We start from the raw sequence: 144,179 nt of genomic DNA, 5'->3' as shown, positions 1-144,179 counted from the left end.
TTTAAAAGATTTTGCGCTGCTCAAACATAAGAAAGAATACAGTATATTCAGGAAGAGGAAACATGATGTGACTGCAATGTAAGTTCAATCAAACTTAGAAGTAGGAGAGAGACATGGGGCCAAACTCAGAGATGAGTCACAGGGATTGTCTACATGTGGAAGTTAGTGCGCAGTAAACTAGAGTGTGAATTTAAAGCACACAGCTTCTCCTCACTAGCTTCCCAGGTGGACACTCTTACAGCACACGGAGGGAGTGCTCTGGGACAGTTTAGTTTAATGCACTTTCAAATTGCATTAAGCTATTGCGCACAAAGGCACTCAGTGCACAGTGTGCACTAGCTACTGCTGCCTTTTCCTCCACCACCTTGTAGATAAGCCCCAAGTGAGTCTTGGGCTATGGATATGTCTACACTACAAGTTCTACACAGACACACTGCAGCACTACAGCCACGCTGCTTAATACCCTTGCTACAGCAATGGAAGGGGTTTTGTTGTTTCTGTAGTAAATTCACCTCTGAGAGGTTATAGCTAGGTTGATGGGAAGAATTCTTGCATTGACCTACCTGTGTCCACAGTGGGGCTTCGTTCTACCTAACCACATCTTACAGGACACAATTTTTTTTCTCTCTCTCTTTTTTTTTTTACAGCCCTGAGCGACGTTGCTTGTTCAGCCACTATTTTAGGTGGCCTGACAAAGCCAGGAAATTATTTAAATTAGCATAACATACACACAGAAGGGACTGGAGTAACATGTACATTATGCTGATTTATACTTGTTCTAAACCAGGGGCGGGCAAACTTTTTGGCCTGAGGGCCACATCGGGTTTCCAAAATTGTATGGAGGGCCGTTTAGGGGAGGCTGTGCCTCCCCAAACAGCCAGGCGTGGCCCGGCCCCCGCCCGCTATCTGACCTCCCCTGCTTCTCGCCCCCTGATGGCCCCCCCGGGACTCCTGCCCCATCCACACACTCCCTGTTCTTTGTCCCCTGACGGCCCCCCTGGGACCTCTGCCCCCATCCACCCCTCCCTGTCCCCTGACTTTCCGGAACCCGTGCCCCTGACTGCCCTCCGCTGCCCCATCCAGCCCCTCCTCTCATTCCTGACTGTGCCCCCTGGGACCCCTGCCCCATCCAATCACCCCTTCTCCCTGATTGTCCCCAGAACCCCTGCCCCTGACTGTCCCCCACCGTCCCATCCAACCTCCCCTCTCCTTCCTGACTGCCCCCCGGGACCCCTGCCCCCATTCAAACCCCCTGCTCCCTGCACTCTGACCACCCCGATCCCTATCCATACCCCCGCTCCCCACCCACCAAACTCCCCTGCCCTCTATCCAACCCCCCTTCCCCGCTTCCTGCCCCCTTACTGCGCTGCCTGGAGCACCAGTGGCTGGCAGCGCTACAGACGCACCGCCCAGAGCACCAGAACAGGCAGCCACGCCACCCAGCTGGAGCCAGCCACGCCACCACACAGCACAGAGCACCAGGTCAGGCTGTGGCTCTGCAGTTGTGCTGCCCAGCAAGAGCTCGCAGCCCCGCCGCCCAGAGCCATAGTTTGCCCACCTCTGTTCTAAACTCTCTCTAAACTCACAGGCTCAACCTCTTAGGAGACAAGTTGGAGGAGTGCTGCTGACACATTAACTTAGGGGGCTTTTCTTAAAGCTACTCAGACTAAGAGAGCAAATTGGTGTAATTTACACGCTTGAGAAGTCAGAGAAATGTGTAAACTACAGCAAACCCTTTCTCTAATTTGATACATGTAAATTGCAGTAACCTCTTGCTCTAACATGTTACAATTTCAAAATATCCCTCTAGGTTTGCAGAAGTACTCCCCCTTTGTGGGACTGGATGAAGCCTCTCCTCTCTTTCCCTCCACTACTCTGCAATCCATTGTACAGACTTGGCCACAGGAGAACCAAACCCAATTAGCTGGGGGTGGGGCGGAGTGCCACTCCAAAACAAGGACACAGAATTGCCTGCAGACTAATAGGGTAGGGTGACCAGATAGCAAGTGTGAAAAATCGGGGCAGAGGGGTAGGAGGTACTAGGTGCCTATATAAGACAAAGTCCCAAGTATCGGGACTGTCCCTATAAAATTGGGACATCTGGTTACCCTACACTGGGGAAAGTTTGAGTCAGTGAACACTTGAGAGGAGTGTTGAAAAAGCAAGTGCAAGAAGTTTGGATGGAGAACGAAGAGGGAACAGCTGCCCCAGCAGCAGCAGAACCAACAACTCTGAACAAGGGGCATACAGACACCAAAGCACAGGGGTGCAGAGTTTCACCGAAGAGCTGCTAGATGGGGAGCCAGTTGCTGCGCCGGTGACTGCAGACCAGAGGGGACTCCTGCAGACATACATCATATCCCTGTCTCTGTTCCACAGTCAACTGCTCAGTAACGGCAGTAATGGCCAGGTTTTAAGAAGTGCTCAGGACCCAGCAGTTCTCAGGGAGAACAGTGAGAGCTATTCCATGCTGAGCAATCTTGAAAAGTTGGATAGAAGGGTCCAGATGCAATTCCCACCGAAATCAGGGAAAGAGTCTTTCCGTTGATGTCACTGGCAGCTGGATGAGACCCTAAGTTGTGAGGAATAGTTAGTGAATTGCATTTACTCCGGGAACTTTCTCACTTACCTACCACTTGAAACAGTTTGAAAAGGAGGAGGAGGAGAGTAACCAGAGCTGCCTGTGCTTCATACATCTTTCAGGAAAGATCAGGGTGAACTGCAGGAAGTAAAAATAGAGAAAATTACTCAGAATCACAGGTAATTGTGAAATTCGTTCCCAAGCTTTCCTCTTTAACAGAATTGCAACTTTAGTTATTAACTCTCTGTTGGCTTATCCGTGGGATGGAGTGCGAAGGGTACAATAGGTTAGAACTATCTTACCACAGTTAAGGCTCCCAAACAATCTTAACTCGGCCCTGGAGTGAAGCCACGCAATCAATGAGCAGCCTGAAACAAATGTCAATCTTTTGTATTTAGAAGCTATTATTTTACTGTTATGACGTATTGTTCCTATCAATCACTGAGGACTTGTTAAGACTACCGGTTCATGAACGCCTCCTGATTTTGGATGCCCAGTTTGAGTCATGTGATTTTCAGAAGTGCTGAGCATCTGCCGTTCCCATTGAAAACAACAGAAGCTGCAGGTGCTCAGTACTTCTGAAAATCAGTCGCAAGGTGTCTCATACGAGTGTACAAAGGTGTCCAAAACCTGAGGCCACTTTTGAAAATTGTGGTCTATACATGTGTGTTACAGTCTGCGAACTGGAATTGTGCTAGAGTGAGAGAAAGATGATAGTCCAGGCACTGAATGAACCCGGAAGAGTTTTGCTTAATAACTTGAACCTTTGTGAAGCTGTGGGCGGAGACCAAGAAATATTATTTGTCCTCCACCATAAGCACTGCAAGGAACAATCTAGCTCATCTGTTTCAGCTAGATCATTCATTTGATTGCTGTGACAAGTTTGTTATCGTGAACTATAGTGACATCGTGGGATAAAAATAATATGAAACAATCTACTGGGCCCTTAAAAATCAGTTTCATTTTACCAAAGACCACAAAAAGTAATATACATTAATTATAATTGTATGGTTACTGCATGGCATCACTACAGGGCAGTGGTAAGGTTATTTGGGTACCTTCACCATGAATTTCCAAACCTAAGCAAGTTTGTAAGGTTAACCTTGTTAAGGTTAACCTTTACTCTGAATTTTCTGAGGTTAATACTTGGATTTGGAATAATTACAAATATCCAATCCCACACAACTAGTCCTGCCCTTGGCCTAATCTTGGGCCTACACGTCAACATAAAAGCCATCACAATGCAGCTGCTGTCTTGGACAGACCATCACCTCACGAAAGCAGTGGTCAAGAGTCCTTCCAGTGACTAGGCAACAAGAAAGACTAATGATCCTGGTTCTACCACAAGGACTCCTGGACTACATCTACACTACTCATCAATGTTGGTGGCATGTAGAGTATGTATAGCTACATGCCACAGTGAAAAGCAAGTTGCGTCCACACTGCAATGTATAACTACATGTGTCAGTGAAAAACTCCAACAGCACGGAGACAGCAGGGAAAGACTTCAGGAGCTCCCCACTGCCAGTGCCTTTCATTGAGGGGAGGAAAGGTTCTGGCAGGGAGCAGGCAGCAGGGAAACCCCCTGCTGGAGTCTTTCCCTGTGGTGGTGGAAGGGCTCCAGCAACAGGAAGCTGGCGGAGTCTTTTCCCCCCCACTGCCTTCCTGCCACTGGAGTCTTTCCCTGGGACGGGGAAAGGTTCCACATCAGGGAACTGCCTCAGCCTTTTCCTGTTGCCTCCCCTTTGCCAGAGCCTTTCCCAATGCTGGAGTCTTTCCCTGTGGTGGGGAAAGGCTCCGACAGCAGGAGAGCTGTGAGACACTCCAGTGCTAAAAATAGCAGTGTAGATGGGGAGGTACTGCTTGGGCAAGCTGTGTAGGGTATATACTCATGTACATATGTGCACCCTTCAGGCATGTCTTTACTCTACTCACCTAAGCTGCACCCCGCCAGCTACCCTACCATTTATACCCCTTCTAGGGGGCCTATGTGGGTAGGTATGCTACATGCTTCCGAAAGAAGCATGCAGTGTAGATGTACCCATGGACTCCAACAAATTCCAAAACCTGCTAAAGGACAACAGTACGCCAGAACTGAGAACCTGGTATATCATTACCATTCTACACTGATTTCAGCCACATGATGGCTTCTTCCTCCCCATCACATGTATTTCCTTGGTTTTCTGACACCCTGCACTGGATGACTCAAGATTTGCGAATCTGACCCATGCCTTCCCAGTTTGTGAAAGAGTCATGAACAACTGGTGCCACTGCAAACTTAAATAGCCAATGCCTCATTCAGAGAGGAATCTTCCCTTCCTCTTCCAACACACAGTAGTCTGACCATCAATGAAGAACCCCAACTTAGATGCTTCAGTTCTACCGCCCAATGTCAAATCTTCCATTCCTGCGCAACCTGATAGCGAAATTAGCAAAAGGCCAATTATAAGGTCACCAAACTGAAGCTAACATTTTAGATCCAGCATCATCTGGATTCAGATCAGGGCATGAAACAAACTGCCTTAGTGGCACTGATGAATGATTGCCTCCTATCAACGGATGAAGGACAGACATTCATGCTCATCCTCCTAGACCTACTCATGAGAAGTTTTAGCTAAAAAAAGCAGTTTTTGAGAAAGTTTATAAGAACATAAAAACAGCCATACTGGGTCAGATCAAAGGTCCAGCTAGCCCAGATCCTGTCTTCCGACAGTGGCCAATGCCAGGTGCCCCAGAGGAAATTAACAGAACAGGTAATCATCCAGTGATCCATCCCTGTCACCCATTCCCAGCTTCTAGCAAACAGAGGCTAGGGACACCATCCCTGTCCATCCTGTCTAATAGCCATTGATAGACCTATCATCCATAAACTTATCTAGTTCTTTTTTGAACCCTGTTATAGTCTTGGCTTTCACAACATCCTCTGGCAAGGAGTTCCATAGGTTGACTGTGTGTTGTGTGGAAAAAAACTTCCTTTTGTTTGTTTTAAACCTGCTGTCTATTAATTTCATTTGGTGACCCCTAGTTCTTGTGTTACAAGACGGAGTAAATAACACTTCCTTATTTACTTTCTCCACACCAGTCATGATGTTATAGACCTCTATCACATCCTCCCTTAGTCATCTCTTTTCCAAGCTGAAAAGTCCCAGCTTTATTAATCTCTCCTAATATGGAAGCCGTTCCATACTCCTAATCATTTTTGTTGCCCTTTTCTGAACCTTTTCCAATTCCAATATATCTTTTTTGAGATGGGGCAACCACATCTGCATGCATTAGTCAAGATGTGGGCGTACCATGGATTTATATAGAGGCAATATGACATTTTCTGTCTTATTATCTATCCCTTTCTTAATGATTCTCAACTTTCTGTTCGCTTTTTTGATTGCCGCTGCACATTGAGTGGATGTTTTCAGAGAACTATCCACAATGACTCCAAGATCTCTTTCTTGAGTGGTAACAGCTAATTTAGACCCTCTCATTGTATATGTATAGTTGGGATTGTGTTTTCCAATGTGCATTACTTTGCATTTATCAACATTGAATTTCATCTGCCATTTTGTTGCCCAGTCACCCAGTTTTGAGAGATCCTTTTGTAGCTCTTCGCAGTCTGCCTGGGACTTAACTATTTTGAGTAGTTTTGTATTATCTGCAAATTTTACCACCTCACAGTTTACCCCCTTTCCAGATCATTTATGAATATGTTGAATAGGACCGGCCCCAGTACTGATCCCTGGGGGACACCACTATTTACTTCTCTCCATTCTGAAAACTGACCATTTATTCCTACCCTTTGTTTCCTATCTTTTAACCAGTTACCAATCCATGACAGCTTATTTTCCTTAAGAACTTTTGGTGAGGGACCTTGTCAAAGACTTTCTGAAAATCTAAATACACTATATCCACTGGATCCCGCTTGTCCACATGCTTATTGACCCCCCTCAAAGAATTCTATTAAATTGGAGAGGCATGATTTCCCTTTACAAAAAACATTTTACTCTTCCCCCAACAAATTATGTTCATCTATGTGTCTGACAACTTTGTTCTTTACTATAGTTTCAACCAGTTTGCCTGGTACTGAAGTCAAGTTTACTGGCCTGTAATTGCCAGGATCACCTCTGGAGCCCTTTTTAAAAATTAGCATCACATTAGCTATCCTCCAGCCATGTGGTACAGAAGCTGATTTAAATGATAGGTTACAGACTATAGTTAGTAGTTCTGCAATTTCATATTTGAATTCCTTCAGAACTCTTGGATGAATACCATCTGGTCCTGGTGACTTATTACTGTTTAGTTTATCAATTTGTTCCGAAACCTCCTCTAATGACACCACAATCTATGACAGTTCCTCAGATTTGTCACCTAAAAAGAATGGCTCAGGTTTGGGAATCTCCCTCACATCCTCAACCGTGAAGACCAACGCAAAGAATTCATTTAGTTTCTCCACAATGGCCTTATCGTCCTTGAGTGCTCCTCTAGCATCTCGATCATCCAGTGGCCCCACTGGTTGTTTAGCAGGCTCCCTGCTTCTGATATACTTAAAAAAATTTTTGCTATTACTTTTTGAATCTTGGAGTAGCTGTTCTTCAAATTATTTTTTTGGCCTTCCTAATTATATTTTTACATTTCATTTGCCAGAGTTTATGCTCCCTTCTATTTTCCTCACTAGGATTTAACTTCCCCTTTTTAAAGGATGCCTTTTTGCCTCTCACTGCTTCTTTTACTTTGTTGTTTAGCCACAGTGGCACTTTTTTGGTTCTCTTATTATGTTTTTTAATTTGGGGTATATATTTAAGTTGAGCCTCTATTATGGTGTCTTTAAAAGTTTCCATGAAACTTGCAGGGATTTCACTTTTGACACTGTACCTTTTAATTTCTGTTTAACTAACTTTCTCGTTTTTGTGTAGTTCCCCTTTCTGAAATTAAATACTACAGTGTTGGGCTGCTGTACTGTTTTCCCCACCACAGGGAAAATTGCAATCAAAAATAGAGTTTTTTACAATAGAACTAGCTCTAGCATCATTTACTGCTACACAGTGTATTACACTAACATTTCCTTGATTAACAGTAGCTAGAACACTGTTGAAGCCACAATAATAAATATTCTGTATTTCATTCCTTTGGTTGGCATTGATGCCTCAACAGAAAAATGCCACTTTTTAATTTAAAAAAAAAATGAATTTAGTGCTGGTAAAAGGTGCAGGGATGGTACCCTTGGAGACTGAAGACTTTTATCTGCACAATAGGTAGTGGCTCTGAAAGCTTCCCCCACACTACCACAATACCATGTCTCAGACCTGTTTTGGAAGCTCTGGTACTTATATGGCCCAGTTACCATAATATCTGAGTGACTCATAATTCTTTAATGTATTTATCCTCACAACATCCCAGTGAGGTAGGGAAGTGCTGTTATCCCCCTATGATGAGCTGTTCACCCCACACTAGCCTAGAAGGGATTAATGAGGCTGGGAAGGGGCCAATTAACCATCTAGGTCACAGCTGAGGGGAATTAAACAAACCATGATGGAACCAGCTGTGAAAGAACAGTCAGGAAGCTGCCAGCAGAAGAGGGCTGCAGTGAGGGAGCCTGCAGCCACTCTCTAAACATTAGAGAGAGAAGGAGGAAAACCTAAAGGACAGGGTGTAGGAAAAGGCTCAGGGAAATGACAGCAAAGTTTAAGATGATACAGATCTTAGCTACTGATTAGAGGGTCCCTGTGCTGGAACCTGGAGTAGAGGGCGGGCCTGGGTTCCCTACCAGCAACTGGGGAAGTGGCACAGTCAGAGCAGTGAATGGGAAGACTGCCTAAGACAGTTTGTAGGCAAAGACTTTGATACCCTGGAAGGGGGAAAACACTTAGTGACCTGGCCGGAGGGCCAGGCCATGAAAGGGAGCACCCAGAAAGTAAGAAAGAGAGCCGTCAGGGCATGCAATGAGTGTCAAAAGGGGGCACCCCATTCAGAGGCGTAGTGAGCGCCCTCCGTACCCTCCAACCGGAGGGGGCCCCGCAAAGAAGGGGGCCCCTAAAAGTGGCAAAATAAATACCGCATTCCAGTTTCTGCATTGTAAGGGGCCCCGCCCGGACATATGTTCAGAGGGGGCCACCGTTCGGAGGGGGTCACGTTCTTTGTTGCTACGGCCCTGACCCCGTTTTACAGATGAATGAGGTCTAGTCTACACTAGAAAAGAGTGGCTGGTGGAGCTCTACCAGCAAACCCTCCTAGAGTAGACACAGCTTCTACCAGCAAAAAATGTAGTTTTGTTGATATAGTTCAGGGATTCTCAAAACCGCCCTCTACTCCAGGTTCCAGGTCAGGAGGTCAGGACTCCTCAGGAGGTCACGAGGTTATAACATGGGGGGTCACGAGCTGTCACCCGAAACCTCGCTTTGCCTCCAGCATTTATAATGGTGTTAAATATATAAAAAAGTGTTTTTAATTTATAAGGGGGGGGCACACTCAGAGGTTTGCTATGTGAAAGGGATCACCAGTAAAAAAGTTTGAGAGGCACTGGTATAGTTTATACCAATTTCCCCAAATAACTACACTAGGGTTTTTGCCATTATAAAAATGTTGTAAAATATCACACCCCTAAGCAATATTACTACCCTGGCTAAAATTTTCTGGTGTAGATGTGTCCTAACTCCCTCTCTCTGGGAACGGCTGAGAAGTTATCACAGAACAGTATTCTCTGTACTCTTTCAATACTTGGCTTTTCTACCAGGACTGGTGATAAAAGTGCCATTACAAATTAATGTTAGCTGTGATTATTTGTTATGGCATTAACACCTGTCCACTAGAAATTGATCTGATCCCATCAACTCCTTGTACATGGACCAAGAAAACTGTTAAACAGAAATTATTTTAAGCCAATACTCACTTGGATTATATGCACTATTCCATGCGCCTTTATGAATCACCTACACCTCTACCCCGATATAACGCAGCCCGATATAACATGAATTCGGCTATAACGCGGTAAAGCAGCGCTCCGGGGGGGGCGGGGCTGTGCACTCCGGCGCATCAAAGCAAGCTCGACATAACGTGGTTTCACCTATAATGCAGTAAGATTTTTTGGCTCCCCAGAACAGCATTATATCGGGGTAGAGGTGTATATTCATTTTTTTAAACTATATTGCCTGAGAACAATAAACAGAATAACCTAATTACATTTAGTTTAAGTTTGTGTAGGACACAGAACTGTCTCAGCATTTGATTAAGACACCTCAATTCTCCCCACTTTCCATCCTGAGTGCAAGATGCACCTTTTAGACTTTGCCATAACAAATACAAGCATATCAGTGCATAACAATAAAATCTATAGACAATTTTTCACCTTGAGAGAAGACAGAAGTACAGACAGCAACGTACATGACAGAAACCAGTCACATTACTTCATGCATCTCTGAAAGGTGCTCAGATATCACCATGATGGACACGTTGTGCAAACCTATAACAGAATCACATTGTATAAGTAATAAATCATAAAAGCCAAAAGCAAGCCTCATTCTGCCTTGATTCCTAACTTCCTATTGTTCCTCTCACTATGACAACCTACCCGTTCTCGGCTCTATGCATCTGTCCAGAAACCTCTCAGCTCACGGATTCAGAATGTCCATTGTGAGTCACCATCTGGTTAGCCAATTATTCCTTTCTCGCTACGACTTCAGAGAAGATGAAGTTAAAGCAACTGATCCGCTACTTTGCACCAGATCAACTGCGCCTACTTAATGCAGCTCAAAGGTGACACACATCAGACTGACCACTACATCACAGGATGTGGGAAATAATTTACAATAAAGAAAATTAACCACGACTTGTTTTATTTCTATCACACAGAACAGATAAGCACAAGAACAAACTAATGGCCAAGTCTCATTTTCTAAGACAGACTAGAATATATATCTTCTGCCAGACCTAATATGTACCGCTTGGCCAACGGCATGACAGCAGAACATAGATTCACCAAAGGGACTGACCGTTGCAATGCTTAACTTTTAGGCAACTAGAAAACCACTGGGATTCACAAAGCTTGAGTTAGACACCCAGGCTCCCTATACAATGACTGGAGGGAGATGTGAATCCCATTCTTAGGCACCTAAGAGCCAGACACTGAACAGGGAGCTACCTAAGCTAGACGATGGGAGGGGCAAACAAAAGGGTTGTATCCTAAGCCCCATCCCTCTCAAGGGACTTGGCACCTAAATCTGAGCTGGAAGGAGACACCTATGTCGGCAAGGAGTAAACACCTGTAAATTCTCTCCTGGAGCCAAACACCTAAGGCATTTCTTATGCAAGTGCTGGTGGAGGGAGGAGGCTGCCTCCCCTATAACCATTAGTCCAGTGATTAGGTTACTCTGCCAGGATATGGGAGATCTACGTTCAATGCCCCCACCTACCTGATAGATCGGTAGCGATCGATCTATCGGGGATCAATTTATCGCGTCTAGCTTAGACACAATAAAATCGATCCCGATCGCTCTGCCATCGACTCTGGAACTCCACCGCAGTGAGAGGCGGAAGCGGATTCGACGGGGGAGAGGCAGTGGTCGACTCGCCGCCATCCTCACAGCCAGTTAAATCAACCTAAAATACGCCGACTTCAGCTACGCTATTTCCGTAGCGGAAGTTGCGTATCTTAGGTCGACCTCTCCCCCCCCATGCCGTAGTGTAGACCTAGCCTTAGGGTAGTGGCTCTCAAACTGTGGGTCACGACCGGAGGTCGCCAGGGCTGGCTTAGACTTGCTGGGGCCCAGGGCCAAAGCCCAAGCTTGAGGGCTTCAGGCCTGGGCAGTGGGGCTAAGGTTACAGACCCCCGGCCTGGGGCTGAAGCGCTCTGGCCCCCCGGCCTGGGGCAGTGGGGCTTTGGCTTTGTCCCCTGCCCTGGGACGGTGGGACTTGGGCAGTTCTCAGGCTTCAGTCCTGGTGTCGTGTACTAATTGTTGTTGTCAGAAGGGGGTCACGGTGCAATGAAGTTTGAGAACCCCTGAATTAGAGCATGAGTCTCATCTCTCAGGTAAGTACTGTAACCCCTGGGGCTATGGGGTATTGTGATGTGGGTCTCTCTTGTTGAAGCTGGTCCCCTAACATGCAGTTAGGCACCTAACTCCCTTTATTAATCTAGCCCACAGTGTACGAGAAGCCAGGTTATAGACTTCACACCACAAGGGGTCAACTTTGTCCCTTGGGTACAGTGCGGTGATTGAGAAACAGATACATTAATCCCTCCAAAATTTTGCAGCATCTGTTAATTTAGCTGAGCAGGAACTTGCTGGAGTCCTACGGCGTTTAGTGTTTTTGCTTTGACGTAAGCCAGTGATGAAAGCAGAGTTGGACTGGCCCACAGGGCTACAGCGAAATTTTCTGGGAGGACAACAAGGTTTCTTGGAAGTGGGGAAGAGCCAGACCTCTGCCCACACGAACCATGCCATAGAGATGAAGCTGCGGCCTGCATTACCTTCCCCAGCTACCACATAGCACCAGATGCTGCTGCAGCCTCCTCATTCTTCCTCCTCCCCCGCCTGTCAACTGTAATGCGGTAGCGCAGGTAGGAGTGGGGAACAGAGAAGGCCTATGTGGTTGCAGCTGTATTAGACAGAACTCCGAAGTGAGGCAGCACCAGCCCTACTTCTCTCTATTGTGAGACCAACAGTATTAACCCTTTCAGTGCCTGCCAGCACAATTTCCGTCTTCATTTCAGAACAAAATAATAATACTCAAAGGTTTAACTGAACACAAGCTAGATGACCTGACCCTGCTTCACACTCAGTCAGCTCTCTACTAAAGCACTATAAACCGACAAGATCTTATCACAGCTCCATCCTGACTGGTGGCACTAAATATCCTCCAGACTGCCATAGTCCCTCCAGAGAGTTTTAGAGATCTTTGAGGTGGTATTTCAGGAATAGGGCAAATCTGAATTCTCATTCTGCAAAGGCATTCTGGTAGGGCATTCTTGCTGTTCCCACACCTGACCTTGTTGTGTTCTTTAACCCATATCTTTTATTCTGGTCAGAGATACGGTAACTCTTGCACTAGGTCTTCAGCTGAAAAGTTGATCTTATCTTGGAATTCTTGTACAGCTTTTTCTCTGAAGGTTTTCAGGCCTAGGCTGGCATATAGCCCCAACTCCATAGTATCTGAATGCCTTCCAAGTACTTAATTATGCATTATTTTCCCTCTTCCAGTCTACAGGAGAAATAGCTTGAATAGTTCATGTGGTGTTTAAGTGTTTGTATGTGTGGGAGTCTTTTGTATGTCTGTACAGAAACAGAGAAAACTGTCACATGTTCTGCATTTAGCTGTGGAAAGTGGTTAGTCGTGTTGTCATTCTTGTCGCTTGTGGGAGTGAGTTCCATCCTCTAGGTCCAGCTCTTGAAGGTCCTATCTCTGACGCACAAATCTCTCTCTACAGTTTTGCGGTTTCAGTAGAACATAGCTATCATTGGACTGTGTGGTCAGGAAGGGGGGGGCACTCTCTCAGGTAGCTAGGGTCCATCCTATGGAGGATTTTGAGTTATATGACAGAGATCTTGAACTGGTGTCTGTATTCAATGGGGAGTCAATGTAGAGATTAGAAAGCTAGGGTGGTGTGTTCATGACAACTTGCGAAGCTAGCAGGGCCGGCTCTAGGCACCAGCAAACCAAGCACGTGCTTGGGGCAGCACATTTTCAAGGGCAGCATTCTGGCCATTTTTTTTTTTTTTTTGGTGCTTCTGGCAGCAAACGCCTAGAGCCGGCCCTGGCAGCAGCAGCACGTCGTGCGCGAGGGGGGGCACCCTGTAGCCGCTGCGGTTCGCGCCATGGGGAAGCAGCACCCACACTTTGTGGCTGTTCCGGGCAGGCTTCGAGCGGGGGACACTCAGGCTGGGGGACACCCCACGGGGCACACGGAGCCGCCTGCAGGTGCCGCAGGGCGGCCGCCCCCAGCGCTGCAGCCCAGGGACTGTGGCAGGGCGGCCAGAAGCAGCAGCAGCGGGGCCATAGAGGGCGAGGTGCTGTCGTGCGCGGCCTGTGTCCTGCTCTCCTGGGCTCCACTGTCTCTGGGGCTACCCTGCCCCTGCTCCTCAGCCCTCTGTGGGGACGGTCCCCCAGCTCTGCCCTCCCAGGTCCCGGCTGGTACTGGAGGCGGGAGCCCTGGATGGAGGGACCCTGGGCTGAGACGCGGCCCGGGAGCCCCGCTACTTACCCCGACCCTGCCAGCACCGGACTGGCTGGAGGTGAGGGGGGAGTGGGCAGAGTCATCACTGGTGGGGGGGAGCCCAGGGCTGGGACGGCAAGGGGTGAGGGTGGGAGGGGGGAATAGAGAACCCAGGGCTGGAGTGGGGGCAGCCAAAAAATTTTTTGCTTGGGGCGGCCAAAAACCTAGAGCCGGCCCTGGAAGCTAGGCAAACAAGCTGCTGGTTTTTGTAGCAGCTGGAGCTTTTTCAGGAAGGGTGGTTTCATTCCTAGATATGAAGAGTTACAAAAGCAACCCTGGCAGTCACAGATTGAAAAAGCACCAACTACCTCACCTCTCCTCAAGTCTCTGCTTTCTACACACACCACCTTGGTTGCTAGGAACGCCCTCAACCCCAAATCTCTCATTCCTTCCTGGAAATCCCCCAGTGTCTGCCTCCTTCCCACTCCCTCTACTTCATGGAATCTCCCCACCCCCTACATATCACCCCACAGGATCCATAGTGAACTTCTGGGGCTGCAGCTGCTGACATCACCTGTAAGGCCAGGAGTTGGAAGGCAGAGTTCTGGTACTGTAGGCCTCAGAGATGGGGCTGCAGAGACCCACAAGCTGGAAAAAGCCTGGGGCCCAGCTTCTTGTGCTGGGCTCCATGGCTGGAATTCTGTCCACTGCTGTGGTTGCTCCACTCCACTGTCTGGTCCCTGGGTGGCAGCAGGCCATACCAGGAGGAACCAGAGCACCACCCAGCTCAGAAGCTAATGCAGCCAAAACATCACCATGATTCTGTGTTGCGTTCAAGGGCACAATAATAGTGTGACATGTAGAAACACTGGCAAGCAACTGAAACTTTACTTTCCATTCTCAACACATAATCCGGGTCAGAGATACAAATGCAATACCGCTCATGACAGGGGTCATTATCAACCTTACTGTTATATCTTCCCTTCAACAAAATAAAATGGATATACAGTAAAACATAATATTAAAAATAATCACAAATGAATGACAAATACTGTCCCTGAATCTTGATCACTTCCTGATCAGACAGTCACTTGTTCTCAGAAGCAGTTTCTTTAGCAGTGGCACTCTAGCCCTGCCATACATGGAAGTCAAGCAGCCCCAGCTAAAGCGGAGGCTCTCAGAGCTTTCAGGCTCTTTGTTGCACAACAGGAGACACCCCAGATTCTGGGGGAATTCTGCAGGCAGCTGGCCACTGAAGAGAAATGTTCTGATTTTTCCAAACTGAAAATTTTTCAGAGTGTCCTGTCCATGAGAAATTTTGGAATTTCTAGATATCATTCCAAATCAGAATGGAACTGGAATCTGCAGAATGGAAATTCCAAGTTTCCACCAGCTCTAGTTATGACAAAGTCTGTTCTTGGGAGATTTTCATTCCAATATTAAACAAATTACCTCCACTTAGCTCCACATACCAAGATGCAAGGAAGGCTGCACCAGGATGTAAAGGAACAAGTTTCTCCCCTTTCTGTCCCTGCACAGGCTGCCCACAACCTGGCCCTTTGTATTTTTATGTTGCTCAGTCCTGAAGTCCTCTGAGTACCTAACACAAATATCTGAGTTCCGCATGGCCATACATTTCTACGTGGTCAAATAACTATATACCCAAAGAGGTTTGGATGCAGATTCAGACACACATTCATGGTTTTTAGATGTTTACTTGACTAAACTTTTCAATGTTGCCATCACTCATTCCCACTTACAGATCAAGTTCACATGCATTTGTTTGGCTTCTATCATTACATATGCAAGGTCTATACAAATCAGAATTTAAAAAAAAAAGTCAGAGGATATAATATAAAATCAGCTGCTACCAGTCCCATGTTGCTAATTCTGAATGTAAACCATTCTTTCGACCTAGTCAAACTTCTTTTAATTCTGCCAGTTAGACAAGTACTGCATTTCTGCAATGGGGGGCTCCCTATCCTTAAGAGTTTTTGAGTTCCTTAGTTTCATTTGTTTCCACCACAGGATTCCAGAGGTAGTACAACTGTCAAAATGCAATTCCCATGTTTTCACAGTCGGCTGGCAACTAGGCACACAAGTATTCATTTTCCATGCCCAAGGCTCCAGCTTACACATGACATTTTGATGAAGGTTTTTGAAGCTTGGGCCTTAACATTTCAGACAAAGGTATTTATGGACACCCAAAAAGGGAGAAAATTTACTAAAACATGTTGATCCCCACCTGTCTTTCTGCCTCCATTTTCCTGAGTGATGAAGACAATAAGAACTCCTTCAATTTCTGAAGGCCAATCACATAAAAGTAATTCAGCAACTCAGAGAGGAATCTGCAAAAGTGGATCAAAGCCAAGTCATCCTGACAAAAAGGACAGAACTTTTGGAGCAGGTATACGCGTGTGCTGCAGGACTTCTAACCCCATTTCAGAACAGTCCCAGGATGTGTTAGATATTCTTGATACAGACAATAGCTGAGCTAGGACTAGACTCTTTGCCTTTGTGTTTTTAGAGAATTAATATTTTTATGTATGTTCTGTACACTGTAATTCTGATAGATACTTTCCACGGTGGAAGAGTTAGTTGTGTTAACTGTCCCAGGCCTGAGGTTATTCCTAGTCTGAAATACAAAGAAAAATCAATACATTAAGCAGATTTTTATACAACATCCCAAATACAGACCAAAGTGAAAAGTGAAATGGATGAAATCAGGACAGTGACATGTGAAGTTACATCACAGTTTACTCTGAATGAAGAGATGGGGCAGAGATGATGACACTTGAGGGTGGAGAGAAATACAGCAGCACAATGAGGGCCTGGTCCATGATTCAGGTTCCTACACACATAAGTGTTGGAACTAGGGGCGCTGCCGCACCCCCTGACTTGAAGTGGTTTCCATCATATACAGGGTTTGTTTGGTTCAGTGGCTCTCAGCACCCTCACTATACAAATTATTCCAGCACCCCTGCCTACGCACTATGATAATACCAACAACCATCACCACCATCATGTCATAAATTACCAACTTATTACAGGAAAGAATGAGACCTGTTCAGTTCAGGCCCTGTAATCTCTTGTTCCCCTTCCACATATCACAGTTTAGGACAGCCAAATTTGCACTTGTCTGAGACTATATGACTCAGTACATGAAACTGTGGTGTAGTTATTGCTGGGGCTTTTGGCCAAATCACCTCCTACTCAGACACTGTCCTTCCATCCACCCAGAATTGTTGTAAACAACACAGACATTTAATACAGGGTCAGCCTGGCATGCATCTTTTCACAGATACAATAACTCTCCTTCACTTTGCAACAGTAACATGCAAAGCTGTTTATAAAATGCTGATGCTAACAGTATAACATAACTAAGGATATGGTGAAATTCTCTTGCTTGGGACACCCTGATGGGTGACTGCCATCATTAAGCAGAATTTACAATGAACAGAAGTCACTGTTTTACTTTCATAGTAATGTTGCTGTCTGAGAAGCTGCACAGCCCATTGTGCTACTGATTGGACCCAGGGAGTCGGGAGTGATACTAGCTACACTGGGTTAGGAACTATGCATGCGGCTTTCCAGGGGCAGCAGACTGACCTCCAAAGTAATGGCCCAACAGTAACCAACATGGAAGGAGATAAAACAACCACTAGGAACAGGCAGCAAAGCAAATCTGCATGTATCACTGCTACTGAAAGGCATTGGGAGCAAACAAACAGCAGAAGAGTGAGACAAAACAAAAAATCTAAGCACAAAAATAACACAACGGCATCTGCTTAAGTAGACTTGTTGTTCCCATTAAGAAGTAATCAAATACTATTTGGCAATTTTACCTAAATGCTCTTTCTCAGAGACCTGGAATAGAACTATTAAGAAAGAAAAATCTCCCCAGATTTTCCTTTAGTTCTATAGGTAGCCTCACTGCTTTCACATGCAAACATTCCTGAATAAGGAGATATTTCTTCATTCGTAATTTACTCACTTTATGCCAGGTCCTGAGAGGAGCTGAACATCGACTTATTTCCTGCAACTCCCACTGACCAAAGGGAGCTTTGCAAGCTCAACAGGTGCTCCTCACCTCTCAGGGTTTAGACAGTTTGCTACCTTCCTCTATTCCTCACTGTCCACATCAGACTTCGTAGTTTTTAATATATCCGTGCCAGCCTGCACAAGTGCATTAATAATTCTGAATGTTATTAATCTGTAGAGATTAAGGGAGCTGCTGTGTAGATAATAAGATGACAGAGAGTTGCTGAACAAGGATGGTTGAAACTAGACCGTAAAAAACAGTAAGGTCTATAGATACCGTGGCATCGCTACCACAACAAAATTACAATGAAAACCTGAGCTGAGATCCTGACCTTACTGAAGTAAATGGGAGTTTTTTTCACTAACTTCAATAGGGCCAAACCTTCGGTAGGTATTTTCACACTGTATCTATCTAGTATTTCGATTGTACTGAAGGAAATTATATTTAAAAGCTAAGGTCAATATTTAGATTTTAACTGTACAAAATCAGAGAGTTCAGAGTGCTAGCTTCCACAAACACTTTGCCACTTTCTCCTAGAATGTGTGCATCACCACGGGGCCTTTCATTACAGAATCGCACAGAAGTGGACCATGTGATATAATACAGCTTGACAAATAATATAAGATAAGGGAAAGCAAGTGCATCTTTTCTATACCTATAGATGAAAACAAAATGCTATGGATGTGACCACCTGTTTAGTCATGCAGTGCCTATGTGGCATCAAAGACCCGAGTGTACTGCTTACATACACAAGGGCAGAGTTAAGGTTGCCATGGGAACCATAATTCTGATCTCACGAAAGTCAGTGCATTCAAACACTCAACCTTAAAACTGCATTATTTTTCTAATAAATATTTTATGATATTTTTATGGCAGATGTTGCATTACATCCCTTGCCTACAATTATGCAATTACTTGGTGCATTTTAAATATACACAAAAAAAGACACAAACATACAGGTCACAGACATTTTCATTAATATATAGCCACATAGACAATGATACAAAAACATAGAAATTGACATATTGGGGCTGTGTGAGACCAGGTAAGTTAAAATGAAACTGGATGTGTCAGTCCAAAATCAGAATAAATTCCACTTACTGTGGTAGCATCTGCCAGTCCAGATAACCAGGAGGCTGAAAATAAGATATCATCAGATCAAAATGGTTTGATGGGACAACACACACGTGGTAGTTATTATCTATATTTCCTCTGCTGTTAGTTGAAAAACTTTCATCTCAACACAGCTGAACTCCTTGGCTTAGTTGACAGTTGTATTGTCACTGTTAGAATTCCTTTATTGTCAGCAGGTTTGCGATTGTTTTACTTTCCATTTCTATAACATGTTCAGACACTCCAGTAGAAGTAAGAATATGTGAACGTTAAAGGCTGCTGTCGGAGAAGCGTGCAGATATTGAATTGAACATGATTAGCAAGGGTGGGGAAAAACTGGTTTTAAAATGGTCCCTTTATTCTTGCACATTGGCAAAGCACCATAGTGGTATGCCATTGAGAGTCACCTATCGAATTGCTGCAAACAAATGTCATTGCAAATGTCAATCCTTTGGTGACAACTGCTTTCGGCTGCTGCCTCTTCCTTTTCTCACTGTATCCTACCTCCTCTGTTCCTACCAGCCCCATCTCTCTTTAGGCTGCCTGTCACCCATCCCCACCACTCCTCTGGCCCTGCCTCAGCAAATACACCTACAATGTAATACATCGGGTTGGGGGGGGGGAATCATCTGAATCACATTCAGTAGGGAAGAGAAACTAGACAAGCAGTAATTCTGGAAGAGGAGAGTAAATTAGATCCCTCTCCTATATTACTCCACTTACTTCCCATTTCACCCAGCCTTCCCACTTGGGTACTCCTGCATCCATGGTCCTTCTGCTTTCACTGTACTCAAGCCATCTCTTGTGTTCCAGCTGTTGCCACAGCTACCTCCCATTCCAACTAGCCCCCCAAGTGTTGATTCACCCCTCCTACTTTGTCTTCTATTCCAATCATACCCCTGAAACCATTTGACTTCATTCCAGTCAATACCAAAGCATAATCTCAGGTTAGATTCCATCTTCAGTACAAGTGTATTCAATATGGACCTGATGCGTGTTGAAGTCTATGGGAGGTTTTCCCATTGACTGACATGGCCATTGGGTCAGGCCCTAATAAAGGAGTTAAAACTGGATTAAAGGTAACTGTTGAGAATTTTAAGTCTTAAAATTGCAGTGACTGGAAACATCTGAAACATTAAAGCCCTCCATTATGGGCTGTAACAAATCCTGATTGTGACACTGTTTTTATGTATGAGCAACAGACCCCTTGAAATATAAACCACTGTATCAGTCAGAAAGCAAACCTGGGGTCTCTGCCCTGGGATATTCCATAGTGAATAGACCTGTGGGAGTCACTTAACCTGCCTCTCTACTATTTTTAATAAGAAATTGAACCTGGTTATCCAAAGAGTATTTTCTCTTTGGAAACGTTACATATCTAATTGGGTGGAGGCTTCCATCTTAAGTAGCAGCAGGAGTTTCACATCTGGCCCCCAGAGCTGGAGGAAATTATCACAGGAGTTTAGATAACATGGAAATTGTCGAGAGAAGAGAGACATGCTAAGCCTAACCGCAGATCATCCACCCACCTCCCTGGCAGGATGTGAAAGTGAAATTCAATGGCCTTTTGACCTCATTCTAAAACATACAGGGGAAATATTAACAAACACCTACTGGACATAGTTTAACCCTAAACCCCCTTGTCTCAGGATATGTCTACACAACATGTGCACGGGCTAGCCTACCTGAGCTAGTTTGAATCCAGCTAACGTGGGTTACAATTACATTGTCTTCACTGCTGTGCAGGCAGTACAAGCCCAGCATAGACCTTGGATACATACTCAGCTCAGTAGCCTGTTCTGAAGCCTGTGCGGCACTGTCTTCACTGTTACGGTTTCCTGTGCTAGCTGGATTGAAGCTAGCTCAGGTAGGCTAGCCCATGCACAGGTTTTGCTGTATAGACATACCCTCAAACTTAGATCTAACATTCACAAGAGGTCGAGAAAAATCACTGATTGCATAGGTGCACTTCTCCCATCCAGTTAGTGGGGCACTTCCATCATCTGACATGGCCAGTGGCAGAATAAAGGGATATTTCCCCCTACCGGGTAAGTCAGCCATGAGGTAATGAAACATTTTCATATATATCTAAACAGGGACACAGCCCTTAATACAAAGCCCATAGGATTGAATGCAGATGAAACCAATAGAGGTTCTATTCAATTACTCTAAAACTCCTCATCTTGTAATAAAGAATATCTGTTCTATAAAAACTTTCAGCCACATATAGAATTTAACAGAGAATTATACCTCTGCTGTGGAATTCTTGGGTTGGTTTAAAAGTTCTATAGAAAAATCACCACTATTTCTTTAGCACATTTCATAGGTCTTGGACATGGTCAGTAACTGGAGCCCTGAGCTTTCCCCCCATCCCCAACCTGCCCAAACAGGTCAGTGATAAGGTACATTTCCTTGTAAACATGCAGAGTCAGTAATGTGATATTGGGGCATTTCCACCCCTCGTGAAGCAGTAAGTGACTAAGTTCCAAATGGCTTACCTCTGCATTTTAAAGTCCGGTATAAAATCAGAGCAACAACTGCAACAGCGATACATGAAGAGGTGCATATCAGGAAATAACGGAGTATGGGTGAAAGTGTCATGTCCGCAGAAAGTTCTGCCAAGATACCGATACAATGAAAGTTATAACCCTTGATGGAGAAATCCACAGATTATGTAACTAGTGGATTTTACCCAAGCCAGGGAGAGGGGAGTTCTCCCTCTGCTCTTACGGTATATGAGACAGAAAGATCATACACACACACACTCCCCTCTGGCCAGCTTATTACAATATCTTACGTCAGTCTCCTCTGAAAACTAGATGAACATCTAACATGGTGTCTTTGGAAGAGTTAAATCCTGATGAAGCCCCAGAATCACAGTGGTTCTCCTGGTGTTCAGGAATCACCCTAGAGGTGGGTTAGCCTGATCCATTCTTGTGGGTGGAATGCCAAGTGTACCGTGTCTCTCTTCAGTCAAGTAAATTCAGTGCTGGAGACACCAGACCAAGCTTCCTCTCACTACCCTGTCATTGTGCTTCAACCCTGATGACAAGTGACTGTCCTCTTGGGAGGAGAGTGTAGCTCAGTCTTCATGCCCTGTTTGGTTCTTGGTCTCTCTGCTGTGATTTCTAACAAAGAACTATGACTGGGTATATAAACCCCGGGCCAGCAAGGATGAAGTTAAGGAGCTGCTTGGGGCTGCAGTGGCCCTGCCCCTCCACACATGCAAATCCTGCCAGGACTGGAGGAGGAGTTAAAAGGAGGGACCTCCACTCAGGTGGGGGCAACCCTGGGAAGGGAACAGGCTGTTGAGAGAGGTCTGACACCCTGCAGAGTCCTGCCCTTGCAGAAGGCAGACATGGATTCCCTGGGCTAAGAAGGGGAAGGAGACAGACTTGTACTAGAGACCAGTGAACTCTGGGTTAGACTGGAATACTTCCATGGCCCTCGGAAGTAAGAGGGGCCAATATCCTGACTAAAGCTGCCTGCATGTTTTCTTCCTTTTCCTTTTATTTAACCTTGTTTGCTGACAGTGGTCTGTCCTGTTGCTTCACCTGGAACCCTGAGAACCCTGAAACAGCCAAAAGGCCTCAGCTGGAGGGCTGAGGGCTGGCCCCTGTTAGACTGATACATCCCACAGTGTCTGCTGGGGTGGGGGCAATTCGATCTGCACAATTGCGCTCCTCATATAACTCCTGAAGGGGGTGCTCTGCCAAGGACAGATTTGTGACAAGGTCTTCTGGTGTCCACTGTGTTGGGAGTTTGTAATGTGGACACCTGCCCAGCTCATTGGCAGAGACCAGGATTGGACTCTAAGCAGCTAGTGGTGACCTCTGTCTGGAAGCTGACCTTGCTGTGGGACTGCATTCTACACATTGCCACATTCAAGCATTGGACAAGAACCCTTGAGACAATAGATAGCAGCTGTATCAGACGAGCCCAAAGGAAATGTCTCCTGGCTGAGCCAGAAATAAGGGCTGTGCTAAGATGATCTTTCTATATAGCTAGATATAATTCAGCACCTGGGGTTCAAATCCCACTTCTAAAACCAATGTGACAAATCTGTGGCTACTTAAGACACTGTGGCTGCCCCCGGTGATTGAAACAGGAGGGGGAACTCTCACTACATCAGTGAAGGAGGAGAAAGAACACTGCAGGGGCCATTACAACAGCTTCATTCTAGAATGCTCAAGACATTCTATAGCAAGTTGAGGATAGATTATGCGCCATTTGTCTATTGTTATAGAGTGTTTCTTTAGAGTTTTACCCCTATAAATATTCAGTGTAGCACATCAAAGTAACTCAACAAAGTTGCTTGGCCCTCACCATTTGCACTGGCACTTGTCTGAAGTGATAAAGTAGAGATGTACATGGCGTTACCAGATAACAGAGATCAGTTACAGAAAAGTGGTACTCACCTGATGATAGTTCTATAGTCTGGGTCTGGTTCTTGGCTGGATGGGTAACTAAGCAGGTCACGTGAGCATTGGTGCTGTTGATCATAGGCATACTGCTGAGTGTGGTTACTGTTCCATTGGTGTGATGAGTTTTGTTCTCAGTGCTGTGACCATTCCCTTGGGCCCATGAGATTTCTGCAGCTGGTTTCCCTGCAGATGCCTGGCACACAACAACCCCGTTGCTACCATGAGTCAGAGTCACCACAGGAGGGACTGCAGGAGAGGAGGGAAACAGTTGGGTTTTTTTTTTTTTATTGCAGTAGGAAAAAATTCCCCTACCAAGTCCTTCAAAAGTGATTAGTGATTTTTGGGTGCCCAAACTGAGACACCTTAAATGTGCTGAACTCCCACCCTCTGAAAAGTCATGACACCTTAAAAAGGCCTAAATCAGACACCCGAAAATCACTAGTCGCTTTTGAAAGTCTTGACCCCCTTTGTTTTGTGCATGAAGATCACAGCAAAAACAGAAGATGATGATGATGATGATAGCAGGGGGGAGTGGGGAGGCAGCTAGAGGAAAGGCATAGGATTCTCCATCACTGGCAATTTTTAAATCAAGAGTGGATGCTTTTCTACAAGATATGCTCTAGTTCAGTGGTTCCCAAACTTGTTCCTCGGCTTGTTCAGGGAAAGCCCCTGGCAGGCCAGTATGTCCCTCGGCCCGCGCCACTTCCAGCAGCTCTCATTGGCCTGGAGCAGCGAACCGCGGCCACTGAGAGCCGCGATCGGCCAAACCTGTGGACGTGGCAGGTACACAAACCGGCCTGGCCCGCCAGTGGCTTTCCCTGAACAAGCAGCGGAACAAGTTTGGGAACCAACCACTGCTCTAGTTCAAACAGGAATTATTTCAGGGGAGCTCTATAGCCTGTGTTTTACAGGAAGTCAGACTAGATGATCACAGTGGTTCTTTCTGCTTTAGAATCAATGATTACAACAAGGGGTCTGACTATCTGTTAGCAAAACACAGACTGGTGAGAACACAGTGTGGTAAAAATCACAGCTGGAATTTTTATGAATACATAGGAAGAATTCAGAATCTGACAATATGAAAGGGAAATGGGCAGGGCAAGAAGGAATCCCATGGAACTATTCAGACTAGACACCAGCAATACATATTCTGCCCTTGACCAGACAGAGGAAAACTCAGATTAAGAAGAGGAAGGGGACAGACTAGTTTAGCCATTATCTGAGAGGCAAGTATCAAGAAGGAAAAGCAAGTGACATGAATTATGATAAGGTGGGTGAGGTAATATCTTGTATTGGACCAACTTCTGTTGGTGAGAGAGAAAAGCTTTTGAGCTCCACAGAGCTCTTTTTCATTTTAATAACAAAAATCAAGACACACAAGGTTTTTCTTACCTAACACAGTGAGAGCAGAGACTAGGCAAAAAGTCCCATCGCTAGTTGCAATTTCACAGGTGTAATTACCCTCATCAGCAAGTCTCACAGGGTGAATCTGAAGGGCGGGGTCATGATCAGGACTAGATTCCCAAGTCATCCTCTCATTGCAGTTTGTTCTGTCTGTCTTATTGGCATCAGCTCTATATGCCAACGAGCAGTGACTTTCACTCTTTGGTCTTATTTTCCATATTACCAAAATCAGAGATGACACTGAGGTGTTAGGGCATCTTAGCACAGCCTTGGTGCCTACCACTGCAGATGCTGTGCTGTCAGCTACATGGGAAGAAGAGCGGAATTGAAAACGTCACTCGAGCTGCCATTATAGTTTATGGAGTTTTAATTTCATTAGGATCAAACATCTCTGCTCCCATACTGTATTGAAACCTCTTCCTGCAGCATCCTGGACACTTCTCTATATATTTATGGTAAATGGTTTAAAAATTAGCTGAGAACTTGAGATGTGCCAGAGTGACATGAGTTTCCAGGACTGACCTCACTGGTCCCACCTTCTATGGAAGCACCTTGTTACTGCAGATCCTAGGCCTCGGTCACCATTTAAAGACACTATGAAGTTGGAGCCTGATTCCTCTCACTTACTTGCTGCTCAAGAATTTCTCCAATGGGCTGGCAACTCTATGTTAGTGCTCTGTGCAGCCACATAAAATATGTGTTTATTTTCCACGCCCAGTCTCCTGCTTGCCTAGTCGTCAGGAATTGGGTGTGCCGTGGAGACAGTGCCTTGTGGTGCTTTGTATTGATTCATGGTGGTGGGCTAACATCACAATGAAAGCCTCTACTGCCAAGGAATTTTGTTCACCTTGATAGAGGGCTTTGAGAAAGTGGTAGGGTGAGGGAATCACTCAAGAAAGGAAGGGAATTCCTCAGAGGACCTGGTTATAACACAGCTAAAAAAAACCCTGTAATATAGATGGAACCTAATCACATACTTGTAGCAATCTTAAAAACCCTAGGTTGCCCACAGCATTAGTGCAGTTACGGGGACACAGAAAAGTCCTGTCTATACTGCAATTTTCAACCCTGGTGATTTGCATTAAATTGTACTCTAGATGGGGCCTTCATGTTATTTGTGCTGCAGTCCTATCCAGCAGCACCTTATTGTGGCAGTCCAGCGGTGCAGAAAGATTGTGTGTACTATAATCCTAATTCGTGCCACTCTTCTGCTTTCACATTAAGTAGCAGCACTACTTCTGGCCAAATCTGTCTGTGAAGTTTATTTTTCTTTTGTAGTAGGGCCTCTCCTTTGTTTGTACTGCGGCTTGCTTTATTCAGTAGTTTCCCCTTGTCAATTTTAGAGTAACAGTTTGTTGAAAGAGGAGACTACTTATCAGTCCTCTGGAACTCACGGTATTATATTCATTTAATGATCTTCCACACTTACCTGGCCCTTGAACCACTTTAATTAGGAAAAGAAGGAACTCAGCCAGAATTGGCCACATCTGGGCCATGTGTTGGGAGGGGATTAGGGCAAACTGCACAAAATGAAGGTAATGACAATGATTTGGAATAATGGGTCACTATGTATGTCCCCCAAATAATTTCCTGTTTTGAGAGAAGAGCAAAGTTAGAACATGAAACAAATCATCGGCTTCCCTTAAAAATAAATGTTCTGTAAAAGACCCTTTGTCGGGTTCTTTCAGATATTTTTTCTGACCCCTCAAGAAGGCACATCAACAAAAGTTACATCCAGCTTTGACAAAGCGTTCATGAAAATGAAGAAACTTGTTTCACAAATAAATGTCAATCTCTCTACAGCTGGCTTTTTTATTTAGTAGTAGTAGTATCCATCCATTCACTGACAGAAATCTCTTTAATTTGTGTTTTTATTGGATCTTTTTATCAGTCAAATATTCTAAAGAAGCAGCAAAGAGTGCTCTGCCAATAAGAACCTGGACACATTGCATCCCATTTTGAAAACTGAGGCAAATGTATGTATAAGAATGTTCAGGGTCTAATTTTACATCATTTGATGGGGGCACCTACATTCATTAATGTGAATAGCCCTGGGAATGGCTGGTAAGCCCTCCTTGTTTTTAATTTCTGTAAGAGTGATGCCACTTCTGTAATAGAACAGAATGGACAGCTGTTTGCTGCAAATGATCACAACTTTTTAAACTAGGTCTTGTTTATTTCCTATTTTCTTCAGAGAAATAAGGCATGTTGCATTTAATGCTATTTAGTAACATATATAATGCATGATACTCCACAAGCGAAAAAGAGACTTTTGTTTTAAAGAAATTACTTTTGCAAGTTATTGGCTGTATTAAAGCAAATGTTGAAGTACTGATCATTAAGGATGAGATGGTGCTTTCATTCAAATGAGCTATTTTCAGGTGCTTAAAATTTCATTAAAAGATGACCTGCTGTATGAGAATTTTCAGTACAGATTCTCAGCCTAGAAGTATGTGTTTTGAAGAGGAGAATTTTGAAGAAAATCCATTTAGCTGTGGCTGAGCATAATTTTTGTTGTTAAGGAAACTGGTGATATTTGTGATATCTCAATGCAAAAGCTATAACTAATTTTTAAATGGAAGACTTGGCATGTTCTATATGGTCCTGGATTATATATGTATGCTTTGGGTCCCAGTTTTCAGACATATGGCGCATCCTATTGACAGCATCACTTCCGTTTAGATCTCAATCCTGCAACTGGTTATGTGAAAACACACCACTATAGCTTGTTAAAAATTGATGGGGCTCCCGATGGTTGCACTGCTGTGCCCATACAGAGTCATTGCAGGATCAAGGCCTTGGCCCATTAGCCCATCAGAACAGGTACTGTGGTTTAGTGTGTTTTTGTGAAGCATTGATCAATATGGACCCTGTCCTACTGTGGCTTCCAGGTACTACTGCAATAAACTAATAACTAACAAGTGGATTTGTGTTTGCTCTGAAAAGATCTTTTGTTTTGCAATACGACGATAGATATTTAAGCACAGCATTACTGAGCATTTTGTTTACCTTAATTCCAGAATCACACAGGTTTGCTGCTTCAGCCACTTAGGCGAGAGAATCTTAAAAGCTGCAAGTGCTTCTTTTAGAAGGAGGAGAAGTCTTTATTTTAAAATGATCAAACTTTTATGATTCACTCACGACTCATTTTTTGTTTTAACCCTCATCTCATTCCCTATCCTTTGTTTAACTTCATGGCCTACAGTGGTCTAATTTAGCACTTGATCATGCAAACAGTTGCATCTGTGCATACGACGTCAGTGGGACACTGAGCACAACTATACAAATGGGCATCATTATTTGCAAGATCAAGGCAAATTCTTTGCTGCAGAGACCATGTTTTTTATCATCTGTGTAGGGCACCATGCAGTTATGATGCATAGAAATGTTTATTCATAATATTAATACATTTGCAAGTATATGTATTAGTATGTGAATGTATGAATTACTTTCACTTCTATAGTCTGAAACAAAAACAGTGATATTGATGCAACACAAATATGTTACAACAGAGCTTTTCTTCTGGGCAATCTGTGTGGACTGAGAATGATCACCCTGGCATTTAAATGTAAGCGCACTCTTCAGTTCGTGGTACGGAGGAAAAGAGAACAGCTTAGGATCCAGCCTCTTTGCACTAAACAGTTAGTATAACAGCGCACATACTGTTATACTAATTGTTTAGTATAGTGAGTCAAAGTGGGTCAAAGCCTCAGATGGTGTAAACTGGCAAAAAAGTTACTCGATTTGAATGGAGCTATAATGATTTAGGATCTGGCACATGTGCTAGTACGTTGAAGTCAAGGAAGGGCTATGCCATGGAGGCCACCCTCCTAAGCGTTACACAAATGAGTATGCCATTTGGAATGGCAGCATCATTTCACATTTAAAATTCCATTTTTCTGACCAGCTCTAATGTTTGGTGCACAGAAAAACAAACAAAATAAAACTACATTTCTGATATCTGAGTGTAAGAAATATCACCAATTCCCTTAACAAAAAATGTTTAATATATATTTTATATAAAATAACATTCATGCTCAGACAACAGCTAAATGGATTTTCTTCACAATTTTCTCCTGCAACACACACACACACACATCTGGATTGAGAACCTGTGCTGAAACTTTTCATGCATCAGGCAATTTTTTTAACACAATTTCAAACACCTGAAAACCAGGGTTTGAATGAAAGCACCAACTCAGCCTTATCAATTCACTAACCATTTGCTACAATGCAGCTAATAATTTGCAAAATTATTTAATTAATTGTTTTAAAAGTAGCCTTATTATTGGCTTGTGAAATATCATGAGCAGATGATTTTTCCTGAATTTATTCAATTCATATATATTTTAGTTCTACAGGATGGTTGTGAATGATTGAAAATGAACATAAGAAAGGCCATACTGGGTCAGACCAAAGGTCCATCCAGCCAAGTATCCTGTCCTCTGACAGTGGCCAACGCCAGGTGCCCCAGAGGGAATGAACAGAACAGGTAATCATCAAGTGATCCATCCCCTATCGCTCATTCCCAGCTTCTGGCAAACAGAGGCTAGGGACACCATTCCTGCCCATCCAGGCTAATAGCCACTGATGGACCCATCCTCCATGAATTTATCTAGTTCTTTTTTGAAACCGGTGTTGCTTAGCTGGAATCAAATAATATTGTTTCTGCCCCTTTTTTGGATGTTCATGCATTAAATGAAAAACATTGTTTGTGACTTTTAAGATTTACTTTCCCTGAATAGTTTAGCCTATTATGAAAAGCAAAACACAAAAGGGGACCAAACATAACTGAAATGAACCCATTTAAAAAACAAACCAAAACACAAAGGATTATTTTCAGATTCGGGTTTGTATTGTTTACTCTGCTCTAACTAATGTGTTGCTACCGCAACATTAAAATAAATTGTAACTGTCACTTAGACTTGATATTAGTAGCAGCTGGATACAGCCCATATAATACATGCTCTGTTCCTTCCATTTGTATTGATACTGCAGTAGGAGAATGCCACTGCTAATATTTTGTTCCATTTTTAATGAATTTTAGTGCTGGTGAAAGGTATCTGATTGTCAGCCCTGGAGTAGAGTCGGCTGGTCACAGAAAAGGAGCAGCATAGGCAGCAGCACCAATATGCTTCAGCCTTTTGAAATAACCACCTCTGGGGATGTGTCTGTGCAATCTTTGACTGCTCCCTCCCCTCGCTAAAACCCTATAAGAGTACTAGCTGTGACGGGGATTTATTATGTAGATACCTGTCCACTAGAAACTGAACTGAAATACCCAATTCATCTCCATAGGCCAGGGGTGAGCAAACTTTTTGGCCTGAGGGCCACATCTCGGTATGGAAATTGTATGGAGGGCCAGCTGCAGCAGGGGATTGGGGCACACGCTCCGGCTGCGGGTGCAGACTTTGGGGTGGAGCTGGGGATGAGGAGTTTGGGGTGCAGGAGGGTGCTCCAGGCTGGGATCAAAGGGTTTTGGAGGGCAATCAGGGCTGGGGCAGGGGGTTGGAGTGTGGTGGGCGGGGGACTCAGGGGTGCAGGATCCGTGTGGCGCTTACCTGAAGTGGCTCCTGGAAACAGCGGCTCGTCCCCCCTCCGGAGGCGGGGCCACGCCACTCTGCGTGCTGCCTGGTCAGCAGGCACTGCCCCGGCAGCTCCCATTGGCTGCAGTTCCTGGCCAATGGGAGCTGCAGAGCCAGTGCTTGGGGCAGGGGCAGCATGCAGAGCCCCCTGGCTACTCCTGCTTCTGGGAGCCAAGCGGAGCAGAGCAAGGCAAGCCCCCGACCCGCTCCCCAGCTGGAGCACCGGAGTGGGGAAAGCTCCTAACCCCCACAGGAGCTCGAGGGCCAGATTAAAATGTCCGACAGGCCGGATGCAGCCCTCGGGCCATTGTTTTCCCACCCCTGCCATAGGTCAAACAGCCAATGCAGAGGAACAAGTTTTCAATCACTATCAGCCTGAACCATGAAATATTCTGAATTCCTTTAAAAAACAAAAAACACACCAGATCCAATTGTCCCAACAGAAAACCCAAAGAACCTCTGAATAATATTCTAGGGTGCTCTTTTTTAACCAAACTCTAAATAAAGTTCTATTCAAAGTCATTATTACTACTAGGCTAGAATCAATTTCTGTTCTCACTCGGTTCCTAAATCCTCATTGCTCATTCTTTTTCACTATGATGTCCATGAATGTCTTGGATGGTTTAGCCAAAAAATCCTGCATTTTGGCAGCGGGTAGACTAGACGACCTTTGTTGTCCCTTATAACCCAATGGTGCTATGATTCTATGATTATTCTGATTTGCCTGAAACAATCTCAGTCCTGGACTGCCTAGTTCTGGTCATAGATGGGCATCACAATCCCCTCCCTCTTGCGCTTGTGTGCAACACAGCTATTTAGATGGCATTTTCTATCGTCATCTCCGTAACTTTAAAGGAGAAGTAATTAAGATTACTGACCTCTCACAGAAGCATAACGTCTTGTAACAGTGCCTCAGAGAAACTGTCCCTCAGCTACAACTCAGCTCAGCTAAAATCAGACTTCAGCGTGAAGACTCCCCCAAGGAGGATGTGGGCTCACAGTTAAAATCTAACAAAAACAACCACTTAGATAAGCTATTGTACATAATTAACAGACAAGCTGCAAAAGCCTATGCTATGCAAAGCAGTGGAATAAAAAAGTTAAATAAAAGCAGACACCGGCACCAATGCTATTAGAATTTATAACATCCAAAGCAGAGGTTCTTAAACTGTGGTCTGTGGACCACCAGTGGTCCGTGAGCTCCATTCAGGTAGTCTGCAGATAGATCCCTCTTAGGTGAGCGCCTGGGCGGCCGCACACGAGAAAATGAAGGGCCACCCACCTAATTAGTGGAGCTGCGCAGGCGCCTGGACCCTGAAGAAGACGCACATGTGAGGTGGTAGCCATGGTGGGAATAGGGGGTAAGTGGGAGGGGGCAGTGAGGTGAGAAGAGAGGGTGGGGGAAATTTGGGACATGCAGAGCTGTGGTGGCCAGAGAAAGAGAAGACTTTCCCCAGCTCCAGGGCTGCAGCTGCCGGGGAAAGATGGCCCTCCTTCCCAGCCTCAGCTCTATGGCTGCTGTGGCGGGGGAGAAAGGGCACATCCATCGCATTAGAAAGGTAAGACTACTGATATTAAAACATGAGTTGTGTGATTTTATTTGTAGAACAAAAAAACCTTCATTATTATTAAGGTTTTTTTATATAGCTCTTTTATCCAAAGCGCTTTACAATAGTTAGCTAACGGTACAAACAACATTTGGAAAGATCATTAAGTGGTCCGCCGAGAGCCTCAGCAAAAGTTTGAGAACCACTGATCCAAAGTGTCCGACAGTCCTATGATATATCCTTAGATATGCCACAGTGCAGATCATGAGGACAGGGTAACACCTGTCTACATGTAATCATGGCCTCACTCACCATTGCATTTTTCAAAACACCACTCATCTCATAAAGCATGTTCTCGTCTTCTAAAACAAAGCAGCTTCTCTTTCACAGAGCCAGACATTGTAAGGGCAGAGGGGACCATTATAGTCATCTATTAATAGAGCACCTCCATATAATCCTTATAACCTCTTAAAACTAGACAAAAAAAGTAAGGTGGCCAGAGCAATGTTAACTCCCCATGTTGTTATGCTGTGCATTTAACATGTCATATAGTACAGAACAGCAGAGTTATCCAGAAGAATGAGATAAGGCCACATTGCCTAAACATCCCACACGTTTTCTATGCAGCCAGAATCCTCACACAGCAGTACCTGGATCTACCCTAGATCTGGTGTCAGGCCGCATGCCACCCACCACAAGAACACTTTGTATCAATCCCCTTCTCTCCCCTCTCCCCAGTCTCTCTCAAACCTTCTCAAAGTAGCCCATTACAGTGTGCTATTACAGGGCTTGATTCAGCCCTGTGTAATGCTGGCTATCACCATTGTGAAAGAGGAGACTTGCAGCTGCAATTGTACTCAGAGCTCTCTTGTTGCCAGACAACCGCAGCAGCCAACACTTTCCCAGGAATGTGAGGTGCTGGCCAAGGAACGTGCTGATTCACCACATCCCCCAAGCAGCCTCCATCTGTGGGGCTCCGATAGAGACTGAGCAAAACTGAAGGATGCCCTCCTCCTAGAATGTATCCTCCTGGGCCCTCACTAGTAAAAAATTTATTCCCCACCATGCACACACACACTTCTCAGACTCATAAGTGACTGTGCCATTTTTAAGCAAACTTTCCAGAAAATTTCACCTTCAGGCAGGCAGACAGTTACCAACCAGCCTGGGAAAAAATTCAGCCAAAGAGCTGAGAATTTTGAAAAATTATGAGTGACCCGAAAACAGGGAGTTATAATGGAAGAGTTTGGGTAACCTTAACTAGAACCATTGCTAGTGTTTGAGCTGTAGCACTTGTCTTTTCCTCCCCATTTTCATCTTCAGAAAGCATGTACCGGATGTCACTCTCTGCATGTTTTCTGTGAATGCATTGATCACCAACATGAACAGGAAGGGACTTAGTGCCAAGCCCTGATGTACTCCAAGTCTTACTAGAAACTCTTCAGTTTCTCCCCTGGCCTTTAACTATGGTAACTGTACCCTCAGACATGTCCTGGACAAGTCTGATATAGTCTTCAGGTATCTTTCATTCTCATACAGCACCAGATACTTCTCTCAGAACACAGTCACATAAGCGTTCTCAAGATCAATGAATACTATCGGCAGGATTTTCTTCCTTTCTCTATATTTTTCCACAAGCAATCGTAGTGCAAAGATAGCATCCATTGTTGACTTGCCTGGCATGAATCCAAACTGATTGTCACTGAACTTCACTTCTCTTTGTAGTCTTTTATAAATAACTTTCTCCCAGATCTTCTTGTGTGGCTCGTGAGTTTAATGCCACAATAGCCACCACAGACTTGTATGGCTCTGTGATGGAGTGCACCAGGCCTTTGAGGCCCCCTACTGGAAGTCCCACTGCTCTGCTGCACCCCACCCCGTGAAACAGTCTGTGGTGAATAAAAGAGCAGCATTTTGGGAAGCAGTGAGATCTGGTCCTCCAGCAGCCAGAAGAGCTAGGGACCAGCAACAGCCAATCGAGACCCAGCAGACCTAAGGGCTTGCTTGTCTGTAGGTCAGTAACAGGGTTCAAAAAGAACTAGATAAATTCATGGAGGATAGGTCCATCAATGGCTATTAGCCAGGATGGGCAGGGATGGTGTCCCTAGCCTCTGTTTGCCAGAAGCTGGGAATGGGCGACAGGGGATGGATTTCCTGTTCTGTTCATTCCCTCTGGGGCACCTGGCATTGGCCACTGTCAGAAGATGGGATACTGGGCTAGATGGACCTTTGGTCTGTCCCAGTTTGCTGCTCTTATGTTAGGAGCCAGAGGAATGAGGAGGGATGTTCCTAAGGCTGCAGCCAGAGGAGCCAGGCCAGGCCAGGGCAGATTACTGGCCACAGTCAGTGGCAGGGTCTAAGAAGGAACCCTGCGGATTCAATCCCAGTGAAGGAATTTAATCCAGAATGGATAAGAAACTATTTTGTTTGTAATTGGCCCTGAAGGGAAATAAACTGATTCTATTTGAGTTCCTTATACCCCAGAAGCGGGTTTGGACTGTGTGACCCAGCTGGAGAGCCAAGTCACAGAAGACCCACAGAGGCAGGCTGACAGCCAGCAGTGTGTGCTGGTAGCCAAAGAGAATGGCAGCCACCTACCGGATGGCAAGGGGGTACTCAAGAGGTAAGTGCAACCCACCACAATCTCTTTTTCTCTTAAATATTGGTACTAATGTGCTCCTTCTCCAGGCATCTTCTCAGTCCTCAGGATGAAATTACAGGCGAGTCTCATCTTACGCTGGGGTTACGTTCCGCTGTCAGCGCGTAAAGTGAAAATCACGTATAGTCAAAATTACATTGAGTGTAATGGCGGGCAGAATCACCCGCACTAAAGGTACAGTATTTAAATTGTTATTTTTCTCTTTTTTTTTTGTTTTTTGTTTTGTTTTTGCCGACCGCGCAAAGCTGAATTCGTGCATGTTAAATGCGCATAAGATGAGACTTGCCTGTAAACAGTTGTGTCAACATGTTCACGCCCGCTTGTCCCAGGCACTTCCATACTTCTGCTCATATGTCAGACCCAAACACTTCAGAAGAACATTGTCTGCTATAGTGATATTCCATAGCAACCAGAAAAGAGAGCACTGAGGTCATATCTTCTGTGGGTGAACATGAGGCTCCCAGGGCATTTTTCATAAGACTTGGAGTATGCCCTAGTGTCCCTAGACAAAAATTTTCCTTTCCACCTGAGAGCCTCTGGCTACTGCCCTCCCACTCCATAGCTGGCTGCAATCCAGTGATGCTGTATGTACACTGCATAGGCATTCGCACGGGGTGTGCCGGGTGTGCCCAGGCACACCTTAATTCAGGGGTGGGCAAATGGCTCCACTCTCCCGGCGCAGCAAGCTGTCGGCCCCTCCCCCCCCCCCCCTTCCCTGGAGCCATGCTCCAGGAATATTCAGGGCTGGGGGCTCTGCTGTCTGCTCCACCAATATTTGGAGCTGGGTCTCTCCCCTGGCCCTGCCTGAAGCGGGCCCCAGCCTCCACCTGCCATGCACCCCCACGGGTCTCCCTCCCCTGCCCCGCCGCGTCCCTGCCTGGAAGAAAGTGGCATGTGCCTCTCCCATGCCTGCCTGTGCTGCCAGTGTAGCACATTCCTACGCGGAGCAGCTCCTGGCAGCAACTGCTGTCTGCTGCCCCAGGGTCCTAGTGCCCCCCATCACTATGGCAGGGCAGGCTGCCCTTACCCTGCTCTTCCGCCCTAGCCCTGAGCCTCTCCAATGCTCCAAACCCCTCATCCCCAGCCCCAACCAGAGCCCTCATCCCCCCACACCCTAATCCTCTGCCCCAGCCCCCTCCCACTCCCCAAACTCCTCATCCCCAGCCCCAACCAGAGCCCTCATCCCCCTGCACCCTAATCCTCTCCCCGAGCCCCCTCCCACTCCCCAAACGCCTCATCCCCAGCCCCAGCCAGAGCCCTCATCCTCCGCACCCTAATCCTCTGCCCCACCCCTGAGCTCCCTCCTGCATCATGAACCCCTCATCCTCAGCCCCACAACCCTCACCCCTGCACCCCCTATCCCCAAACTCCCTCCCAGAGCGTGCACCCCCTCCCCCTTCCCATACACCCCCTCCACTACCCAAACTCCATCCCAGAGCCTGCACTCTGCACCTCTCCTGCACCCTAATACCCAGCCCAGAATCTGCACCCCAGACCTGGCCGCCGCGGGATAGCACCAGCTGGGCAGCAGCCCAGACGCGCCTGGCCAGGGGCTGGGCGCAGCGTGCGCGCTGCTGGGTCCCCACAGCAGGCCCCGGCTCGGGGGGTTCGGGGGCGCCAGAGCCGCAGCCGCGGAGCGCCATGGCCGCTTCCTGCCCCCGCGGCAGTGGGAGCTGCAGCTGCGGCTGCTCCCGAGTCCCGCTGGCCGGGGGTGAGAACAGCCGCCGCCTGGCCCCGCGGGCCGCCCCCCTCCTCGCCCTACCACCCAACTGAGTCCTGCCTGCTCGGGACCAGGCCGGACTGTTACTCACCCCGGCCCCGCGCTTCCTCTGAGTTTCCCGGGCCTCCCTCCAGCGCTTGCGGAGGAAGTTTTTTTTTTTTTTTTTGGCCCCGCCCCCCGCCACGCCCCCCCCCCCGCGTCACCCCCCCCCGCGTCCCGATATTTGTGTTGGGTGATCTGGTCACCCTAAATGGATGTAACAAACAAGAACACATAGACGTGGACACCGGGGGTGCTCCTGGGCTCAAGCACCCACTGAAAAAAAAAATAGGGGGTGCCTACTACCCATGAGTCACAGTCATAGGTGGCACGTGACTCTTGCATTTGAGGAAGCTGGGTGGGAGCACCAGAAGCTCCCTATAAGTGGGGGGGGGGGCACTGGCACCCAAACTGTGACCCACCCCCAGATCTACCCCTTGGCTCTGCTCCCACTCAGCCCCCTCCCCTGAGCCCCTCCACCCGCTAAAATAACATTGTAGACATATTCAATAAATAGAATATGAACGAAGTATAAAAATATGCTGAAAATAGCCTCCCCGCCCCCAAACATGCACATCTTTTCAAAAGCACCCACTGACAAAAAACAAAAAAGTCAGCACCTGTGCAAGAACAATTGAAATACAAAATCTTTGCTGGAAAACCTCACCACCCCTGTAAAACTGACCCAGAAATGCACAATGTCCAGTGTCAGAGAGATCAATCACATCATTTAAGGTATTTATAGTCATCAACACATTTGAAGAGCTGTTAGCCACATCTGCTTCTTCCAGCACTGCGCATAGCTTTCTCTACAGTGATAGGCTTGCAATTTTAGGAACAGTTTCAGCAGCTGCGATGTTGCAAGGCTTGGTGCTTTGTGGGCAATTCACACCAGTGGCTTGTGATTGTCTTCTCTCCCTGTCTGTAAAGTGTTAGCATAACTTCTGGTAGCTGGCTGTGATAATGAGGGTTTTGAGATCATCCAGCAGATTGATGTGAGCTCCAGGGAAAGATTAATCCTCAGGATATAGCATTGCTTCATTCAGACCATTGCTCACCAGTGTGGGGGGCCCCTTTACTAGCCCAGAGGAAAAAGAACGTTGGGAGTACAGAAAGTTCCACAAGCTCAGGTCTGCCCTTCACCAATGTGCCCTGGTGAGTATGGGTAATGCAGGGGGAAGCTCCTCATGTCCTTCTTCCCCCCACATAGGCTCCTAAATCAGGTGGCCACAGGAGCAGCTCACATTGACAGGGCTGCAGAATCAGGCACTCACCTAAGCGTCAACAACATGTGTCTAGACTCATGTGTCTAGTCACTAATGGAAACCCCTCCACCCCCGCCACACACAAACGCCAATCAGCCTGTAGCTTTCTGGTGCAATGGAGCTACAAAACAAGTGAAGGGGGATGGATGGAATGGTCAAGATGGATGGGCACATCAAGTGGGATTCCACAGGGATCTGTTCTGGTTCTAGTCAATATCTTCATAAATGAGTTGGATAATGGCCTAGAGAGTACACAAAGTTTGTAGATGAAACCCAGCTAGGAGGAGTTACAAGTGCTTTGGAGGACAGGATTAGAATTAAAAAATAATCTGGACAAACTGGAGAAATGGTGTGAAATAAATAGGATGAAATTCAATAAGAAATACAAAGGACTACACTTAGGAAGGAACAATCAACTGACAAATCCAAAATGGGAAATGACTGCCTAAGAAGGAGTATTGTAGAAAAGATTCTGGGGGTCATAGTGGATCACAAACTAAATGAGAGTCAACAAAGGTCGTATTGTCACAAAAAAAGTGACCACATCCCAGAACACTGTTAAAAGGAGTGTTGTAAGACAGACACAAGTAGTAATTCTCCCACTATACTCAGCACTGATAAAGGCTTCAATGGGAGCACTGTTTCTAGTTCTGGGTGCCACACTTCAGGAAAGATGTGAACAAACTGAAGACTGTCCAGAGGAGAGACTGGAAAAAAAATCGGTTTGTTTAGTATGGAGTAGAAAAAATTGAGAGGGGACGTGATAACTCTTCACGTACATAAGAGGTTGTTATAAAGGAGGGTGATGAATTGTTCTTTTTGTCCACTGAGCACAGAACAAGAAGCAATGGGCTTAAATTGCAGCAAGGGAGATTTAGGTTGGACATTAGGAAAAACTTCCTAGTGGTAAGGGTGGTAAAGCATTGGAACAAATTACCTAGGGAGCTTGTGGAATCTCTGTCATTGGAGATTTTTAAGAACAGGTTAGACAAACAACTATCAGGGATGGTCTACATAATACTTGATCTTGCTTCAGTGCAGGGGACTGGACTAGTTGACCTATTGATTTCACCCCAGTTCTACATTTCTATGAGTCTGTGAAAAGCAGAAACAGGGTCAGAGAAAAGAAGAGAAACAAAGGTAAAAAGAACAAGAAATGATAGGCAGAAAAGAACAGAGAGCAAATGCACAGGGAAGAAGCTGGCAGTAACTGGGCTGGGTACCTGGAGCAGAGATAGAAGCGGAGGATATCCATCTGCCAAAGCATTGTAAGGGGAGACTCCACAAGCAAAAGGTTAGGAACCATCCATTTAAACTGAAAGCTCTTCAGGGCAGCTACTTTTATTTACTTATACAGCATCCAAAGTGCACATTAGGAAAATAATAATGGATAATAATGGGTCACTGGCATCTAGACCCTCCTGCACCCAGTCAGAAACAGCTGCAGCAGGCAGGGAGTGGTAGGTAAGCAGCATTAAGTGCCTTGCCTCACAGATGACTGCTGTTGCCTATCACCCGCTGCTAGGATACCAGAATTTAGCACCAGGTCATGGAAGAAGGAGAAGCATGGCCTGTATGACTCCTTCCCGTTCTGATCCACTCATATCAGGTCACTTTCTCCCCTCCTCATCCTATCCCCCACAAGAACAGCTTTCAGCTCATTGTTGCTGGCTGGCTGCCTTCCACAGATAACAGGGACAGGAGAGGCACCATGAATGCAGTTCCCTTCCCCCAGTCCTTCATGTTCTATCAGTATCCCATCATGCCATGCAAGTGACCAGAGGGAGAAGTGACAGCAAAGAGCAACCCTAGTGTGCACAGTGCCCTGACCGAGCGGGCTTGCTGAATGCATTGTTGGCTACCTTGATGAAGTGAGGGCAGAGGGTGAGTGCAACAGCTACCTGAGCAACACAGAAGGGAGAGGATCGATTCCCCCAGCTTCCGAGACAAGGGCAAAACTGCTGATGGCAAACAGCAAGTGTAAATGCATTGCCTATGGTGCTGGCTGACCAGAAATGAGAGCAATGAGGCCGGTACCGGTTGGCCCCAGAAAACAGAATACAGAGAATAGCCTAAGGTGGGCCACATGGGTGGGAGGGAGGCAGTCTGTATAGCAGAGGAGGACAAGTCTGTCAGGAAGCAGGAGGGCAACATGTGCAGCTAAGCTTTGCGGGGGGAGGGGAGCAGAGCAAGTTGGGGGATGTTCTGAGTGGAACCTGAAGTTTTGGTTCTGCTACCTAGTCAGCTTTAATCCACCATTGCCCTCCACTTCAGGGACTAGAGCTCTGTGCTTCAGAGGCAGATCAGCAAGTCTCTTTAAGGGGAACCCCTGCCTCTTGGAGATAAGTTATGCTGGAGACTAACTTAGAAACACCAGAAGCCAGCTGCAGTGTAAGTCTGACGAGTGTACGGTGGGCAGCCTCACACTCCAGTTGATGTATATACAATTCCTCTGGGCCTGCACTAGTTATACCAAGGTACCCACACTATCTTCCTTATACCTGGGGCTATGGATCCAGTGAACAGGCCCTCATTTGATGACAGGCCAACTCCCCCATCATGCAAGAGCATTAGATTTTAAAAGGAGCTGTATTTCATGTATGTGTACACCTCGGTATGTGGGCATCCTGAATCAGATAGGTTCTCACAATACCAACCATTCTGTGAAGATCCCAGAACTCTATAGGAGAAGCCTTAAAATACACTATCAAGCCCAGAATGGCCAAGAGGCACCTGCTCTAGTGCACAAAGCCTAGAAAAGGAAACATTGTGGTTGTAGCAGGACTGCTGCTTACTGAGCCTCCATTCTGGCCAGGGGTGTCTCTGCAGGCTCCCCTCCTTTGTTTTTCCTCTGTTCAGGGCTTTCTCTAGTTAACAGTACCCCTGCATGGGGCTAGTTTAATACCACAACCAGTTTACAACAATCTACAGCCCCAAACTAAAATCCATTCTAGCAACACAAAAGTCCATACTTGCTCTGGGCTGTTCTTTCAGCTCCAGGGCCCCTCTTCCATCCTGGTCCAATCTCTCAGCCAGTCCTCCCTCACTAGGGCTCTGATATCCAGTCCCAAAGACAGGCAGGGCTTTCTACCCCCCCACCTCCTGCTCACTTGAGTATTACCCGCCAAACTCTCGGCTATCATGATCGTACCAGAATTCTTTTTTCTCCCTGAGCTTTCCCCTTTTGCTGCAGCTACCTCTGCTCTTCATGGGGAATTGCCTGATTCCCCTCAGGTGAGGCTCATTCTGTAATCAGGTGTGACTTAGCCCCAGGCTCTCCAGCCCACAGGACAAGCCAATCTGCTACAGTAGTGCAGAAACCAGTGCTAGGGCACTCCAGAATAACCTGCTGAGGTGTGGATGGTTGTATATGATGAATTAAAATGAGCTCTTTGGGCTTTTTGAACAGTTGCCTCTCTATCAAATATCTGAATTGTGTGTGATTGTTACACTGTTTATTGTTAAGGCTCGCTTCTGAGGAGACACTGCTGTATGTTACTGCAACTGCTGAACAGCCAAAAAGATATAAATTTGGATCACTGGGAGGTATTAGCAGAACTTTTGAACTATGGTTGTTTCTGGCAAATCACTTTTAATAACACTGTTACCTACATTATAGCTCTGTTTAAACTGTGCTGTAACTTTAAATGATGGTGCCTTCTCTGATCTCTGCATGGGAGGGTCACTGAGGTTTAACAAAGGTCTCCCAACTGTTTTGAAACTCTCACCCATAATCTCCAGACTCAATATCCTAACACTTATCAGTTTACTGAACTAAGAGACAGAGAGTGGTCAGCAACCAAAACTCTGTGTCCTCCAGCCAGTTCTGTCTGGAAATCTTCCAGCAGAATTAGGTACTAGCAGTGTGAGGTAGCTTGGCCAATGGTACAGCTGATCAGAAAAATTGATTCTTTTTCACTGAAAATTTCAACTTTTCAGCCAAAAGTGAGTGAGTGAGTATGTGAGTGTAGCTGGGGGGGAGATGGTATTTGTCTTGCTTTTAAATAAGTTGAAATTTCCCACTGAAAATTTCATTCATTCAAAAGTTCAGTTTTCTATTGAAAAAGTGTTTTGATGGAAATTTTTTGACCAGCAGTAGCCAACAGTCCAAATGTGTCCCCCTGCCACCATCCTGGAAATATAACAATATCTTAACTGCCCCTCACCCAAAACTGCCATTTTCTCTGTGCCCAGAAGATCTCAAAGTCAGAGCTCCTACTGGTACAGTCTACTGGACACTCACAGTGCGCTGTGCAGCACCATTGATCTGAGGAGTACTTGCTGCTGGCTGGCAGAGGCTGAGGGAACGGAATGATAATGTGATCTCCTTGGAGCAGAGATGAAAGAAGGCTATGTTGCTGTGATGCATCACCTTAACTCTTGGTTTGCCAATGTTTGAGCTTTGGGAATCAAACTCTCCCATGCTAGAAGGGCACTGGGAGCACAGAGCTACAGAGAGTCTACAGCCTATCTGGGACCCCACTTTTTGTCAGTATTGGTCATATAAATAACGTGTAGCTATTCCATAGAAACAGGAGTCACACTGAGTGTAGCTTAACTGAGGAATATGTTCTGTTTCTTCCAAGCCATCCTGGAAACATACACTCAACTCTTTCTCCCAGTATAGAAGTGCTGTGTGGTCTCCTATTAACTATGGCCCTGCTGTGATCAAGGGTTGTGCATTTTACTGAAAGGATTATATATAGCCTGGGGGTTGTGGGTTACAACAACTTGTCTTGTAGCTGCTGTATATGAAAAGGCTTATACCTTGTATGTTGTATAGAATATAGAAACTCAAGAGAGTTCAAAGAGATTTTAGCTTCTTAAGTAAAGTGCGTCTCTCTGCGGGTACAATCCTTACTTTCTCTTCCAACGCCTGGCAAAGTTTAAAATGTGAGACTTCTCCTTGGTCTCTTTATATATTGCTACTTATATTTTCACCACTAGATGGAAGTATAGCTACACCATGCTACAGAAATAGAATAGTATTTTCTGTGTGTAACTGTACAGCGTGCTGTCTGCTGAATAACAGTCCTAAAAACACCTCAGCGGAGCCTGAGTCATTTTAGTGGAACCCAAACCACAGCATCACAGAGTGTTCTTCCTGCCCAACATGCCTGATGAGACGCACATGCTGTATGCTGCCTCTGCAAAGTGAGGATGCCCTTTGAGCACCAGCTTCTATCAGCCATAAACAAACACTTTATTATTTCAACAACTCAGGTGGAGCATTTAATGTCAGGTTAACATTGGTTCCTTGTGACAAAAGGAATCACAGAGTATACATAAAAAGCAGCACAGCCCTTCAGAGTGGATAAATAACTAGGATAATTCTCAGTGATAACTAGGGAGATAGACATCATATGACTTATGTATTTTATTCATTTATAGGATAATTCTCTGCCTTTACAGTCCATGCAGCACACACAACTATTACATGGCATAGGTCAGAAATGCTTATCAAACACCAGCATCAGGGCAGCTACTCAGGGACTTTGAAACAAAGATACCAAGAGGCATCATGCTCATGAATGTGCCAACAGATATAAACACAGCACCTTCCCACGTAGATTTGGTAGCAAACGTTGTGTCTAAAAGGAGCTCCCTATTTCCCCAAAAGCAGATTTATAGAATTATGTCTGCAAAAAAGCCATCTGTTTTTAAAAGCATACAGTCAAGATAAAATACAAGATAAAAATGTATTTAAAAATCCTACAATTATTAAAACTGAAGAATTTTTTAAAAATAATTTGCACATTTATGGTCTCTGTTTGTAGAACATTCTATTTAGTCTTTAAATCTTTAGTCATTTTCATTTTCAAGTTCTCATGCACTATCCCACTGCTGTTGTGCTTAGGGTTACAGTTATTACTTAGCTATTTCCAGTAATACCCACAGTGTGCTCGTTTTCCAAACAGAAGAAGGTCTGACCCCTGCTCTGAGAATCCCACAATGTACACATGGAGGATATCCTGTTCAATTGCTCCCCAAAGAAGTTGTAACTGAAAATTAAAAAGACTTATATTGTTCCCTCTTCCTACACACATAATTTTGGGCCTAAACTAACAAACAAGTACACCTCTAACCGGATATAACACTGTCCTTGGGAGCCAAAAAATCTTACCGCGTTATATCGAACTTGCTTTGATCCGCTGGAGTGCGCGGTCTTCCCCCCCCCCCCCCCCCCGGAGCACTGCTTTACCGTGTTATATCCGAATTCGTGTTATATCGGGTCGCGTTATATCGGAGTAGAGGTGTATCTAGGAGCTAATCCCTAGAAGGTCTCTCTTTCCAATTCCCCAAACTGACCTGCAGTATAAATCCAATTGGAATCCTAAAGCTACAAAAGCTGCAAAACCCTGTTTACAGAATTCTACCTCCCACTGCTTAGATAAGAGCTTCCAGCACCCTTAAAGCAACCCAGAGAGAGTAGGTGGTAGAACAGAACATGGTAGAAGACAATGCAGAGGACAGAATGGCCACAGGAGAGAAGCACTGTGGAATCTTTCTTTAAAGAGGGAGTGTAGCAGGTTGAGGCAAGGAGTGCTAGAAGCTCTCTCTGGATAGGTCCAGAAAGAAGACATGGAAAGAAATCTCTTCCTGCCCTTTAAATGCTCTACACTGAGAAATCCATCCTCAGTTATAGTGGAGACAAAACACACAAGACTGATATCAGAGACTACAGAATTTCACTTCCAATGCTGACGAGCGTGAGTCCCTCTGTCTGATGAGGGGGTGTTGACGGGTTAACAACTAGTGTAGGAAATAATAAATAATCCTGCAGAGCTGGCATCCAGGTGCTCAGACATTAAGCCACTGAAAATCCTTCTTCGTGAACAGTCTTCCATGAAACGCTGAAATGCAGTCCTGTGCAGTACAATGAATTTGCTATTACAACTTTATAGGAGTTTAGTCCGTTAACTTTTACTCTGCCATTTAGAGGAATCTGCCCAAGCACCAGAAACCATATCTTCATCACATGTGCCCTAAGAAATAAAAACAACTAGCTGCCCATTAATGAGTCAAGTACTATGTCCACATTAACAAAGCATAAGCTTGTCCAAATACAGACCAGCGTAAGTCCCCAAAAGTCATCCCAGAGTTCATGCTGAAGGGTCATCATGGCCCTAAGATGGCCATCTCATTTTAAAATCAACTAAATGGCTTCACACTTAATATTTGTTTGCACAATGGCTCGGGTCACATTAACACATATCAGGGCTGCCTGCGAATCCCCAGGGGCTCATGGCCGCATAAAACAGGCAACACTTAGAGCCCATAAGCCAAATCAGCTCTGAGGCCACACGGCCTGCTTCATACAAGAAGTCAGAAAACCACAGATGTCACTATTACTGCCTGCAGGAGACCAAGCTTGGAGCAGTGGCACCTTGTGCCAACCCCATGAAAGCACAGGGATTACTACTAGTGGGGTTCACTCTGCCTTCCTAGGTGGGGACTCTAGTCCATTAACCTCTATGGTATGGCAGTGATGGGAGATGAAGCATTCTACAAAATAGCGGTTTTCTCAAGAAAAAGGAAAACAGGGTCATTCTGAAAACCCAGCTGTGTGGCTCTACCATGATTTTAGAGGATGGCAGATCACAGCATCTCTCTCCAGAGAGAATGTATACATCTTTTCCTACCTTTTAAGAAAGGGTCAGCCAGAGTATCATGATCAGTGCCCATGTCTTTTCCAGCCAGGAATCCATCCTCGGAGCTTTGCTGCCTTGGGAGATAGCCTCTGGACTCCCTGTGGTGTTCAAAGAACTCACAAGGTTTAATTCTTCTGCTACAAGCATGAACAAAGTGCAGGTAAGTAAAAACACTTGGCAGAACTGTCTCACTGTAAACTCAAACCACAGCGGCTTTCTTAAACCACAGAGAAGGCAGCTAAAGAAAAAAAAAAGAAAAGTGAGTTGAAACATTTTGGAGAAAGCTCCTGGCAGCATGAAAGGGGAAACACGGTGAATGAGAATATAATTTTGATGCATTGTTAACAATTAGGCTGGGTGAACGGCTTGGAAAGAACATGAACCTGCTCCTCCCAGTCAGAGTAGCACAGATGTGACTCTGGCAGGCTCCAGCGAAACACCACACTGGGGTGTTACAATGCTGCACTGCATTATGAAGATGATGCATAAGAACTGATGAGGTGACTCCAGTGTGGTCGAGTTCAGGTTTGGTCGCCGCTTTTAGCAACTGTGGTCCACAGCTCACTCATTATGTGTACAGGTGGGGGTGAGGGGATGGGGAGAGCAAAAGCAAGCATAAAGTAATAGTGTGGCTGCAAGGCAAATCCTTTCTTTGTGTAAGTGAAAAGAAGTGGGGCCAACTGATGATGGCAGGTCTGGGGAGCTGGAACCAGGATCTGGAACACAGAAGGAAAGGAGAGTGATGCTCAAGTGGAAAGAGAGAGTCATTTAGAGGCAGAATAGCATGTTAGTTTATATTTGTGGACAAGGCGGTGGAACAGAGAATGTCTGGACTAGGGAACTGCTTGGATTCACTGGGGCAATAGCTTTGGCACTGCCTAAGTGCACAGCTAGTGACCAAGCATGGGCACAATGTAAAACACACACACGCTCCACATCTGTCTGACCCTCCTCCCTCAAGCTACAGCATAAGAGTCCACACAAAGTACTGCCTGTACTCAAGGGTGTATCCCACTGGCTACTGCCCATGGTACGAATGATTCCTCCAGGGCTGTGCTTCTGCATGCTCGCCTTTCTCTGACTTCCCAGCTGGCTTATTAGCTGGGCAAACCTGCCCTGAACTTCTGGAGAATTTCCCAAACAGCACTTGCTTGACAGCTGGGTTTTCAACCACTCTCCTCTGTCTGGCTCAGGAGCACTCTGTATCCAGCACAGGGATGTATTGATCACCCAGTTTTGTGTTAGGAGTGACTTTACCCCTAGGAGATACTGGCAGGGACTTCAGAAGGTTCAGGGGAAGGGATGATCCTTTCCTATGGAGCACTGAGCAGGGGTCATTTGGTAGCTCAGATGAGAACAGATTGCATGATCAACCGAGAAGATTCAGGGCGGAGGTGGCAGGGACCCTAGTGTTTCTCAGCCCTTCCTGCCCTTTCTCTATGCAACACTTTTTTCTTATTCATGTGAAATGGAAAAGTAGTTCAGCTCTGTGAGGAGTAGCTCAGCAGTGCTGGCCCTGACCTTGTGAGCTCCATCTCTGTAAGCACCGACCCTCACAAAATCTACATTCACCTCAAGGCAGCTGTGGGTGATCCTCACCCACAAGACTGATGATTCCATGCTCATATACACCCAGTCATCAATTTAAAGCATTTCTTTGCCACGTGTGAATTTATCAGGTTCTGTGGTTAAAAATAGGAGCAAGTACCAGGCGAGCCAGTGTGGGAGTGAACTTTGCCTCTGAGTTACAGACTGGCAGCACTTCAATCTAACGCTCTTTTCATCATGCCCTTGTTCTCCCCCTATAATTACCTACAAGAACTGCTTTGGTACCCAAAATGCAAAGCTGGAGGCTGCGCCCACCCCTAGTAGATCAAGTGGCGCCATCAGCCAATCTGAAATTCAAGAACACCTCAATTATCACATTCCTGTCCCACATCCGGTGAGCCAAACTGGAGAGACAATTAAAAAGCCTTAAACTGATTCCAAGTGTCATAATATGGCAATGCTATATCATGAGGTGACATTAGTGTGTGATATCATTGCATCAGGATGAGATGATGCAATTCATTGACATTTTTTTATCATACAAAGACAAATGTAAAGGACAAGAATGTGTTGCATTTGCCCCTCTCGCCTCTAGCACCTCACTGCCCAAACAAACCTTAAAGCTACCACTGCTTACCTGTTACTTTCACTTGGATATAGTGACCGATAGCAATCTGGTTATTTGCACTGGCTCTGCACTGGTAACCACCACTGTCTGAACGGCTGACATTATGAATCTCCAGGAGCAGAGACAGGCTGACCCTTGCTTGGGGATTTAAGCTCTCTGTTGATAGCAAGCGTTCCATCTCTTTGCCAACGCTAGCACAGCTGCTCTGATTTTCCACCCGTTTACACCAGTAGACCTTCAGATCTGAAGACTGTTCCTGTTCATACCACACTGTGCAATTCAAGGTCAGGGGATCTCCTTCGTTAAGCTTAACGCGGGCTGATGGGTATTTGATTTCAAGCATGTCACATCCTGGAGAGTAAGAGAGCAGACCCATTAACTGGAGAGGCTATTGTATGAGCATTAACCTGCCTAGTATCTTTCAGGTCATTTGTAAGCTCTTGGGGTAGGGATCGTCTCATACTCTGCATGCACAGTGCTTAGCACAATGAGGCCCTGACCTTGGTTAATGCCTCCAGGTGCTGTTGTAATACAAATCATTAATAATTTGGCTTTTCCCATAACCTCTGTGTTTCTTGGCAGCCCTTCTGCGGAGCTGTGTGAGGAGGGATATCACAGTATCCCCCACCTATCTTCTACAAGGTCTAGGGCATGCAGGTTGGCCAAATATTTTCTGCCCAGGAGAGCGTCAACAGAAAATCGGGTTTGATAAATGTCAGTTTTCCTCAAAAAAAGTTTATTTTCATTAGAAAACCTAAAAACCCAACATTTTCCATTTTCAGTAGTTTGACTGAAAACTTTTGTATTTTTCAAAAGAACAATCACAATGTTTCACGGGAAAATTAAACCTTTTTCTAGCCAGCTCTGGATATTCCGTCTTCTGAGGTCAGAGTTCAGCTTCTCTCTCAGGCTATGTCCACACTGCAAGTGAACGATGTGATTGTAGAATGGATAGGCAAACGCACCTTAGCTTTAATCTAGCCAGCATGGGTAACAATGGCGGTGTAGATGTGGGGACACAGCTTCAGCAGAGGCTAGCAACCTAGGGTCCCTGGAGGGCTTATACTCTCCTTGCTGGCTAGTGCTTAAGCCTGTGCCCCCCCATGCCTACACTGCTGTCGTTACCTGTGCTAGCTAGATTAAAGCTAGCATGGGTATAGAGCTACAATCACACCTTTCGCTTGCCGTGGGAACACACCCTCAGTCACTGTGCCAGTGAGCTAAATTTACCAATGGAGAAGACATGAGGAGACAGACGTGATTCAGAGTCTGTCTAGGAAGGGTATTGAGATACACCCCTCCTTTCCAATTCCCCAGACAGCTTCTCTCTTCAGTATACAAAACTAACTTCTAGACTGGGCTTGAAAAATGATGGCAACATGCTACGTCTTGCCTGGCTTGGCCTTACCTGTAGAGCCCTGGCGGATACAAAATTTGTATCTGCATCCAAGCCACGATCTGCAAACATGGTCCATGGATAACCCCAGATTTGCAGGGCTCTACTTACCTGCAGCTTTTATTCCCAATGCTGCCCACAGAAGAGCCACAATAAGGCTGCTTCTTCCACGCCCAATCAGCCAACCCCTGATCCTCATTATTTTCTGGAGTACCATCAGATTGAAATCTCGGACAATTATCAGCAGACCCTTTCCTCTCACAGCAAAGAAAGAGCATTAGAAGCCTCTTCTGCCGCTTATGAGCTGTCAGAAAAGTACAAACCTCCCCACACTAGTTACTGGTTAAAGCACACTGCCACTTAACCACAGTGCAGAAATCTTCTTAAAGAGCCAGAAGACCATTAACACTCACACGGCACAACACGCACACACGCGTGCAGAAAATCACACCTCCCTAGAACGGAGCGAAATAATCATCACTCTAATTTGCAGAGGTTTTAATGACATTTAAGAAATTCTCAAGTATTCGACCATATTCTCTATAACTTCTCTTCCTTTTCAGCATGGCTTGGTACCAGCCATCTTATCAAATTACTTGTATAGCTTGTTGAAAAGGAGCCATGAACCCCAGCAAAATGTCGTTAGAAATTAAAAAAATCCCAGTTTACTCCATCCCATTCATTATCATTTAGCAGAGAAGGCAGACTTCCTTTTTCCACACTTATGAACTTGAACATCCTGGGTATGAAATTTTGACTTAAGTGCTATTGTTTTCATATTCTGGGGGCTTCAAGGAGTGAGGGAGGAAAAAAGAGAATTAAAAATTGTTAGGGCTGTCAAGCGATTAAAAAAATTAATTGCTATTAATTGCATGATTAATCGCACTTTTAAACAATAATAGAATGCAATTTATTTAAATATTTTGGATGTTTTCTACATTTTCAAATATACTGATTTCAATTACAACACAGAATACAAAGTGTACAGTGCTCACTTTATATTTATTTTTGATTACAGGTATTTGCACTGTAAAAAAACAAAAGAAATAGTATTTTTCAATTCACCTAATATAAGTACTGTAGTGCAATCTCTTTATCATGAAAGTTGAACCTACAAATGTAGAATTATGTACAAAAAAATAACTGCATTCAAAAATAAACAATGTAAAATTTTAGAGCCTGCAAGTCCACTCAGTCCTACTTCTTGTTCAGCCAATCACTAGGACAAGTTTGTTTACATTTGCAGGAGAGAATGCTGCCCACTTCTTACTTACAACGTCACCTGAAAGTGTTGGCATGGCACTGTTGTAGCCAGTGTTGCAAGATATTTACGTGCCAGATGCGCTAAAGATTCATATGTCCCCTAATATTTCAACCATCATTCCAGAGGACATGCATCCATGCTGATGACGGGTTCTGCTCAATAACAATCCAAAGCAGTGCAGACCGACACATGTTCATTTTCATCATCTGAGTCAGATGCCACCAGCAGAAGGTTGATTTTCTTTTTTGGTGGTTCAGGTTCTATAGCTTCTGCATCAGAGTGTTGCTCTTTTAAGACTTCTGAAAGCATGTTCCACACCTCATCCCTCTCAGATTTTGGACGGCACTTCAGATTCTTAAACCTTGTGTCGGTTAGAAATCTCACATTGATTCCTTCTTTGTGTTTTGTGAAAACTACAGCGAAAGTGTTCTTAAAATGAACTAGATGTGTTGGGTCATCATCCGAGACTGCTATAACACGAAATGTATGGCAGAATGCGGGTAAAACAGAGTAGGGGATATACAATTCTCCCCCAAGGAGTTCAGTCACAAATTTAATTAACGCATTATTTTTTTAACGATCGTCATCAGCATGGAAGCATGTCCTCTGGAATGGTGGCTAAAGCATGAAGGCCCATACGATTGTTTAGCATATCTGGCCCGTAAATACCTTGCAATGCCAGCTACAAAAGTGCCATGCAAATGCCTGTTCTCACTTTCTGGTGACATTGTAAATAAGAAGAGGGCAGCATTATCTCCTGTAAATGTAAACAAACTTGTTTGTCTTAGCGATTGACTGAACAAGAAGTAGGACTGAGTGGACTTGTAGGCTCTGAAGTTTTACATTGTTTTGTTTTTGAGTGCAGTTATGTAACAAAAAAAATCTACATTTGTAAGTTGCACTTTCACAACAAAGATTGCACTACAGTACTTTTATGTGGTGAATTGAAAAATACTATTTCTTTTGTTTATTATTTTTACAGTGCAAATATTTGTAATAAAAAATAATATGTATTTTGATTTCAATTACAACACAGAATACAATATACACCTCTACCCCGATATAACGCTGTCCTCGGGAGCCAAAAAATCTTACCGCATTATAGGTGAAACCGCGTTATATCGAACTTGCTTTGATCCACTGGAGCATGCAGTCCTACCCCCCCGGAGCGCTGCTTTACCGCGTTATATCCGAATTCGTGTTATATCGTGTCGCGTTATATCGGGGTAGAGATGTATATGAAAATGTAGAAAAACATCCAAAATATTCAATAAATTTCAATTGGTATTCTATTGTTTAACAGTGCGATTAAAACTGTGATTAATCACAATTATTTTTTTAATTGTGATTAATTTTTTTGAGTTAATCACATGAGTTAACTGCGATTAATCAACAGCCCTAAAAATTGTATGTACCAAATATAGGGCACCCATTTGCATCAGCCTAAAGTTGAGGGGTACTAGGCCTCTGATCCCTAATACAGAACATATGCTTCCCTTCTAGCTAGGAAAATAAAGACTTCTTTTTAAAAGATTCTATCACCTACTACAGAAAAAAGACAAGGGTTTAAATGATATAGAAAAAGTTTTCTGAATCTAAAACCTAGTTAGAGAAGTGTGTGAAATCTTGAACTCTGAGTTCACTCATCTCTACTGATTAGCAACACCCTCTTCTAGAAGCAAGGATGAGCACATCTGAAACCTGTCAAGAAGTTCTGAAGTTTGGTATGGAAAAGTATCCAGAAGTGGGGATTTCCCTCCCCCCACCAGGCTCAATAAGCCATATACAAGAACAAAACCAGGCTGGGAATCAGGGCCGGCTCCAGGTTTTCTGCCGCCCCAAGCGACAAAAAAATAAAAATTAAAAAATGCCGTGGCAGCACGATCACGCCGCTCCACTCTTTGGCAGCAATTCGGCGGCAGGTCCTTCGCTCAGAGAGGGACTGAGGGACCCGCCGCCGAATTGCCGCCAAAGACCCGGACGTGCCGCCCCAATAGCGACCGGAGTGCTGCCGCTTGGTATTGGCCGCCCCAAGCACTTGCATCTTTAGCTGGTGCCTGCCCTGCTGGGAATCTTGGCTTTCATACGTTTTCTAGTACTAACAATTTCCAGCTGAGCTAGAAACGTGGCAAGAACAGCTCCTCTCTCAGTATATTTCAGCTCTTCTGCTCTTGATTAGAACCAGGGAGAACACAGAGGTGTGAAAATGACAACCATGTATCCAAACTCCGGAGAAGTTTCCATGATGCAAAGGTTTGGGATAGTTCCTACATTACCCAAACCACCTCGCATATCCCTAACAAACTAATTCTAATGGTCCCAACTCAGTAATGATGCACTGTTTGACAACGGCCCTCATGGTCTTTTTGTGTTAGAGGTTTTTTTTTTACTGTAGACCGTAAGTAGCAGAGTAATTCCAATCTCATCTTCTTCACTAAGAATCGTCTCAGTGCAGTTTAAACTCTCTGATGGCCCAGGTAACATTTTACAAATATTTGATTAATTTTAGTTACAGAGCATGAAAAAAAGAGTGCAAGCTCTGTTGCTCTTTCAATAGCTTTTTAAAAGGTGGTGGCTAATGTGTGTGTGTGGGGGGGGGAGGGGAAATCAGTGAAGCCACAGTTTCAGTAATTCATAAAGGCAATCAAGACCATAGACTGTACTAGCAGAGGGTAGGTCAGCCTCCCATACTCATTCAGAGTCTGAGGCTACATCTACACTACAGGGGGGGGTCGATTTAAGATACGCAATTCGACGTATCGCAGCCGACTTACCCCGCTGTAGGGACGGCGGCAAAATCGACCTCTGTGGCTTCCCGTCGAAGGCGCTTACTCCCACCTCCGCTGGTGGAGTAAGAGCGTCGATTCGGGGATCGATTGTCGCGTCCCGTTGGGTCCCCGAGAGGTCGATTTCTACCCGCCGATTCAGGCGGGTAGTGTAGACCCAGCCTGAGAAATAAAATCCTCTTCTCAGCAAGGCAGTTTGCAACAGCAAACTAAATGTAAATGACTTCAATGCTGGTGAAGGGTACCAGATTGACAGCCCTTGAAACAGACATCCTCTGCCAAAAGTGCAAAGACTCAAGTAGCAGCCCAAGATTCTCCCAGATTACTCTTCCTATCCACCCTTCATTGTGCCTCAGTATTGCCCTAAAGGGGCTACTTCTAATGTTGACAAAGGGACGTACTGTCTAGGACCCATTAAATCCCGGTAAATCCCGGGCCTCTGCTGAGGGTGCTCACCGAGGTAATCAACTGTGACTATGATGTAATCATGTGGATACACATCCGCTAGAAACTGAACTGAAAAGCCTCACTCTCTCCACACAAGCCATTCTACAGACATCAGAAGGTTAAAAACCTTTAAACTGCTAGAGACCCAGGCTAGATTCAAGCTGGCAACTTTGTGATGTACTTTGCTGTGTATCCTATTACTGCTCCCCTGAGCCATCCACTTGCCCATATAGCTGTTGGATTTTTGAGTGAAGCAGGAAGATGTCAGGAGTAGCATGTGAAATTTAAACATGCCCAGCTTGTTTTATATAGAGCTACAAAAAATAAAATATTCAATCAACCAGTTCTAATCCTCAACTAAAGAAATGAACAGCAAAATTCTATTCCCCACTCCCTTGAAGTAATGAATGCTTGTTTGTTTTAAGGCAAATAAAATCTCTTTAGATTCATTGGTACCTGTAATTATTCAGTCATAGGAAAGAGTGGGATGAGTGCATTTTGTGCCCAAGATGTATGTTTTCATGACAGTTTGGCAAGGCAAGGGTATATTAGACAGGAAACGACCTACAATATAAGATAGTCTAGTCTTTCTCCTTGCCATTGTGGGATTGCTCCAGACAATATATTCTCCAGTGTGTTCATGTATTCCATGATTTTTCTGCTCTGCAGAATCTTTCCATTCAGAAAAAATATTAAGGTTCCAGTACTTCTGTATAGTATGCAGCACCAGAGATGTAAAATGGCACCTATTTATCACAAAACTAGAGTTAGCTTCAAAGCCTAACTTTAAGTATTTAAATCCAGTCACTTTCAAATTACTTTGCTCAAAAAAGACAGTGTAATCATTAGAGCTGGTTGGAATCTTTGGCAAATGTTGTCAAAATGTTCTGTTTTATCTAAGCCAAACTGTTTCATGGAGACATATTGGTTTCCATGGAATGTTCATGAAAGGTTTTTTGAGGGGAAGGGCAGGAAGAGAGACACTCTAATTGAATAGCTGAGTGATTAGAGTACTGGCCAGGGAGGTGAAAGACCCAGGTATAGGCCTCAGTGGAACACAAATTTTGAAACTTAAAAGTTGCCATCAAATAGACTTGTCATCCTCCAGTCAGCTCTAGTAATTATAAAGTGACTAACAGACAGTTAAAAGCTACACAAATTTGTCCCACACTGTTGTGTGTGTGCCCATATGAGATGATGGAGTCTGAGTCTGGAACTTCTCAATCCTGAATAATGGAGGTTATTTTGCTTGCACTGCCATGAAGACAATGTACCTTCCAATGTTTTTATCCCGGAAAGGAGGAGAGTATATTTTAAACAAGACCAACTGTTGTGAGTGAAAAACAGCATAACTACCTGGATATAAACATAGCCTTAAAATTGAATCCTTTCAGATGATGCAGATCGCAACCACCATGACAGATGGCGAGCTGGGTTGTACAGTTATACAGTTATGTGATCATAGCACTGAGATTCCACCTAGTGTCTTAAAAAGGCAATTCAGGTATCTAGATGTGTAGGCTAACTAAGACTATGACAAGCTCAAACCTCCTTGAAATCTAAAAAGTGGTATTGATACTATAAAACTGCTACTCCCCAATTTAACCATTGGTTCATTGGGATTTTTTTTTTAATAAAGAAACCCATTGATTAAGCAACTCATTGGTTATTTTTACTTCTTGATTTGTGTGTGTCTTCCCTTTCAGTCGGTGTGCCTCTGCTCTGGGGAGAACTAGCACCTGCATCGAGAGTCTGCAGGCTACAATCAGCCTGTATCGCCTCCTCATCACCTCCACTGTCCTAACTGCAAACAACAGAGGACTTGTTCCTATGATTACCATACTGCATGTGGTGTCAGACACAAGCCTTTCAAAACCACAAAGATGACACTAGCTAATGGAGTGCAGGAACTCTCCTCCCCCACATTTCTATTAGCAGCTCAACACAGTAGGTGCACAGCCATATATTACCTCAAAAACAAAGCCAAATATCAATTCATCTAAGATGTACAAAGATAAGACAGGAAATTGGTGCGGAAGGGGCTGCAAATAGGTCACCTCATCACCTTTACAATCACGTAGACTTTCCATTGTGTCCACAGTGCTGAGAGAATCCAGGTCAAGTTACTTCTTATGGCAGGACTTCAATGCACCCAATAGGAATTCTACCCCCAAATAAGACACATGGTACATTTCATTTGCACATTAGGACCTAGCATGCTCTTCTGGCTCATAGCTATTTCTGCATGAACAATGCATAAAGGAAATAGGGATCTGGAATTGTGAACAAGCAACCAACTTTGGCCTCAGTTTTGCCCTTGGATGCATCGATGTCTTCTCTGTATGCACTGGAAACCAGAACTATGGGAAGTTACACTCGTGCCTAAAGCACCACCAGCTATAGCAATTTCAGTTCTGTGGGTGCTGGGTAAAAGGGAGCTCCTCACTGGAATTCATTCTGTTCTGTCATTGCACTCTGCAGCTCAGCAAGGGGCTGCCTGGGGGAAAATAGCATATTCTTTAAGCAAAGTCCTTTCCACCAGGTAGAAGGACCTAACATTTCATTACCCCACACATCCAAAACTTAAGGGAATTTTAACTAAAATGACCAAAATGTTCACACTGGCATGGTGGGTATCAACCATACAAATAAGGTTGGATTCATTATCTCTTCCTCCACCTCACCAGTACATGGCATCAGATAGCTCTTTTCCCTGTGATCTTCAGTCCACAGACAATACCAGTGCCAAAAGGGAGAAGAGCAGGTATTCAGGGGGAAAGAATTCCAAAGGCAGCAGCCCTCAGTGAAAAACATCCTGCGTTCTGCTCTCCCAACCCAATATATCAGGGTACCCGAGCAGTTCTGATACAATCACAGTCCTGCATGCAGACTGAAATTTCATCTCTCTCTCTCTCTCTCTCGCACACACACACAGTAACAATGACAGATTGTCAAGAGATTTAAAGACCCCAGATGTCTGGTTCAATGATGGAACATTGACTAGACAAAGTTTGAGTTTTGTATTTTATTTATATATATAGATAATTAACTAAGCCAACACCTCACACTAAAATAAAGCTATACAGATGTATTATAGAAACATTACAAATATCTAAATTTAAAAGATTAGATTAAAATCCCCAAACTCATAAATTTATATCCAAGAAACAATCCTTAGCCAATAACCTAAAAAAGGTGCTGCTGGGGCCTATAGTCCTCAGATAAAAGGACATTATAAAAGAAGAACAAATAGTGGAGAAAACAACTCCCATTTTCATTCACTAAGACGTAAAACTACAAACCCAAAAGAACAGCTTTGCCAGTCTTTATTTTATACCAAAGTTTTTGCTCCCCTCCCCCAAAGGAATGGTCATAGAAAATGTTTCAATAACATTTATAATAAAAATGTTGAGGATAACCCCAATTTGTTATATCTGGGTAACCAAAAACTTAGGTGGAAACGACGTTTCTCAAGGTTAGATATGTAGCTTCTTTTAACTCAAACATGAACACCTGTGGGACTTTACAGAGTAAATCGTTATTTGACTCATAGCTACTCTCAGCCTGGTTATGTGCCACTCCTCTGTAGGCTTTATAAGAGCTCATTTATGCTCTAACACACTCTCATTCATACACACGCCACTAAAAATGCACATTCATATCTGCATGCAGTGTAATTGTAGCCATGTTGGTCCCACAATATTACAGAGACAAGGTGGGTAAGGTAATATCTTTTATGGGACCAACTTCTGTTGGTAAGAGAGACAAAAGTTACCTCACCCACCTTGTCTCTCTCTTAATATCTGGTAAACGCGGGCGAGGTGTAACTCCTCCATTGGGGAAGCTGCGCACACCTGGACTGTGGTCCTGCCCCCAGGCCTGACCCCGTTCAGCCTCCTCCCCCAGAAGTCCCGCCCATGCTTGGCCAGCTCCCCGAGACACCCCCCCCGCCGCTCACGCCTCTTTGATCCCCCTCCCCCAGGCCCCCCCGCCCACCGCTCATGCCTCTTTGCCCCCTCCCCCAGATCCTCCCCCCATCTGCCCGCCAGTTGAGCCAGCCGGCTGGCCACTCACACACATGCGCCTCTTCGCCCCAGGCCCCGCCCACCGGCCAGCTGGTCGGCCAGCCACTCACTGTCCGTGTGCGCCTCTTCACCCCCTCCCCCAAGGCTCCCATGCGGGCAGAGCAGGGCGGGAAGAGGATGAGCATGACAGGGGCCATGGCTGGCTACCCTTTCGGCAGCGGCGCACTCCAAAGGCAGTGGGCAGGCAGTTTGGGGACGCTTAGCCTCCCCGGTCTCTTATACCCACCGCCTATGCTGGTCAGACAAGCACACTGTCAAGTTATCTGGAGTGGCTCACGACCATGAGTGCGAACCTCAGGGCAGACTGTTAAGAAGCAGGGCACAAACCCCAAACTGGTTCTGTGTTCTATAATTAGATTTCACCAATCAAATATTGAGTGTGAACTTCTCAAGCACCTGAACAGCCTTAACATGAAGTCAGATAGTCCCCTTGGGCACTCTGGTCTATCTTGCCACCCAGGCAAGCCTGCCTTTGTGACAGAGGGTCCCTTGCACCAAAAATCACAATATTCAGGTTACTCCCAGTCCCACAGAACCAGTCATTTATCCCAGGTCAATTATACCTTGGATCTGTTACCAAAGACAACTCTTGTAGCCAATCCTGTAACAAACTAACTAGAGATTTATTAACTAGGAAAAAGAAATAGGACAGTTATTTTCAAGGTAAAAGCAGGTAAACATACTCATGCAAATGAGTTATAGTCTTAAGTTTCAAAAGGTAATAGAAGCTGCTGTAATGTGAAAGCTCTATATGTCCTTTTGGGCTAACCGAAGCGAAGCATCTTGCGAATCCCTTGCTTATGCTTAGAAAGACTGCCGTCTCCAAATTCCAAGAAGCACAGTGATACAGTTCCTTCTGCTCAGGGATTTTTATCCCCTTCCCCCAGAACTCAAACTGATGGGACAGGTGTTGGAACCTGTCTCCTCTTCTTTTAGAAGTTGTAATTTAAAAAAAATCTGTTACATTAAAAACAAAACCAAAAAAATTAAAATAAAACGTAAGACTGCATTCTAAGGCTACGTCTACACTATCCGCCTGAATCGGGGAGTAGAAATCGATCTCTCTGGGATCGAATTATCGCATCTCGTCGGGACGCGACAATCGATCCCCGAATCGGCACTTGTACTCCACTGGGGCAGGTAGGAGTAAGTGCCGTTGACGGGAGAGCCACGGAGGTCAATTTGCCGCCGTCCTCACAGCAGGGTAAGTTGGCTCCAATACGTCGAATTCAGCTACGCTATTCGCGTAGCTGAATTTGCGTATCTTAAATCGATCCCCCCCCCCATAGTAAGGACGTAGCCTAAGTCTTAATTGCAAACACACCCATTCACGCATCTACTGCTGCATGTTATTTCCTTTAATCTCAGGACAAGTGAATTAGCAAAAAAAGTCTTTTTTTCAATGCAATTATTTCTCCTTATTTTCCACTGAGCTGAGCAGAAATCAAAATAGCTGTTCAAATGACATTCTTATTATAAAAGAAGAAAAAGACATTTCTTTATCTTACTACAAATCTGGATTTTTAAATTCTCAGAGGACCCCACCCACTAAATAGTCAGCACAGTACACAGACCAGGGAAAAAAATTATCCGAAGATATACATGAGAAAAACAAGTGGAAACAACGTTTTTCATAGAGTCATAGATTCCCAGGCCAGAAGGGACTACTGACTGCATAACACAGGCCATAGAACTTTCCCCAAATAAGTCTTGTCTATACTAGAGCATACACCTCTACCCCAATATAACACTCTCCTCAGGAGCCAAAAAATCTTACCGCGTTATAGGTGAAACCACGTTATATTGAACTTGCTTTGATCCACCCGACTGCACAGCCCCCTCCCCCCCCCCCCGAGCACTGCTTTACCGCGTTATATTCGAATTCGTGTTATATTGGGTCGTGTTATATCGGGGTAGAGGTGTATCTTTTGGAAAAACATCCAGTCTTGATATTTAAATTGTCAGCAATGGAGAATCTACCATGACCCTCTGGTAAACTGAAACAACTATTAATTAATTACCTTCACTGTTAAAAATGTACAGCTAATTTCCGGTCTGAATTTGTCTAGTTCAACTTCCAACCACTGGATCTTGTTATACCTCTGTATGCTAGATTTAAAAAACCTGTTATCAAATATTTGTTCCCTACCTAGATATTTATAATCTCTTGTCCGTCACTCCTAAATCTTCTCTTTGTTAATCTAAATAGATTGAGCTCTTTGAGTCTATCACTATAAGGCATGTTTTCTAATCCTTTAATCATTCTCCTGGCTCTTCTATGAACCTGCTCCAATTTATCAACAGCCTTCTTGAAATGGGAACAATAGAACTGGACACTGTTGTGCCGGGTTGGATCACAGAAACCCCCTTGGGGCTGCCAACTGATGTGCCAAGACTACTTCTTGTCCAGGCAGCTTTGCACTTCAATGCCCGGCCTGGTTTGAGCCAGACCTGCTAGCCTGCTGCAAACCCAGACCCAGGTCTGAACCCTGTCCCCTAACAGCTGTAGGCTTAAACTGAAAGCAGTTTAAAAAGTGTTCCTGTCTTTAACACTCAGATGCCCAACTCCCAATGGGGTCCAAACCCCAAATAAATCCGTTTTACCCTGTATAAAACGTACACAGGGTAAACTCATAAATTGTTCGCCAGTTTCTTTCAGGTTTCCTTGGGGGTGGAGAGGCTATCTCTTTAGCCAGCTGAAGACAAAATGGAGGGGTCTCCCACGGGCTTAAATAGACTTTCTCTTGTGGATGGAGACCCACTCCTCACTCCTATGCCAAGTCCAGCTCCAAGCTGGAGTTTTGGAGTCACATGGGCAAGTGACATGTCCATGCATGACTCAGTTTTTACAAGCAGCAGTCATTGTTTACATGCTACCCTGAATGTTCTCAGGTAGACTTCTTATGTGGATCCAAGATTCATTGTCCTTTAAATGTTTCTTGATTGGGCACCTAATTTGCACATTCCTTTCTCAAGAAGCTGACCAAATGCTTTACTAAAGCTACTTAGAAATCAAGCAAGTACACAGCCAATATCCATAACTTTGAATACAACGACTATGCATACAAATAGCAGGGCTTTGGAGCGGAGCCTGGAGCTGGAGTGCGGACCAGTAGGTTTTTGCCCGGAGCTGGAGCGGAGCCGGAGCAAAGCAATGCAAAAATTTGATTGCTCTAAATCCCTGACAAATAGGATGAATATATTCAGTAAATCATAACCTTTACATAGATATGTTACATGGCATATGTAGCATAAAACATATTCCAGTTATATCATATATACATTCATAAGCATATTTCCATGAAGCCTTATGGGGTGCAACGTCACACACGTCACAACTGTTTTCCAGTAGCAGTCACACCATTGCCAAATACAAGAGGTACTATAACTTCTCTACTCCTACTCACTATTCCTATGTTGTATAACGTGACACTGCAAGTTTGCTCATGAGCCAGCAACAAAGTAACCCTCAGTCCTGGTGCTGAAGAACGGCTCTCTCGCAGGGCAGCAGAGTGGGCTCATGGTTAGAGTAACAGTTCTCAGCCTTTTGCACACCACGATCCCCCACCCAGTTAGCAATATGGTAATGACAGGTTGTTTGTGACTCCCTTGACACCTGTTCACAACCTCTTCCATTGAGGACCACTGGGTTAGAGCACAGGGCAAGGATTCACAAAACTTGGATTCCATTCCCAGCTTCTCCTCTCTCTTTCTGTGACCTTGGGCAAGTCATTTATCCCTTCCAGGCCTCAGTTTCATTGAAGATAGGGAACATAATAGTTACTATATGTAATTTGGATGGAGGTGTTATAGAAGCTCTAAAAGTTCTTTTACTTACTGGCTAGAGGATTGGCTCACTTTACACTTAGTAAAACCTGGGATTGCCCCTACACTCTATAGTTAAACAAAGGTTTTTCTCTTAACACATCATGCAAATATGATCCTGTAACGTACAATCAATAAGGCACCACAACATGCACCTTCAATCCCTGTAAAACATTTATGTGTGATACAAAACTGGAATAAGGTCTAATAAATAGGCGACTGTTTAGATGGCACAGATAAGCCTCCGGGAATTTGCTCTGAGACCACCTGTTAGGATCAAATAAGAGCAGAGAAAACACAGGCTTCCTTTAAAGTTGTTACTCCCTAAATGTTAGCAGATGTGAGTGCACGAAGAGGCAAATGCAGCTGAGATGGGAAGAAACACGATAGATGGAGTGCGCCCAGGCACTAAGCCCCCACATCCAGGATTTAGGTAAAGGTGAATTAACCAAGGGGAGAATGACCCCATTAGTTGGTCATTGTTAAAGTGAGTTCATAATTTGTCATGGAATATTATACTTATTGTATTAAACTGTCCTGTGTCAGTATTGACGAGTCATGCAATATTTGGTGTTTCCCTTATAGCTCCTGCTATTGGAAACAGGTGATTACATGAAAATATCAACTTTCGATTTTTTTTAAGTAAACGTTTAGCACCCACAATGGCAGAGATATGCTTGAAAACAAGCCTGATTATCACAGGGTGTGCAGGTGGGGAGGCTGAGGTCAATATATTATCAGCAATACTTCAGTCCCCAAATATGTGCCTCTCCCTGCTGGCTGAATGTGGCACTGCAAGCGTTCCCTGTCTCCATTTTTTTTTATTTTATTCTTTTATAACAGAACTCTTCTGAAACATTTTACAGCGTAGTGATAAACTTAGTAGATCTATAAATACTCAAGTATAAATTGACCTATGGAACGAGGGTTTTCTCTCTCCCCTGGGATTCACGTGGCTCAGCCCTCCAGCTGGGTCACACACAGAGTTCAATTCCCTTCTGGGATAACAAAAGTCCAAACAAACAAAACATTCTTTCACCCGGCTTGGGCCCCTCTCGGGCCGCCCTCTGGGCTCAGTTCCTGGTCCTCTTCTGGGCTATCTTTTAATCTCTCTGGGATAGAGCCCTGAATCCCAAGCTCTTTCCTTGAAATCCCCTTACAGTCTCGGCTCCTTTGGGATATCTTTGAGTCTTCCCTGCTCTGAGGTAGAGTTCTAATTCCAGGGAGTGTTCCCAAACCTCACTTCAGTGCCTTCCATAGGAGTCCAACTTGCTCACTGCAGTTTCTCCTCCAAAATCAGTTCTCCCAGACCCTCTTATGGGTGCATCTACCCAGCAAGTGGCCACGAGTCTCAGAGCCTGGGATGACAGATTCAGGTTCGTGCTATGGTGCTAAAAACAGCAACACAGACATTGTGGCTTGGCCCGTGAAGCCCACACCTCTCCCTAGGCTACAGAGCCCAAGTTCCAACTGAGCCCCAGTGTCTGCATGGCTATTTTTAACATTGGAACGAGCCCAAGTCTACAGACCCAGGCGCTGAAACTCCCCGCCATTCGCTGTGTAGACATATAGGGTTGCCAGCCCTTCAGGATTGTCCTGGAGTCTCCAGGAATTAAAGATTAATCTTTAATTAAAGATTATGTCATGTGATGAAACCTCCAGGAATACGTCCAACCAAAATTGGCAACTCTAGACATACCCTATGAAGCCCAAGTGTTTCAGGCAATCACATGACCCCTATTAATTCAGCCCATCCCCTCATCCAGCACCTGGATGGCAGTCAAGCTCCAGCAGTTGTCTGGTGCAGGAACCAGCCCCACAGCAGTGACAAGGAGCAGCAGCACTGGCCACACCACTGCCCACTCAGGTTTGGCCCCTCTGCTATGAAGGAAGGGTGGCAGGGTCAAATCTGAGTGAGTGGAGTTGTGACCTTATGCACAGAGTCACAGCGACACTCAGGTTGACCCCCTTCTCTCCCCAAACACAAACTGGGCCCTAGGCACATGCCTAGCTTGCCCATGCTTTAATGTGGCCCATACGCTTGGAAATGCTGACTCATCCTTCCCCAAAGACCCTTGCTCTGACCTCACTGCCTGATTACTCATGCACCCACCCCCATTCTCCTGCCCAGCTGCAGGGCCAAACCCATCACACTCACATCTAAAGATCATTCCCACCCCCATTCCCAATTACCAAATTTTCCTGCAACTCACCCACCAGAAGAAGAGAATCCCAATCCCCCACCCTCAACTGGTAGACACTCCCCTAACACTATCTCCCTCAACCCCACCCTGGCCCTCCGGAACCACACAGCCTACACCCCATATTCTGACCTTCTGGAACTGCTCTATAGATGCAAAATACAGTTCTCAAAACAATACATGGCTCTTACAGCCTTATCTGTACCCACCAAGCACATCGAGCCAAATGGCCCTTAGTGAATATCAAATGAAACTACATTACACCAACAAAACCTCCTGACAGATAACCCAAATATCATGCTGCTCCTGGAGGGGCACGTGACCTGTGGAAAAGACGGGGACATGAGAGACTTGGGTTCTCTTCCCACCTCCGCAGCTGACCTGCTGGGTGACCTCAGACATGTTGCTTTTCACCGCTCTGCCTCTGTTTCCCTGCCCACCTTTTGTCACTCATGTTGGTTTACATTGTAAGCTGTTTGGGGCAGGGACTCCAACTCACTATGTGTTTGTAGAGCACCTTGCACAGTGGGGCTTCAATTTTTGTTGGGGCCTCTAGATACTATTGTAATACAAATAATAATTCCTACCCTCAGCATGCCTTGCAAACTCACACGGAGTCCATGCCCAAGGTCCAGCAGGCAGATTTCCATATATGTATTATATATATCCACATTCATCCAGCACATATGCAAAGATCATATTAATGCAACATTCAGGTTGAGATTTCCATGCCTTTCACTTCCACTACCCCTACCCCTCTTGGGACTGATTGTTCCTATTCTTTAGCCCATGACAGACATGGATATCGTGCCTCACTGATTCCATAGAAAATTTGGTCAGTTTACACAGGGAAATGTGTCTTTTAAATTTACTTTTCCTTGTAAACCAGGCTAATTTGCTATGGAAACAATCAGACATTAAACATGGAAGCCCACAATGCCATTTTACCACATTGTAGGCCCGTTACTAATTTGGAGACTACAACCAGCAGAGGTGCAACAGGAGCGTTATTTCCAATAGCTGAGTCTCTGTCACCAGAGCCTGCAGATGCTCATTCCTAGTGGATGAGCAGGTCTTGGATCTGCTTCTTGGGAACCCTTGTCTCTCTCAGGGGAAAGCTCTCACCAAGAGCAAAGATCAGGCTTGTCTTGGATCTGCTCCCCGTGAAAGTCTGAGTTTGAGAGTATAATGATCAGTGAAGCACTGCAGCAGAATTCAAAGTTGCTGAGAAAGGAGAAGTGATTTGCACCTCTGCAAGCAGGTTATCAAGTAGGTAAACACATGCATGAGACTCAGTTAAATAAATAATCTTTTAAATCAACCTTTGCTCAATCAAAGTCCAGCTGTACCTACAGGTACAGCCACAGGAGAGACTGCTGGAGAGAATTCCCTAAGGAACAGCTCTACGCAGACACAGGTAAGAACTTCCCTTCTTTCTTCACTAACCCCTTTCCCCCAAAACCTCCCAGTAGTTACTATCCTGGTTATCTTTTAGGTTCTTTACCCCCATTCCCCATAAAGCTTTTGTGCAGCAAAAGAAGTTTAGTAACATTGAGCCCTGTGCTAGCTTCCCCACTTTCCTCTGAGGTGCATGAGTTCACCATCAGTTTCTCTGCACCTGAATGTTTCTTAGACCTTAGACACTGGGATTTGTCTCTATTTCAGTCTCTGGTGTAAACTCCTAGAAAACATAGGACAAACAGTATGAGCTGCAATTTTCACCAATGCAGCCTGCTCTAGTTTCCAGCGGGGTAAGCTCCACAAGTTCAAGTGGTAGCTTTGCCTGTCTACACTGAGGATTTGCCATAGTACAACTGATAGTGGCTAGAATCAGGGCAAATCTTGAATTTTCAAAGGGAGGACAGATAAATCATGTGCTGTGGGCTCCTATTCTCTACCTACAGGGGAGCTGTATTTGGGATGGCCTGAAGAACCTCTGCCAGGAGAAATTTTCCAGATCAGGTCTAGGTATAAAAGTATCCCTGGATACTAGGAAAGGATCCACCTGCTAGAATAGAATTTACTTCAGTCTTAATTTCTCTTTTGTGGATATGTTCCGAGCTAAGTTTGAGGTATTGCAGTATATTAAATCCTTCCAGCTGTCTGATCAATGGGTGGGGTTCCAAGATACCAAAACCTTCCAGTATCTTCCTTCATCTTCCATAACACATCTGTGCCCCTCTGACCTTCAATATGCTAGTTGACCTGCCCCACCTATGCTTCTTCACTAAAGGCGCAACCATCTTTAAAAAAAAAAGAGGGGGGTGATTGTTTTAGGGCTTGTTTACACATGAAAATTAATCTAGAATAAAGTCTGGTTTGAATTTAAAGCAGATTAACTTCCTGATTAACTCTGTGTGCGCACTCTCATTCAAGAATAAGAGTATCTTATTCTGAATTTGTTAAATAGCTCTGAATAAGGGACTCTTATTCCAGAATGAGAGGGTCCACACAAGGAGTTAATCAGGAATAGCTATTCCAGAATATAACCCAATTGACAAGAGTGGTGTGTGCGAGTCTGTCCGTCCATCCACCTCCAGGGGGATAGCAACAGTGAACAAGTTGGAGGGACATATCAGCAGCTAGGACTTCTCTGGTATAAATGGGATCTTGGACAAATTTTGTCAATGCTTCTTGGAAATATTGTCTTTTTAATGATCTCCAGACCCACAAAGTCCCAGGCCAGACCATCCCTGTGACATGGACCTATTTCTCTATAAACTAACCCAAATTTATTGTTTGATGATTCTCACTAGCCACAAAGCAGCTCATGGACTTTGTGGACTTAGGCTAGTATCCTGTGGGTGGTCACAGAGGGTGGCTCACAGGGTCAGGAACCTGGAGCAATTTTAGTAACACACAGTTGTAGTGAGATAGACATGTAAAACTTTACAGTAGATGATCACATGGACTTTAATTGTCCAGGCTGTGATTAATGGGTAATCTCTGCATCACAGCTTGCCTTGGTCATTTGACAGATTTCTCTCTTCGTGATGGTAAGCAGCCAAAGCCCATCCGAAGGGCTATAGGTCATTAACTACATCATTACAGGGTTGCGAGTTCAGTCCTTGAGGGGGCCATTTAGGGAAGTGGGGTAAAAAAAAAAGTCTGTCTGGGGATTGGTCCTGCTTTGAGCAGGGGGTTGGACTAGATGACCTTGTGAGGTCCCTTCCAACCCTGATATTCTATGATTCTATGATTACACAGACTTCTGAAAAACGACTCAGAGAAAGATGTCCTAGTTAATCACCCGCAACCCCTACACAAACACATATTAGCACAGTTCTTTGGCAGGAGCTGTTGAAACAGTGAAACTGGCTTCCCTTGGTCCTGTTCCCCAAAGTGAAGTCACACACCTTATTTTCCATGTATTAAACTCTCCCTTGATGTGCATTTTATAATGGTCAGGCACCCAAAAGAACAGAGTTCCATCCCACCTCGTAATGATACACCAAAACCCCATCTGCTGCACAGGCAGCTGGCCCTAAATTCTGCATGGAAATCCCCTGGTTTGTGTGGCACGCTGGGGCAGCAGACTGGAAATTCAGCATCATTTAACATAACACTTAAAAACTGAGTTTTTCAGTGAATTAAATGGAAAATAATGAACATAGCCTGCTATTTCTACACTGTATTCAAATTCCTTCAAGATATCCAATTTCCTCCAAGGTGTGTCACAATTTTTGTACTAATTACGCATCACTGTACTGTGGAGGTCAGCAGGGTGAGAAGCGGGAAGCTCAGGCAATAAGACAGGTAGTGAACTGAGATCTTTGGTACCTGAGAAGGCAGGTTAGGATTGTGGGATAACTATATTATCTAGACATTTCTGCTCAAACAACCAGCAGCAAAATAGTTAAAACCCATTCCCAAACCAGTGAGGCTACCTCTATGCTAACATAGCTCCCTCCTGTAGACATACATCAACAGGAGTTTTTCCACTGGTGTAAGACTGCCTCCTGAATGACATTAGCTATGCTGACCAAAGCCCTCTTCTGTCAGTATAACTGCATGTACACTGGGGGTTTTTATCAGCTGGGAAGGTGGGTTTGCACACTCCTGACCAACACAGCTATGCAAGTAGAAGTTTTAAGTGTAGACTAGGCCAGAAGGGATTCAAAACATTTAGTAAACCCAGATTCTTTCCTGGGCATCTATTTCTCTTTCCTCCCCGCATTTACTGCAGAAACATCTACAATAGCAATGCCTACCTCTAGTTCTCTGCACCTGAAGTCTGAGTATGAAGAACACTATCAGAGCCAAAGGACCCTTAGCCCCTCCTATCTCAAATATTTTTATTCAATAGGTGGGACTGGCTGCACTTCCAAAGGGACCAATAAACCCCTTGTTATCACTCCAGACTCAGCACAAATGGGACAAGAGAGAATTTAACCCTTATGCAAAAGGAAGGAAATAAACATTTCATTCTGTGTGGAAGGGGTTGGGGATATAGAGATAGACATTGAACTTAGCCAGAAAAAAGGGCTTCGTACAGTAATTAGAACAGATCAGCAGCTGCAGGCTGACATGGCAAGCTAGGCTCCCTTAATTTAATATTTTTACTCCTGGGGGCATTCTGCGCCACACACACAAAAAAAATTCTGCACACAATATTTTAAAATTCTGAAAAATTCTGCAAATTTTATTTGCCAAAATAGCACTACATAATCACGCCAGTTTCATTTATTTCGGTAATTTATTTAAAAATACCTGTCAGCAAGTATGTCTGTAACAATACAGACACACACAAAAATTCCCCCAGGAGTAGAGAGTTGAAGAAAACCCTATGAAACAACCCAGTTCCTGTTTCTCTGCCCCTTTCCTCCCCACCCCTCCCAGAGCCCAGACACTCACAACCCCTCCCTCCCCCCCCCAGAGCCCAGCTGCGGGCCCCCCCCAGCCAATACACCTGAACCCTCTCCTCTGCAGAGTCCAACCATGGTCCCCCCCAGCCCAGATACCCACACCCCTTCTGCCCCCCAGAGGCCAGCTGCAGCCCCTCCTCTGCCCCCTCCCCACCCCGCCTGCCCAGACTCCCGACCCCCTCCCCTGCAGAGATCCAGAGGGAGAAACAGCCTGATGCTCGGTCTCAGGCTTGCACGGCGTTTCCTGCACGCTGCCCTCTCCTTCCCTCAGGCCATGCTGGGAACTGCAGCTGCCAGGAATCCTTAGCTCCTTCTCCCTCCCCCAGCAGTGTCTTCTATGTGCAAGCTTGGATCTTCTAATTCCAGTGGCCCCTAGTGGCACCTAGCAGCACCACAGCCCATTTCTGTGGAGGAAGCACATTCTGCACACGACGTTAATTTCTGCAAAACTCTGCATTGCGCAGTGGCGTACAATTCCCCCAGGAGTAATATTTCCCCCAACAGTCTCTTTGACCAATTAATGACCCAAATAAAAACCTCTGTTGTTCCAACTTAATTCTGTTTAGCCAAAAATACTAAGAAGGGTCACTTTGCTCAAAGCTACCTGTTTCTTTCTTAATCTTGCCCTCTTCTAAGAATTCCATTTTAGCCACACCTCAATTTTCTTTACCACTGACAACACTTGTCAACTTAATCTGAATTATGGTTTCTCTCCCATGAGGCTCATTTCTGGAATAGACCCTGACCACAGTTTTCCCATCTTATTTTCCACAGCAGACAAGTTCTCTCTCTGGCATTCTGCCTTCAGTCAGTCTCCTCCTTAGCAAGAGGCAGACACCATCTTCATCTGAGATGGAGGACAAAAGCATGTTCTTCTTTCTTTATCTTTGTTAAAAACACTTTGGCTCAAATGACCTACCCAGTGCATATTTAAAGGGGACATACTTCCTTTTCCTGGTCCTGCTTTTACACATACCCCTTTTCCATTCTGCTTGGCAGAAATGACCTCTGCTCTCCAGCCTCGAGAATGCATAGTGACCAAACAAGAGGGGGAGAGTTATGGATTCTACCTGCGCATTGAGAAAAACAAATTGGGTCACCTCATCCGGAACGTGGAGGAGGGCAGTCCAGCTGACAGGGCCGGGCTGAAGGATGGAGACAGAATTCTGAGGGTCAATGGGTTATTTGTAGACAAGGAAGAGCATGCACAGGTAAGTCTAACTATATTTTGTGGTCCCAGCCATTTCTCAAAACTTCAGCCCCACTTTTGGTATTCAGTTCAGCAAACCTTCACCTGCCACTCCTCACAGTAACTCCTGCTGGGAAATCTGAGAGCTGAATAACTGAGCTCACAGGATCATTTGTACCTCACGTATTGGCTTCTCTGGAGCTTGAGCAGAGGGGGAAAGATCCTTGATGAAATACTAAGGGCAGTGGAAGCTGCAGAGCTAGTATGTGCTGTGCTCCAGAGGGGGGAATTTATATCAGCCATCTGGATGCTTTTCTGCCATTACCACCTCCAAGCTCAGTCTATCTATTGCAGGTAGTGGAGATGGTCAAAAGGAGTGGGAATTCTGTAACTGTCCTCATTCTGGATGATGCATCCTATGAAAAGGCAGAGAAAGAAGGGGTGAACTTTGAAGAGTTGGGTCAGAAGCAGACAACCCAGCAGCAAAAGAAGCAACCTCCAGTGACAAATGGAGTGACAGCTCCAGTTCCACAGCCTCGGCTCTGCTACCTGGTGAAGGAGAGAAACAGTTATGACTTCTCCTTGAAAACCACAGTTGGTGAGAATAATGGGTGTAGGGGGTAGGCAATTTCCCAAGGGCACATTTCCTCTGGTTAGGAGTGGGGATGGGAGTTGGTTCTTCACCAGCCTGTTCTATTTTCTGTCAGCTGTTGAAGCAGACTTGCTAAAACCATTGGTACCAGGCCCTCCTCAGATGCCAGAAGCACCCTACAAATGATTGCTCAAAGTCCCAGGCACCTCCTTTGAATTACGGTGGGAACCGGCCCTCAGGGTTCTGGGGCTTATCTGAAAACAACCATGTGAAAGGGGCTGAAGCAAAGGATGACAGTGTGCAAAGGGCAAAGAGCCTCTTCTGATCTAGATGCGTTCACGTGGGAAGCACAAAATTGAACTAAAGAATTTTATTTTTCTTTTGAACCCTCTAGGCAAAAGAATGGGTAGGGGTCTGTAGACCTGTACTGTCTCTCTGTTTGGAAAGTGCCTAGCTCACAGAGGGTGCTAACACAATGTAAATAACACTGTGCACTAGACTAACCCAGGATGAAATTTGGAAGTCTTTCAAACACAAGAAACTCTGACATGTGGATAAGCCACATTAAACAATAAAAGTGGTCCTTAACCAATTCAAACTTTAGAAAATCACTCCATTTTCATTAGTACTAACAATCAACCAAGCCACCATAATTGGTGCCTTGAGGGCAGTCTTAGCAGAGAGGCAAACAATAGTTTGGACCATAGATGATGAAGTTCCCTCCCCTCTCTAGAGATTATCCCTCCAGGGCCAGGATGAGGCACAGAGGTGTGGCTGGGTAGAAAAAACTTGTGCTGTCACTATATCTGTTCTATGGATGAACAGAGCCCCTTGGTCTCCAGGGCTGTCACTACAGCACCTTACATCAACATGGAATTTGCTTGGCAACCAGTGGAGGCATATTCCAGTGGCTTGCTCTGTGTAGTAAGTTCTCTCACCTGTTCTAGGTCAGAAGGGCGTCTTCATCATAGGCTTGTCCCCACAAGGAGTGGCTGCAAAAGCAGGAGTCCAACATAATGACCGTCTGATCGAAGTGAATGGGAAGAACGTGGAAAACGACAAACATGAGGAAGTGGTTGAAAAGGTATCTACTAGCACGACTCCTCTTCTTCCTTCATTTAAGGCCAGTTCCTCCGCCTGAGGCAACGGTGCAGCAGTGTCAACACTGTTTGAATGCATTCACAGAGCAGGTGAAGAGGCTGAGGTCAATACCGTACATTATCAGCAACACTTCAGTCACAAAATATGCTGCTACTTTGGCTTTGTTTCTTGGATGGGTCAGGGTAGCCGGAGTGCAAGGCTGCTGAAAAGGTTGGCTGTTCTTGAAAGTCAGGGACAGCCTTCCACCCGACACCCTAAGCTTGCTTTGGAAGAATATTGCCCTCAAGTCAGGCCCAAGTGGTGTAAGCACCACAACTGTACTGTTGCCATAAGCCTGATTAAATAAATGGTGGCACAGTTCTAGGAATTCTGAAAATCTTTCTGGTGCCTAGGAGGATGAAATCAGCATGTCTGGGATGGAGTCTAGTACAATGGGGAATCTTTCTGATATTAGGATGATAAGACTGGAAAGCACAGCAGTTTGTGCTCCGTGATTTAGCTAAAGAAGGGTTTGGTGTGAATATCTGGATAGTTAGGAAAAGGAGGATTTCCAGGAAATGGGATTCCCTCCTGCTAAGAAATGCAAAACTAATTTTAACAGTGCAGTTTACAAACTCGATCAGAGCCAAATAATGTAACCTAGCTGTCAGTAAAAGGAGCCCAGAGTGAACGAAGTGTGCAAGAAAGCCTGCATTTCTGATCATGAAATGTCCTCCCGCCACATCCTCCCAACAACTGGTATATTCCTATTTGTGGTGATGGTGGTTTTAAAGATCTACTTGGTGTTAGGGAAAATAATGAATGTAGTTTGAGAGAGCAAACCAAACACTGATCCACTGAGGGTAGCATCAGAGATAAGAATGGAAAGAAAAGAACATGTGACTTTTCCATTAGTCACTTTGGTAAAAATCACACATGCTGAGGCTTTAAGCATTCAAACATAGTATGACTATGAAGCAGCTTGAGCTAGAAAAGCTTTCAGAGTACCACTATCCAAACTACAAATCCTACAGCATTCCACTGTGGTTCTCAACTCCCAAGGGAGGCCTGGGAACGTGTCAGGGGAGATGCAAGCTGTGTGTTTTTGTTTTGGGTTTTTTTTTTTTTTTTTTTAAGCACTCTGGCTGTCAGCCCTGGATGGCTGGGGCTCATGCAGAAGGGCCATGCACTCCCGGGAAGCAGGAGCTCCACCTCCCTGGCTTAGGCTCTCCTCTCCTTCCCCTCCTACCCCCCCCCCCCCCCCAATCCCTCACTGGGAGACAGCATAGGCTCAGGCTTTCCTCCCCACCATCCCAATCCCATACCTGGAGGTGGCTGTCAACCCTGGAGTGGCAGCGCAGAAATAAGGGTAGCAATTGGGCGCTAATTCTGCTGTGAAGTGATATTGCTGAATCTCTCTTTTCACACTGACACCCTTACTTCTGTGCTGCTGCTGCTGGCACAGTGCTGCCTTCAGAGCTGGGCACCCAGCCAGCAGCCGCCGCTCTCCGCTCTGCCTTCCGAGCTGGGTGGTGGTATTTGTACATGGGGGGAGGATACAAACTACTACAGACACAAAGAAGTGGGGAGGGGGGTGATCAAATAAGTTTGCGAAGCAATCCACTATAATGATCCAAACCAGTATATTAACTATGAAAAACTGCAGTACTTGTGTTCTGTACTATTGTTGCAATACTTTTTATGAGAAGAAACATGCAGGCTTGAGTGAAGATGGAGAGAAGAATGGGAGTAGAGAAACAGAGGTATGATGGGGACAGACAAAAAAACCCACAAAGTTAGGGTATGGGAATGTAAGGGGATTGGAAGTAGCTCCAGAGCAATCAGAGCTGAATGTTACAGCAACTTGTGGTAGGTGTGGCTGTCTACAGTCATATAGGCAGCACATGGGTGCACATATTAGAGCACCATCCAACAACCTAGTTTGTATAAACCCTATAGCCCATTCACTTACAGCCCACCATTGTACATCAAAGAACCTGCCAACATAAAGCTCTCCACCGTCCCCACACTCCACTCAAAGGCCTGTGTTTGAGATTGTGTGTGTCGTTGCAGGTGAAGAAGTCTGGGAACCATGTTGTGTTTCTGCTATCAGATAATGAAACTGACCAGTATTACAGCAACCACCAGATGCTGCTGAAAAGAGAGACAGCCAGCCTGAAACTGCTTCCCCACAAACCCCGACTTGTGGAGCTCAAGAAAGGAGACAACGGCTATGGGTTTTACCTGAGGGTGGAACAAAATAGTAACGGTGAGAACCCAGCCATCAGCCAGGCCCCTGTGTACTCTGTAGTGCGCTTTTATGGGGCCTGTAGGACTCCTACTCCCCAGTGCCTACTGCTCATCTTGGAAAGATCATTTCCTGTCCTGCTGCCAACCCAGTGTCCCCCCACCTCCCCCCCAACACACCTCACCACAGCCAGGCACCTCCAATTTATAGCCTGTTTTATACAGGAGGCCAGACTAGATGATCACAAATGGTTCCTCCTGGCCTTGGAATCTATTAATCTCCTTCAAACCTTCCAATCTGAGGTGGAACATTCCACTGTGCTGCTTGTGGCCCTCCTCACCCACTACAGTCCAGCTCCCATAATCTTCACTTGTGGCAGCCTCCAATCCCACATTTTTGAGGGTCAGCGATGTGTCCAGGGTAATGTCTGATGGTTTTTCACAATAGAATCCTGGCATATCTGAATGACTTCAAAGGGATCCTTAGTTGCTCTCTCACAACTGGGTTCACCAAAACCACGAAGTGCTCAATTTTAAGTAGGCTTAAACTCCCCCGCCCCTTGCCTCAGAGTAAACCACAACTTCCATGTGTCTTGTTCAGGGGAAAGGGAACCTGTATTCAAGTCACTTGGAAGGAGATCTAGATCTGCACTAGGGTTACTGCAGAATTAGCTAAATCAGGAAGCTTATTTCAACCTGAAATCAGAGAATGAGTTTCTACCATCTTAAATATCTTCTATCATCCAAACCAAACACACCCCATGAACAACTGCTTTTCTCTATTTGAACTAGGCCTGTATTCTTTTTTTTATTTTTTGGCAAGCAGGTCATTTAATTAAGGACATTGATTCTGGTAGCCCAGCAGCCAAGGCGGGTCTAAAGGACAATGATATCCTGGTGGCTGTAAATGGGGAGTCAGTGGAGGCACTGGATCACGACACCGTGGTGGAGAAGATTAAGAGGTGTGGGGAAAAGACCACGTTACTGGTGGTGGATAAACAGACAGACACCATGTATAAACTGGTAAGGCAATGCAGGCTGGGGTTGGGCTTGTATAGCTCCTCACTAGGTAAGACATGGGCAGCAATGAAATAGTGTGTCCATTCTGAAAGAAGCACCATTTCAAAGGCTTTTTAATAGCCCTTATTCAAGTACTCGCTATAGCAAACATCTGAGATGGGTTCATGTCTTAGTCTCCCTCAACAGAGACTTCTGCAGTATGTCATTAAACTTCTCAATTTACTCTCGCCCTAGACCTTCCTATATACTAATGGAACAATACCAGATTTGAGCAGGTCAGTGCAGAGACCAACAAGTTAACCAATTGCAACTACCAGGCAGTTTCCTACAAGAACTAGAGGAAAACTCCCTGCTCACATTTGTGCCCATGTTGCAACTTTCTACCTCTATCACTGAAGAGGTTTTAATAAGCAAGTAGAATTCACAGGTGGGACCTATCCTGACTACTGTAAAGATTTCAAATGCAACAAGATGTTAGACTAGGGCTGTCAAGAACTTTAAAAGATTAACCGCACGATTAATAGCACTGTTGAACAATAACAGAATACCATTTATTTAAATATTTTTGGATGTTTTCTACATTTTCAAATACATTGATTTCAGTTATAACACAGAATACAAAGTATACAGTGCTCACTTTATATTTATTTTTTATTACAAATATTTGCACTGTAAAAAACAAGATATAGTATTTTTCAATTCACTTAATTCAAGTACAGTAGTGCAATCTCAACTTACAAATGTAGAATTATGCACACAAAAATAACTGCATTCAAAAACAAAATGTCAAACTTTAGCGCCTACAAGTCCACTCAGTCCTATTTTCTGTTCAGCCAATTGCTCAGACAAACAAGTTTATTTACATTTGCAGGAGATAATACTGCCTGCTTCTTGTTCACAATGTCACCTGAAAGGGAGGACAGGTGTTCTCGTGGCATTTCTGTAGCCAGCGTTGCATGATATTTACATGTCAGATGCACTAAAAATTCATATGTCCCTTCATGATTCAACCACCATTCCAGAGGACATGCGTCCAGGTTGATGACGGGTTCTGCTTGATAACAATCCAAAGCAGTGCGGACCGACGCATGTTCATTTTCATCATCTGAGTCAGATGCCACCAGCAGAAGGCTGATTTTCTTTTTTGGTGGTTCAGGTTCTGTAGTTTCCGCATTAGAGTTTTGCTCTTTTAAGACTTCTGAAAGCATGCTCCACATCTCATCCTTCTGAGATTTTGGAAGGCACTTCCGATTCTTAAACCTTGGGTCAAGTGCTGTAGCTACCTTTAGAAATCTCACATTGGTACCTTCTTTGCGTTTTGTGAAATCTGCAGTGAAAGTGTTCTTACAATGAACAACATGTGCTGAGTCATCATCCGAGACTACTATAACATGAAACATATGGCAGAATGCGGGTAAAATAGAGCTGGAGACATAATTCTCCACCAAGGAGTTCAGTCACAAATGTAATTAACACATTTTTTTTAACAAGCGTCATCAGCATGGAAGCATGTCCTCTGGAATGGTGGCTGAAGCATGAAGGGCCATACGAATGTTTAGCATATCTGGTATGTAAATACCTTGCAATGCTGACTACAAAATTGCCATGCGAACCTCTGTTCTCACTTTCAGGTGACATTGTAAATAAGAAGTGGGCAGCATTATCTTCGGTAAATGTAAACAAACTTGTTTGTCTTAGCAATTGGCTGAAGGAGAAGTAGGACAGAGTGGACTTGTAGGCTCTAAAGTTTTATATTGTTTTGTTTTTGAGTGCAGTTATGTAACAAAAAATCTACATTTGTAAGTTGCACTTTCACAATAAAGAGATTGTACTACAGTACTTGTATGAGGTGAATTGAAAAATACAGTTTATCATTTTTACAGTGCAAATATTTGTAATAAAAAATAATACAATGTGAGCAGTGTACAATTTGTATTCTGTGTTGTAATTGAAATTAATATATACCTCTACTCCGATATAACGCTGTTCTCTGGAGCCAAAAAATCTTACCGCATTATAGGTGAAACCGCATTATATTGAACTTGCTTCGATCCACAGGAGTGCACAGCCCCGCCCCCCCGGAGCGCTGCTTTACCGCATTATAGCCAAATTCGTGTTATATTGGGTCGCGTTATATCGGGGTAGAGGTGTATTTGAAAATGTAGAAAAACATCCAAAAATATTTAATAAATTTCAATTGGTATTCTATTGTTTAACAAAGCGATTAAAACAGATTAATCGTGAGAGTTATCGGCCATTAACTGACAGCCTTAGACAGATTTTTCTGTAGGAGTTTTTACGTTCATATAAACTCTTTCTTTTGCTTTTGGTCTTTCAGGCTCAAGTTTCCCCATGTTTGTACGACCAGGAAAGACAAGATTCTTTTCCAGCTGAGGCAGAGGAAGAGCCGACCTCACATGCTGAGCAGGAGGTGAATCACAAGCCCAAAATCTGCAGGCTGGTGAAGGGTCCTAGTGGATTCGGCTTCCGTTTGGATGCAACCAAGAATATGCCCATGCATTTCATCAAAGAGGTACTAACCTAGGACTTTTAGCCTGGGAGAAGCATAAGACACCAGAAGGGAAGTGTCTGGGCTACAGTTAGACATCCATTCCCTTCCTTCTGTGCTGTGACTGCACTCAGAGCAAGTCATTCTAAGCCATTTGTAACAAAAAGGCAAGGTCTGTCCTATGTGCTCTTGGCTGATAGCAGAGTTTTAGTCCTTGAACTCAGGATGAATTCATACCCCTAGAGGTGAAAGGATGGTCTTGTGATTAAGGTACAGGAGTGGGAGTGAGGAGACCTGGGATATATTCCTAGCTCTGCAAAACTTCTGGGGTAAATTGCATAACTTTTGTCTGTATTTTCTCTTCTTCCTTAATACTTCTCTAACCCGCAGGGGTGTTGTACTGAATATAATAATATATGTAAGGGATCAGAGATCCACAAGACACTATACAAATGTAAAATACAACAACCCATTCTCTGATCCCTTAAGTACCACAGTTAAGTCTACATACCACCACCATGGCCTCTTCCCCACAACAGAAGTCCTATCCAAGTCAAAACCCATTACAGGACTGGTAATAAAAGTGGATATATTGGAATACTATGTTAAAGTCTCATCCTTTCTCCTTCTCCAATTAAGTTCTGCTCCAGAATAATTTTTTCCAATCCTTACTCTACCTCCTGTATTGGGGGGGAAAAAAATCATAGAACATTCATTCTCTATAATACTTGGGTGTTAATGCAACTTTAATGGTATTGTGCTGGTATCACAGCTTCAGAGCCTCTGTTTGCAGATACGGAAAGGTGGGCCAGCTGATGCAGCAGGACTGGAAGAGGAGGACATTTTGGTGGAAGTGAATGGCGTGAATGTACTGAACGAAACCTATGATAAGGTTGTAGCAAAAATCAGTGACAGTGGTGACAGATTGACACTACTGGTGTGCAGAAAAGCAACCTATGAATATTTTAAGTCTCAGAATATTCCTATTACTGCCTCTCTGGCAGATCAGCTATATGACACTACTGATCCTCCTGCATATACAGAGAACCCACCAGCAGAGCCAGAGAGGACCTCGCCGGAACCAAGAGAAAGGGTGGGTAATCTTGAGTTAACCAAATCTTGTGGACCAGGTGGTGGGGAAAGGAACCTGAATCAGTCACTAAATTCACTTGAGGGAGGGTCTATGAATTCTAGTTGTATTCTGGATTTACCAGATCTGATCTATGTTAATTAGTATGGAGTGGCAGACCTGGTTACAGTAGGATAGAACTGCCTCCTCTCTCTAGTCCCCACACGCAGTATCTACTGGAGCCTGGGAAGGGAGGACAGGAGAGGGGAGAGAGAGAGAGAGAGAGTGCGTGTATGCACGTGTGCATATGTGAGAGAGAGCATGAGAGAGAGCATTCATTAATGTAGGTGAGAACCATATCCTCAGGAATTCTTTGTTCAACCACAGGACCCAAGTAACTGTGAACATGGGAAAACCATGTGAAGTACTCTAAACCAGTGCTGATTCTTTGGTGAGCATGGGATGGGTAGACTGTGAAAGTGGGATCAACAAAGGTCCTGAGAAAAAATAAATATTCTGACCACACTGGTTCAGGGAAATTATGCCAGCAACAAGAGTTTGAAATTTGCTATTGTCAGAAAAATGACACCTGTACTCAACTGCTCTGATCCCTGTGTGGATTCAGGTCTTTGCTGTGAAAAATAAACAAGTTTTTACTCCCGTTCATGCAGGAGACACAATAAAGCTAGGAAGGAACGAACTGGATTCTATTCCTCCACATGTATTATCACCAGAATTGTTAACTAAGTTCCAACTGCAGATTCTTACAGTGATGTCTTATGTCCCAGGCTGAATTTGCAGAGCTATAGTTAAACCCTTCTTTTTATCTGTGACCTTGGTCGATTTGATATGGAAGTTGAGCAAGAACATGGAATTCCCACTGGACAATTTAGTCGCTTTGTAAAGTGCATTTAAAAGAGTAATTCACTAAGCTTCTCACGCAAAGGCAAATTCCTACTGGGCATAGGTTCAGAACAGACTGTTAGTTCACAGTGGCATGAGGAATCTCTATCACATTATCTACAACTATAAAATAATCAGAAATTTCTACTTATTACTTTTCCACAGGCCAGCTCCTCCTCTTCCTCTTCACTCTCAATCGCCTCAGCAGAAGAGGATGATGACACACAGTTATGATGAGATAGACCACAACAGAAATCAATCAGACATCTTCCAAGGTTTAAGGAAAGTTCTCTTCCTCCAAGCAGTCTTTGTTCTTTTTCCTCCCAGAACCACACTGTGCTATGGAACTTCATACTTGTGAGGACTGGAACAGCAACTTCCTTCTAACTAACTTTCCCTGAAGGGGAACAATCCCACCACCCCCAAGAACAACCACTCACTTACCTAATGCTGCTAATCGTAGTTCACTGGTCTTCTGCCCGGTGAAATGGACAGTTACTTACTTCTACTATTGCTCTGTAAAAGCTTAAATGACTAATCAGGAACATCTGCCATCTTGCGGGGGAGGAAATGTGATTCACAAATCAATAAGCACAAGAAAGCTCCTTAATATAGAAATTGATCTCTCACATCCCCCACAAGAGAGTTCTTTCCTCCTAATCACTGTGGCTATTACATGCTATATTTACTGTAGTAAAATCAGTTTAACCCAGTAGATGTAATATATCATGATAAGCTAATATATTCTGTGAAGAACACTTTTCACTTGCTAACAAGCTGTCGATATTGTCCATTCAAAACAATAGGTTAACTTAATAGTTCACTGTTCAGAAGCTACAAGCACCATTCCCTCCACCCCACTCTCCTAGCTGCAGATCATGGCAGTTTGAACAGTGTCTGTAATTCAGTGTAAACAGCTTTGTTTGCCTACATGCCAACACCTTGTCTCTAATGCAATATGAACCAGCTCTGTAGTACCGATAGTGGATGCTATACCTCCTTGGTGTAAGCTTGAGACAAAGCATAAATAAATCATTCAGCATGGCTATTTCTCTTTCCCGGGTCTTACTCCTGCCATCTATGATGTATGTTCCACAACAGCTTTAAAATGAGCAAGATCTGGAGAATGGTTTTCAGGAAGCTGAACGTTTAAGTTGCATGGGTGAAATTTACCTTAGTGACTTGCATTAAGCCAACAAAGGACATGGGCTGATGTAGAATATATCGGTCAGTGGGGAGCACTGAATTTCTAGTGTATAACGTAAACTAGTTATAGCTACCATCTTTGACTTCGCGCTAAACTCCAGTGAACAGTAACCCAAGGCATGGATTCTGATTCATTAGGCCCTAAATGGTAACAAAGGACTGACTTCCAGTTCCTAAGGAAGCTAGATACTAATCATGCACATCTCCCATGAATCTCAATCCACTTCCCCCTCTGCCAAACAATGACATTCACACACTTCCTCATCTTCATTAAAGTCCCTGGGACTGACACAAACAATTATGCTGCTAGTGGTGAGGTATTACGAAAGCTGATTTAATTTCACAGACTCAGACATTCAGATCCAGAATCAACACCCTCCAACTCTGGATTAAGACTGATTTGTTTTTAAACTGAAATCACGTTTCCTCGGTGTCCTTTACGCAGAATTCTTCTACCCGTGATTTTAAGAGGTCTCTCTTCATACCATCCTTGGCAGATTTTTCAATACCATAAGACACACCTGTCCCATGGAGTTTCCTATTCCGTGGCTCTCAGCTGTCCTCCACTTTTCTCCTGCCTCTGCTGTTTGTTCAGCTCATGGCACCCTCTTCACAGAATGAGCCATATAGCTTCTAAGTGCAACTGTGGAAGTCAGAAGGGCCAATTACATCATCAGAGCACAGAAAGAGCTGCCCTCCCTCTGTCCAAATCCTGTCACCCCTAATGAGTTGCAGTAGTCCACCAGAAGGGATTATAGAACAGTGGGCAGAACTGGAATGGATTCAGAGCGCCATGTGCTTCTCTGGGGCCTGTTTATGTGCCAAGTAGAGGAAAAGGATGCTGGAGAGAGCGCTAACCAGGAATATCACATCAAACCAACGGTGATAGAAATTGAACTGCAGCTCCCCCAAGACTTCCGTAATGATAGTGCGATACTCCGGGGGCATACTCATCCGGATTAGGAGCACAGAAGAGACGAAGTACATCCCCTGGAGATAAGATACAGGAAGCGCATCAGTTAACTGCTTCACAGGTGGCTACTTTGCTGAGATGGGTCAATATGATAAAAGCTCACTAGCAGGTCTGGATACTCACCATGATCTGTGCCAACAGCAGAACAATAACATTGGAGGACTTGCTGCTGGAGATGGCATAGAAGAACTGTAAAGAGGAAAAAAAAGTACTGAAAATAGGACTCTCATCACCAGGCATGTTTGTGCTCCCTTCTACAGGCACATGGAAGGAATACCTGCTCCAATCATTCCCCTTTAGTCCTAGAAACCAGCACTGAAGGAAAAAGACATGCTTCCTAGATGTGTATGTACACCACACCTTTCAAAGATACAGACATGGGCCTTGTCCTCAGTAGAGCTACAAGTGTTTTAACATAGGTCCCACTAAACCAGCTACTAACACTGCATGGCCAGCCAGTGTGGAGAATCCAGTTTTAAAAAACAAAAAACAACCCAAAATACATTCTAGCCTAGGTACCCTAAGCCCAGTTTACTGGCCAGCATCGATGGGTCACCCTGTTGTGTGTTGCCAGTTTTCCCCCGTGGTTGTACTAAAGCATTAATCCCCTACCTGGCTCCCCAGAAATAGCTAGCAGTTTAAATGAAGCAACCCAAGTCCTCTTAATCGCCATTCAATACCCAATACTAACAGATCCAGGCTTCCACATCACTGTTATGCCTTGTCTACATTACACTTCGTCTCTTAAAATTTCCCAATCTTACTACCACTGATAGTAAAAAAACAGTGGAAGGGCTAATATAAACTGCTCACAGGCGGCAACCAGGGATTAATCACTAGATCTGTTCTGAGAAATTAGAAAGCCTGCTGATTAAAACAATGGAAGCCAATTTACACTAGCATGACTAATGTTGGTAGCAACAGGGAGATATTTTTTTTTTTTTTTTTAAAGAGAGGAAGTCTAGGGCAAGGAGAGAGTCTCAGATTATTCTAAGAGTTTTAAAACATTTATAATACTATTTACAGCCCTAACATTAACACCATTCCTCTGCTTGGACTGGAGGCACTAATAGATTGTGCACTGCATTTAGTGACGGAAATTGCTGAAAGAATTCTCAATAGGACCATACCCAAGATAAGCCAGGAAAAGTTATCCTCCCCTTCTCTAATTCAGCCATAAAAAACTTTTTTCTCCATCCCACTCCCTGCAAGGACTTCTATCCCAGCCTTCCTCATCCCCTATTTGTCTACTAACTGAATAGAGACCACAGGTCCTACATTTGTACTGAAGGTTTACACCAGTGGTTTAAGATTTCCAAAGAGGTCCGCACCTCCATTCAAAATTTTTTTGGGATCCACAAATGAAAAAAGATTGAAAACCTCTTGTTTACACAATGTTCTCTTGACTAAATTAGAAATACACGCAAGCTCTCCTGGACTGCTATCACATAAGAGGGCTCTGGCCAGGCGTACCTTTGTGAGTGTGATCAGTAAGCCTCTGATGGAGGTGACGATGATTATTCCAACGAGGATAAAGGAAATGTGCTGAGACCAGAATTTTACCTGCACCAACAAAAACAGGAAATTGTTAAATCCCTGGGGCCAGGCATTTGAAGAATGTGTGTGGATGTGCACTTAACAGGATCTCTGAATTCTCATACTGTGCAGATACTCACTGTAGAGAAATTTACATACAGGTATATATTCTCCTGCAAGGGCACAAAGATGGGTACTTTCATGTGCAAGTGCTTACTCTACACACATGGGAAATGCACAGATCTAGCCTATGTGGACTTCATGGAAGGAACTGAGGGTTCAGATGTGAATATTTATAGAGTAAATACAAAAGAACACACATCTATTTGGTACATAAAGGTAACTGCCTTGTAGATACATGTAATATACTAGGCAAGGTTCCTCCGTGTTTCCATCTTTTCACAATAAACATGTGAACCACTGCCCTCTTCTGGATAGCTGGTATATGGCTACAACAAGCAGAGGAGATTATTATTATTATAGGAAGGGCTGGTAGCCCCATCTATCATTAAGGTTGCCCAACACATTTCATTATAAGACCCTCTTTTCAATTGGTTATAACTTGGCCAAATTTTAATTATTTGGGCTGAAATTTTCCATGGAAAGTGTCTGCCTCAAAATTCCAAAAAGTTTCAGTCCAAACAATTCAGCCATTTCCAAAAACAAGGCTACGGAAAAGTACATTGTTTTGACCATGTTAAAAAATTCTGGAGATCTTTTCTTTGAAAAGCAGTAAAGCCCCCATACGTTGGAGTAGGGGCTTGAAATTTGGGAGGGATATGCCCTTTGACATCCTTGTCAAAATCCACCCAAATCTGTCCAAGTTACATAAACCTGAGAAAAAATGCAGTTTGCATAGACTTGGTAGAGACCTGCTGGAATGCAGTTATATTCCCTGCAGATTCCATTCAGATTGAAAATGCTCCAGCCTGAGGCTCAGCAGGACTTTCCCTGAAATTGCAGCTCTGAGCTGCTGGGGATTGTGCCAGGTCCAGCAGGGTGGATTACAATCTATCATTTTTCTTTTAATCAGATATTTTTTATTGTTGTTTAAATTACAATACATTTTTCTTTTTAAAAATAAACCTGTTCAAAATTAAATCTTGATTTAATATAAAAGACATTAAGGCCTAAACTTCCAACAATTTTTTTGTAAATGTGAAAAACATTTTGATAAGAGAAGCTTATGTATACAAAACATTTAAGGTTGTTTTGTTTAATAAATATAAATATATGCTGTTTTGTGTATTTAAATAAAAGACGGTTACTCACCGTTGTAACTGTTGTTCTTCGAGATGTGTTGCTCATATCCATTCCATTAGGTGTGTGCGCGCCGCGTGCACGATCGTCGGAAGATTTTTACCCTAGCAACACCGGCGGGTCGGCTGTGGAGCCCCCTAGGGTGGCGCCTTCATGGCGCTGAATATATACCCCAGCCGACCCGGCGCCCCCTCAGTTCCTTCTTGCCGGCTACTCCGACAGTGGGGACGGGGGGCGGGTTTGGAATGGATATGAGCAACACATCTCGAAGAACAACAGTTACAACGGTGAGTAACCGTCTTTTCTTCTTCGAGTGCTTGCTCATATCCATTCCATTAGGTGACTCCCAAGCCCAACTTAGGTGGTGGGGTCGGAGTGAGACATTGCTGTGTGCAAAACCGCTGATCCTAAAGCAGCATCGTCCCTGGACTGCTGCACTAGTGCATAGTGAGCTGTAAATGTGTGGACTGATGACCAAACCGCCGCTCTACAAATGTCCTGGATCGGAACTTGCGCCAGGAAAGCCGTCGAGGAAGCTTGGGCCCTCGTGGAGTGAGCGGTGAGGTGCGGTGCTGAGACACCTGCCAGGTCATAGCAAGTCCGGATGCAAGACGTAATCCAAGAGGATAGGCATTGTGAGGAGACCGGTGAGCCTTTCATTCGGTTGGCCACTGCAACGAAGAGTTGCGTCGTCTTTTTAAAGTGCCTTGTGCGGTCAATATAGAAAGCCAGGGCCCTGCGTACGTCCAGAGAATGCAAACGTTGATCCTGGCGAGTAGCATGTGGTTTAGGATGAAAGACCGGGAGAAATATATCCTGGTTGATATGAAATGGAGAAACCACCTTAGGGAGAAAGGCAGGATGTGGGCGGAGCTGCACTTTATCCTTATGGAAAACTGTGTAAGGGGGCTCGGATGTAAGCGCCCTGAGTTCAGAAACGCGCCTTGCTGAGGTGATGGCTACGGGGAAGGCTGTCTTCCAGGATAGGTACAAAAGTGAACAGGTGGCCAGTGGCTCGAATGGAGGACCTGTGAGCTTGGAGAGAACCAGGTTGAGGTCCCACGTCGGAACGGGCTGACGTTGTTGTGGGTACATCCGGTCTAAGCCCTTGAGGAATCTAACGACCATCGGGTTAGAGAATACCGAGGACGCGAGTTCCCCTGGGTGAAAGGCCGATATAGCGGCCAGGTGAACTCTAATTGAAGATATCGCCAACCCTTGCTGTTTTAGGGAGAGGAGATATTCCAAAATGAGAGGGATAGGTGCCTGTAACGGGGACGTGGCTCGTTGTTCGCACCAACAGGAGAACCGCTTCCACTTGGCCAAGTATGTGGTCCGTGTTGAGGGCTTCCTACTGCTCAGCAGAATCTGTTGGACAGAGTGCGAGCACTGCTGCTCTGCCTGGGTGAACCATGGAGCAGCCACGCCGTGAGGTGGAGTGATTGCAGGTCGGGGTGACGCAGGCGGCCGTGGTCCTGAGAGATGAGATCCGGGCATAATGGAAGCGGGATCGGTGTCTGAACCGAGAGCTCCAACAGCGTGGTGTACCAATGTTGTCTCGGCCACGCTGGGGCGATCAGAATCACCTGTGCCTGGTCTCTGCGCAATTTGAGCAGTACCTTGTGGACCAGAGGAAACGGAGGGAAGGCATAAAACAGGTGGTCTTTCCAGGGAAGGAGAAACGCATCCGAGAGGGAGCCCGGAGCTCGACCTTGCAGGGAGCAGAACACGTGGCACTTCCTGTTGTCTCGAGATGCAAACAGGTCTATCTGGGGAAACCCCCACTTCTGGAAAACGGAATGTATGATGTCCGGACGGATAGACCACTCGTGTGTTTGAAAGGACCTGCTGAGTCGGTCCGCCAGAGTGTTCTGGACTCCAGGGAGGAACGATGCCGTGAGATGGATTGAGTGGGCGATGCAGAAGTCCCACAGGCGAATGGCCTCTTGGCATAGAATTGACGAACGTGCTCCTCCTTGCTTGTTGATGTAAAACATGGCAGTGGTGTTGTCGATGAGAACTAACACACAGCGGCCACGTAGGAGATTGAGAAATGCCTGGCACGCCAGGCGCACCGCCATCAGTTCCCGAACACTGATGTGCAGGGCTATCTGGGGTGCAGTCCCCAGGCCCTGGGTATGGTGTTCGTTGAGATGGGCGCCCCAACCCAGGGATGAAGCGTCTGTGACCAGGTGCAGAGAGGGTTGTGGGGCGTGAAACGGCATCCCCTCGCAAACCACCTTGTGGTCTAGCCACCATGTGAGGGAGGTCAGGACCGAGTTCGGGACCGTGACCACCATGTTCAGGCTGTCCCGATGTGGGCGGTATATTGATGACACCCAAGTCTGGAGTGGGCGAAGCCCAAGTCTGGCATGCCTGGTTACGTACGTGCAGGAAGCCATGTGACCCAGCAGGGTAAGGCACGACCTCACCGTGGTAGTTGGGAAGGCCTTGAGTCCTTGAATGAGGCTCGTGATGGTGCAAAAGCGATTGTCTGGCAGGATGGCTTGTGCACGTCTGGAGTCTAGAACCGCGCCGAAGAATTCTATTCTCTGGGTAGGTTCTAGAGTGGATTTGTCCTTGTTGAGTAGGATACCCAACTTGTTGAATGTGTGCACTATTATGTGGACGTGATCTCGAACTTGTTCTTTGGTGCGACCGCGTACCAGCCAGTCGTCTAGGTACGGGAACACCTGTATCCCTTGCCGACGAAGGTACGCTGCCACGACAGCCATACATTTCGTGAACACCCTTGGGGCCGAGGATAGGCCGAAGGGAAGGACTGCAAATTGGTAGTGCACCTTGCTTACCACGAACCGCAGGAAGCGTCTGTGAGGCGGGTAAATTGCTATGTGAAAGTATGCATCTTTCATGTCGAGGGCGGCGAACCAGTCTCCAGGATCGAGGGAAGGGATAATGGTCCCCAAAGAGACCATGCGGAACTTCAACTTTACTACGAATTTGTTGAGTCCGCGCAAGTCCAAGATGGGTCGCAGACCTCCTTGGGACTTGGGAATGAGGAAGTAACGGGAATAGAATCCCCTGCCCCTTAACTCCACTGGAACCTCCTCTATGGCCCCCATAGCAAGGAGCGTGGAAACTTCCTGTATAAGAAGTTGCTCGTGAGAAGGGTCCCTGAAGAGGGACGGGGAAGGGGGGGAGGAGGGGGGAAATGAGGAAAACTGGATAGCATATCCCCTGTCCACCGTGCGAAGGACCCAACGGTCCGAGGTTATAAGGGACCAGGCATGGTGGAAATGGGAAAGGCGATCCCGAAAGGATGGGGCTGGATCCTGTGGGATGACTGGGGCGCCGTCCTCGACCGCACCTTCAAAAGTTCTGCCTGGGGCCTGAAGGTGGTCTAGGTGGCCCCTGGTTCTGACCAGGTTGAGGGCCGGTCCACCTTCTTCTACCACCTCGTCCTCGCCTCCGGGTCGAGTCCTGTCTCTGACGAGGCGGGGGGGGGGGTAGAAGCGCTGAGGCTGCGGTCTAAATGGCCTGCGCTGAGGGCCCACAACATGCATCCCCAAGGAACGCATGATCGTCCTGGAGTCCTTGAGGCTCTGCAGGCGAGAGTCCGTCTTTTCTGAAAACAACCCTTGTCCTTCAAAGGGCAGATCCTGCAGGGTTTGCTGCAGTTCCTGAGGCAGACCCGAAACCTGGAGCCAGGAGATCCTCCGCATAGCGATACCTGAGGCCAGGGTTCTCGCAGCAGAGTCCGCTATGTCTAAGGAGGCCTGTAAGGAGGTCCGAGCCACCTTCTTACCCTCCTCCACCAGGGCTCCAAACTCCTCCCTGGACTCTTGGGGAACCAATTCCTTGAACTTCCCCATAGAGTTCCAGGAGTTAAAGCTATAGCGGCTCAAGAGCGCCTGTTGATTAGCCGCTCTAAGTTGCAGCCCTCTGGCTGAGTAAACTTTACGGCCGAATAAATCGAGGCGCTTAGCCTCCTTCGATTTGGGCGCTGCGGCCTGCTGACCGTGGCGCTCCCTTGCGTTCACTGATGCCACCACCAGTGAACACGGCTGGGGGTGGGTATACAAGTACCCGTAGTCTTTAGACGGGACAAAGTATTTCCTTTCCACCCCTCTCGCTGTGGGTGGGATAGAGGCAGGAGTCTGCCATATCGTAGATACATTGGCTTGTATCGTGCGGATCAGGGGTAACGCCACCCTCGATGGGGCATCCGCTCCGAGGATATTCACGATGGGGTCGTGCACCTCCACTATCTCCTCCGCCTGCAGGTCCATATTACGGGCCATCCTACGCAGAAGATCTTGGTGAGCCCGAAGATCTATTGGAGGTGGACCTGTGCACGATGTGCCCGCCACTGCCTCATCCGGAGAGGAAGAGGAAGATGCCTCCGGTGGAACAGGATCCAAGGGAGGGTCCTGGTCTCCCTGCTCCTGGGCCGGAGCATCACCTGCGCTTGAGTCCAGGGCGTCAGGTGGTGCGGACACGGAAGCCTCCATGCCCCCTGGCGGAGGCCGAGAGATGGTGGACTCCGGGGCCCTTCTAACAGAGTGACCGGAGCGAGAGGTCGAAGCAACTGGAGCCCCTTGCGCCTGATGGTACGCCCACGGGGTCCAAAACGACCAGTGAGATGGGCCATGAGAATGGTCCTCTGTTATGTTCTGCCAATGGCCCAAGTCCTGTTCCTCGGCTTGCCCCTGAGGGGGGTATGCCGATCTCGAGAGGTCCTCCGAGGAGCGAGACACCGATCTCGATGGCCATGGCGGTGCCGAGAGCGTCGAGACGATTCCCGTGGGCTGCGGTGCCGCACGGTGCCGGTCCGGAGATGTTCTATCTCCACGCGGTGCCGGCGATCGGTGCCGGGACCGCGACCGGTGCCGATGACCTCGTCGGTGCCGGGAGTCGGATCTGGACCTCGACGAGGACCTGGAGTATGCCCGGTACCGGGAGCGGCCTCTCGACGTCGAGCGTCGACCGTAGCGGTGCCGAGAACTACGTCTCGACGTTGATCGGTGCCGACGATCATAGCGGTGCCGAGACGTAGAGCGGTGCCGCGAAGAAGATCTTGGCCGCGAGTACGACCGGTGCCGAGGTGATATTCGGTGCCGGGACTGCGAGCGGCGTGGGGACCTGCTTCGGGACCTGGATCGGTGCCGAGGTTCCAGCCCTTGCGATGGAGGGCGCATCAAGGCAGGTTTCCCCTTCGACTGGACCGGGCGAGTCAACGGTGCCGCCGGTGCCGGTGGTTGGGGCGGTGCCGGCTCCGTGAGAGCTATTAAGTCTCTCGCCGCCGCGAAGGTCTTTGGCGTCGACGGGAGGCACTGTATCACTGCCGGCCTCGGTGGAGACGCCATCTGCACCGGACTCAACGGCCTCGGCGCCGGAGTCGACGGTGCTGGAGGCACCTGTTTCCGGTGCTCCACCGGCGGACGCGGCTCTACCCCCGGCACTGGGGGAGCCAGCGTCTTCGGCACGGAGGTCCCCGTCTTATGGGCTTTCTTATGCCCTGGGGATAATGACTGGCGCCGAGGCACTTGCTGTGCTTGCGGCGCCGACGAGGTCCGGTGCCGGGGAGGCTCATCTGACGCCACTCGCGTGGTCGTCATGGCCGGTGCCGCCGGGGCACTGCGCACCGAGGCGCTAGGTGCCGGGGCCTGACTCGTAGATGGAGCGTCCGGACTAAGTGCCGCCTCCATCAGGAGTTGCCGGAGCCGAAAGTCCCGCTCCTTCTTGGTCCTTGGTCTGAAGGCCTTACAGATCTTGCACTTATCTGTTTGATGGGACTCTCCCAGGCACTTCAGACAGGAGGCGTGCGGGTCGCTCGTGGGCATAGGCTTAGCGCAGGAGGCGCACAGCTTGAAGCCGGGAGCGTTGGGCATGAGCCCGGCCCCGCGGCCGGGGGAGAAAGGGGGAGACGACCCCCTTAAACCCCTGAACTATTATAACAACTAGAACAACTTTTAAAACTATTGAACTATTTAACTATAAACACTAGGACTGTAACTATAACTATAATTGCGAATAACAAACTAAGCTAGGGAGAGTGGAGAACAGCTAAGCAGCGCTCCACAGTTCCAACGACCGTCAGGGGCGGTAAGAAGGAACTGAGGGGGCGCCGGGTCGGCTGGGGTATATATTCAGCGCCATGAAGGCGCCACCCTAGGGGGCTCCACAGCCGACCCGCCGGTGTTGCTAGGGTAAAAATCTTCCGACGATCGTGCACGCGGCGCGCACACACCTAATGGAATGGATATGAGCAAGCACTCGAAGAAGAACTTCCAGTTACCATCCTAATGCAGTTAGATACAAATAATGAGCAAAAAGTTAATTATCTAGTAAATAATATCTCATTCACTATTTTCTAACACACTAAAAATGTAGAATTAAAAAGAATCTGAAAATATTAAGCTATATAATTGCTTTAATAAATGTATATATAGTGTTGTATCTTCCTAGGTAGCAAATAGGTTCTATCAAATCTAGTGTAAGGGCTCTATTTAGCTGTAAATCAATGTTTTAATGGTTAGATCAACCCATGAGAATGTACCTTCTTTTAGAAGGTAACTGAAGTACAAATAGAAAAGTTGATTAAAAATCATTGATCAAAATAGAGGCTTTCCACTTAGTGATTTAAATCATTATTTAAATTGCCTTGATTTAAATCAATCCATCCTGAGGTCCAGACACCTAAACTGAGATCAGGGAGCCTGTCTCTGCTGTGCTCTCTATTATTACCCTTCCTCCTTCTGCATCTGGTCCAGGAAGCCTGAGGGAGGAACCGGGGTGGGGGGGGGAGAGAGAGAGGGAAAAAATAGTATGTTATCATTAGGACCCTATCAAATTCATGGCCATGAAAAATGAGTCATGTCTCACCCATGAAATCTGGTCTTTTGTGTACTTTTGCCCTATACTATGCAGATTTCACCAGTGTTTCTCTAACTGTAGGCCCCGACCCGAACGGGAGTTATGGGGGAAGGGGGGCAAGGTTATTGTAGGAAGGTTGGGTATTGCCACCCTTATTTCTGTGCTGCCTTCAGAGCTGGGTGGCCAGAGAGCAGAGGCTGCTAGCCAGGCACCTAGCTGTGAAGGCAGCGCCCGATCATGACATCTTTACTTGTGCGCTGCTGCTGGCTCCTGGCAAGCAGCCACCACTCTCCAGTCAGCCAGCTCTGATGGCAGCACCACTGCCAGTAGCAGTGCAGAAGTAAGGGTGGCAATACTGTGATCCCCCACCACAATAACCTTGCAACTCACCCCCCACAACCCTCTTTTGGGTCAGGATTCCTACAGTTACAACACTGAAATTTCAGATTTAAATATTTGAAATCATGAAATTTATGATTTTAAAATCCTATGACTGTGAACCTGACCAAAATAGACCGTGAATTTGGTAGGCCCCTAGTGATCATGGAACTACAGACTGTACCAGAATGCATACGCACAAGAAAGCTGAATTAAGGCTGCACAAGCAACCTTAATGCTGGCATTTCCTAACTTTTGAGTGCTTGACGTCAAAACCTCACTCATGTCCTTTTAATGTAGTTTTGCGTGTGTAATTATTTATATAGTGCAGAGGTGGGCAAACTACGGCCCGCGGGACCTTCCTGGCTGGGGAGGCGCAATGCTCTGGGCAGAGGGGCGACGAGCTTCTGGGGCAGCGCAGCTGCAGAGCCCGGCCTGACCCGGTGCTCTGTGCTGCGTGGTGGCAACGGCGCGGCTGTAGCACCGCCAGCCACCAGTGCTCCAGGCAGCGCGGTAAGGGAGCAGGGAGCAGGAGGGGTTGGATAGTGGGCAGGGGAGTTCGGGGGGGTGAGCAGGGGTGTGGATAGGGGTCGGGGCGGTCAGAGGGCGGGGAACAGAGGGGGTTGAATGGGGGCAGAGGTCACGGGGGGGGACAGTCAAGAAGGAGGGGGAGTTGGATGGAGTGGCAGGGGACAGGGGTTCTGGGTGCAGTCAGGGGACAGGGAGAAGGGATGGTTGGATGGGGCAGGGATCCCGGGGGGGGGGGGGGGGGCGGGACACAGTCAGGAATGAGGGGGGGGGTCGGATGGTCCGGCAGGGAGCAGTCAGAGGCAGGGGTTCCCGGGGCAGACAGGAGTCCGGGGGGGGGGGGGGGCGGGGGCTCCATACATTTTCTGAAACTTGATGCGGCCCTCAGGCCAAAAAGTTTGCCTGCCCCAATAGAGCGTAAGAAAAGAGTAACACTTTACAAGAAAAAAGTGAAAGCTGAAATAAGCAGAAATAAAAACACAAGCCCTAATTCAAATGGAGCAACCCCCCGGGGAGGTGGAGTCATTTCATGTTTCACTTGTAATCATGTGCCACAAACCAACTAGTACACAAATTGTGCAAGCACACACTTATTACTATTCACATAGAATGCGCATTGTAAAACTGTCTGCCCATGAATACACTAACACAAACTAAGTTCTGCAGGCCAGAGACTATTCATCTCTTATTCACAGCTGAGTACGTTGTCCATTCTTATTAACAAATACTAATCTAAGTCCTCAGAGATCTATTCACATGAACTGTAAATTCACGCAGTGTATGTGCACACACACTGTCCGCTGCACCCCTCCACATATTGACACGTCGTGGACAGCCACTTCCATAGTGCCCTCCATTGAAGTGTTCAACATCCCAAAAGATAGGTATTATTCTAATTTTACAGATTGGAAAACGGAGGCTCATAATGGTTAAGTGACTTCTCCAAGGACATTAGTCAATAGCAGAGCCACAAACAAAAATCCAGCTCAGAGTTCTCTGCTCTAACCATGAATCTCTGCCTGAGGGTTATATACAACCACCTATGGCAATAACTCCATTAAGATGGGGGTGAATGGAATGCTCGCATCTCATGGGACCGTGACATGAAAGCTCAAAGGACCCTTTCCTCCCTCCAGGTCAGGGTGTGCAGCATGGTGAGCTACTAACATGCAATAGGCCTATTGTGTGGATAGTGGACATCCTCCAGCATTAACTTTCACTAGAAACATGGTTAAAATGATGTGCTCCCAGATTGGTGGAGAAATCTAAGCCCCTTCTCAGAGCCCCATTAATCCCCACCAGCTGCTCCCACAACACCAGTTCAGTTAGTAATAGATAAAACAGCAATTACGGATGTGAGTGGGGGGTTTTAAATGTTTCTCACATCAAACTGGATTCCCAGATAATTTACAGTGATCTCAATTCCTCTTGTGACTGGATCAGTCTTCCCAACTCGATCAAATACGATATTGATGGTTGCCTGCAGGAGAGAGACAAGTGCATCAGTTCAAGGGAATGTGGTATAAACAGCACAACTGTATCTGTGACACATATACATGTCCTTTGCTCTGTATTTCATCACAGAACAGTCCCATTGAGTTAACTGAGAGTATACAAAATGTATGAAAACACACAATGAAGTAAGAAACAGTTATCCCAAATGGATGCTAATTTCATTCAAAAACTAATTTCCAGGAGCAGGACGTATGAAAGGAAACTGGAAGAATATTCTTAAGGTGCAGGCAAGAATCTGTGTGTAAAGTCTCATTACCCGTATGTATCAAACAATCTAAGCAAGGTGTAACCCTCCATGCAAGAGGTTTATGAATATATGACATTCACGTACCATGAAGATTTTCCAGACACAATAGATGGAGAAAAAGTAACCCAGGAAATTAAAGTATTTCCCCTGGAAAGTTTTGGAGTATTCTATTCTCTCCTGAAAGGAAACAAAAACAACAAAAACCACCCATACATTTAACATTTTCAGGTTCACATAAAATTCAGTTTTTTAAGTTTTAAACAATTACCAGTAAAAAACAGCAATGATTACTTTGTCCTTCTACAGCTCTCACCATTCAAGTGTTTACAAACACTTACATTAATGAATGAACCTCAAACCCCATGTGAGAGAGAGCTGTAACAGTAGCTCCTCTTATTAATAGGGAAACTGAGGCACTGACCAGTGACGTGCCAAAGTGTCACAGCTAATAAAGATCTGGAAAGAGAACCCAGCTCTCCAAACTTCTATTCCTGGCTTCCACTAAGCCATGCAACCTCCTGACATTTTAGCACTGACATGTATTCATTTTTATAGAACATAAGAACTCATCACTTCAGTACATTGTGAGGCCACTCTGCAGAAGAAAAGACTAAGTCAGGGCCTTATTAGCAGGGGAACTGAGCACAGGCCCCTTGGTTACTCCCCTCCACTCTCCCAACACAGTTTGGGATTGCTGGTCTTTTCTGAGGCCCGGTACATGTTCCACTGCATATCTGAACTGGGGAAAACAGCCTGCCATCTGACCCCCAGATTTGAGAAACAGACTCTTCCAATATTGTGTCGAAGCTGAGAAACCTGCTGCTGTTTTCGTTGTTGCCAGCTGAATGACTTTAAAATTACTTCTGTCTATTCTGCTCATCCTCTCCCAGACTATCAATCTGGCTCTTTGCTATGTACCTTAGTTGCATGCAGGTCAGCAGTTTCCAGGAAAAGCTGCCGACTCAGCTCTTCCAACGCATCCACTTCCTGCTGGATAAGGGACAGATCTGGCAAACCAGAAGAGTCAAGGGTAGAATTCTGCAGAAGTTCCTAACATCAGCTGGAAACAAACATACCCTGAGGTTCCTCCTCCATTCCTGGGCTCCCTGCACAGACACAATCTCAGTTTAAACTGCTCCAAAAACCCTCATATGATAGAATCTTCAGAGCACTCCATTGTAACAATGCTGGGCAGCATGGTACCTTTAACAGGATCACATAACTGATCTTTATCACAAGCAGAGGAATGCACACTACCAAATGGAACCAAGTCTCTCCCAAAAACTAGCTGCTTTGTTTTTATAACATCCGCACGCCTTAATCTCCACTAGAACTTCCTCGTGTTACTTGCACTCCATCACCATCTACAGGACTTCTGCTGGGAGTTACAGACTGGTTATCAAATCCTGTGGAGAATTTTCCTCACCATGCATACCCTCCTGCTCCTTCCTGTTGGCCCAGAACCCTACCCATATGGCTCTCAGTAAGGTTCCCTGCCCCTCCCCTGAAGCATTTTGGGAGATCTGAATCTGAATGCTTAGCAAAAACTATTGTCTTTCTGTAACTTCCACTGTTTCCCAAGTCCCACCCCACCCCTTCTCACAGGATTCCTTTCTATCTTGTTCTCATCAACACTCTCCCTACACCAACCCTTACCTGAGCGGATGTCCAATATTTTGTTGTGCTATAGTGTAAGCTCTTTGGGGCATAAAGTGTTTCTTACACTATGCTTTGGGAAGAGCTGTGTGATATATAAATGCTTAACAACACTGGCCTCCCTGTCCTTTTTCCTAATTAAATCCCATTTCTACTCAGCAGGGAACTAGCCTAAAGCCCCAGGGACAGGAAAAGAAGGATACTTTCACTGCCAGAGGCTGATGTGGTAACACTTTTTATCATTCCCCAGAAGCCGGTGGGTTTGTTGTGCACTTCCCCTCTTTGGAACATGGTCCTGTGGGCCATTGCCATTCTGAAAAGAGAAAAGATTCAGTTCTCAGAAAAAGATGCCTTGCACAGCAGACATTGTGAAACTTATTCAGTGCAGAGACACACCCCTACCATTCACCCAATCACCAATCCTGCTCCAAAACATCTTAGTCTGCTCAGGAATGGAATCCAGTCCTAATCAAACAAGCTGCCATGCTGTTGAGGTTTCAGTAATACAGAATGGATTTCACACAAATTAAAAATAAAGATTCAACTGGTGTCTCAGGCATGTGACTTGTCAGCCTCCCATGTCCTCTTCCAGATCATGTGACTCCGCAGTCTTCAATCTCAGAGGACAGGAACTGCTAACAGGGGAGTTTGGCAAGGGAGTTTAAAGGGGGAGTGTGAGCAAGGGCTAGAGACACCTAACATTCTGTGCACTTAAAGGTCAAAATACCACTTGATAAAAACAAAGCACCAACAACGAAACAAGCTTTGGGAGTAAAAAAAAGAGAGAATGCAGGCAGAAGTCCAGCAACAGAGTGGGAGCTACCCAGTTTATTGCACCCAATGCAGCATGTACAATTACCAGCCCTATGGGCTGGTGACATATGTATGGATTCAGTGCAAGGAGCTCCTGGCCCTCAGAGACCATGTACGGACTTTGGAGACCAGGGTGGCTGAGCTGGAGGAGCTAAGGGAGACAGAGAGGTACACAGATGAGACTTTCCAGGACACAGTAGATGAAGGCCTCAGGGAAGGAGAACATCTAACTGGAGCAGAGGGAAACAATCCCGTAGTTGGGACCCTCCTCCCAGATGATGCTGTGGTATCCTCTCGCACTGAGGATATTTCTCCAGGGGAGGGAACTCCAGTTATTAGGAAGAGACAGGTATTAGTAATAGGCGATTTGATCATTAGAAACAGACAGCTGGGTTTGTGATGATCAGGAAAACCGCATGGTGACTTGCCTGCCTGGTGTGAAGATTGCAGATCTCTCCAGATATCTAGATAGGCTTATGTGTAGTGCTGGGGAGGAGCCGGTGGTTGTGGTACATGTAGGTACCAACGACATGGGGAAGGGTAGGAGAGAGGTCCTGGAGGCCAAGTTTAGGCTGTTAGGTAAGAAATTGAAGTCCAGGACCTCCATGGTAGCATTCTCTGAAATGCTTCCAGTTCCACGCGCAGGGCCAGTTAGACAGGCAGAACTGCAGCGTCTCAATGCATGAATGAGACGATGGTGTAGGGAGGAGGGGTTTAGATTTATTAGGAACTGGGGAAGCTTTTGGGAGAGAGGGAGCCTATACAGGAAAGATGGGCTCCACCTAAACCAAAATGGAACCAGATTGCTGGCGCTTAAAATTAAAAAGGTCATAGAACAGTTTTTAAACTAAGGACTGGGGGAAAGCCAACAGATGCAGAGGAGCATGTGGTTTGGACATCCCTTAGGGGAGGATCTATAAATGGAGATTCGCTATGTCCTAATAAGGAGGAGAGGATGGAAAATGATAAAATACAGGGAGGATTTGATGGGAAACAGTCAAATGAAAAAAAGTCCCATTAAATTACGTCATGCAATAGGGACAGCCAAAAAATGACAAGTTTTTAAAATGCTTATATACCAATGCTAGAAGTCTAAATAATAAGATGGGTGAAGTGAGTGCCTAGTATTAAATGACATTATTGATAGAATAGGCATCACAGAAACCTGGTGGAATGAGGATAATCAATGGAACATAGTAATACCAGCATACAAAATATATCAGAAGGACAGAACAGGTCGTGCTGGTGCGGAAGTGGCACTATATGTGAAAGAAAGCGTAGAATCAAATGAAGTAAAAATCTTAAATGAACTAAACTGTATGATAGAATCTCTATGGATAATAATCCCATGCTTGAAAAATAAGAATATAGTAGTAGGGCTATATTACAGACCACCTGACGAGGATGGTGTTAGTGACTCTGAAATGCTCAGGGAGATTAGAGAGGCTATAAAATAAAAAACTCAATAATAATAATAATAATGGTGAATTTCAAGTATCCCCATATTGACTGGTTACATATCTCCTCAGGAAGGGATGCTGAGATAAAGTTTCTTGACACCTTAAATGACTGCTTCTTGGAGCAGCTGGTCCTGGAACCCACAAGAGGAGAGGCAATTCTTGATTTAGGCCTAAGTGGAGCACAGGATCAGGTCCAAGAGGTGAATATAGCTGGACCGCTTAGTAATAGTGACCATAATATAATTAAATTTAACATCCCTGTGGCGGGAAAAACTCCACAGCGGCCCAACACTGTAGCATTTAATTTCAGAAAGGGGAACTACACAAAAATGAGGAGGTTAGTGAAACAGAAATTAAAAGGTACAGCGCCAAAAGTAAAATCCCTGAAAGCTGCGTGGAAACTTTTTAAAGACACCATAATAGAGGCTCAACTTAAATGTATACCCCAATTTAAAAAAAATAGTAAGAGAACCAAAAAAGAGCCACTGTGGTTAAACAACAACTGCTAAAAGAAGCAGTGAGAGGCAAAAGGCATCCTTTAAAAAGTGGAAGATAAATTCTAATGAGGAAAATAGAAAAGAGCATAAACTCTGGCAAATGAAGTGTAAAAATATAATTAAAAAGACGAAAAAAGAATTTGAAGAACAGCTGGCCAAAGACTCCAAAGTAATTGCAAACAATTTTTTAAATACATCAGAAGCAGAAAGCCTGATAAACAACCAGTGGGGCCACTGGACGATTGAGATGCTAAAGGAGCACTCAAAGACAATAAGGCCATTGCAGAGAAACTAAATGAATTCTTTGCATTGGTCTTCACTGTTGCGGCTGTGAGGGAGATTCCCAAGCCCGAGTCATTCTTTTTGGGGGACAGATCTGAGGAACTGTCCTAAATTGAGGTGTCATTAGAGGAGATTTTGGAACAAATTGATAAACTAAACAGTAATAAGTCTCCAGGACCTGATGGTATTCACCCAAGAGTTCTGAAGGAACTCAAATGTGAAATTGCAGGACTACTAACTGTCATCTGTAACCTATCATTTAAATCAGCTTCTGTACCGAATGACTGAAGGATAGCTAATGTGATGCTAATTTTTAAAAAGGGCTCCAGAGGTGACCCTGGCAACTACAGGCCGGAAAGCCTCACTTCAGTACTGGGCAAATTGGTTGAAACTATCGTAAAGAACAAAATTGTCAGACACAGAGGAACATAATTTTCTGGGAAATAGTCGACATGGTTTTTGTAAAGGGAAATCATGCCTCACCAATTACTAGAATTCTTTGAGGCGGTCAATAAGCATGGGGACAAGGGGGAACCAGTGGATATAGTGTATTTAGATTTTCAGAAAGCCTGTGACAAGGTCCCTCACCAAAGGCTCTTAAGCAAAGTAAGCGGTCATGGGCTAAGAGGGAAGGTTCTCTCATGGATTGGTAACTGGTTAAAAGATAAGAAACAAAGGGTAGGAATAAATGGTCAATTTTCAGAATGGAGAGAAGTAAATAGTGGTGTGCCCCAGGGATCTGTACTGGGGCCAGTCCTATTTAACATATTCATAAACGAACTGGAAAAAGGGTAAACAGTGAGGTGCAAAATTTGCAGATGATACAAAACTACTCAAAATAGTTAAGTCCCAGGCAGACTGCGAAGAGCTACGAAAGGATCTCACAAAACTGGGTGACTGGGCAACAAAATGGCAGATGAAATGTAATGTTGATAAATGCAAAGTAATGCACATTGGAAAACATAATCCTAACTATACATATACAACGATGGGGTCTAAATTAGCTGTTATCACTCAAGAAAGAGCTCTTGAAATCATTGTGGATCGTTCTCTGAAATCATCCACTCAGTGTGTAGCGGCAGTCAAAAAAGCAAACAGAATGTTGGGAATCATCAAGAAAGGGATAGATAAGACGACCGAAACTATCATAGTGCCTCTATATAAATCCATGGTATTCCCACATCTTGAATACTGCGTGCAGACATGGTCGCCCCACCTCAAAAAAGATATATTGGAATTGGAAAAGGTTCAGAAAAGGGCAACAAAAATTATTAGGGGTATAGAACGGCTTCTGTATGAGGAGAGATTAATAAGACTGGGTCTTTTCAACTTGGAAAAGAGGTGCCTAAGCGGGGATATGATAGAGATCTATAAAATCATGACTGGTGTGGAGAAAGTAAATAAGGAAGTGTTATTTACTTCTCATAATACAAGAACAAGGGGCCACCAAATGAAATTAATAGGTAGCAGGTTTAAAACAAACACAAGAAAGTATTTTTTCATGCAACGCACGGTCAACCTCTGGTACTCCTTGCCAGAGGGTGTTGTGAAGGCCAATACTATAAGAGGGTTCAAAAGGGAGCTAGACAGATTCATGGAAGATAGATCCATCAATGGCTATTAGCCAGGATGGGCAGGAACGGTGTCCCTAGCCTCTGTTCGCCAGAAGCTGGGATTGGGTGACAGGGCATGGATCACTTGATGATAACCTGTCTGTTCATTCCCTTTGGGGCACCTACCATTGGCCACTGTCAGAGGACAGGATACTGGGCTTGATGGACCTTTGGTCTGACCCAGTATGGTGGTTATTATGTTCTTTCAGTGACCACAAAACCCACCAAATGCCTCTCTCCTTTGGAGCACTTCTGTCATTGTACAACTGCCTTCTCCCCAGAGCTGTGAGGACTGGTCTGAATGCAGCAATGCTCTGTGGCAGCAGTTCTCAAACTATGGGTCGGGACCCCATTGTAATGGGATCACCAGGGCTGGCATTAGACTTCCTGGGGCCCAGGGCAGAGGCCCGAACCTCACAACCCAGGGCCGAAGCCAAAGCTCAAGCCCCACTGCCTGGGTTTTGGCTTTGGCCCCCTTGCCTGGGGTGGTGGGGCTCAGGCAGGCTCAGGCTTTGGTCCCGGGGTCATGTAGTCATTTTTGTTGTCAGAAGGGGGTCACGGTGCAGTGAAGTTTGAGAACTGCTGCACTCTGGTAGTCATTACGGGGCTGTGACACAAGCTTTCATAAAGCAGAATCACGTAAAGCCATTACGGGATGGGACTGTTTGATGCTTTGGACCATCTGTACAAGACTTCAAGAACTGGTTCAAATACAAAAGCAGCTGCTGTATATTGTCCCTCATGCTCCCATTTACACTACAACATAATCTCTATAATCACTGCTGGCTCCCAGCCTCATTACTTCAACATTTCACTGCACTGAAATGCATGAGCCATTTATCCAACCCTAAGCTGAAACCTTTTCATAGCATTGTCAATGCAATCTATGATTCCACTGTGTTTACTGGTCCCCTTTTTTGTATCTGCAGCCAGTAGAGCCACATTTGGCATCAAGCCCTCTTCAAGGTCATTGATAATTATTTTAAGCTAAAGCACCCCTCTCTCCCAACTCAAAATATTGGCCCTTGTGACATCCAGCACAGCACAGAAAAGTTCTCCAATAACAAAGACCCTCTAACTATTTAATTCCTCCCTATCCTAAAAATGTGCAGCTGGAAGGTACCTTGGGAAGTTCAGGGTCTAGGCCTGTAATAGAACAGAACAGATTTTGTTTCAGGCAATGAAATAACTGCTACAATACACCATTCTAACCCCTTCAGGGCACTTGTTTCACCAAAGCAAGGAATCTTATCTGACACAGTTATGCAACTACTTAACAACTCCTGGCAGCCAAAATTTTGGCTATTCCAAGAACACCGTATCCCTGCAATCTGCTAACCCCAACAGTATTAAAGTATCTTGACTCTGCTATGTTCTCCTCACCTTTTCTTCTTGCTGATGATCATGTCTATGGTTTGTAGGAGACGGCGCTCCAGGGCTAGAATATCTGCATCTGTCACATTCCTGTAACATACACACAATACCCCATTAGCCTTGGTACTCCACTCCAAGGAGAATGTGAATAAGGAAAAGCATATGGGACAAACAAATTGGAACTGAAGAGTCTATGTGAGGACAGCATACATCAGTGATGGAAGGGGTCTTGCAGTGTAGATGGGACAGCTAAAATCAGCAGGCTTGGGGGGACAGGAAAGGAAGGCCCAAAACCAAACATGGACAGTGTCCTAGGGGAATCTGAGAGAGTGCACACACGGGAAGAAGGAAAAAGTCTCAAGGAGTGTACAGAATAAAATTCCAAGAGGCTGTGGTTACCTGAGAAAGTAGGACATGTATGTGTATGGACAGTTAACTGCACCAAATCCAGAAAGCAGAGCCATGAGTGTCACCCCAATCACACCCACTCGGCTAATGAGCTGCTCTATGGACAGGATTCCTGAAAAAGAGAAGACAATGTAAATAAGGGGTTGCTTTTACTGTACTTCTTTACACTTTGGTGTCCTCATAAAAGACTACAGTACTCATTCAATTACTTAACCAAACTAATTGCCTTCAGAATCCAGGTACCAGAGGTGATTCAAAGTGTATACAGGCAGGGGGTGGGGAGAGAAGGAAGAGAATGCTCTCCCAGGGAAGTATGTGAAACTCTCGGACAGGAAACCAAGGCTAAACAGAGTCTGTAGGAGACTGGGAATGGGCTGCACATTACACTTCCATTCTAAATCACTAGCCCAGAAGTGACCAAATTTTGTCATATGATGGCTGCTTGGTGGTCTTAGTTTACTTTCTGGCAGACATCTGTCCATGTCACAAAGCCCACTCCTACAACTAGCATGTATGGCACCAAGGGTATCATTTTCAGCAAAGAGACCAAGAATTGACGAGACTAGAGAGATCAAAACTGGCCCCTCTCTCATAGAAGTGATCCCTCCACATCAGATCTGACATGTGCTTATAGGGCATGGGGTTAGGGTAGAGAGAAGCTGCTGCTGATGCTGGCTGTGCTATATCCATCTGGTGGATACAGAGACTACCAGAGGCGCTATCTGTAACAGATATGGCAATTTCCTGCAATATTCCTGAAAGACTTATGGCATTACATTTAAGTATTATTGTGAAACAGGATTGTATGTAACATCTTCAGGGGGGAGATATTACAACTCCAAGCAGTACCTTTGGGGTCCACTGTTTTACATGAATGATTTAAGTATGATCATGTTCTACTCCATGAGGCAGGGCTGCCTCAGCTCCTTGTACACTGCGTGGTAATTGGGCAAATTCACTCAGGTGGTACCTCCAGAGAGGTACCACCACCTAGAGAGGCTCACATATACTGATCCAGACTGGATTCTCCAGAGACCAACAGATTAAAAAAAAGGACTTTGGGATAAATAGCCTGAGTTTAAATTGACTCAGGGTCTTCCTTCTGATCCAGCAAATGGACAGGACCTGCTGTCTAAGGGGGACACCAGTCTTCCTGGCAGGGGTAGGAAGGTCTTTAGCCTACTGAGGGCATAAGACACATGGGTGAGCGCCGGTAAGTTTTTTATATGTATATAGGAGCTTTTATTGTTTTTATATATTTTCTCTGTTATGAGAATACACACGAGTGCTTAGAAAGTGCTGTGTGGTAACTTACAACTGCTGGCAATTACACTGTTCATAGCATTTGAAGAGAGAGCAAAGAGCAGACTCTGGCCTGGTTAGGCAGTCTGACTTGCAGGGGAACTCAGTGTAGGCAAGGAACAGTGCAGCCTGGAAAACCCTGGTCAGGAGAGAGAGAGACATGGGTCACCAAGAGAGGTGACTGCTGAGGAGCCCGTAATGGGTGCCCTCAAGGGACCATGGAGGGGGAATACAGGTGCAGTTGCCATGAACTGTGACACTGTCACTCTGGCATTTTTTATTAGCGCTAAAGTCACACTAAAACATTGAAATAAAACACAGACTAAGGCTCTGCATTGCAACCAAGGCAGTTAAAATACTAAGATTCATTTGTCCTTCCCAACTTTCTATTGCCAGCTACAACCACACACCAGATTTTCATAGAAATCTGGTATCATGGACTAGTAAACACCACTCACCTTTGGGGAACGAGATACAAAGCAGCAGCCATACACTGCACATTTGGAGCTTATATGATTGTGAAGCTGAGGTGGCTGAGAGCCAGGCCACATTTCATGCTTCAGGGAAGGAAAATAAATGATGAAAACAATAGCAAAGGGCCTTAACAAAAGGGGCTTGACCACAGAGTCATATGCAGCCACATGCAGATTTACACCAGTTAGAGAGCAACAATACATTGGCCTTTTGCCCCACATGCTGTTATATACAGGAGCAGGTAAAATATAGATGCTTTTAAAAATGACGTGTTCAGCTGCTTAAAGCAAGATATCCCAAGCTTTTCCTAGCATTCTTCCTTTTGTGATCAGAGAGGTGACATACAAAGTGTTCATTTTATAAAGTCAGAATGGGGGCCAACAAAAGTTTTAGTGGAAAACTAATTAAAGTAAATACTAATCACAGTGGTGATGCAACAGAGGACGCTCTTCTCTTATAGTCTCTCTGTGCCAATGCCTGCATATGGTACTAAGGGGCACCATGTGGCTGTAAGTGTTGTCTTTAAGAGCAGATGTAAAAAAAATGAGATTCTTGAAATTTCTAGTGGTCAATGATTCCATGACACTTTTACACATAGATTAAGAGGGTTAGCTCCAGAGCCCTGGCCAAATTCCAGTTGGGTGGTTACATTCTGCCAAACCAAGCTCTTCCTGCAGCTTTAAATGGATACACCAGGAATCAGCAACCTTTGGCATGCGGGCCGCCAGGGAAAGCCCCTGGCGGGCCGGGCTGGTTTGTTTACCTGCCACGTCCGCAGGTTCGGCAGATTGCAGCTCCCACTGGCAGCGGTTCGCCGTCCCAGGCCAATGGGGGCTGCGGGAAGCAGCGGCGGCCGAGGGATATGCTAGCCACAACTTCCCGCAGTCCCCATTGGCCTGGAGTGGCGAACCGCGGCCAGTGGGAGCTGCGATCGGCCGAACCTGCGGACACGGAAGGTAAACAAACCAGCTCGGCCCGCCAAGGGGCTTACCCTGACAGGCCGTGTGCCAAAGGTTGCCGATCCCTGGGATACACACTACTTTCCTGCAGTTCCTTAAACTGCTATGCAATGTTGCTCTACACTATTGAATAGATACTGTATTCAATCCCAGAGAAAGGTGGATTTCAGTGGGATGTGAAGTAATCAGGCATTCTCTCTCAGGGTACGTCTACACTACCCGCCGGATCGGCGGGTAGCGATCCATCTATCCCTGATCGCTCTCCCGTCGACTGCTGAACTCCAGCTCGGCGAGAGGCGGAAGCAAAGTCGACGGGGGAGCCGCGGCTGTCGATCCCACGCCGCGAGGACGCGAAGTAAGTAATTCTAAGTCGATCTAAGCTACGTCAACTTCAGCTACGCTATTCTCGTAGCTGAAGTTGAGTATCTTAGATCTATCCCTCCCCCCACAGTGTAGACCAGGCCTAAGAGAGAAAAAATGTTTTAGAATCACAGGTGAAATCTTTCAGCTATTATAGGGTCAGGCCAGCCTGTTAATTTCTCCTTTCTTCTTGGTTTCTTTCAATGCTGGGGCTCATCAAATGAGGGAGAATTCATCCATTAAGCATTTAAGGCCTGATTCCGCAACCACCTCTGTGAACAGAATCCTCACTCATTTCAAAAGGAGCTGGAGAACAACATGGTAACAAAAATCAGGACTCGAGAATTCAATACTGACTATTCAATAATGGGTGTTGATTTTTCTAAGTTCTCTTCTTCCATGGACTTGCTTTAGCACCCGCAAGAAACGAAAGAGTAAACATGGTGGTCAACATTTAGGTCTTACATTTTGGGGACTCTGCCCCCAGCAAAATGCAAGCAATGTTAAGTTCCTCTGGATTCCAGATTCACCCAGGACTTCCTGACCTGATATATTTCCGCTGTTTTCTGGAGGGAAAACAATACAAATGAATTAGGTAGTCCAGTTGTTTGGACCTGTGTTGTGGTGACATTAAAGGTTCATGGGGGTTTCCTGACTTTCAGAGCTTATTCTCAGGAGTAAGCAACCAGCTATGGAATGTACTTCAGTTCACAGAGTTGCCAAGAGCCAGACAGTGAAATGCTGAAGCACTATCTATGCGGAGGAGGAGAAAGCAAGAAACATACATATGAAAACTCACCATGTTTTGGGCTGAGGATAGGAAATGGATCTCCCAGTTTCCAGAAGAAATACATGAATGTCAACCAAACAACACAGGCAAAGAGCAGCCTTTGTCTATGCACTGAGAAAAGGGGAGAGAAAACAGGCATTGTTAGGAAGTTCCGGTGTCTAGGTTTCATGAAAGGCTGCAGAATCACTACATTGGTCTCAAGATTGTGTTGCGTAGAGATGATTAAAACTGGAGCAATCTAGCACTGCTACTGTGCTAGCAGTATCTAGTACTGTAACTCTTATGAAACTGGCCAACTCTAAATGGCTCAATCACCTGACAGGCATAGTCAAGAGCAGGGAGTAATGCAATGAATCCTCTTTTTGGAGCTCTGGGACAGCCAGCTCCTCAAGGAGGTATAAACGATCCTGAAGCTCGCACACACTGGGACGACATATGCTGCCACATCTCTTAAGGAGATGCAATATGCATGATCAGCTGTTCTAACTTGGGCAGGGGTAGGGCAGAGCCCTGACTCCACTTCTGTTGATACTTCTTTCCCCCACTAGCAGGGCTAGGGCCTGTAGCATGCTGCAAGGCAGTGGTTCTCAACCTATTTACCACTGTGGGCTGCATATGCAGCTCTCTATATCTAAGTAGGCCACAGCCACACAATATATAAACTACTCGTATGGCCCTAAGGATGTCAAATAGGTCACAGCTATGTGCTGATTGGGCTGCAAGCAGCCCACAGGCTGAGAACCTCTGCTGTAAGGGAACAGTTCCTGCACTTGGAAGAGTCTGTGGACTGCATCTTGCCCTTCTGCTGTACAGGGGAGAGGGTGAGGGGACCCTAGTGTTGGAGGACCCTAGCCCTACTTGTGAATGCACACAGAAGATTGGGTTAGAACGTGTTATAACTGACAGGGTCGGTGTGTGCTCCTATGTGACCCAGGCTTTACGATTTGTAACTATAAGCTTTTCCTGACCTCTGATCACAAAAAATGCTTGTTAATTAAAAATATTTTTAAACAAACAAATTTTCCAAAAGAAATTAAGCAATCTTGTGATTAAAGGCCAATGGGAGGGAATGTTTAAATCCATCAATGAAGAATGCAGCTGGGGAACCCAAAACACCGTCAGAATTAACAATGCTTCTGGAAAATATTACAAGGAATACAAGGATTAATGAGCAGATCAAAGTTCTGAGTTTAAAAACACCTGCAGGAGAAATGGAAGACACTGGAGGCTAAGTAGTAAGAACACACAGCGGGAAAGAGGTAATGGAAACACTAAAGTCAATTGGGTTGCGCAGGCTGCAAGTCAGCACAGAATACTGCCCATTGTCTAAGAACTGAACAGCTTCTAGGATTCTGGGGTGGGGAGGAGAGAGAGAGTCATTAGCCACTAGAAGGTGTGACCTGGTCAACACCCACTACACGTACTCTGCCAGGAACCTCATCTTCATCCCAGTCAGTGCACGCACCCACCCTCCACTCTAAGCTGTAACAGAGAGATGCTGAACATCAGCAGCTAAGGCTGGGGAAGGATTAGCATATAGGAGAGTAAGCAGCAGCAGACAGGTATGTCAGCCAATGAGGAGCTTGAGTCCTCATCTTAGGAAGGTTGGGGAGAAGAGTGAGGACTAATTTAACTAGACTTCCATGTGTCATTTGACTTCCCCCCAAAACAAGACAGTCAACGCAAGGGCTCTAAGGACCAACTGACCTGCAAATAGTAAAGCAACAAATTCCAATAATGTTACCAACAGGCACCAATCACCTCCAAGAACTGAGAAAGGGAAGAAAACATGAAGAAAAATATCACCTGCAGGTATCATGCAGAATGTCTTCCAACCTGCTTAGTGGGGGCTCTGAGCCCAGAGAGGTATTGGGACTAGAATTTGGTGCTTTATATTTACCGATCAGCTTCAATATAAACAAAGACTGAAAATCAAGCAAATGCAAGAAAGAGGAAAATGGGGGGGAGGGGGAACAAAGCTAACAGAAAGAAAGGTGAAGAGGCAGAAACATGGCTGAAAGGAAGAACCGAAATAGCAGTTGCTGATGTTGAGCAAGAAGAAATAAATAATAATCAGCTCTTATTTAGTGAGACAATTTACTGAATACCGATATTTTTAATGATCCCCCTTGTTTAAAGTATTAAGGGCCAATGGTTGATTTAATTACTTCCAGAGTGAACAGTCTGTCACACTGGAAGTCCTGAGAACTTTCAGAGACAGGTAAAGAGGAGCTACCCAGTCAGAACTGCCAGAGTAGGGAGAAAAATGAGACATCTTTCAAAGAGAAAGGGGCCTGTCCCCTATTGTGAGGCATAATTCTCAAACCTAGCAATCTCACTGCTGTAAATCTGTATACTCACATAGTCTAATATTGCTCACAATGAAGTAGCCAATATAAAAAGGCACCATGAAGACTAGGACGAGCAAAATCACACACAGGTTCAGTTTCCAATGAAAATACCGGGAACTGAAAAGGAATCAAAAGATTGGTCAGGGCCTGATCATAATGCAAAGATTTCCTCTTAAAGCTGAACACATCTCACCTCTCCCCTTCAGACTAAGTTGCACTAGATAACACCCGCCTAAAAGCAGCACACTGGGACACCCCAAATTGGATCTTACTCTAGAGCTCACAAATGTTCATAAAAAAGCAATTGGCATACCAGAACACAGCAATGGGCTATCTAATCAAGATTTCCTTTTATCCATTTTAAATGTGTTGCGTTTTAATTTCCTTGAGTGCACTCTTATTCTTGTATCATGGGAAAAGGTAAGTCGGCAGCTTCTATATTCCTCTGTTCAATATCCTCTTTTTCTATTCCTTTCTGAAGTAAGCCGAATACTTTGAACTCTCTTTTTATACAGAATCCCTTAGTGCATGTCTTCAGTCATTTTAGATTAGTCGAGCAATACTGATTATAAGGTGCGAACGTATCATCGATTTATAGTTTCTGTTGTATTATTCTTACTCTTCAATTAACATAGTATCTTATTTGTTGTTTTCACCACAGTCAAGCACTGAGCAAATACTTTCTGTAGCTCTTTATAATTACAGAGCACTTCACAAACATTATCTGAATTAATCCTCACAACACCCCTGAGGGAAATAGTAAACAGAATCCTTATTTTATAGATGGAGAAACTGAGGCAGGGAGATAAGTGACTTGCCCTAAGGACCCTGAGCAAGTCGGTAGCAGAGACTGGATGAGACTCAGCAGCTCCTGGCTTCCAGCCTCATGCTCAATCATATGAATGACCCTGCTGCTCAGATGTCTTCACTGAGCTATTCATAACGTTGCCTACACCTTTTCCTTGATATGGGGACAATTAACTCAGAAATAGTACTAGAGTAGCTAGAGAATAAAACGAAGGCCAGGCCTTTATCTAGGAAAGTGTGGTAGCCCCCATACGTACCTGCTATTTAGCACCCCCAGGATCTCAAAGATGATGAGTTCAAACATGGTGCAGGAGAAGGCAAAGGTCACAGAGAAGACCACCTGCACCACATACTGTCGCACCTGTGATGGAGCAAACACGAGACAGGAGTCACTTCCATCCTCACACGGTATTGGCCAGGTACATATCAGACAGGGGAAATAAACCATGAGGTGCCTCAGCACAGAACAGGGTCTACACTTGAGGTGCCCGGACCTTGCCAAAACAGGAGGATAAACTGGCAGTTTGCAAGGAGCCAGAGGATTACATCCAGTTTGTACAACATTGAGCTGATTGTAGCTGCCTTTGTACTTAAGACAGAGGTGCTGTACGTAGAAAGACTACATGCTCCAGCATACAATGCATCAGGCCACATGAATCAAAATGGTGCATCACTTGCTGGGCCCTGTACTCTCAGCTGGCCCAAACTCTGAATTATAGACATGGGAAGCCATGGATCATATTGCAATACTCTGTGGGACTACATTTGGCCTGCACTTTGGCCATTCGTAGCCTACACAATACTCTCTCTCATATCCCTCCTATTTTGCTACACTGTCACAATTCTATTCCCCAATGGCTTCTTCCTAACAATCCAGTCACACTGTCCTTTTTTAACAGCTTTCCAAAATTTAAATTCAAGGGACACTATCAACTTAAAAATGTCTGTGAGAGAAAAATTTTTACCTATGACTGTTATGAGGAACACTCACGGTGAGTATAACCAAAAGTGATGAGGCATATATATATTTCCTACATTTTCAATTTGTTTATATTTAACAGCACTGTGTATGATAACTTTCACTGTTTCCCCAGTATTGTCCATTTCCCCTGTTATCTAGGTGGGTTTTTCAAATAGCAACAGAGGAGGAAAAACATTCTTTTTTAAGAACAGGAAAATGTAACTGTAAAATCACAAAAATACAGCTGAAAGGAGGTACTAGTACCCCAAGCTGTTTTTTACTGATTTTATTAAATGAACTAGATTTCAGTGTGACAGCTTCACTGTAAGATGTAGAGTCACAGTTTGAATGAAACAGCTCCTTCTCACCTCATAGTCTTTGAATAGCTTGCGCATGAAGAACAGCCATCCAAATCCAAAGAAGAGCACCTGTAAAAGAGAGGCCAATCCAAAGACATTGGTTAGGAAGAAACTTGCAAAATGTGAAGTCGAAAGCTTCTGGGCAACATCAGGCAAAGCACTACAGCGCCTGGTCACATAGTTCCTATGTATCCAATAACCAGAGAGGTCCAAAACGGCTGTTAGCGTGGAGAGACAGAAATTTTTAAGTGAGATGAAATGTAACTGAGACAGAGTACCACTGCCTTACTAAAGACCCAGTAATGCACAACTTTTCAATGAAAGGAGGCAGAGGAAGTGGGAAAGAGTCAAAACAAGCATCTAGGCTTCTAGGTATGAACAGATATTACAGAATTCATCTGTTTCACTAGACTAATGAAGACCTAGAATGCATTTTATTTTTACATAGCGGCTTTAACACACTCTCACAATGCTTTAGAACAGTGGTTCTCAAACTTTTGTATTGGTGACCCCTTTCACATAGCAAGCCTCAGAGTGTGACCCCCCCCTTATAAATTAAAAACACATTTTATATATTTAACACCATTATAAATGCTGGAGGCAAAGTGGGGTTTGGGCTGGAGGCTGACATTTCGCGACCTCCCCATGTAATAACCTTGCGACCCCCTGACGGGTCCCGACCCCCAGTTTGAGAACCCCTGCTTTAGAAAGACTGGTTTTAAGTGAAAGAAAAAAAGTTTAAGATGGCAAGCAGCTTAGAGGGAGGGGAAGGGAGTTACAAATAAGGCAGAATACATGAAAGCAAGAGCCTCATCTGTAAAAAGTTACAGGGAGAAGACAGATCAAGCCCAATAATGCTTTTCGCTTATACCTGTATAGTGCTTCTCATCAGAGATTCTCAAAGCAGAACACTTTACAAACTTGCATTAGCTAAGCCTCACAACACCCTTTCTGGAGGTAGAATAAATACCATATCCATTTTGGGGATGGATAAACTGAGCCACACAGAGGTTAGGTGACTTGGTCAAAAGTGAACTAGTCCGTTGCAGAACTAAGAATAGAACTCTGGAGCCCTGACTGCCAATGCCTTGCTCTAGCCACAGGACCACACCTGTCTCCCAGATGGCACAAAGGCATCAGTCTAAAAAACAGGTGGATAAAAGTTAAGAGAAGATGAACAGAAAGAATATGGATTCTTTTTTTAAATTTATTTTAAAGGGGTATTTTTGATGTCAGAGATAGGATCAGAAAGGCAGAACAGATGGCAGTGATCCAGTGTCACTTCCTAGAGCCGGGGTAGTCTGTTTTTTGTCAACGTCCCAATTTCTGGGTCAAGGTATAGTCAAGGTCCAGACAGACACCAGAGAAAATAATAAAAATAAAATAACAGCAATAATGATAATAGATAAGTAAATAAAAAGATTTTGGGGTCCTTTCAAAAGTGTCTGGAAGTCCAGATTTGACCCGCAGTCCGCCTATTGAGTACCCCATCCCTAGAGCACATTAAAAATTTGATAGCATTATGGACCCCTGACATGCAGAGAGCAGGGATTAAGGAGGAACAAAGACGTAAACAGTACCAAGCAGTAAATGAGCAACGTGAAAACAAATTCTGACTATGCTCCTGAAATAGAAGAATGACATTTACAGACAAAGATCTGGAAAGTATAAGCCAAGGAAGACCAAACATTTTTGCCTTAGCACCAAAATTATGAAACCAAAAGTATGAACTAAGGCGGGTGATTGAGAGCAGTCAGAGAAATCAGGACAAAAAGGACTTTAGTCTTTGAAGTGACTGATAGAAAAAGGTAAGACTTAGTACCATCAAGCAGAAGGTTTGGGGAATGAGTTAAGGAAGTCTTACAGGTTTTATCTACATAAAGTGATTCCAAGGCAGAAGCTGGCAAGTAGCGGCTACAAAGGGAGCAGAGAAATACAAACTAGAAGATGATCAACACAAATAAATTTTTAGCTAAAAATATCAAGATTAGGGCTCCTTTGTTCCTGGCACTATACAAACACTCAGGAAGACACAATCTTAAGAGTTTAGTGTCTAATTAAGACACCACAAGTGATTGTGCCAATAATAAAGGGGTCAGAAGAGAAGAAGAATAGTAATAAATTGGCACAATTACATAGGCTAATTTAAGTACGCACCTTGATGTTTCTGAAGATGATGCAAAGCCTCCACCAGAAATGAAAGAGAAGCAATTTAAGAAGGTAAGAAATCAAATCAGAAAGTGAGTGAAAGGGAGACTTGCTTAAGGAGAACAGAGTGATCAACCAGTCCAAAAGCCACACTGAAATCAAGCAGGATAAGAAGAAAATGATGTGTCAACAGAGACAATGCACAAGCCATTACTATGCAGAAAACAGCCGCAGCACTATGAAATGATCAAAAACCAGACTGAAAGCAGTCAGGGAAGTTGTACCAAGAGAGGTAATCATAGAGGAAAGGACACTATTTTTTAAGAACCTGGATAAGGGGGGGAAAAGAGAAAGAAGATAGGACAAGTAACTAGCAAGTGAGGTAGGTTCAAGTAAGTGGGTTGTACCCCCCCTGCAGATAACATTGTTTTGGCTCTAACAGGGCAATGTTATTTCAGTTAAAACGGATTAAGGACAGGATGGCAAGAGACACTGGAGGTTAATAAGGCTCCAAGTGAGATAGCTATGTCTACAGTAGAGACTAAATGAAAGATGACTGATGGAAACTGGAGGAAATGAAAGAGATGGAGATGGTCCTGGGTTGCAGGTGGATCAAGGGAGAACGATATGTCTGAGCTCCAACAGTTGTCGAAAAATACTTTCTAGAAAAAGATTAAAATCTTTCAAACTTGGAAAGCAAAATTGTAGCAGATTCTTCAAAGCTGTAAGCAGGAAGGAGAGGCCATGATTAACCAGCACTCTGGACAATGATAGAACCAAGACAGACAGTTCAAAGGACAGCAGGCTGAACTTTTCCATGGGTTCCCATACATGGAAAATTTGGATTTGTGCAAATTATGCTGGGTTATAGGAATTCAATTCTCAATAGCCTGTCACCCCATCTTGCTTGGAATCACAATCCGGAGATTAGTTTACTGAGCTGAATATTGTTTTAGTAATTAAAAAATCCTGATTGATGTTGAGATTTTTATAGTCTTATTCTGATGTGGACTATACATCACAGCAGCAGGTTCTCAACAAGGGCCATCAATAGGTCCAGGGAAGGTTACAACCACCTTCTTTCGTGGTTACAAGGGGGAAAGTCCTGATTGTTTTTTCCTGCTGAAGCATAGAGTCATGGCACTGAAAGGGCTGGGAACCACAAGCACGAGCAAAAGGGGAGAGAGCCGTAGTCTAAGCTAGCAGTGAAACTGCACTCCCACTGGGCCACTGTATAAATGGGGAGCCCCTTCGCCCCATAGCCCTGGGGATCGCAGTGAGCCAGGAATAGTCACCTCGAGGCATGAGGGCGGATTCTGCTGGCTTGTGAGACGCAGCGCAGCGCGTGCCCGGTGACAGGGCAGGATTTGGGGAGTGTGGAGAGAAATTTGGGGGCCCCCCTCCCGTTTCACTTTCTTCACACAGATGTGACAGACCTTTGGGGGGGCAGCGCTGGGGGCCCGGGACCATCCCCCCCCCCTTTGGTGAGCGCCTGGGGGGGGGGGAGGGGGAGGAACCGCGTCACACGAAGCTGGGTCAGGGCTGTAGCACCGCCCCCGCCGGCGAGGGGCCCAGCGATGGGGGGCGGGGAGGGCCTCGGCGTCCCAGTCAAACAGCCCCCGGAGCCGCCGGGTCCGGGTCCGGGTCCGGGTCCGGGTCCGCGCCCGCCCCGCTCCGCTGCGGCACCGCCTGCCCGCGCGGGGCCCGAGCCCGGGCGGTACCTGGGAGGTGACCATGATGCCGGAGTCGATCAGGAAGCTCATGGCGGCAGCGGGGGGAGGGGCCGCTACCCGGACCCGCCACCGGCCGCTCCGGCTCCCAGCCTGCGCGCGCCGCGCTCTCGACCCGGCTCCGCCCCCTCCCCCCCGGCGCCTGCGCGAGTGCGCGGGGCGGGGCCAGCGGGACGTGTGAGCTCCGCGGGGAGGGGCGGGGCCAGGCCGCAGGGGGCGGGGCCGGGATTTCGATTAGAGGGCGGGGCCAGGCAAAAAGAGCGGGGCCTGAGAGTTCTGCTTGGGGCTGGGCCAATGAACGGGGGGCGGGGCGGGAACTGTGCGGAGGGGCAGGGCCTTGGAGCTGAGGCATCCTAGCAAATGTTTTGTCCAGTGCCTGTTATTTGTCTCATTTTCACTAGCACCTACATTGCAAACCAACCGCCCTCTTCGTGGAAGAGTTTTACGCTAGAACTTGTTGAGCAGATAAAGCTTGCTAGATTTAAGAGACTATATAAACCCGGCAACTCACCTAAGTATCATTTATCCCAGTGTTTGGTCATCACATAGATGTAAAGCAGAGGATCCCAAACGGTGCTCTGCTGGGAGCTGGCTGGTTCATATAGCATAGTTTGTCTTTATTTGTAGCTGCTAAACTGCATTAAATAAACTGAAAAGACGTTAAACACTTTCCTAATTTCACTTTCTCCATGTGAGTAATTGCTGTAGTTACCAAAGGGATGTGGAGGGGAGATGGCCAGTGCTATTATGAATAGAAAGGTTCATGATTCTCCATGAGTTGTGGTCCACACTCTATATAAAGTTGTGCAACAGTTAGGAAAAGCAGTATTGTGGAAAAATTTACCACGCGTTGTGTTTGGATCAGAACAGCCTAAGGCCAGGTCTACACTAACCCCCTAATTCGAACTAAGGTACACAACTTCAGCTACATGAATAACGTAGCTGAAGTTCGAAGTACCTTAGTTCGAACTTACCTCGGTCCACACGCGGCAGGCAGGCTCCCCCATCGACTCCGCGGTACTCCTCTCATCTAGCTGGAGTACCGCAGTCGACGGCGAGCATTTCCGGGTTCGGCTTATCTCGTCCAGACAAGACGGGATAAGTCGAACCCAGAAGTTCGATCGCTCGCCGCCAAACTACCGGGTAAGTGTAGACCTACCCTTAGGCTCCTTTATTACAAGGATGCAGGGAGAGACAACGAGCTTGGCTGCTCTCCTTAACATGGAAGCTTTTATAGTTCAAAGGCAACATCTAGTCAAACACACTTCCTCATTACTATTTTTCACTTATTAGGAATACAGAAAAAAAAAGCTTTCCTATACCACCTTGGCCTAAACTTCCATTTTCATTTAATTTTGTATTTCTGATTCGAAATCAAATGGCTCAGCCTTTGGGGTTTTGGTTGAAGGCAACGACAATGCATGGTTATGGGTATGAACATGGAAGGTGCTATTATTATTATGTCCTTTACAACAACAACAACATAATCCCAGGCTAAACAATAATAATAAAAGCATTAACATCCCCATTGTAATAATAGGATGGGGTTGTTGTATAGCCTTAGTCACAAAACACAATACATCATACTTAGTACATAAAGTAGACACTCTATAGGCTGTATGAAAAGCATTCTTTTCAATCTGATATATATTTTGGAGCATATGAATTTTCCCTTGAAATTCAGAAATTTTTTGGACCTCTGGTAGGAGTGAAAGCAAATTTTGGAACCGATCAGGTACTAAGGCAGTCCAATTAAAAGGTATCTGAAACTTAAGGGCTGATTGTAAAATTTTATCCGCAGGCCAATAAGTAATATTATTGCCTGCAGCAGTGATGAGATTAAAATGTATGTCTTGCAAAGTGGTGACCTTAACATACACACAGGTATTATTTGCTTGGAAAAGCAGGTGTCCTGTCAGGGTAGTTCCTTGTCCCTTACCCTCCCAACAAACTTTATCACGAACAGTGACAACTTCCCCAGGCTTCAGTTTGCGTACACACTGGAGCTGTGGGGGTTCTAATGGCCAGAGTGTCCATTGACTCCCTATCCCTATCCAAATGTCGGGTGTCATTCCAGGAGCCCTGACTATAAATCAGTTAGGCATACCAGGTAGTTTAATTTCCCAAATGTCTTGGTGAATTACCCAATCCCACATGCATCCTCCCCCCGGACCCGGCAGGATTCGGTATGTGGGAGCCCACACCCCTCCAATGGGTCTGTATGCTTGGAAGGAGCATTGCGAATGTCTGCACTTCCACCCAGAAAATCTCCAATTATGTCTCCAGGGCCATAGGTCAGATGATACTCCTGAAGTATCTGTAAGGGTAGTGGGCCAAGTCTGATGCTCAAGATCACTCCGAATGGCCATCAGCTGGTCATTCAGAAAATCCTGAATTTCTGAACATGCCAGATCCCACTGCAAGGCCTTCCCAGCCTCAGTGATATTTAGCACCATTGTTGTCAGCAGTTTCTGGGTCACTGAACTAAGGGCAGAAATAACATGCAATTCACCAACTCCAGCCTGCACGTGAGTTAACTGTGCTCCAGTAATAAGACCTGTGGCCTTTTCCAATTGTCCTAATTTTTCTTCATGTTGTTTGCCTTTATAAATATTCCAAATTGCAGCTGCGCTGTTGGCACAATCCCATAAGTGTCCGGCCATGTCCCTCTTTCTTCTAGAGGAAACCCAGGCCCTTTGCTGTGCTAACCTAATGGCAGCCCCTTTCAAGCAATTAGGGTATTTAGAGGTGACTTGGAAGCTGGATAAGGGCAGTGTGAATTTTATAGTTCCTAGAGTAGCATTAATCAGAGTCCAACGATATCCTAACACATCCCTCTTTGGTGAAGTACCATACCACATCTGTTGGCTAAACACTTTTATGTACTTTCGAGAGGCATTAACATTAATAGCATAGGAAGGGGTATATTGCAATATGGCGCAGGTTAAATTATTAGTTACTGGAATTATTTCAGTACAGGTAAACTTTCCGGTGTCCGAACAAACTCTTTGGGTATTCGTTTGATTATTCACTAATTTGGTGACCAAATAACAGTAAGGGCCTCTTTCATCTACCATACTGCAAATTCCAGGAACGGCCATCATATCTACCCTGCCATAGAACCTATCAATCTCAATTTCTGATTCCTGGGGCTCATTTGTAGTGATATCATATATTTCTATTTCCATCGACCCATTTGTTTTCCACTCAATTGTTCGCTCATATGAACTATTCTGAACTTTGAAAAATAATTTTTCTGAACAAAATTTTAGTAAATTATTAAGATGTGAAGGTCTGGGCCATTGGGTTTCAGTAGAATATACAGTATTATCTGTATTTGGGTAAATTTCAGGGGTGGTGGCAGAGGTGGAGGGGATGGTGGGGTTAATGTTTGTGGCAGCAAGGTGTTTTTGGTATTCATCCTCCGGAAGCCAATTAGGGAGGGCAGTACATCCTGATGTACTTGCCCGAAAACACGGGGTGCAGCCTGTGGAATAAACCCCAAGACCCAATCAATACCACCACCCCAAGCATGGCTCCCACAAGTCCCTCCCTGCCAATGTACAATACTCCGTTTCCTCCACCAGGGCCAATTTTTAATGTCCTTTTTCGTAAGGAATTCCTGGACCTTGGGGGTTTCAGCAGTGCGAGTGTTCCTTTTTCTCTTTTGGAACAGTCGTGGTTTTCCCTGCTTTGATTCCTGTATTCCAGTTACATAATCAAACGAGTCAAGATCATCACCTGAGTGCTCCAGGCACATCATCCTACATAAGGGGAGCAAATTCCGCTACAAAGAACAAGCTCCCATACAGAGCCCATTAAGTGCATCATGCTTTCAAATAGATCCAGAGTGCAAACTGGAGAGGTTGAATTTTGTCCCTTAAGTCCAGCATAAACAGCACAAAAGGGAAGTGAAAGTTCAACCATGGAATTTCCTGGATTTTATCGGTTTGAGAGCCAACCCTTAATATTATGATCATGCACTTATTTGTATTTAATAGTATTCTTTATTTGTCTCTCAACAAACTCTTCTGGCCCAAGCCATCTCTAGTCAGAAATCAAAAATAACTGTAAACAAAGAGAAAGTGGGTTAGTTTGGAGTTTAACAAAACACAGTATCCTTGCTGTTTGAAAATCAGGGACTTTTATTAATTACAACTTATTTTATTATGAAAATGATTCTCCATTGGGTGCTGTTGGTCCCAAAGTCTCTCAATCCATTTGGGAATTCACATTGCCAACCTTCTTGCTTTGATTTTTTTTCCTTTTCCATTACATTGTGAAGAAGCAAAACATCACCACTAGAGGGAAAATTAACTCAGGGGATAGAATACTATACAGGATCTGAGGCCTTTCTTATAATGACAACTACTATCATCCAATGGCAGAGCTGATTGAAGGGTAGGAGGTGGAGTATGACCGCCCTCTCCCACCCAGCCTCCTTTAGGTGTATGGTCAGCCACCTTTTCAAACCAATAGGTATACTTGACGGTGTTAACAACAGTGGCCCATCACTCCCACTGCTCAAAACCTGGCTCTGTTACTGCTATCATCTACTGTAAAACTGATGTCCAAGTTCTCCAACGTCTTCTTCCTGTATCCACTTCTACTTAAAAACTCATCTCCACTAATTCCATGGGGGGTGTTGGCTTTCGTAAGGGTTTTTTTATATTTCATATCAGAAATAACCATGAAATCTATTCAAAATTCAATTATACAAGGCCAAATTCTGCTCTTAATCACATCCCACTGACATAAAAACATAGGGATAACTCAAGGCAGAATTTGGCCCTTGATTTGTAACCGCTCTGCTTTTGCATGTGTTTATAAAAATCCTTGAAGTGTTTGTCCCTAGCTATAAACGGCTGATCCCTGAGCAATGGAAGATACACACAGGGAAGAAGACGGTTCCTTTTGAAAGACGTCAGACTCATACCTTCCCTGAAAGAGCAGTCCTGCGGAGGAGGGAAAAAGAGGGTAAAAAGAAGGAGGGAGATTTATTTTATAATATTATTTATATAGCACCAGTGGTATGCATGGTGCTTCACAGATATATAAGAAGACAAGTTATATATTATATTATATATATATATACAAGATATATAAGAAGCCCAGCCCTGAAGGGCTTACAATCTCAATAAACAGAACACGGATGGGGTTGGGGGGAAGAGTTGTACAAAGGGTGTAACATAAAGACAAAGAGATTGAACATGTTTCCTATTAGTTCCATGTTTTAAATTTAAAAAAATCATCATTTTTATGGTCAGTTTGTAATGGGCTAAATTAAAGGATCTGAGCTAAGTCATGCCAGCAGGGTGGACAGTTACTGGTGGAAAACTAACCCAAGAAATGTAATGTTTTTAAGGAAGAACTTGAAGGATAGCACATTGGGTTTCCAGCATGGCGATTGCCACATGAAAGCTGTCTCATTGGAATTTGCTGACCTCTCAATTCTTGCTAGAGTTATGGAAATGGTACCACATCACGTGGCTTTTGCTTCTGTTTTCTCCATCCTTATTTAAAGCATTAACAGCAACTAGGACTTTGATCCTTCACCTGTAAAGTCAATAGGAGTTGACTGATTTCAGTGGGTTCAGAATTGAGCCCTATGTGCATAGGATAATTTTTTTCCAATGTGGGTGTCTAAAGTTAACTTTCTAAGTGCATGTTGAGGCTCCAGAGATGCTGATCATCCATAACCCCCGTTGACTTTGAGAACTTTGGATGCTCTGATAACTGTGCCTAAATACAGATCTGATAATATCTAGCTCTTTTCATCTGTAGAGCTCAAAGTGCTTTTCAAAGGAGGTGAGTGTCATTATCCCCATTTTACTGATGGGAAAACCAAGGCATAGGGAGGTGAAGTGACTTGTCCAAGGTCATGCAACAGAACCAGGAAAAGTACCCACATCTCCTGCCTACCAGTCCAGTGCCATATCCACTAGCCAATGGTTGAATATGCTGGCTATACTGTAAATAAAAACAGACTAAGACTCTCCGGAATCTACAGTATAGCCACTAATTTTTCTCCAAGCCACTCCAGTCCAAACCCTTCTTGATCACTTGGAACCCAAGATAACTGGGCAACTGCTTAATATCATTTCAGAAAAGATCCTGTGGTCATCCACAAAGAAACAAAATAATCATTTGCTTCTTCAAAATGAACAAGACATCTGTAAGGTACTAGCAGTTAGAATCCTTGCACTTTTTGTTACAAACTACTAGAAGTCCACCTGCCCCATTGGCAGGGGTGTTATTAGATGGATGACAGAAGAAATCATTTGAAATGTGCTGACAATGAAGCTACAAATAAAAATAACTGTTTATGGAAACACACACAGCCATGAATCACCCATAATGTCTGGTGCTTTTTCCATAGGGGGCTGTAGACTTCTTATCTTCTCAGTGGTTTACGTTTTAACATCACTTTTATTTTACATTTTAAAAAAATGAATCTTGGACAGAAAAAGAACTGGAGCAGTGGTACCCACTGTGTCAATTTGTATCAATCACATCTGCCCCTGTAGTGGCTGGACTACAGAGAAGATAAGAACTCATTATCGTATCCGGTAATGGAGATACTCCAACTGAAATAGTAGAGGATGGTTACATGATACTTTGAGGATATGTGGGAGATAACAAGACCACCAAGCAAAGGAAGGCGATGGAGCAGAATGAATGACCCATAGAAAACTGGCATTATACAATCTGTAAGCCAAGGGAATGTCAATATAGCTTGTGCACCTGCAAATGTCTATGGGATGAATTAATTAAATTTAGGCTTAGCTGGCAGTTGACTTTTTCTTTCACTTTCTCTCCAGTGTATCTGAAGATTAGGACCTCCGAGGATTGGAAGAATCAGGCATTGCTATGATTTCTGAACTCTTCTGAATTCATTTGGTGCAGGCTTAGTGTATAGCTGCAACTTGGCTCTCACTGGCTCACTTCCAAAGTTTATTTATGGACTCACTTCAGATAAGCATTTAAATTGTACATGTTTATCCAAAGATATCTGAACATCTTTGTTCTAGTAATTCTGAATATCAGCCAGGCTGTAATGACCTCAAGAATAGGCTTCCTCATGCTAGTTTTGTTTCTTATCTTTGCCAAAATCAAGGAAATCCAGGGAGAGGTGCATGCATATTATATATACACTTAAACAAAGATTGCTGAACCTTTCCAACCTCAGAAAAAGCTTGGGTTCAGTGCAATTCATGGTTTCAATAAAGGCTCAAGTTCCTTTGCCCTTTCCTAGTTCATACCTGGTACCAAATGGTGATCTCATCCACAACCTAGCCTCAGTCTTCACCTGCATTCTTACACTCACCTGCTGTGCTGATCTGGAACCCGACATCCATCTGATGCTGTTATGCACAGGTGCTCATCTGCAATCTGACATCGGGTTGGTGGCTCCATGCAATCTGATACTTTTGGGTGCTCACTTGTAAGCTGCTGTTCCTTTTATTTTCTGCTCAGTTTCAGTCTGACACTCTCCTGAATTGAAGAGAGACCCAAGGAAAGCAGCTCTCAACAGATGTTTCCATTTTGTGTTTCCACAGAACTGTTTCCTGGCCACAAATCTTCATGGCATTGACTTACAAACCTACTATTAGTCCGTCCATTAACTCCCAAAGCAACACAGCCTTTCCCACTGTGCTAACGAGAAAATGACTTGTTTTCCTTTGACCATATAGTTCTGGGATTTAGGAAATTTAAAGGTTACTAGTGAAAGTCAACAAAAATCATTCTTCTTTCTCATGTTTTCCAAAATAGCCCTGCAATCACCATTTCTTCTCAGTTCTACTTCAACCCAGCTCAGCATTATCCTTGCTCTAAGGTGAAGAGCTTTCATCTAACAGGATACTAAAGCTCTGTCTGCATTATAAATGAGATTTTTGAATGGATCTAGATGTACAATTCCCTTTGAAATGAATAGGAGCAATGCATCTAAATCCCTTATTTGGCTTTGAATATCTCAGACAACGAAGACAACCATATTTTTGTAACTGGTTTGTGACATTCTTATCTGACCCAGTTACATAAAATCAAATATAGTTATGTTCACACAGCAGCTTTTTTCATGACACAACCGTGTGCCAGCTGTGTTTGCACATCGACAGCTACCATACTGCCTGTGTTTGTGTAAGTGCATTTTGGGAAAAACTGGGCAGTGATTCCTATACCCACACCCCAGTGCCTCAGCCAGGGGACAGTTCCCAGAACACATGTGCACAGTGTGGCATTAGCAGCACATGGAACAATGCACTCTGGGATGTCCTACTGCCCAGAGAGCTGAGAGGAAGGAGGACTGGTCAAACCGTTTACACAGGCATGGTTAATGGCTCTTGCCTGTACTGCCAACATAAGAACACGCCAAACTAGTTAGAGGAAGATAACTATGGGTCAGGCTAGGTCCTTGGCCAGGACAACACACAATTAGCTCCTGTCATTACCAACTATTAGCTACATTGTGTTTGGACACAAAACCTAGTTAGAGCTGTGTTAAAAGTTGTAGCATAGACAGGGCCTAACAAATGATAGCTCCTTGCATTTTGGGAAGGAAGCTGATGCCACTGTCTGGATGATTCTTCTGATGTGATATGTTCATCTGACTCCCAGGAGCTTTGCCCCCCACATAGTTTTGCCCCCATCCACCCATTCCTCCCCTGGTCTTACAGTCCGCTTTTCATGGATGCTCCTGCTTTTATAAAACAAAGATAAGCTCAGGTTGGGATTACTCTCAGCTGTGTGCCTGAAAGGCAGCTTTGTGTTTAAACAGCAAACTGCCACTTTTTCAGCATTGTGTGGCATGGCCTCTCTTTACATGTAAAACTGCATGATCAGTAAAACTGGGAGTGACAGGAAGACTGGATTCTCTTCCCTCAGCAAGTGGATGTCATTCCCACAGAAGTCCCTGCTAAACCAATTGCTCACCCAACACCACAGGGCTGACCCGTTCTTCAGAGATTTTTGTTAATGAGTCTATCTCAGGTACTGAAAATAGTCAATATACCAGGATATCTGTGTGTCCGTGTGGATGCAGGGAGATGGTAGTTTTTCTGCACCTGCCATAAACTATTATGAGTAAAACTACTTTTATTGCAGGACTGCAAGGTATCAGGTGCTTGCTTGGATCTGATTAAAATTAGGGTTTAGTAACCTCTGAGAGCTTTGTAAATACCGGGCCTGATCCTCAGCTGGTGTCAATCAGCAGCTTCATTGAGGTTGACGGAGCTGCACAGTTTTACACCCAGTGAAGATCTGGTTTGCCCAGTATAACTGTGGTTCTGAAGCCCACAGGCACTTTATATCATTGATCCCTACAATGCAATGTGGCATTCTGGATCTGAATCTATTTCCCTTCTGGCCAAGAAGTCATGTACTAACCAAGACAAATGCTCTATCGTTAAAGAATAACTATACTGTGTCGAATTAATGAAACCTCACAACATCCCTGTGAGGTAGGTACAAATTATTACAACCATTTTACAGATGGAGAAACAGAGGCACAGAGAGGTTAAATGATTTTCCCACGATCACATAGTGAGTCAGTAGCAGAGCTGGGAATAAATCTGGCAAAACTAATTCTACATCCACTGCTTTAGGCACTAACCAACACCAACTCCCATGTCCTACTTTAAGTCAAGACTCTGCCTCTCTCTCCCACCCACCTACTTTGGTGAGTTTGACACTTGCATATTACACTCCTCACAAAAAAACCCCATGAAATCAGTCAGTAACTTGTTTGTAGTGGGAAGCCAAGGAAATTCCTACTCTCAGCTTCCTTTATCTATTCCATGGCTCTAATTGTTCAGTGACTTCCCAGCCAGGGAGTAGATTTTTGCCCTCCCTGGTATGTTTTCTTGTCTTTTGCATAACCATTTGTTAAACATATTACTATGTGCTAAACCCACAGCTCTGAGGCCATTATGTGACCTCATTAGGAATTTCACCAAGAAATTGTTGGGTTTACTGTCATTAGTTCTCAAATGGTTTCAGATCTTGAAATAATGCTAATACTTTTGCCCTCTATAGGGCCTTGCATCTAAGGATCAAAAAGTGCTATACTAATATTAATCAATTAAGCCTCACAACACCCTTGTGAGGTAGGAAATTATTGTTCAGCCTGATTTTACAGTGGGAAAAATGAGTTGGCCAAAGTGACCCAGTGAATTAGTGGCAGAGCTGAAGCTAGAAAGCAGGAGGCCTGATTCCCAGGTCTCTGCTCTGATTGTTAGGAAACACTGCCTCTAGAGCGCTGTACACACATTTAGGCTACAGAGTGTGTAAGGAACACAGTGGGATAGTCTAGAACTGGGTTGAGACACCAAACAAGCAGTTGGTTGTATGCCACAGAGAGAGTGGAGTGGTTTTTCATTGTGCTGGGTAGCAGATTTGGTGTTGTACCGGGAGCCTGCAGGTGCAGCCATGTAGTAGGTACATCATGTGCTCCAGATAAATTTAATACATGGGCTTTGTGCAGTCTATTTTACCCATATGCTACAGCACAAATGACATATTCCACACATCATGTGTAATATCTGGATTGGGGCAACGGACATATTCCTCCTCTGGTACATGAGCATGTAAGTCCCAATGACTGTGACCGGAGTGCTGCATGCACAAAGGAGGGCAGAAATTGGCTCTAATACATGTCAGAGTGTCAATAACAGACAGTTATTCATATGTTTCATTGTTTAAAGAGCCCTGTCGAGTAATTAGAAATGTAGGCATTAGACCCGTATTCTGATATTTGGCAGTTTCACATGCTTCACAGGAAGAAGAAAGAAACCTCATAATGAACAGCAGTTGAATTTCCTGCCATAGGGGAAGTGTGTTTCTAACCCCATTCAGTTAGTGGTCTCATTTATGCCATAAAGCATGAGGTTTTATATCCCATCTTTAAACTGATAAATAGTGTATCCTATTTGATAGGATGAAATCAATGAAACAGCAGATGTTCTTACAATTCATGTAGATGTCTGATCCTATTTTGAATCCTACTAAGCTTTTGGCCTCACTGGATTCTTGTGGCAATGAATTACACAGGTTAATTATGAGCTGTACAGAAAGTATTTTCTTTTATTAGTTTCCCATTTGTTGCCTTTCAGTTTCATTGATTGCCCACCCTTGTTTTTGTATTATGAGAGACTGGTTGGGAGCATCTAAATGGTCTTCTCTGCATCATCCATTGTTTTGTATTCCTCCAATATATCCCCGCTTAGTTATCTCCTCTCTAAACTAAACAGTCCCAGTCTTTACAGTCCCTCTTCAAAAGGAAGCTTCTTAATGCCCCAATGATCTTTATCAAGAACATGTGTTGTGAGATCAGGCTGCAAACGTTAGGAAAAGACAAGCCCAAAAGGAACAAAATTATTAATAATGTAAAAATGTGGCATTGTTATAGTACCAAAGAATCCCAAAGCACTTTACAAAAATTATACATACATATAGTAATCACATCACCCACCAGTGAAGTGGAGCCATCTCTGGAGTGGAATGTGGCAGCTCTTTAACAAGGCACAGGAACTCCATAGAGGATAGTAATTGCCAAAAATCACAGTATCCAATTGAAACTGTAAGGGGTATTTACTGTAGGGGAACAGAATATTGCAATTCAGCTAGGTCATCAGAACTAAGCATTTGATCCAAAGCATATTGAAGTCAATAGAAAGACTCCTGTTGACTTCAGTGGGCTTTCTGTCAGGCTGTAGGAGTCCTGCTCTCATAAGAGTCCATGGGCTTTTTCTACTCAGTTGCAGGATTTGGTTTTATGTCTCATGTGAAGTAAATTTTCTGAACTGGATTGTACTCCCCACTTGAAACAATGCACATGAGCTGCTGCACAGCAGAGAGAATTTGCTGAGCTATCAGGGACTAAGGTCTGGAAAGCAGAACAGAGGAATGCATGTATCAGTAGCATAGTTGAGGGTAAATGTGGGTAAACGGCCTTTACCCACTTCTCAGTTGGGAAAAAAGGTTCACTTACTCTTTTTTTTTTTTTTTTTTTGGTAAACCACTGCACATACCTATACTTTTTGGGCATCAGACTCAGTCTTTGCAGGAAACAGTGATTAACCTGAAACTTGTAAACAAGTTGCTGCTCTGTCCCAGCCAAAGAGAGACTTTTGTGGCCCTAAAGCTAGAAATCCGTTGACATTTTTAACATTAGCAATTACACACTCAGAAAATGGATTTTCTTTCTTCTTCATTTCTTTTGAAACCAAACGGACTTTGCTTGAGCTCTATGGCATTCATTTAGTCCTCTGGGCACAGATATTTTCTATTACTGATCCTTTGAATAGCCTTGTTATATTCATTTGTGTTCAGTAGCTAAGTAGAGTATTGGAAGCCTCTTGCAAATGGAGTTTCTTATCAAATTAGCAACAAAGCAGGATGTCTAATGACTATTGTTACATCACTTAAACTAAGGGCCTATTTTTCAAACTTAGGCACTTAAATTGGGTCAACCAGTTTTGCATTTGAGTGTTTAAGCAGTCACTTGGCCACCAAAATCCACATTTTAGGCTCCTAAATGCCAACCTGAGTGTCCAAGCAAGTCTCTCTCTCAGACTTGCTGAGTGCCCATAACTCCCTGGGAGTTGCAAGAAGGAAGCACCTTTCACAATCAAGCTGCAAATGCAGGACTGGGAGCCTTACCTTGGGCATTGTGCTCTATGTGCTGTAGCTGTTCTACTTACAGGTGCCTTCCCATCACTCCTTTGCTAAGTCAATTTCCACACCTCAAGTCACCCCACTTAGCAACCAATCTTACTTTAATTTACTCTTTTCCCCAGTTTGACAAATACCTTTGGCTAAAATGACCCTGTTGGGAATAAATAATCCATTTGTGGGCATCTGCTAAATTCTAACAAGAAACTAGCTTTAATCTTTTCTGTTATCAAGGTCACTTGTAGAGCAGGAATGTTTCTAACAAAGGGGATGCTGGGAAGGTATTTATAAACAACTGAAATTTGCATTCACAAACAAAGCAAGGCCATTTTGGCAATAATATTTTGATCTAGTTTCATGATATTAAACACAGGATCCTTTTTTGTGAATTAAATAATTGCAATTCTATGCCAGCAATGAAGGGAGGACCAATGTCAGTATGCCACAGGCTAAAACAGAGTAAGAAATACCCAAAGATAGCTATTTTTCAACCCTTCAGCCAGATACTGTCTGAAAGAGCCAGTCTCCCACATCTCTAGTGAAATGTGGAACATAAAACTGTCAGTACGTGCAATCACAATGGATACATTTGTGTGGGGGGTTTTCTTCCTGTTTTAGTTTTTAAAATGTTTCAGTGCTGTGTATAGCATAGGTACTGGGAGTAGTAAGCTGGCATCTGGAAAAAAAGAAACCGTTCCTTTGAGTATGTTACATGATAGCTAGCACCAGCCATGGGACATACAGGACAGATAAGGTGCAGTTACGATGATAGCACCTTTCCAGCTGAGAATCTCAATAGGAAATATTCAAATGACCATTTGAGCGCTTTGTTTAAAAACATCTGTGATTTTTTGTGTGTGTGTAGTTGCTCCCCACACCCTTATACAGTCAAATCATCTGACCTGGCCCGGCTGCTGGCTTTGCTTAGCCTGCTGGGAGGTCTCGTATCAGCTGTCAGTTCAGTAGGCACTGAAGGCAGTTCCTCTCCTGGTGGCTCCTGCTCCTCTACCACCTTCTCTGTCTCCAGCTCTTCTTCTGCTTCCTGCTGCTCCTCCTCTTCTTCTTGCTCCTGCTCCTCTTCCCCTGCTTCTACCTTCTCCTCTTTCTGCTCTTCTGCTTGAGAATAGGATGGCAACCTCTCATCAAAGGCCCTGGATAGGTCTTCCAAGGGCCCCATACCAAGCTTCTCATCCAAGTCTTTGAAAGAAGATGGAGGGGGACCAGCTTCTACCCCCACTTCCGTCAGAGGTAAATAGTGGGACACTGGCTTCTCCTCCTCCAGCAGCTTGTAGCCCTTGACCTTCTGAATAGAAGAGACTGCAATGGAGTGGAGGGGCTTCTCTGGGATCTCCCTCAGTTGTTCTTCTGTTGGCCTCCTGAAAACCAGGCGGATCCTTTTCAAGATCAAGTAACTGATCTCCACAAGGTTGAGGATGAGGGATACTGAGGCCACAGCCAGCATAAACATAATGAAGACTGTCTTCTCAGTGGGCCTGGATACAAAGCAGTCCACAAGGTTGGGGCAGGGCCACCGGCCACAGCGGTACAGGGGCAGAATTCGGAAGCCATACAAGAAGTACTGGCCCACTATGAACCCCACCTCGAAAATGGCTTTGAAAATGATGTGACAAATGTAGGTTCCCAGGAGTGTTCCCTCCAGTCGGAACTTCTTGCCCCCTTTGGGATTGATTTCATTGGTGTTCCTGGTGCTCTCTTGGTCTGGAGCCAGGGGTAGCCTCTCTTCATCCATCTCAGCTTGCTGTTGCCTTTCTGCCCGCTCCCTCTCTCTCTTCTTCTCCATCATCCGCACATGATGCACAGCATACCCCACGTACACCAGTGAAGGGGTAGAGACAAAGATGATCTGCAGGACCCAGAGCCGGATGTGGGAGATAGGGAAGGCCTCATCGTAGCAGACATTCTCACAACCAGGCTGCTGGGTGTTGCATACAAAGTCTGACTGTTCATCTCCCCAGACAAATTCGGCAGCTGTTCCCAGAATCAGGATTCGAAAAATGAAGAGCACCGTGAGCCAGACTCTTCCGATGACTGTGGAGTGCTCATTCACTTCTTCTAAAATGTTCCCCAAGAAACTCCAGTCACCCATCTCTTACTATCTAAGGGAAGAGAAGGAAAGAATGGCCATAAATTACACTAAATATTTTTTTTCTACTGATGCATAACTTGCTTCTGCCTTTAAGTCTTATGTATTTCTCCAAAACAGCCTATGCCTTGAAAATGTTTTTGCCTTATGTTACGGTGCTTTATTAGAGGAGGGAAAACTAAGAAGCCAGGGAAATTTCCTCTGTAAACTCTCTCTGGCTCTAAATATTCAATAACTTCTCAGCCAAGTAGTATATTTGACCACTCTTCTATATAGTAGCTTTCTGTGGGTTTTGCAAGATCAATTGTAAATGTGTGAATGTGATTTTGTTTTATATATTCTATAAATACAGGACAGTGTAGTGTAAAGATTTTATCACCATGGAGTTTGGGGGGGCTGCATTACTTGCAAGTGATAGAATCACAAGTAGTCAAGTGGGGAATCCCAAGTGAGTATTCATGCCACCCCACGCTGTCATGAATTCTTTACAGGCCACACACATTACATGTAATCTATTTTAGAAATCTTTTAGATAGTTAAAAAAATGTTATTGGAACTATTTTGTGTGCCCCTCTGCCTGTAAAGTCAGATGCCTCCATTACTCTGAGTTCAGCTCATAAAAACAAAACCATAAAAGCCTATCAAAGTGACCTATACAAAAATGTCATGACTAATCTCAGGATTTCCCAGGGCTAGAAGCCAGTGCTGTGGGTATCCCACTGCGAAGCTGGAAAACTCCCCTTTCTAAAGCTCCCATTTCTAGTCCTGCAGGGACAAACTTTAAAGTTGTGACATTTTTATACATAGAGAAGCTACTACCGGTCCAGAACTCAATCTGGCCCGTTCAAGGCATTTGACTAGTACAATTCTGGGGAACGGAGGGGAAGAGGCCTCAGCTAGGGAGGAGCAGGGGAAACATTTCTGTGTCAGGCTGATTTAATAAATTAAGGCCATTTGAAGCTCCTGAGGGATTTGGAATGTTCCATTAAGTCCCAGGGAGATTGATTAGTGAAAGATTGCAAGTGAGACAGTGAAAGGTGCTGAATAAATATATTCAATCACCTGGGTCTAGAAGATCACGGCCACATAAGTGGAATATATCTCCACAGCTGGGAGACCTCTCTGGGGTTTTCTGTCCTCTGGGAATGAGACAAATTATTGGACAAGATAAAGATGTATCAAGACGAAAATGGAGTCATTATTCTGGCCCTTGTACCACATGAAAATTTAAGTTCACATCTCTGTGTTAAAACCACTGAGAATGTGATGTAATTCTCCCATTTATGCACACACCTCAGATGTGCAAGATAGGTGAACCACGATTTCAGGGCACATGTGATTTAAACAGCAAGACACATTGCTGCTTTATCAGTCACTGAAGTTGTGCAAAGAAGTGTATTAATGTGAGCACTTACTTGAACAAATACAATACAAAGATTTCATTGTTTACATACATTATCTAAACTAATTTAAAAGCTCCATTATTACAAATCCACATAGCATTTCCTTTAATACTAAAATAATTCCTTTGATTAATAAACCAGACAATTAGCAGGCATGTGCAACTAAGTAAAAATCACTACTTTACCTACACAATATAAACTTCATTCTCCAGTCAATGTAGTTAACACAGTCCCACTGATACTGTGCAGTCTTTGCAATGATCTTAACACTGATATCCTCTGCTATCAATGAACTGCCTCCACCCCAGCTTGAAAAAGTGACATTGTTATGCATGGCAAATCTGTTTATCTTACAGACAACTCACTGTAATAGAGAAAGAAAAATGGCTTCTGACTAAAATGATTTCTTCTAAAATCCTACATGCAACTTGTCGCAGTCGGATAAGCCCTTCTCAGGAACTTCTCTGAACTAGCATCACACATTTCAGAAATCTGCCTTGTTCCACTTTCTACTTAATGAGCCTTTGTAAATGAACTGGTTCTTAAGCTGCTGTATGTGCTCTGCCTGGCACAGCCCTCCAATCATCTATTAAAATTAACTTGGACAAAGCACTAGAAAAGGTATTGCAAGGAACCATCCTGCATTGGCAAGAGTTGGAAAATATGACCCTCTCTGATTTCTAGGATTCTACCAGAAACCAACCAGCCATACCAACCCCCCAAGGTCCGACATGAACAATAGGCTCCAGTGCATTAAGTTTGGGTTGTGGCTTTTAGGGTGGGAGTTTCAAAAGTGCCTAAGTGAATTAGGAGCACAAGTCCCACTGAAGCCCAGCCGGATTTGAAAATCCCTCCCTTCAATTCCAAATGGTATGGTTTGATCAAGCTAGAAACAAAAGAAAGCATATATAGATTAAGGCCATCCAGCAAGCAACTTGCCACAGTAAAAGATTCCCCCGAAGGAACGTGTCCTCCTTCTCTCTTGGCACTCTGCAGCGAAGAGTGAACTTTTGTCTCTTTCCTTCCCTACTGTAAAGTCCCAACCTTGTCGCACGACTGAGCAGATATGACTGAATCGGCTCTGATGGGTGGGTTTTAGTTGCCCTGCAATATTTAAGCTCCAAGCCAGACAGCTTTATGAAGTGAGTGACATTTGGTAGCGTGGAGAACAATAGAGGAGAAAGAGAGTCAGAGATGGAGAGAAGAGGAGAATGCGTTGAACATGAAAGGGTGGGGGAGGGCAAGGGATGGGCAACCGGCAGTGAAAACTCAACACATGCACAAATGGAGTTTGCACAGCCCAGGAAAGTTTGTTCTACATTCAGATGTTCACTTGTGTAGTGGGGAAACTATTAGGCAGGGGCTGAAGCATCTCTTCTATTCTGCTTCACTGTACCTGAAGAAAGAGCACTCATACCTCTCACGATGGCAGATCTGACTAAATGCCCATCACCCTGTGCCTAGTTCTGGCAGCTGAGCTCCAAAGGTGATTTCTAGGGTACGTGTTTGTTGATGCTTCAGGCCAGATCTTTTGTAGTTTGCAAACCCATTTTTTGGGGGGGGGGGAGAGGGAGGAGTGAAAAATATCAATTGTTCCCCTCACCTTTCAGCACAGGCATTAGGTATCTAATACTGGGGAGATTTCTTTGGGTCTTGGCTCACATGACACATGCAGGGCTAGATCCTCATCTGATATCAATTAGTCCAGCTCCACTGAAATCAATGGAGTGATGCCAGTTTATACCAGCTGGGGTTCTGGTCCTGAGAGTCTTCATGTTTCTAGTCAGATATCATACAGTGCACTCACACCCCACCCCACCCCTAAAATAACTAAATCAAACTGTTTAGCTAATGAATGCAGTCAGATTCCAATAGTCCAGCAAACAGAAGGCGCTGCACAATACAACCATCTTCAAAACTGCTGAGGCATGCAGGAAAGCCAGATCAAGGGAAAAGCTACATTTCTGTAACCACTTCCTTACTCACAAGCAGAATTGATCCCCTGGGGAGCCTGGCTAAAAATGAAAGCATCCCTCCCCCACTTTGGCCTGTCAGTATGGAATTTGTTTGAACATTTCCTTGGCACAGGACACTGAAAGTGACAGTATTTTTTAGAGCGGGGGATTGTGGGAAGCTGCATTAGTTATGCAGTGATACAGACAGCATGTCACATTTTGGGGGTTCAGTACAGACCAACAGGAGGTTGTGCCACTGCCTGTTCTGTAACCCTGGATACCTTAAATGCTCTGCTGCTGTGACTCACAGCCCGGACATCAACAGCCATTAGACAAGCATGAGTGTCTGTGTGCTGTGCAGCCCAGATTCAGTGCTCTGACCCCAGCAGCCTGCCTACGACACAACAGCCCCACTCCGGACTCCACCCACCAGCCTTGGTTACTATTTGCAGGGTGACCCCAACACACTTCCAGTCCTGAACTTCCCCAAAACCATCTGCTCTGATGTGCCCAGCTCTCTCTTTGAGCACTCAGAAATAATAAGGTTCATTGCTCCTTTAAAGGGGGAAAAGCACAGCTTACTAATGTAACTGGCGTTAACACTCACATCAATTCAAACACAGCACTGGGTTGATTTAGAGTAAGAGTAAAGCAAATTTAACAACAGAAAAATGTGGATTAAGTGATACCAAGTAAAGGGATAAAGTTAAAAATGCTTATAAGCAAATAAAAGTAATATAAGTTTTCTAGTGACTAAGATTTAACTTAAGCTAAAGCCTTGGCTCAACGTAGTTTTTTTCAACCAATCTTTCTCTTTGCAGCCATAAAAGAGCAAGGTGCTGGGTTCCCTTGTCTTCCTCAGAGGAAGATCTTTGCCTAAGCAGGTTTCTCACATATATTCTGTTCCCATAGACTTCAGCCCACTGAATGAAGCATCTGTCTTTCTCAGCTTGCAAGAGCTCTGGCCCCTTTTGTCTGTCCAGTGATGGATGCCCAGATTGCTTCTTCTCTCTCTTTATATCTGCCCAAACTCACTGTTTTGTCCCCAGACTAAAGGCACCAACTCCATGAGTGCTCCTGGAAAAAAATAGGGGGTGCTCAACACCCATGAGTCATAGTGGTTCCTGGGCTCCCTCCCCCAGAGTTTCATACCTGAGGTCTGCTCACAATGCATGCTCTAGCCCCAGATGGAGCTGGAGTGTGGAATGTAATAAATTCTGTGCTGCTCCCAGCTTCTGCTCTTGGGGCAGGGAGTTTCTTTATAAACGGAGGGTGATTAAGATAACAAAAAGTTTGTCATTAAATTAAATTAAAAGATAATTAGATGATCCAGAAAGCATTGCCAGGCACTCCAGTTAAAAGATAGGAAAAAAAAGGGTAGGAATAAATGGTCCATTTTCAGAATGGAGAGAAGTAAATAGTGGTGTCCCCCAGGGGTCTATATTGGGACCAGTGCTGTTCAATATATTCATAAATGATCTGGAAAAAGGGGTAAGTGAGGTGGCAAAATTTGCAGATGATACAAAATTACTCAAGTTAGTTAAGTCAAAGCTGACTGCAAAGAGTTACAAAGTGATCTCACAAAGCAGGGTGACTTGGCAACAAAATAGCAGATGAAATTCAACATTAAATTCAAAGAAGTGCACATGGCAAAATATAATCCCAACTATGCATACAAAATGATGGTGTCTAAATTAGCTGTTACCTGTCAAGAAAGATCTTGAAGTCATTTGCAGTACTCTGGAAACACTATGCTCATTCTCCAGCTTCAGAAGACTTAAAAATTATCTCCAGTCATCAATGGGACAGATGCAACTGAATAATGTAGCTATCCTTAATGTGCATCAAGACCAGGCCTGGGAACTAGATGTAAATAAGATTGCTGACAGTTTCATCCAGAAAGACGTAATGTCTTTAAACTGGGATGTTAGTGAAGACAGCCTGTAGGTGAGTGCAATGATTTTAATATACTGTAATTCATGATAATGTAATTATGTAGTTCATAACAACTTTATTATTAAAATAGTAAAGATACCAGTGATAGACACATATTCAATAACTAGAATATGAAAATATATGAATATGCCCAGGGCCAGCTCTGGCTTTTTTGCTGCCCTAGGCAAAAAAGCCACACACACACCCCCCAGCGCGGTAGAGGAGGGCGCCGAGCCCAGCCGCGGGCCCACAATCCCCGACCGGCCAGAGCGCCGGGAGCAGGGCGGAGAGCCCAGCCGGGGCTCTCCGCTCTCCCCGGTGGCCAGAGCGCCGGGGGGAGAGTGGAGAGCCCCCGGCGGCCAGAGCGCCGGGAGCAGGGCGGAGAGCCCGGCCGGGGCTCTCCGCTCTCCCCGGCGACCAGAGTGCCGGGAGCAGGGCAGCGAACCCGGCCGGGGCTCTCCGCTCTCCCTGGTGGCCAGAGTGCTGGGGGGAAGGTGGAGAGCCCCCGGCGGCCAGAGCGCTGGGGGGAGGGCGGCGAGCCCGGCCGGGGCCCCGCTCTCCCCGGCAGCGGGAACGCCGCGGGGAGGGCAGCAAGCCCAGTCGCGGCCCCGCTCTCGGGCCGGAGCGCCCCGCCGCGCCGCGCCGCCCCCCTCCAGGCGCCGCCCCAAGCAGATGCTTGGTGGGCTGGTGCCTGGAGCCGGCCCTGAATATGCCGAAAATAGTCTCCCCCAAAACTGACAGAGCCCCCCCAACACACACACACACACCCCTCTTCAAAAGCACCTACCAGCAAAAACAAAAGTCAGTGCCTATGCTCCAGACTCAAGATGACCTTGTGCTGTTCTTCCCTTCCTGTGGTCCTCCCATCCTCCTGCTGATTTGTATGTAAATAGAGCCCCCATTGTTTTTGGTGACCCCTTGCTCAATTTAATTGGAGACAGGTAGATAGCTGCCTTCCCTCCTGTCTGGGAGAAAACCTGTTTCTCCCTTTGTTTGGTTACAGGCTTTACAGCAGGGGTGGGCAAACTTTTTGGCTAGAGGGCCACATTTGGGAATAGAAATTGTATGGTGGGCCATGAATACTCACAAAATTGGTGTTGAGTTGCGGGAGTGGGTGACGGCTCTGGTTAGGGATGCAGGCTCCAGGATGGGGCCAGAAATGAGGAGTTCAGGGTGCGGGAGGGGGCTCCGGGCTGGGGGGGGGTGAGAGCTCCAGCTGGGGGTGCAGGCTCTGGGGTGGGGCCGGGGATGAGGAGTTTGGAATGTAGGAGGGTGTTCCAACTGGGACCGAGGGGTTCAGAGAGTGGGAGGGGGACAGTGTTGGGGCAAAGGGTTGGAGTGCGGGGAAGGGGTGCAGGCTCTGGCTGGGGGGTGCAGGCTCTGGGGTGGGGGATGAGAGGTTTGGGGTGCAGGAGGGTGGTCTGGGCTGGGACTGAGGGGTTCAGAGGGCAGGAGAGGGATCAGGGCTGGGGCAGGGGTTTGGGGCGCCAGGGGAGGCTCAAGGGTGCAGGATCCGGGTGGCGCTTACCTCAAGTGGCTCCCGGAAGCAGCAGCATGTCCCTTCTCCAGCTCCTACGCAGAGGCATGACCAGGTGGCTCTGCATGCTGCCCAGTCTGCAGGCACCGTCCCTGCAGCTCCCATTAGCCATGGTTCCTGGCCAATGGGAGATGCAAGGGCAATGCTTGGGGCGGGGGCAGCATGCATAGTGGAGCCCCTTGGCAGCCCCTATGTGTAGGAGCCAAAGGGGAGCCATGCTGCTGCTTCTGGAAGCCTCATGGAGTGGCCCCCGACCCTGCTTCCCAGCTGGAGCACTGGAGTGGGGCAAACCCCAGACCCCACTCCCCAGCAGGAGCTTGATGGCCAGATTAAAATGGCTGGTGGGCCGGATCTGGCCCGTGGGCCATAGTTTGTCCACCCCTGCTTTAAAGCATATCAACACTGAATAGCCATAATTCCTCAAATAGTGTTAATACATTGTAAAGGGGTTCCCGGGTGCAACCTGAACTGTGGGATCACTGAACCCTCTGTCCCACCAACCTGGGGTATCCCTCGCACTGTAGGCAAGCTACAAACCTCTGGCAGGTACTGTACTTACACAGACATCCACAGGCAGGAACACATCCAACTGAGTTACATGAATGTTTCTCCCAGCCACTCATGAACCAACAGTAGAGAGGCTCCAGCCAATTCCCCCCAGGTCTCCAGTCTTGCACCCCAGAACTGTGCCATCTTGCCCTGGTCAGAAGCCTGATCAGGGTAAGTTCATTACCCAGTTTGCTCCTCCCTCGATGTGGAGAGGACACACACCAGCCTTTGTAAACTGAGCTGAGATTTCCCAAGCACTTCAGCCAAAACACACTGTTTTAGGTAAAATATAAAACAGATTTATTAACTACAGAAAGATAGATTTTAAGTCATTATAAGTAGTAAGCATAGAGACCAAAGTTGGTTACCCTAAGAAATAAAATAAATTTGCATTCTAAGTTCTATACACTAAACAGGATTTGAATCAAGCAGTGTCTTACCCTGATAAATGGTACAAACAGGTTGCAGATGGTACAAACAGGTCACAGAATGTCAATACATAGGCTGGAACTTTCCTCCAGCCCGGGACCACCCTCCGCAGTTCAAAATCTTGGTACTCTAGATGTGTTTCCAGGTATTGAGTTGTGGGGGGAGTGAGGCCAAGTCACAATGTCACTTCCCCTCTTTTATAGTTTCTTCCAGCTTGCTGGAAAGATCTATGTTTGTGACATGGCCAGGGGGTCCGCCCCAATTGGTCAAGCATTCTCCATTGTCTACATGGTCTCTGAGAAGTCTTCTGGGATGGTCGCTGGGAGTGTGGATTTCCTTTAATGGGCCATCAGCACATCTAGCTATTCCATTGTTGTACCTGAAAGGTTGGTTGTGAGTGTTCCCAACCTCAACATATTTCAGTAACGCACACATAGCAAAACTTCATAACTTCACATACAATCCAACAGGATATTAACGTTCAACAGACCAAGACTTTCAAAATGATACCTCACACTGCATACTTTGTACAAAAATATCATAATTATATGACGGTGACTATGGGGGTTCTAGGGTGTTGCTCTGAGATACAGAGTGCCACATACATTTTACAATTATATTAATTACCAATGTGTCATTATCTTTCATAAAATACCTTATTTGATACACTTTTATACACAGTAATGTTGTATACAATCAGTTGATTCTATTACGTATTTAAGGTTCAGACCCTATCTTTGGGCCAATAAACCACTGAAATGTATTCTCAGCATTCCTTTTCTCCTGCTGGGAAGAGATGCTATTCAGACTAGTGAAGACTTCATCTGGTTCCTCCCCCACTGGTGATAGCTGAATTGTTATCACCTTCTCTTGTGAGCTTGAACACTTGGCTTACTTATGAAAATATATCTTCATGGTCTCTGCCTGATGACCAGGCTGATGACCAGCCACCTCTATAATCTACCTTTGGCCTCTAATGGGCATACAGTTGGGGCATTTAGCGTAGCCCAGCCCATCCCCATGGCTACACTCTGTTTTTAGCACACTAGCTCGAGGAGCGCTAGTGCAAGTACATTTCCTCACGCTGGGAATCACAGCCCCAGTGTGAAGTGTAAACATACCTTTAGTCTCCTCCAGGCAGCAGTGAGAGGAGAGTAGCAAGTGCTTCCTGCCAGGATCCAAAATTCCTGAAGAATGACTGCAAACTGCCAAACATGACTGAAAGGCCCGAACCAATATTCCAGATCAAAACACTATGGGAAGGTCAGATCTGGGTTCACACATCCTAGCTGGACCCCAGCTATATAACAGGATGAACCAAAATCCCAGGGTTAATCACCCCCAGATTTTGGGGAAGCCTAGATCCAGTAAGTGACTTTGTGGCTGAGGTCCATCCGTAGACTAAATCCAGCTGCTAAATTAGCAAGCTCCCTTTGACACCCTAACACTGTTTTGCATGCACCCTTCCAAATACCCAGGAACCAAATACTCTCTGATTAGTATGAAGAAATATATGGCCAATACCCAAGCTATTCAGCAAATATAATATTCAAATAATCCATCCTCAGCATACATTACCATCCTGTCACATGGTAAAGAGGAGTCCTTTTTAGGTGACCAGATGTCCTGATTTTATAGAGACAGTCCTGATATTTGGGGATTTTTCTTATATAGGTGCCTATTACCCCCCACAATCTGTCCCAATTTTTCATACTTGCTATCTGGTCACCCTAGTCCTTTTTATAACTATGGTGTAAGCCATTCAACATGGATCAAAATAAGTCACTATATAGTCTCTGGTTTCTTGGACATCTCTGCATTGGAAAGCTCTGCACAGTCTCTTCAACTGGATTCTGCAAAGATTTGCAGCTGAATGCTGGGCCAGATTCTCCAGTTCACTTTCCACTAAACAGTACAGAAGCGGCTTTAACCCAGCTGCAGATGGCTACTGGGGAATTCCTCTTGTGCAGGGGAGTCTTTGCTAGTGGAAGGCTGATGGATGCAGCATTGCTGCCCTCACCTCTAGCGTGAGGGGACATAATGGAACAGTGCTCCACACCTGATCCTGCAGTCATGGGGGTTGGAACTTTGGACCAAGGTGCAAGTTAGGGCAGCCCCTGAATAAGGGAGCTGCAACTGGCTCTCTGTGTTCTCCCCACCTCCCACATCTCCACTCAGGCCAAGCGCAGTTCAGACGGAGTAGGGAATCAAGGTCTTTACCTTAAAATGGGAGGGATAGCTCAGTGTTTTGAGCATTGGCCTGCTAAACCCAGCGTTGTGAGTTCAATCCTTGAGGGGGCCATTTAGGGATCTGGGGCAAAAATCTGTCTGGGGATTGGTCCTGCTTTGAGCAGGGGGTTGGACTAGATGATCTCCTGAGGTCCCTTCCAACCCTGATATTCTATGATTCTATGAAAATGCTGGGGACCTGTCACCAAGCCAGACTTCACCCAGCTCCAAAGCATGCGCTGCATCACCCAGTCTCACACAAGGAGGTTTGATTCTTTAAAAGAGGGTATCAAACAAACAGAAAACAGTCTTAACTCCTTGGTCCCAGACTTCAGGATCACTCACTCCTCCCAGGGGTCTCTGGTACTCCAGCTCCTGGCAGCTTTCCGGCCTCAGTTAGCTCTGCTCCCTTCCTGGAGCAACAGTTGCACAACTGCTTCCCCGACCCCCTGGCTCCAGGGACCCACCACAGGCGCATGCTCGCTCCACTCCAGTGTGCCTTTCCCTTCCCATGGCTCAGCCTGTCCCAGTCCTTCCTCCCCCAGGTGCCCACTAGCAGCCCTTTATAGGTCCAGATACAGCCCAGTCCTCTTTAATTAGCTGGATTGGGCTCACCTTCTCTGGTCCAGGGGCACTGGGCTCAGTCTATCCCCAAGGACCAGCTACTCTGTAACAGGACCATAAGGCCTAGGCCTAGGGGACAGCAACTGTGGAGGCATTGTTGTTAAGGGCCAGCGTTTTCAAACATGGGTTCCTACAGTTAGGCTCCTGAGCTTGTATTTAGGCTCCTGACTAAAAGAATTTCCGAGGTGCTAAGCACCTGCAGCGCCCAGTACAGTCAATTCTAGAATTAACAATTCAACAGTGTCAGCTAAACCAGCCAGAGCCGGGAGCACTGTAGCCCTGTGAAGGCTGCACAGAGTAGCTGAGAAGAGCTTTAATTCCAAGTGAGATTTGATGTTACTCTGAGTCGCTCTTTCCTTCTAAAGAAGCAAAAATGTTTCCTGGCCTGGTAACTGAGGCTTTTGTTTGGAAAGGAGTTCTCTTACTTGCAAGGTTTCTGTCCTTTAGCCACTTAGAGAGGATCTGCACAGAGCTCCCCTGTTTTGCTATACCAGGAAGAAGTCAAGTCTTCACTACAGCCCAGCCTTTTTGTCAGAGCACAGCACACGGTCTCCAGCGCCCTGATTGGGGGATGGGGGAATGTGGGACTTGCAATTCCAAAAGGATTTCCAGCACAGACATGATGTCAGGGCAAGGCAGGGCAGCTCTATTGAGCAGCTCAGTTCATGCATGAAGGCAGATTGTTCCATTGATACAGAGAACAACCCTGGACATCTCCCGTAACAAAGTTATCATCTCCTGATCTGCATAGCTAGAAAGCAGCACATGCTTCCTGTTCTTGTGCTGAACACAGAAATCTTCCAATAAACACTGAAGATGAGCACTGTCACGTTCAGACTCCCTCCAAGAAAAAGTAGAGCAAATCTTGCTCTTATTTACACCAGAGAAAATCCAGAGCAACTCATTCGAAATATGCCTGTTTTCTAGGGATGTGTCTGTGAGTCCATTCTATGGACAGCTTGACCTAGTGGACTGAGCACAGCAGTGGGAGCTGTTGAGTTTTAGTCCCACCTCTGCCACCTACTGGCCTCAATAATATGTTGTGTGTATATACCACTTTGCAAATATTAGCTTTGTAACCCCCTATGTAACCCCCAATCTACAGCTGGAGAATGGAAGCTGAAGCTCTGAGATGATTAAAAGTCTTGCCAAGTTCACACAGTAAGTCAGTGTCAGTCACCGAGAGCTCAGAGGCTGTACAACGTCTGTGTTGTTTAGTGTACAGGGCAGGGAGAGAGAGAGAGGAAATTCCAAGCATAAAGGGAAAAAAAAGAGTAGGAGAAGGCTACAAAGGGTCAGTAAGGAGGGAAATTTGGGAGGAGCATAGGCAGCAGGAGGGGATGGCAGGAGAAATGGGAACAGAGTTGTAGGCAGGGACTAGGTTGTACAGAGCCTTGAAGCTGAGGAGGAGTGGCTTATTATAGGGACACTCATTTTAAGTTTAAAGGCTGGAATGAAAACGAGCAACAAATAAGGGCAAGCAAGGCAAAAGTGTCCACGCTCTCTATGCGTGCCTTTCAGCCCTGGTTTTGTCTGAAAGTCCAGTTCTTCTCCTGAAAAGGGACTGCTATAATGCCATTGTGGGCTTTCGTGGGTTGTGTCTTTCAGGAGATTTCCAAATCAAATGTATTCCCTTTAAAAATAAATGTTTTCTTAACTGTAAGCCCTGCAAACTGAACCTGAGAACTAAGAGTCAAGCAGAGAACTTATTAGCTCCTGCATCAGCCCCAATAATATAGATTTGACAAACAGACCATAACTAACCATCCTACTGATGATCCAAAAGCCAGAAGAGAATACAGTTCACTGTCCAATAGCTTTGTTGACTCTGCATGACTAGTAGGAATAACTACTTATTTTTGTCATCATTGGAGTAATCAGATATGGCTCTGAATATGGTCAGGGTACAGATCTGCTGGGCACAAAGGTGCTTGTTTTATACCATGCCTTTTCTGACTATAACCATACTTGAAACTTTTTGTTCTCTTAAGAGATTTACTATTTTATTTTAAAATTAAAAATGCATTTTTTCATTAAAAACAGCATATTTCAGTGAGATGGGGAAGTGAAATGAGAAAATGGGGAGTTCAGTCATCAGATTTATGCATTCATGGCACATCCATAAAAAATAAGAACCTTTTGTCTAGCTCTTGATAAAGCAGTTACATTTCCACATTTTCCTTGGCTGCTGCTTTCAGTGGGTTATTTTCCATACAAGGATAGTAGGAACAAGGCTTACTTACTATTTCCCCAGTAAAATTATTATAGTGGTACCAGCAAAGCAAGCGTAAGTGCCGGTCTCTGGAAAAAATTAAATTGTTCAGAATCCTTCAGTCTATTCCCACCAGGGGGCAAAATTTTCTCACTTCCACTCCTCACTGTAGCAAAGAGAATAAAAAAAGGTGACAGGAAAAGAGTGTGATGTGATCCAATAGGGTTATTCTTTTATGGTTTATCTGACTCCTGCCTTTCTCTTCCCTAGTCCTCATACCACTCAAATTCCTCCTTCTGAAGAAACAAATCTAAGCCCAGCACTGCCATAGACACTTTTTTCGATACAGCAATGTTGGCAAAGAAGGTGGGTTTTGTTTTACAATATTTCTATACTGGCAAAAGCCCTAGTGGAGACAGAGTTATACTGGCATAACATTTCTTTTATTAATATAGCTTATTTCACTCGGGTGCCAGTATAACCTTTACCAGCAAGCCCACTCTTTTGAGAATAAGACCCCTGGCATCTCTTGAACTCATTGATAGAGTGAATGGACCCATTGTGACTTCAGCTGCAGGGTACTCAGCACTTTGGAAGTCCTGCCCCTTTCACATAGGTGGCTTAATATGGATTTAGGTAGCTGATTTGAAGTACCCAAGTTTGAAAATGCTCACTTAATTCTCTAATCCAGGGAGAGACCAAGTCCAAGAGGTATGCAGTTGCTAAGAATCTCTCTATGGTATATTTTACCCCCCTTTCATTTCTCCATTGGTGGAACATTGTGACAAAGCCTGGATTAAATGTAACACTGAAACTTAGTAATGTTTTAAAAATAGACCTGTGTGTTTCCAGAAACGCAGCCCCATGCATCTAAACAAGCTAGTCCCACAGCTGTGGTGATCTGGTTAGAAATTCTGTTCTCAGAGGGCTGTTAAGTAAGGGGTTAAGGAAGAATGAAAAAAGGCACATGAAAAGCAGTGTGTGCAGAGGTTAGAATAGGAGACTGAAATCTATTTCAGGCCTTGTCACTGACTAGAAGTTATTGAGGGGCAAGTTGCTTTCCCATCAACTGCAAGCCTTGGAATCTCATGATTCACAGGGCCAAATTTGAAGGGTATACTTAAGGTGGTGTATGTTAAACATTGGTAAGAGGGCCTTGGGGTGGGCAAGAGACAAAGTTGGTGTAACTCAGACTTCAAGAAGCCAGGAGGAGATGTACATTAAATGAGAGGATGGCCTATGTGTATATACGCCTTCTCATGCCCACCTTTTAGCTGCTGCACCCCTCTTCTCTGGCCCCTCGGTTTAGACTCAGTGGGATGAATTCAGAGGTGAAGCATCGGGGGTGAGTACAAGTTACATGTTACTGAGTACGTATAAGAAGAGGAGTCTATAGTGATGTAAATTACAGCTAGGGGAGCTGACTGACTCAGATTCCTCTCTGCCCTATAGACTATTGGCTCATAACCACCATTGAGATTCTCTCAGGAAAACTGGATTAGCCACTGCTGTGGGTTGTGCTGTATCATGTCTGTTCCCATGTGGGGGAAGATGTTTGCTGCTCTTCTAAACCCAGGTAAAGCATGCCCAGATACAGCCGTGATGGGAGTATGATAAATCATTAAGATGGTAATTCATCTCTCTGTGCCTCAGTGACCCATTCAGTAAAATAGGAGATAATATTTCCCTACTTCATGGCGAGGGGGAGGAATGTCTGTGTTCATTTCATTAAGATTTGTAAAATGCTTTGAGATCCTCATATGCAAGATGTTAGAGAAGGACAAAACATTAGACTGATGAGAACAAGTTTTAATCCTGGAGACTTTCTGGGTTACCTCTTGTAGTGGGCTTTGCCTGGGGGCCAGCAGGCATGGTGGTTAGGCCACAGCCAAACAGTCTCTCCAGCCCAGGGGGAGCCCAGTGGCCAAGTCACAGTTCATCCCCTTTCCCCCGGAGTGTCTGAGGAGGCCAAGGGAGAGGGGAAAGGTAGGTGGGCCCAATGCCCGAAGGAAGAAAGGCAAGGGGTGGCTCAGTTCCTTCTCCACTCCAAATCAGCATCCCCTTGGCCACTTCCTACCTTCCTTGTTTCCCTTCAGTTTGGGGCATGGCCCCAGCCCTCTGCATACTCAGTCTCAGCAATCCAAAGCCTCAGCTTGGTCGTGGAGAGGTCTAATCTAGCTTGCCTTTCCTTCTGTACTGTTTCCCACATATCTCAGCAAATGGCCAAAAGTTCTCTCTCACCTTTTCCCCTGGTTTGGTCTCTATGTGATGGAACACTGCGGGAATCTGCCCTGGAACTGTGGAAAAGACTGGACGAATTTTTGGATCTGCTGCTTTTGTTCTGCCTTCAGGTCTTCTCCCACCGGGAGCTGGTTGGAGCTGGGGGCTACAACCTCCCAGTTGTGGTTCTGGGGGAAACAACCTTACCAGGAGCCCTTCCCAATCTCTTTAGACCTTTAGCAGGTTGACATAATACACATTAGTATCTGTTCTCTTGCCTCATAGTTTACTGCTCTGATTTGTTTGATTACTTCAAAGGGGCCTTGCCATCTGATCAACAATTTGGATTCTGAGGTGGGAAGCAGCAGTAGCACCAGATCCCCCAGTTGGAACTCCTGGACTTGGGTACCCTCGTTGTATGCTTGTGCTTGTCCCTGTTGCACCTTGACTAGATTATCTCGCAAACTCACCTAAGGTCTTTAGCTTCTCTCTCTGTCGTAGCAGATACTGTACCAAGTTTGTGGCCTTATAACAACATTCCTCCCATGTCTCCTGAAGGAGGTCTAGTATTTCCCTCAGCTGTCTCCCATGTACTAATTCAAATAGGGAGTACCCTGTCAATGCCTGAGGGGTTTCATGGACAGTGAACAGGAGTGACAGAAGT

General features: G+C 45.1%; 4 protein-coding genes and 1 long non-coding RNA gene across 7 annotated transcripts; 1 reads left to right on the top strand and 4 right to left on the bottom strand.

Annotated features, from left to right (window-relative positions):
• Positions 1-15,417: 15,417 nt before the first annotated feature.
• Positions 15,418-27,725, bottom strand: LOC101935878 (cell surface glycoprotein CD200 receptor 1-B-like). Its single transcript, XM_008166662.3, has 6 exons — positions 26,131-27,725; positions 24,690-25,004; positions 23,292-23,543; positions 21,372-21,488; positions 18,862-18,896; positions 15,418-16,353 (listed from the first exon to the last, which is right to left on the bottom strand). Exons 1-6 carry the CDS (start codon positions 26,195-26,197, stop codon positions 16,219-16,221), a joined length of 921 nt encoding a protein of 306 aa, XP_008164884.3. The 5' UTR covers positions 26,198-27,725; the 3' UTR covers positions 15,418-16,218.
• A 14,973-nt stretch (positions 27,726-42,698) lies between these two features.
• On the bottom strand, positions 42,699-49,786 carry LOC112059306 (uncharacterized). Of its 2 annotated transcripts, none has more exons than XR_006175387.2 (4): positions 48,852-49,786; positions 47,354-47,695; positions 45,160-45,406; positions 42,699-44,502 (listed from the first exon to the last, which is right to left on the bottom strand). It is a non-coding gene; the product is annotated as an uncharacterized LOC112059306 (long non-coding RNA). The 2 variants fall into 2 exon arrangements; XR_010599959.1 differs by having other exon boundaries at positions 43,696-44,502; positions 45,160-45,305.
• Positions 49,787-64,626: 14,840 nt separating this feature from the next.
• PDZK1 (PDZ domain containing 1) lies at positions 64,627-79,870 on the top strand. Its single transcript, XM_008166655.4, has 9 exons — positions 64,627-64,765; positions 69,213-69,424; positions 69,757-70,000; positions 70,942-71,078; positions 73,148-73,343; positions 74,148-74,344; positions 76,680-76,874; positions 77,644-77,943; positions 78,988-79,870. The coding sequence occupies exons 2-9, from the start codon at positions 69,215-69,217 to the stop codon at positions 79,054-79,056; spliced, it is 1,548 nt and encodes a 515-aa protein (XP_008164877.3). The 5' UTR covers positions 64,627-64,765; positions 69,213-69,214; the 3' UTR covers positions 79,057-79,870.
• A 471-nt stretch (positions 79,871-80,341) lies between these two features.
• On the bottom strand, positions 80,342-113,800 carry GPR89B (G protein-coupled receptor 89B). Of its 2 annotated transcripts, XM_042854269.2 has the most exons (15): positions 113,638-113,800; positions 109,778-109,837; positions 108,706-108,809; positions 107,652-107,758; positions 105,300-105,401; positions 101,397-101,517; positions 101,007-101,087; positions 95,162-95,271; positions 94,221-94,309; positions 93,387-93,479; positions 92,925-93,020; positions 90,422-90,536; positions 82,475-82,564; positions 81,125-81,190; positions 80,342-81,018 (listed from the first exon to the last, which is right to left on the bottom strand). In XM_042854269.2, exons 1-15 carry the CDS (start codon positions 113,677-113,679, stop codon positions 80,900-80,902), a joined length of 1,395 nt encoding a protein of 464 aa, XP_042710203.2. In that variant the 5' UTR covers positions 113,680-113,800; the 3' UTR covers positions 80,342-80,899. The 2 variants fall into 2 exon arrangements, with proteins under 2 accessions (XP_042710203.2, XP_005310241.1); XM_005310184.5 differs by lacking the exon at positions 90,422-90,536 and having other exon boundaries at positions 113,638-113,796.
• A 3,971-nt stretch (positions 113,801-117,771) lies between these two features.
• On the bottom strand, positions 117,772-128,431 carry GJA8 (gap junction protein alpha 8). The gene is made up of 3 exons (XM_065589682.1): positions 125,117-128,431; positions 120,974-121,140; positions 117,772-118,601 (listed from the first exon to the last, which is right to left on the bottom strand). Exon 1 carries the CDS (start codon positions 128,423-128,425, stop codon positions 127,199-127,201), a length of 1,227 nt encoding a protein of 408 aa, XP_065445754.1. The 5' UTR covers positions 128,426-128,431; the 3' UTR covers positions 117,772-118,601; positions 120,974-121,140; positions 125,117-127,198.
• Between the last annotated feature and the right edge of the window lie 15,748 nt (positions 128,432-144,179).

Source organism: Chrysemys picta, chromosome 1 (assembly GCF_011386835.1).
Source record: "Chrysemys picta bellii isolate R12L10 chromosome 1, ASM1138683v2, whole genome shotgun sequence".
Lineage (NCBI taxonomy): Eukaryota > Metazoa > Chordata > Testudines > Emydidae > Chrysemys > Chrysemys picta.
Note: the sequence above shows the minus strand (reverse complement) of the source record. Positions and strands in the feature narration are given on the sequence as shown.

Coding starts and splice junctions, on each gene's coding strand:
- LOC101935878 (XM_008166662.3), bottom strand. CDS start 26,197: ATGGCCCAGATGTGGCCAATTCTGGCTGAGTTCCTTCTTTTCCTAATT. Junction 25,005..26,130: donor TAAAGTGGTTCAAGGGCCAG/GTAAGTGTGGAA, acceptor CTTCCCATGTAG/CTGACAGCACAGCATCTGCA. Junction 21,489..23,291: donor GACTATAGAACTATCATCAG/GTGAGTACCACT, acceptor GTATCTTGGCAG/AACTTTCTGCGGACATGACA.
- PDZK1 (XM_008166655.4), top strand. CDS start 69,215: ATGACCTCTGCTCTCCAGCCTCGAGAATGCATAGTGACCAAACAAGAG. Junction 73,344..74,147: donor GGTGGAACAAAATAGTAACG/GTGAGAACCCAG, acceptor TTTGGCAAGCAG/GTCATTTAATTAAGGACATT. Junction 74,345..76,679: donor CAGACACCATGTATAAACTG/GTAAGGCAATGC, acceptor TTGGTCTTTCAG/GCTCAAGTTTCCCCATGTTT.
- GPR89B (XM_042854269.2), bottom strand. CDS start 113,679: ATGAGCTTCCTGATCGACTCCGGCATCATGGTCACCTCCCAG. Junction 94,310..95,161: donor ATCAGCCTCTGGCAGTGAAA/GTATCCTTCTTT, acceptor CTGGTTTGCCAG/ATCTGTCCCTTATCCAGCAG. Junction 90,537..92,924: donor ATCTGGGAATCCAGTTTGAT/GTGAGAAACATT, acceptor TTCCTCCCTCAG/GCTTCCTGGACCAGATGCAG.
- GJA8 (XM_065589682.1), bottom strand. CDS start 128,425: ATGGGTGACTGGAGTTTCTTGGGGAACATTTTAGAAGAAGTGAATGAG.